Consider the following 121896-nt stretch of genomic DNA (forward strand, 5'->3'; position numbering starts at 1 on the left):
CCTTGACATTCTAGCTGTCAGTTTGTCCAGATACTCGGGTGACATTTCACCCCACGCTTCCTGTAGCACTTGCCATAGATGTGGCTGTCTTGTCGGGCACTTCTCACGCACCTTACAGTCTAGCTGATCCCACAAAAGCTCAATGGGGTTAAGATCCATAACACTCTTTTCCAATTATCTGTTGTCCAATGTCTGTTTCTTTGCCCACTCTAAGCTTTTCCTTTTGTTTTTCTGTTTCAAAAGTGTCTTTTTCTTGGCAATTCTTGAGAAAAAAAAGCTGTCAGCTGAGGACATGTGAGGTGTCTATTTCTCTAACTAGAGACTCTGATGTACTTATCTTCTTGTTTAGTTGTACATCTGGCCTTCCACATCTCTTTCTGTCCTTGTTAGAGCCAGTTGTCCTTTGTCTTTGAAGACTGTAGTGTACACCTTTGTATAAAATCTTTAGTTTTTTGGCAATTTCAAGCATTGTACAGCCTTCCTTCCTCAAAACAATGATTGACTGACGAGTTTCTATTAGAAAGCCTAATACTGATCTTAAGACATGCCAGTCTATTGCATACTGTGGCAAATCAAAAACAAACACAAAGACAATGTTAAGCTTCATTTAACGAAACAAATAGCTTTCAGTTGTGTTTGATATAATGGCAAGTTATTTTCTAGTATCAAATTAGCAATTTAGCATGATTACTCAAGGATAAAGTGCTGGAGTGATGGCAGCTGGAAATGGGGCCTGTCTAGATTTGATCAAAAATGACTTTTTTCAAATAGTGATGGTGCTGTTTTTTACATCAGTAATGTCCTGACTGTACTTTGTGATCAGCTGAATGCCACTTTGGTGAATTAAAGTACCAATTTCCTTCCGAAACAGCAAAATCTGTACATTATTCCAAACTTTTGGCTGCCAGTGTACTGTAAAACAAAATTAAGGGGTCTGAATACATTCTGAATGCACTGTGTGTGTGTGTGTGTGTGTATATATATATATATATATATATATAGGATATCACTGGATGTGTGTGTGTATATATATATATATATATATATATATATATATATATATATATATATATACAGGTGCATCTCAATAAATTAGAATGTCGTGGAAAAGTTCATTTATTTCAGTAATTCAACTCAAATTGTGAAACTCGTGTATTAAATAAATTCAATGCACACAGACTGAAGTAGTTTAAGTCTTTGGTTCTTTTAATTGTGATGATTTTGGCTCACATTTAACAAAAACCCACCAATTCGCTATCTCAAAAAATTATAATACATCATAAGACCAATAAAAAAAACATTTTTAGTGAATTGTTGGCCTTCTGGAAAGTACAGGTGCATCTCAATAAATTAGAATGTCGTGGAAAAGTTCATTTATTTCAGTAATTCAACTCAAATTGTGAAACTCGTGTATTAAATAAATTCAATGCACACAGACTGAAGTAGTTTAAGTCTTTGGTTCTTTTAATTGTGACGATTTTGGCTCACATTTAACAAAAACCCACCAATTCACTATCTCAAAAAATTAGAATATGGTGACATGCCAATCAGCTAATCAACTCAAAACACCTGCAAAGTTTTCCTGAGCCTTCAAAATGGTCTCTCAGTTTGGTTCACTAGGCTACACAATCATGGGGAAGACTGCTGATCTGACAGTTGTCCAGAAGACAATCATTGACACCCTTCACAAGGAGGGTAAGCCACAAACATTCATTGCCAAAGAAGCTGGCTGTTCACAGAGTGCTGTATCCAAGCATGTAAACAGAAAGTTGAGTGGAAGGAAAAAGTGTGGAAGAAAAAGATGCACAACCAACCGAGAGAACCGCAGCCTTATGATTGTCCAGCAACTTCACAAGGAATGGACTGAGGCTGGGGTCAAGGCATCAAGAGCCACCACACACAGGCATGTCAAGGAATTTGGCTACAGTTGTTGTATTCCTCTTGTTAAGCCACTCCTGAACCACAGACAACGTCAGAGGCATCTTACCTGGGCTAAGGAGAAGAAGAACTGGACTGTTGCCCAGTGGTCCAAAGTCCTCTTTTCAGATGAGAGCAAGTTTTGTATTTCATTTGGAAACCAAGCTCCTAGAGTCTGGAGGAAGGGTGGAGAAGCTCATAGCCCAAGTTGCTTGAAGTCCAGTGTTAAGTTTCCACAGTCTGTGATGATTTGGGGTGCAATGTCATCTGCTGGTGTTGGTCCATTGTGTTTTTGAAAAGCAAAGTCACTGCACCCGTTTACCAAGAAATTTTGGAGCACTTCATGCTTCCTTCTGCTGACCAGCTTTTTAAAGATGCTGATTTCATTTTCCAGCAGGATTTGGCACCTGCCCACACTGCCAAAAGCACCAAAAGTTGGTTAAATGACCATGGTGTTGGTGTGCTTGACTGGCCAGCAAACTCACCAGACCTGAACCCCATAGAGAATCTATGGGGTATTGTCAAGAGGAAAATGAGAAACAAGAGACCAAAAAATGCAGATGAGCTGAAGGCCACTGTCAAAGAAACCTGGGCTTCTATACCACCTCAGCAGTGCCACAAACTGATCACCTCCATGCCAAGCCGAATTGAGGCAGTAATTAAAGCAAAAGGAGCCCCTACCAAGTATTGAGTACATATACAGTAAATTAACATACTTTCCAGAAGGCCAACAATTCACTAAAAATGTTTTTTTTATTGGTCTTATGATGTATTCTAATTTTTTGAGATAGTGAATTGGTGGGTTTTTGTTAAATGTGAGCCAAAATCGTCACAATTAAAAGAACCAAAGACTTAAACTACTTCAGTCTGTGTGCACTGAATTTATTTAATACACGAGTTTCACAATTTGAGTTGAATTTCTGAAATAAATGAACTTTTCCACGACATTCTAATTTGAGATGCACCTGTATGTTCATTTACTGTATATGTACTCAATACTTGGTAGGGGCTCCTTTTGCTTTAATTACTGCCTCAATTCGGCGTGGCATGGAGGTGATCATTTTGTGGCACTGCTGAGGTGGTATGGAAGCCCAGGTTTCTTTGACAGTGGCCTTCAGCTCATCTGCATTTTTTGGTCTCTTGTTTCTCATTTTCCTCTTGACAATACCCCATAGATTCTCTATGGGGTTCAGGTCTGGTGAGTTTGCTGGCCAGTCAAGCACACCAACACCATGGTCATTTAACCAACTTTTGGTGCTTTTGGCAGTGTGGGCAGGTGCCAGATCCTGCTGGAAAATGAAATCAGCATCTTTAAAAAGCTGGTCATCAGAAGGAAGCATGAAGTGCTCCAAAATTTCTTGGTAAACGGGTGCAGTGACTTTGGTTTTCAAAAACACAATGGACCAACACCAGCAGATGACATTGCACCCCAAATCATCACAGACTGTGGAAACTTAACACTGGACTTCAAGCAACTTGGGCTATGAGCTTCTCCACCCTTCCTCCAGACTCTAGGAGCTTGGTTTCCAAATGAAATACAAAACTTGCTCTCATCTGAAAAGAGGACTTTGGACCACTGGGCAACAGTCCAGTTCTTCTTCTCCTTAGCCCAGGTAAGATGCCTCTGACGTTGTCTGTGGTTCAGGAGTGGCTTAACAAGAGGAATACAACAACTGTAGCCAAATTCCTTGACATGCCTGTGTGTGGTGGCTCTTGATGCCTTGACCCCAGCCTCAGTCCATTCCTTGTGAAGTTGCTGGACAATCATAAGGCTGCGGTTCTCTCGGTTGGTTGTGCATCTTTTTCTTCCACACTTTTTCCTTCCACTCAACTTTCTGTTAACATGCTTGGATACAGCACTCTTGAACAGCCAGCTTCTTTGGCAATGAATGTTTGTGGCTTACCCTCCTTGTGAAGGGTGTCAATGATTGTCTTCTGGACAACTGTCAGATCAGCAGTCTTCCCCATGATTGTGTAGCCTAGTGAACCAAACTGAGAGACCATTTTGAAGGCTCAGGAAACCTTTGCAGGTGTTTTGAGTTGATTAGCTGATTGGCATGTCAAAATATTCTAATTTTTTGAGATAGTGAATTGGTGGGTTTTTGTTAAATGTGAGCCAAAATCATCACAATTAAAAGAACCAAAGACTTAAACTACTTCAGTCTGTGTGCATTGAATTTATTTAATACACGAGTTTCACAATTTGAGTTGAATTACTGAAATAAATGAACTTTTCCATGACATTCTAATTTATAGAGATGCACCTGTAGTCTCCCGGGTGCGGATTCCGAAAGAAATCCTCACCGATCAAGGCACCACATTTATGTTATGGACACTACACGAGCTGTATGAATTACTGGGCATTAAATCGATTCGCACTAGTGTGTACCATCCACAAACGGATGGCCTGGTGGAACGATTTAATAAAACCCTTAAAAACATGATTCGGAAGTTCGTGCACGAGGACGCTAGAAAATGGGATAAATGGCTCGACCCCCTGTTATTCACAGTACGGGAGGTCCCGCAAGCCTCCACTGGCTTTTCCCCCGTTCGAGCTGCTGTATGGGCGGCGCCCGCGCGGTGTGCTAGATGTCTTACACGAAGCCTGGGAGGAGGGACCTTCAAATAGTAAGAATGAAATTCAATACTTTCTCGATCTTAGAGCAAAACTCCACACTTTGGGGCAACTAACACAGGAGAATTTGCTCCAAGCTCAAGAACGACAGCGCCGACTGTATGACAGGGGAACTCAGCTAAGGGAATTTGCACCGGGAGATAAAGTGTTCGTATTGCTTCCCACATCGAGCTCTAAATTACTCACCAAGTGGCAAGGACCCTTTAAGGTCACACAACGAGTGGGGGATCTCGATTATGAGGTTAAACGAACCGATAGAGGGGGCGTATGTCAAATATACCACCTCAACCTCCTGAAATTATGGAGGGAGGCGGTCCCTGTGACGTTGGCTACGGTAGTTCCGGGGAGGGCGGAGCTCGGGCCAGAGGTGGATTCAAAACATAATCATTTCACCCCGGTCACTAGCGGAGACCACCTCTCGTCGACAGGTTGCAACAGGAGTTTGCGGATGTGTTTTCTCCTCTACTGGGTTGTATGAACCTCATTCAGCACCACATCGAGACCGAGCCAGGGTTCGTGGTACGTAGCCGCCCCTACCGATTACTCGAGCACAAAAATAAAATTGTCTGGGAAGAATTGGATGCAATGCTCGATATGGGGGTAACTGAGGAATCCCACAGCGACTGGTCCAGCCCGGTTGTTCTGGTTCCTAAGAGTGACAGGTCTGTACGGTTCTGTGTGGATTATCGAAAAGTTAACGCGGTGTCTAAATTTGACGTGTACCCAATGCCTCGCATTGATGAGTTGCTCGATCAGTTAGGCACTGCTCAATTTTATTCAATGCTGGATTTGACGAAGGGTTATTAGCAGATCCACTTGACACCAATTTCCCGTGAAAAAAATGGCCTTCTCCACACCATTCAGATTACACCAATTTGTGACACTTCCGTTTGGTTTGTTTGGGGCCCCGGCTACGTTTCAGCGTCTCATGGACCGAATCCTCAGACCACACTCTGCCTACACTGCTGCCTATTTGGATGACATCATCATTTACAGCAATGATTGGCAGCAGCACATGCAGCATCTGAGGGCGGTTCTGAGATCGCTGCGACGAGCGGGACTCACGGCAAACCCCAAGAAGTGTGCAATTGGACGGGTGGAGGTACGGTATCTGGGGTTCCACCTGGGCCACGGGCAGGTGCGTCCCAAAATTGATAAGATGCCGGCGATTGCGACCTGCCCGAGGCCCAAGACCAAAAAGGGGGTGAGACAGTTCCTGGGGCTGGCTGGCTATTATAGGAGATTTGTACCTAATTATTCGGACGTCACCAGCCCGCTGACTGATCTCACTAAAAAGGGAGCTCCAGACCCGGTCCAGTGGACAGAACAGTGCCAACAGGCGTTCACGCTAGTTAAAGTCGCACTTTGTGGGGGGGGCCGCTTTTACATTCACCCGATTTCTCTCTTCCTTTTGTTTTACAGATGGACGCTTCAGACAGAGGGCTGGGCGCCGTAGTCTCGCAGGTGGAGGAGGGGGAGGAGCGCTCGGTGCTGTACAATAACTGCAAGCTCTCGCTGAGGGGAACTAAGTACAGCACCGTAGAAAAACAATGTCTTGCCATCAAGTGGGCGGTCCTCACTCTCCGATACTACCTATTGGGGCGGGCTTTCACCCTCTGTTCGGATCACGCCCCGCTCCAATGGCTCCACCACATGAAAGATACCAGCATGCGGATCACCCGTTGGTATCTGGCTCTTCAGCCATTTAAGTTCAAGGTGGTCCGCAGATGGCTGCCGCCGACTTCCTTTCCAGAAATTGTGGGGGAGTGGTAGGCGGGCCGGATGCCTCCCCAGCCTGAGGGAATATGTGGCAGCAGGAGCATGGTCAAGTGTCTGTCCGGAGAGAGAGAAAGCGGTAAGGATGCTTGCACCTGAGCTAAATTATGTCTAACACTTGTCTCTAATTACAGTGAGCATGGGGAGAGCGGCATAAAAGTGCCACACCGTCAGCAGACCAGAGAGAGAGTCTGGGTCTTGAAGCTCTTCGTGAAGCTACAGTCTTGTTGTGAAGCTAAAGTCTTGTCGTGAAGCTAAAGTCCTGCTGGGAAGCTAAAGTCTATATTGTGAAGATAAAGAGTAACTGTGTGAAGTGTGAAGCTTACGTGTTGTGGCAACTCTGTAAAAACCCAAGTTACTCCATTAAAGAAACTCTTACCTGAGTGGAAGAAACCTGGTTTCCTGTGTCCTCCCTGTGAAAGTCTTTTACAGATTGACAGTCCTAGTAATAAATAATGAATACATGAGTGTAGTTTGGGCAGGAAATGTTTTGTGATATTGCACAGCAACACAAATCTTTTTTTCAATCTTTTTTTATTGAATAGTGAGGATATAACTGTATTTGATTAATTCAAATGTAATTAATTGTAAAAGTAAATGACTAAAATTTTGTCATTTTTCTTCTTTCTGCAGCCCTCATGGTATGTTCAGTCCTTACTTATGGAGAATTTATAGTAAAAAAAGGACTTAAATATTGATCTGTTTGTCACCCACACCTATCATACTTCTTCAGAAGACATGGATTAAACCACTAGAGTTGTCTGGAGGACTTTTATGTTGCCCTTATGTGGATTTTGGAGCTTCAACATTTTGGCACACATTCACTTGCATTTTATGGACCTACAAAGCTAAGATATTCTTCTTAAAATCTTTATTTGTATTCAGCAGATGAAAGAAAGTCATATACACCTGAGATGGCATGAGAGTAAATGATGAGAGAATTTTCTTTTTTGGGTGAAATATTCCTTAAAGTCTTCACAGTAGTTAGATATTTTTGATTACTACTCTGTAAATAATGAGTAGTTTGGCTATTCAACGAAGCTTCCCTAACACTGTAAATATTGTTACAAGTGGCATATAACACTGACCCGTGGCCTCCTACTTTCTATTTGCGATCTAGTTTGCTGGCCATCAACTTTTTAATGTCTATGGGTCCAGCTGCAGCTGCTGCCTTAGCTTTCTCTTCCTGTTCCTGTTGCCAGATGATGATAGGGTGGATGCCAGGCTTGCGGTTCCTGGCATTGTGCTCCAGCTGAGCATCACTGAGAGGGGGAGAAGAAGCATTTTTATAACTCAGAAATTCTTCTTGTCCTGTGGCAATTGCTTAATTCTTAACATTTTTATAATGAGATTTCAGTGCCGTCTGAAATGACTGGGGAATTGCAGTGAAGTCTTAGAAAAAGCAGTTGCAAAACAGGAAAGGATGTATAGAGCTGTTCAGTCATGACCAGGCCCAGACGGAATCTGCGTACACAGAACTCTGCAGAAAACTCCACAGATTTCCGCAGAAATAAAACATCTGCCATTGACAAAAGTTCTACAAATTCTGATTGTTTATTCAATATTTTCGCAAATTTGATTATCCTTACAGCTACCGATATGTAGTGATCTCAGCTCAAACACATTTTACTATGTTTAAATCCCTTCCGCAGATTTTCCCTCAAAATCAGTGCAGAAAATGCGGTAAAAAAGTCTGCAGATTCCATCTTGGCCTGGTCATGATGTCAATTTGTAGGCCAACCCAGAAGGCTAATTCACCATGGTATTTTCTAATGGGTTTTTTAGAACAACGGTTTTTGATTTATGAGAAAAATAAGGTCTGTTGTTAACATTACTTGAAGAGATGTTCCAGTTTTGCTGTACAACATTAATTACAGACAGACACCTAAAGCGTGAATTTAAAAGCCGTTGTGTGCTTTGAAAACATTTGTTGCTAACAAGCTGCTACATAAGGACTGCAACAGTTGTTCTCTTTATTACACATTATTGGTCAAGTATGGAAACTGTTTGTGTGCTTGACAAATGATGTGTAATCAACCCATGGAATTGTCTTCCATGTATTAAAAACTAAACAGCTCTGTTATTGATTAACACAAAAACAGACTTACGTGAAATTGTGTGGTTCAGGTGAAATGGCCTTTTTCTGTATTTCCTTGTAAACTGGTGACTTCAGGTAGCGATAAAAGGTATCCTAAAGGGAAACAAATATAGAGTTCAGGCTGAGCTACATCAGAAATGTCCAGTGTCCATATGAGGTTGTTCAAATGACTGAGGATGTACAAACTGCAAGTGGTCAATCCTGTGTTTTTAAAATCACATTGAAACAGGCCCACTGGACTGAAGCCACAGATCCAGGCAGTTAGAGTGCTCTGCTTAAGATTACACCTTTTTCATCAGCATGAAGATATGGGTCTGGGCAGCATCCAGTACATAGCGGTGAGGATGTTCCAGTCCCTTGACTGTGAGACCCATGGTTCTTCCATCAATGTTGATCCAGCGTGGTGCTCCTGGGGCCAGAAACGTTCTACAAAATACATAATAAACCAATGCTGTAAAATAAAGGCCTCACATGCAAAATACATGCATCTGTGTATCATGTACAGATCTGTTTTTTCTTAAAATACCTGAACATTTCTGATTACTGAAAAGTGGATTGTAAAATTAACTCCTTTAATTAAATAAATCATATGTCTCACTTGAAAATAGTCTCTGCCTTCTCTGACATAGAAGCCGCTGTGCCCCATTTCATTTCCTCAGCAGCTTCCCAGAAAGCCAAATTCTCACCTTTAGTGAAAATGGAAAAAAAGAAATGAGAAACATATTCATGTATTTAATAACAAGAGTTAGTTTCTTTATACCAGCAAATAGTCAAACCATTAAATATATATTCACAAACCACTGAATTCCTTCTTTAGAAAGATCTTGAAGTCTGCCCGGCCCCGTGGATCACTAAGCAACTCGAAGAAGCTAAAAGACCAGCGCTCAACTGTCATCTTTGTGGGAACTTCAACACTGTGAATAAAAACAACAATATATCAAAGTAATCTAGAGAGGAAGCCATCAATATATGCCCAATACATGGGCAATTCAGCTCTCAGCGTAGTCTTACTTTGGCCTGTTCAGCTCCCAGTATGTGTCATCATCAGTTTGCCAGGGGTTGCTAGGGAGACAGGGAACCAGGAACGGGTCGTGGTTGAAGTGTGTTGTCATATACTTGACAAAGCTGAATGCAAAGGAATGGATACAGTATTTAGAAGAAAAGCCGATTTCAAGGGTCACAGTGGTAAATAATGTTTCTGTGTCATCTAATAATGTTAACTCTTGTAATATTTTTAGTTATTGTTAACTATTCTGTTTAAAAGAATATTCCGGGTTTAATACAAGTTAAGCTCTGTCAACAGGATTTGTGGCGTAATGTTGATTACCCAAAAAATTTTTTGACTCATTCCTCCTGTAAATCAAGTGAATGGGGCCAGTCCGTAAGTGTTCAAATGCTCACTGTTTCAGAAGTACAGCCAAAAGATATAAACAATAAGCATGATTTTAGTGTGATAAAATCGCTTACTAAACTTTTCTGTGTAAGGTTAGCCAATTTTACATCTTTGTTGCCATGACAATGTAACACAGTGAACCCTAACAACTGTAAAAACGACTATATAAAGCTCAAATAATACATGGGTTTGAACAGAAAAATTAATGTAAGTGCTTTTATAAAATTATAAGCTTCAAATTTCTGCCTTTAAATCCTTAAAAAATTGGCCCCATTCACTTCCAATGTAAGTGCCTCACTGTAACCCAGATTTTGCTTTTTTCAAAGAAAAGGAGGGGCAAGTCTAAATAATTTTTGTGGTAATCAACGTTATGCTACAAATGCTTGAGCTTAACTTGTATTGAACCTAGTATATTAATTTTTTAATATATATATATATATATATATATATATATATATATATATATATATATATATATATATATATCTTTTTTTTTTTTTTATCTAACCTTTATTTAACCAAGAAGTCCCTTGAGATTAAATCTCTTTTTCGAGGGAGATCTGGCCAATTTAAGTTAAGTAGGCCTTTAAAGTAGGCAATTTTTTGACTTACGCTCCAAGAGACACTGAAGACTTGACCCTTGACCTCATGATGGCTTGCTGCATGTAGATGTTCTAAAATATAAAAGAACCAACCACTGTTATAATAAATAAATAAATAAATTGAGCAGTTCTCTAAATGTTTGTAAAGAAGCAATGTCACTTACAATCCTTCTGTAGTAATCGTAGGTATTTTTCTGAAAAAGGCAATAACAGCATCCTGTTACATATTATCACAAACCAGATGCTCCTGATAACTAACCACAACATGAGCCAAACACAAGCAATATCTAAATGCTATCCTGCCATACACAAACAAACACAAGCATCTATATAAAGCCACAGTCTTAATTTAATGAAGTATTTGATGCAATAATTAATTTAATAGCTGTCCAACCCAACTGATAAAGCTTAGGGTTTGTGGGAGATTATTAACTGAAATATGAAGTTCTTGTTTAAAAAATATCTGTGTGGTCATTACACATAGGATTTAAATTATTAGCTTCATCTTAAAACTGCAAATAATAAAAAAAAATGCTTGCAACAAAGTACAAAACCAGAAAAGAAAAAAGTGTTTCTATAAAAAGTTGCTCTGTATTACTCTTTAAGAGCATGAATGGTATTTTGTTTGTATTGTACTTCTCAGTGTTTTAATGGTATTCAAGGCTTGAATGAATAGTGTGCGATCGCGAGGGATTGTGTAGAAATCATCTTGAAAATGGAAGCAGTATTAGAAGGACAGATCTGTGTGGAAAGGAAAGAGAGAAAAAGAGGAGGTCACACCAATTAATTCAAAGTATACTCTCTCAAAGCAGATCAACACACTTGCACACCCCACATATTACCAGACTACATAATATTATTATGCCTGATGATGACAGATCACAGAACTTATTCAGGGTAGATCAGAAAAAATATGTCATGTCCAAAAAAGTTCCAGTTGACAAAAACTCAGGAAAACATGGGTTGTGATAATTAGTGCCCGATATTAGCCTTTCACCAATATATCGGTATCGCCATATGTTTTACCGATATGAAAACTTTCTTTCAGAACATATAATGCAGAAAACAATGCTTTATAATTGGTGTCATAGCATAGTTTGTCCAGCAGAGCGTGCTCCGACTACATTGTTTACAGAGCTGAGCTGACCGTGGCTCTGCAGACAGTGCGGAGTTAAACAGTGTCATCACGGTAAGTTGTTAACTACTCTGTTAAATACATACTGGAAACTTAATAAACAATGACCCCATCACTTTCACTTTTCAATATAACTAATATTACATTAACCTTGTCCCTGACAACCATGTCACTCATGTCTGTTTGCTGTTAGCCTGCTATAGTTTGTCAGTGCAGTCAGTAATGTAACAGATTGAAAGATAAACATCAGAGCATCTTTTTGCAGCTCGGCAGACAATGCAGCAATGGTGGATTGTGTATGTTGAGTGTTGATTTCACGCTATGTTATTACCTAGTTGATGAGACACAATGCTGGAAAGTAAAATAAACAACGTCCATCTTTTACTCTCCGTGACAATGAGCTTATAGCTAACTAGTTAATCACGTAGCTACTTTCATTGTTGTCAGCTGAGTGGAAGCTAATGAGTAAACATGTATTCACCAAACTGTTTGTTCAGGATTCACAGTTTGGTGCCCCCTTCAACCGAACAATTCCAGTCATAGCATTTATAAAATGTAATATTTAAAAGTCTGGTTTTCCACCATTGAAAGTTTCCCCTGAATTTGTATAGCAGAATACGGTGTAACACCGCTGCCACTGTTTATCTCTTGCCTCGACAGTATTAATATAGTCAGCATCTGAATGATACTAAACAGTAATACTGATGTTTATTTAGCTATTTATTTTATTTTTTATTTATTCTTTATTTTAATGGTCAGCATTTGACTGATACTAACAGTAATACTGATGTTTATTTAGCTATTTATTTTATTTTTATTTATTCTTTATTTTAATGGTCAGCATTTGACTGATACTAAACAGTACTGATGTTTATTTATTTTCTCAGTGTTCATCTAGAATTAGTTGACAATATATAATAATAATGTCAAATGTTCTTTGATAAAATATTTGTTTAAGAAAGCAGCCTTCTGAGTACCTTTGCATAGTCATATCGGTGCAAAATCGGTGAACAATCCACATAGAAAATGTCTGTGTTCATTCCAGCTCAAAAATGAACTATATTGGCCACCATATCGGTAATCGGTGAATTTTCCCTCTGTAAAATCATATCGGTCTCAAAAATCCCATATCGGTCAGGCTCTAGTCATAATGGACCCTTTTCACAGACTGTGATGACGTGTCTGCCTTAGTGTAAATCTGCCATTTTTTATATTTATAATTTTCTAAATTGTTCAACATAAATGTATAACATTATTATTTGTGCTTTATGACCCTGGTTATTAATAAAATAAATAAATAAAAAACTGGTCAACACTGCTGCAATGGGATTTTAAATACACCTGCGGGAGTGACAGTAAATTTGTTATCTTTCTCTCCATTGTCTGCCATAATCTATCTCTCTCTATTATATCTGTCTATTTTTTTATCTCTCAATTATATCTGTCTATTTTTTTATCTCTCTATTATATCTCTCTATTTTTTTATATCTCTGTTATATCTCTATTTTTTTATCTCTCTGTTTTATTCCTCTTTTGAAAAGTCATGGAAACATAATAGTGGATTTTTTCTTTTGCTGTTGTAGCAAATAGGAACACAAAAATAATATTTTCTATGTCTCCCATTCTCTGCTATTGAACTCTCCATAGCTTACATCCATGTTCCAAACCTGGACATGTGAAAAGGATCCATTACACATGATACAGAACATTTAGATTGTATGACCCAATGAACAGACTGTACATCTATCCCTCAACACCTCGTTTTTGTAAAATCGTGAAAAATTAAATATGCTGTCTTCCCAGACTAAGGTTTATGGCCTTAACATTCATTATTATTATAGAAGTATCAGAGCATAATATCACATCAACACAATCTATGTGAATGTTCAGTTACATAAACTAACATTTTGTATTAACCCATGGAATCCCTTTTTTGGGTGTTCAGCCTGAAAGTTCTATTGGATTATTTTATTTATGTATACAGTATGTATGTATATTTACTGTATATATTTAATTGAATTTAAAATACATTTCAATTTGTGTGTTGGGTCTTTGTTTTGGTCACCAATTTAGTGGCAATAATCTGGTGAATATAGATGGCTAATTGCTTTCAAATGCAAACCCATCTGATCAGTGAAAGCAGTAATATAGTAGTGCACCCATTCTAAGCTGTCCTAATATTACTTCCAACAAGGCTTGTGAGGGGAAGGGTGGGTGAGTGGGTGGAAGGAGATCTCCTTGGAAGATCAGCAGGTCAGAAATCCTCTTATAAAGCAAAGAAGATTGTGAGAGAATTTACAGCCATCCCAGGACTGAGACAAACACACGGCTAATCGGCTCAATAGTTAGAGCCGTTCAAATCATAGTGCATTCAGTAGTCCTGCCTACACTTCACCTTGACTCCTGTAACTTATCCACAGGTCCCTCTCATTGTAGAATGTGACAGCACTTAACTCCTTAAAGGGATAATTCACCCAAAAATTCTGTCATCATTTACTCACACTCATGTTGTTCCAAAACCATATGACTTTCTTTCATGGAACACAAAAAAAGATTTTAGGCACAATGTTAGCTTTAAGGCCGATTTATACTTCTGCATTGAACCTTCGGCATAGGCTCCACATAGTGGCCAACTGTTTGCGTCGTTCTGTGAGTACACAGCCAAAATGCTAACTATATGTTTCATAAATAAACAAAACCAACGCAGGCAGTGTAATTTCTGGATTCAAAAGTATTTATTAAATTATTGTAGCATCAAAAATGAGTTCAAAGTATGTATGTGAACATGTTGAAATGTAGGTTCATATTATTTATTATACATGTTGCCTTTATTGTAGGCAGAAAAAAAAATAGGAAATTACGGTATGCTTGCTCTTGAGTCACTTAAATAATAATACATAAATATTTTGGCAAACTTTTGACGTTCCATGCTGAAAAAGAAATTGTCAAATTATTTAATAAATACTCGCCTGAATAACACAAAATTAGTGTTGTTTTAAAGACTTTACATTATAGAAATATAACCAACTCTTACCAGGTGCTTTTCAATTTGCTGACAAATTAGAAGTGTTCAGTTTACAGAACTTATGAAATATGATTGTTTACTGTACACATACTCTCAAACATATGATCAAATCATCGTGCCAAACGGAAAGTTCGTGAGTAGAATACAAAACATATTACACTCACATATCAAATTATTATCAAGTAAATCCCCAGAGAAAAAAGCTATTACAGTTTATAAGCTGTAAACACATATCGTTTGTCGTGTTTTGTTTGTAACTTCATGAAACACAGAATAAAAAAACAGCAGATGCTCCAGATTGAGACAATTGCTTTAATGGTCCCGAGTCCAAATACAATGCAATATAATGCACAGATATTAAAATAAACTTGGATAAAATGTCCTTGTTTTATCCAATGCTACCTCAAATGTCCTTGTTATCACCCTGGGGGGCGGTCTCTGGTTAAAGTCGACCAATCACAGCTGTTGTGGTCTGCGTCGATGCGACGCGCAGTTACATTTTTGAAGAGGTGCACGTCAGACTACGGCGTAGGCTACGCTGTAACCGCTGTAGCCAAGCGTAGCGTAAGCCGTAGGCTCGACGCAGAAGTATAAATCATCCTTTAGTCACCATTCACTTTCATTGAATGGAAAAAAGATTCAATGCAAGTGAATGTTGACAGAGGATAACATTATGCATTTCCTTTTCCTGTTTTATGGAAGACAGAAAGTCATAGGGGATTGGAACAACATGAGGGTGAGTAAATGTTAATTTTTGGGTTAACTATTCATTTAATGGCCTTGGTGATTAATGGGACCGATGCTTAATTATAAAACCAACTGATATCAAGTTTTAACGATGCTCTGGATGATGTAGTTATGAGATGGTCGGGTGATGTTTGAGTCTTGCTCAACAGATATTGGTGGATCACATAGAAACTTACCGATTACCTCCTCTGTATTTGGATCAATATGTCGATCCAAACCATAATCCATGGCACTGTGAGTTCGTGTCTGTGGAGAAAAAGAAGAAAAAGTTACCATGGTCATGCTAATTTTTTCAGGACTGTGCAGCATGCTGTTGATTTTATACTCCTGATGGTGCCTTCCAAGCATTGTCAAATAAAAGCAACACATAGAACAACTGCCGCCAGCGAATACAGGTAACTTCTGCCAAAAACTTACTGGAGGCCTTTGGACAATCCAGTAGGCCCTCTCCTGACAGTCAAACACCACTCTGTCTGGTTTCTTACGCTCCTTCCCAGCACTTCCCAGCACAAAGAAAAAAATACAATTAAGTAATATACTGTAAGTACTTGATGTATTATTATCTCCATTCTCATAAGTCAAACCTCAAGGTGCTTTAGAGTTATGACGAATTCAGTCATGGATTTAATAGGAGCAGTCACATGATACAAATTTAGCTGACTGACACGGAAAAGACTGAAATAATAACTATGTAATTTAGTTTTACATGACAGTAGAGACTATAGATACTCACTGGTACTGCTCTTTAGCTTGCATTACAATAAAATCCCATTTGTGGTTCATCCATTTGTGAAATTTGTTGTATTCTTCCTGTTATAATTAAACAACACTATGGTATAATGACACTGTATTGTCTCCCAAAGGATAACTAAATGTGAAAAGTAGCAGAAGTAATCAAATTTATGTATATTTTTTGCATACCTGTTCATGGGCATCAAGCACTCCCTTTTTTCGAATGTTTCTTTTTGCCAGATAGATTGCTTCAGTGAGGAAGAATTCATATTTTTATTTTCATGAAGCGATTGTGACATATAATAGTGTCTTTTTAAATATGTAAATGTAAGACCCTTGACCCTGCTTTGAAAATAGCATTTTAGATCACAAACCATAATCTGTGTCTTCAGCCTTCCATTTCTGCACAGGCCAGAAATAAGGGGTCTATGAATAGAGGAGAGGTCACCAGGTTACTCTGCACCACTATTAAACCATTTAGAAAATCATAGGTTCTCTGGTCAGATAATAACTCGTTAGAACTATTACATGGTTCACATGACACAATTACCTGAAAGCGGTACAAACTTCCATCTTGTTTGAGGACAAGCTTTTTGTGGTCCTCCAGAGGGTAGATGTACCCATATGCCACTAACATTGTGCCAAATGCTTGAGCCTCTGGCATAGGGAATAAAAGTGCATTATTGTACTGAGTAATGTATATCAACTCCGGACCATTAATTAATCAAATCAATGCATTTTTACACTTACCTTCATTAGTTGTCTTCATGTGGTTGGCAATCCATGCAAGAATGTCCTGACCTATGAGACAAGCAGGAACTGTTATGACAACTCGAAAAAAGGAAATGAAGATTTATAGAGAACATGAAAAACAAGTGTGCTGTGAACATGCCAATTACCATAATGACAGGCTTTAAAATAAACATTTGGGAAAACAATGATTAAGCATTTAAGTGCATGTCCCAACAATAAATTGTTGTGAAACATTATTGGAAATGCACTTTACTGCTGTATAAACTGCAAGCTCTTTTAAATTATTAGATATCTGAAAATGAAGTTTTTAACACTTCAGAATGGATCTGTAAGTTAATATTAGCTATAACACTGCACTCTGGAATACTTGATTTTAATTGGTCAATGGCACCATCTAGCGCTCTGATATCTAGGAGTAACAACCACATATCAGGGGATAAAGACATATCAGACCGCTTGCCTGCGTTTTGCGAGTCATCTTTCCTGCTTTTCGGATGACTGTACGATCTCTACAAGTAAACTAATAAAACAATTTCAACTCAAATCAATGTTTTATGTCCATTTATTTATTTATTTGGCAAGTAGTCTTGTAATAAGATGAATAATGGCAGTCAGACGGTCATTATCACAAAATAAAAATCAAGAGAACTCCGACGCAAACCAGAGGTTGATTTCAGCTGTTCAGCGATCTATTACTTCTCACATAATTTCGACGCAAATCAATCTTTTATGTCCATTTATTTGGTTATCATCAGCCACGTAATAAGCACGATGAATGCTTATTCTGATTTGCGTCTGGTTCCTCATCACCCTATCTGGGTTTATTTTGAGATAACAACTGGCTGACTGTACATTATCCCTTACTTAATGCATGAGGTATTATGAATTACCATTGAACTTTATTTATATACAACATGTTATTTGACAAATATACTATTTTTATTGTTAGTTCAATTAGTTCATAATGCATTAACTCATGTTAGCGTTCAAATTCGAATGTTAAAAGAATATTAGTATATACAAAAATCCACAATAAGCAACATAAAATATGTAAAAGTATGTACACTGTAAGTTCATGTCAACTATTGCGTTAACTAATGTTAATACGTACAATCTTACTGTTACTTAAGTGTTACCATAAAGTTTATTTGCAAGATGTACGTAAAGTTCCTGGCTCACTAGATTCATCACTCACTAGATGTCAACAATACTTGCAAAGATTAAAGTGCAACTTTAGAGCCTAAAGTATAAAGATCTCATCCAATTGAAGGCTGCTGTATATAGCAAGCACCATCAGATTATGATCAGTGGCAGCACAAAGCTTGTCTCTGTATATTGACCTAAAGTCTTTTGTGCTTGAGTATTTTCTCAGAATGTACAGCACAGTATAATATAAAGTGCACAAAGCTTTGTAAAATACCCTTTCCAAATTGCGTAGATGGCCAGTACAATAAAATAGATATGATGTTATTTGTGAAGTTAATGGCAGTACAATGAATAGACTATAATACACATCCACGTTAAACACTTTTAAGCCAGTCTCAAAATCAAAAGACGTCTATTCCATTACCACACAAACTCACCAGCCATTGCATGGGGGATGGTTGTAATGTTTAGCTTCTGTTCTGAAGCTTTGACTCCATTCTTTGTGTCCTGCATCTCCACCACTATGGCCTCCACCTGAGACGTTCAAGAAATGAGTAAAAATGTATCTTAGGTACAGCCTCAACAACTATTGATGTTCAATGCAGGACAATGTTCACATGTAGCTATAAATATTCAGTCATATTCAGCGTTCTTTCAAGTGAAAATCAGCCGTGACCTTTACACCTCAGAATTACTTCAAATATAGGACAAGCTTAGCTTAAAAATAGGGATATTAAACTTTGCATAACTCCATCTGACAGAACAAATAATGACAGAATGTTCAAAGTTTTTAAATAACTTGTGCTATGGCATCATTGTGACCTTTGAACTTATAGTGTAAGACATGGAGCTCTTAAGGCAAGCTGTCTGATGTGACATGATGCCAGGCTAATTGGCTTTTAAGTCTGAAAGCTTTTATGGTAAACCTTAAGAATTCAAGACCTCTTTCAGAAGCTCAGAATAAACCAAAACTAATAATAATAATAATAAATCAAGAGGTCAATTGTGTGCAGTATGAAAAGTCAAAGGTTCAGATATTCTCTGTGAATATAGTATGTAGTTTTTTCGCTGATTTATTATATTGTTGCATTAAGGATTTTTTTTTTAAATATACATTTAGACCAGCAAATAATTTTACAATATAGCATAGTTACAAAGTATAAGGTTCAGAAGTGTTCAACAAAGCATTATGACCAATAAATAATCTGACTAAATAAATTAATAATCACCATTTCCTTACTATTCCTAAAAAAAATGCATCTTACCTTTTTAAGGCAGGCCATCCTTGGACGATAATGTTGACCATGGTCCCGGTCTGATCTTATTGTCATTTTGCAGTCCACGAAAAATAAATTTAAGAGATGAAAAAAAATACTCTATACAAACAGCCCTCATGTGAATATGAGGTTAACTTTTATAAGAGTAGGTGGACGGGGCAGATCCCTGCTGCACGTCACGCACACACACACCCACCCATACGAGTGCAAACATAAGAAAGTGACAGCGCGCCAATCACAGCGGAGGTCTAGTCATCCTGCACTACCCAGTCTGACCGAACGGGGGCGACAGAGAGAGACACTCTCGCATCTCGCCTGTTTCCTATGCGGCCGCTTTGTGTGCACAACAAAAACGGCACGTTCTGATTCTGGGCCTATAAAACAAATGAATCGGTCTAGCATGGTTTGTCAAATGAATGTCTTTCAGTACATATATTTTATTATGTTAACAGGGGTTAACTAGAATGGGGGCACATCCATTTTGAGAATAAGTGAAGAGCATCATTTTAGTCCGACCCCCTCCCTTTTTTTTTGCCTGCCTCATATGTATATGGAACCCGCCCAAACTTTCATCACCAGCACTGCGCGCGCGCCAGTGTTATGGTAACAGCGCCCCGCCCGCCACGAGCACTCTGGCGCGCGCAGTTTCACTCCCCGCTGTATCGATGAAGTTGCACAAACATGGCGGATTTCCTGCCGTCCCGGTCCTCTCTATCCGTTTGTTTTCCAAACTGTCTTCTTAACAGCAACGAGGCGGAACAACTGAGGAAGTCTAAAGAGATAGACAGGGGTCTTCTGAAAGACAAAACCTATGTGAAACGGCTAGTCAAGATACTTTTGCTCGGCGCCGGGGAGAGCGGCAAGTCCACTTTCCTCAAGCAGATGCGCATCATACACGGGCAGGACTTCGACCAGCGGGCCAAAGAGGAGTTCAGAGCCACCATTTACAGTAATATTATTAAAGGTAGGAGGTGCGTTTCTCCCCGTCAGGCCTCTGGAAAGTGTCGTGTGGGGTCTAAAGTTGACTGTGTGTTGGTGAAGTGAGTTTTAAACGAGGTTTAGCTCGTGTTAGCTGAAGTTGCGCTGTAACCTGCCCAGGAGAAACGCCCATGCTATTCTCTCAACTTTTGAACAAAGACCTCAGCGAAGGAGCCCATTTCTATCGTAGAACATTTGTCTCATAACGTCCAGACTGATTAAATGTGTGGATTAAATCGCACCTCTGATTTCAGTCGTCTCGAAAGACAAGACGGCGTGATTTTAACCAGAATGCTCGTGCTTTAGTTTTTAGCGGTTTCGAAGAGAGGACCAATCTCTCCATGTGATGGTTTTATAACAGCCAGCATATATTAATTTGTCCTAATAATTATACTCATTACTATTCTAGTTTAGGTGTTTTGTGAAAATTAGGAGTCCCCAAAGCGGCTAAATCTCCGTCCGTGTACTAATGTTTTGTCAGCACGAGGTAATGCCAAAACCGAAACTGGATTATGTAAAATAACTCAATCCTGCACGAAAAGCCCGTCTTAAATTGTAAACAAGCGCTCTCTTGTTTCATAAATAACAAAGAGATTGGTGTCTGCCGAGAGCACAGCACTGACTCAGCTCATCGCCGTGATTGTTGATTCAAATCATTCAGCGGTTTGTTTAGGACTAAAGCTTCCTCGTTGTTTTGTGTACATTTTAAGTGTAGTTTTTAGTTAGTAATATGTATATACTGTTTATAGACTATTTGGGCATCTCTTAAAAGGACGTGTCTAAATCCACATGTTTTGGGCATCTGTGAAATGCGTGGTGTCCTAAGTGGCACATGATGTTGGGTTTTCACTGACAGTGCACCTGTTATGGAAACTACCCAGCTTTACTGTTGCTGCTATGATTTCACAGTTTCACACTGTAAAGCCAGGTTTTTATTTACAAGCTTATAAGACAACCACATTTTCGTTTAAACGGATTTTAACCTTTAAACCTTGGGTCTTCAGTGACTATGGGACCTCATTCCACCCCCCTGCCTCATCCATTTTTTGGAGTTATGCCCACACCTCTTTAGTATTTCTCAACCTTTCTCTTCTGAATAGTGTAACAAAAAAGGGGGCAAAATTGTAATAAATAATAATATTTTATAACTTACATTTCCAAAAGTGAAAAGGACCCGAAATATGTAATAGTGTCAATTTGACTTGGATATTTGATGAAAAAGCAACGTGGAAGTAAACTATAGTAAGTGTAACACATGAACAGTATGATGTGGCTATTGTCATTTGTGTGTTATACTAAGTTGTGCATCTATTTGGACTCAAAAAGTGACTGTGAGAATACATATATGTATCTTATGTGTTATATGCACTGTAAAAAAAAAAAAAGTTGAGCGCTTAAAAAAATGAAGGCAACCAGCTTCAGGTCTTTTTTTGAGTTTTCTCTACTTAAGGGCAAATTAGTTGTATCAGCTTAACAATTGAACAGTGATTTCTACATGCATACCCAAGTTCAACAAGCTTACATTAAGTTTGGAGTAAGATATTCTTTGTCAAGCAGCTTTTCATTTCATGTGTTAACCTCACCAAAATATAGTTTAGTTGGGCTGACTTAAAAAGCAGTGTATGTAACCACCATTAAAACTTCCACGAAGTTAAGACGATTGGAAAACTGAAGAAACTTCACCAGAGCAAACACTAATCACCCTGATGGTGACATCAAATAAAACAACTTTTTACAGCAAGACATCATAAAAACACAAAAAACAAGAAGCATCTATTAATTCTAAACAGTAATTAGTTTCATGTACTTTTATGTTGTCATATTTTGACCAAAGACACATACAGTAAATTAATTAAAGTGCAAGGGATTATGGGTATTGCCTCCACACAAATTGCTCCTCCAACTGGCATGCTCAGTGGCAGATGCAACAATATGAAGTTCACACATCTTTTGATTCTTGAATTTTCAGGACCTTACCAAGTAAATGGAGAAGATTAAGAATCAAAACACAAATTTTAAATTACCTGATATTTTCTGATTTTCTATGTCAGTGGGAGCCCTGGCCTTAACTGACTTACTACAGTAATATTCACCAAGATCAGTTCACAAAATTTCTGCAGAAAATCCACTAAATAGACAAATGCAGTTATTGTGCATTATGTTGTCAACAAGTAAGGTCAATACAGCAATCCCACAATCTGACAAAAATATCACTAATCAATATTTACATAACATAAATAGATTATAGTAAACAAGAAAATATTCCTTGTGACAGTATCAAGCCAAACTAGCAGTGATTGCACACTGGTGGCAATGATAAGCAGGGGGAAGTTTTCTGTCACAGATGGCTTCATCGGTGATCAAACTGAGCATGCTCAAAAGACAGTAAGTTCAAACTTGACATTGTATGTTCTTGTTGTTTAAAATTTTAAGTTGATCACACTGAGTGGCATAAAAGTTAAGCTTACTAATTTTGTAAGTGATCTCAACCTTTTCTACATTAGTTCAATCAGCTTTTAAAAGAGAGTTTGTCTTACAAAATGGAAGTTGGATTTTTTTAGTGTGTAGCTCAGTTTCTGAGCTTGTGACATTTCAGTGTGGAAGTAATTAATCCTGTTCTACATTTGTTGCATTATCTCTTTGATATGAAAAATTTAACTGCAAAATATATCACTATATATTCTATTGTATTGTTTTATATTTATTGTTTTGAAAATTTGACAATATCTGGGCATTTTGTAGGTCCGTTTGTGATAGACACATGTGCCGTGTCGCTAAATAGTATGTAATAATGTTCGGTGAAACACCCATGCATTTAGAGTTAAACTGAAGTTAGTGGTTAGTTTCATGTCTTGATAGTATTTTAGGCATTTGTGTATGTTTTTTTTTCCCGAAAGGTTCATGACAGGTTTCAGTTTACTTACATGCGTTGTACCCTCAAAAGAGGATGTGATAAATGATCAGTACCCACTTTATATAATATGGGGCTCCCCAGTTGGGTTGCCTCAGCTGGGGATTTCCAGTGCAGAGATTGTGAGATTTCCTGTATGAGATTAATATTTCACAGTGCAGTGGTCATGTATAAAGGCTCAGCAGAGATCTCGTGGAGACTGTCTGCAGCGGTCACAAACATCATATCCTTCCCTAGCTCAACTTAAACAGGAAGCATTTAGTAAAATGGCTGTTTGGATCCAATCCTAAGGCATTCCAGAAAACACAAAAAAAAATCTCCTTATAAATCCTAGAGAGAGAAAGAGAGAAAAGGCACCTAAATAACCAAAGTAAAATTTGTATTCCTTTCTCACATTTCACTCAAGATCAGCTAGTGATTCAGGGTATGTTTGTTAGTTCCAATCCATAAGAGAGGATATTTAAGTGTTTACTCAGTGCTTTTACGTTGTTCCTCTTTGGTAAAGAGAGGTCAGAAGGTCAAGTTCTCTGGACACTTCTATTGTCAAAGTGTGAATGTCTACAATTCAAGATGCTGATTATATGATTCTTCAGATGTCGATGCGCTTTGCCAGAGCTTAAGGCCCTTGTACCTGAAATGGACAGGAGGAATGTGGCAAACTTTTTTTTATTTTTGTATAATGGTTTGTAATTGCCACCAATATTTCCCTTATGTAATTCCTCCAATCAGGTTTCTGTTAAACACAGTCAGGCTCATTCAATGTCCTGCACATTTCTTCATATCATTTAGTCTGAGAAAAAGAATAATAATCTTGACTTCACATTCACTCTGAATAACTGGACCAATGCACCTGCTGGGTTTTAAAGGAATGCTTCAACCAAAAATGAATATTCTGTCATAATTTACCCACCCTCTTGTCAATCCAAACTCATATTACTTTCTTTGTGCCATTTCCATTTTTAGAAGAATATCTCAGCTCTGTAGGTCCATACAATGCAAGTGAGGTGTTTCCAGAACTGTGAAGCTCTAAAAGCACATAAAGGCATAGGGTTGGGTTGATATAGTTATCTCACGATTCAGTTCGATGTGAGGTTCACGATTCTATATTATCTCGATATGATATGATACCATTTAAATGACAAAGCATGGCTGAACAATTGTATTTTTTGAAAAATTATAAATATAAATTAGAATTTCTCATCGAAATAGTTCTTTAATACACAATATAAATGTTCAAAGTTAAAATAAGAGTTTCTCATATACCTTTCACTGTAAGAAAAGATCACAAACAAATAAGGCTTCAAAAATAGCAGACTACATTCAAGCTGATCAGGTGCAGAACAAGCAATAGAACTGAAAAGAACATGTCCTGTAATTTTTTAAATAATTTGTTTGTCTTGATAATAATAAATCAAATTTTAACTTTTTAAAAATATAAAAATGATACTTTATCAAGTAATATTTCTTGAATTTTATAAATAATAATGATCTGTCAATGTTTGAATTAATGTGTACAATTTACAAGTAACAACATTAAGTTTACATTCACAAGTCCTTGTGGCTTGTGAAGGCATACAATGAGTTTTGTTAAGGAAAAATCTCTTCAGGGAAAATCTTGATGTCCATTAGTGCCAAAAATGACATGAGGGTGAGTAAATTTGACAGATGATGGCTGAACTATTCTTTTAATGTCCTGTGAGTTTGTTGGACAGTTGGGAGTAAAATCTTCTGTCGTTACTCTTCCAAGCAGGTTGTTTATCTTTTCTAACTCAGGCATGATCCTGTTTATAATCCTGCATAGTTCAGATGAGCACGCATTTGTTTCATTCTGCTGTTGTTCATACAGTGCTGTGAAAAAGTATTTGATTTCTCCTGATTTCTTCTGTTTTTGTGTATATCTCTTACTGAATTTTTTCAAAAAGTCTAACAAAATCTAACACAAAACAAAGGCAATCTGAGTAAACACAAAATACAGTTTTTAAATGATAATGTTATTTATTGAAGCAAAAAAGTTATCCAATACCAAATGGGCCTGTGTAACAAAGTATTTACCCCTAGTTAATGAATCCCAAAATCTATGAAACTGTATTCATAATGGGGTTCAGCTGGACTAGACACACCCAGGCCTGATTACTGCCAGCCCTGTTCAATAAAATCAACACCTAAATAGAACTTTTTCAGCAGCATGAAGTTAGCTAAAAGGTCTCACCCAGTAGTACACTTTGCCAAGGTTGAAAGAAATTCCAGAAATGAAGAAGAAAAAGGTAATTGAAATAGTCTGGGAAGGGTTACAAAGCTATTTCAGCTAAATAAAATAGGCTCTGGGACTACAGAGAACCACAGTGAGAGCCATTATCTTCAAATGGAGAAAACTTGGCACAGTAGTGAACCTTCCCAGAAGTGGCCAACCTTCCAAAATTCTTCCAAGAGCACAGCGACAACTCACCTAGGAAGTCACAAAAAATCCAAGGAACTGCAGGCCTCTCTCACATCAATAAAGGTCTGTTCATGATTCCACTATCAGAAAGACACTGGCCAAAAATGGCATCCATGGAAGAATGGCGAAAACAGAAACCACTGCTAACCTAGAAGAACATTAAGGCTCGTCTGAATTTTGCCAAAACACACCTTGATGATCCTCAAATCTTTTGGGAGAATGTTCTGTGGACTGATGAGTCGAAAGTGGAACTGTTTAGAAGTCCCATTACATCTGGCGTAAATCAAACACGGAATTCCAAAAAAAGAATATTATACCTAGCGTGGTGCTGGTGGTAGTGTGATAGTGTGGGGATGCTTTGCTGCTTCAGGGTCAGGGTGTATTGCAATAATTGAGGGAACCATGAATTAATGCTCTCTACTAGAAAATCCTAAAGGAGAACGTCTGGTCATCAATCTGTGAGTTGAAGCTCAAGCACAACTGGATTATGCAGCAAGACAATGATCCAAAGCATAGGAGTAAGTCCACCTCTGAATGGCTCAAATGAAACAAATTATTTATTTTTTTTAACAATTATTATTGATTCCATTCAACAAATTAAATAAACATCATAGAAAATGCGGAATCAAATTGTGTACAATTAAACCCTTACCCCCGAACACCCCCACCCAACACAAACACACCCCAGTGGTCATAAATATTTGGGGGAAAAAAAACACAAAACATGCACATACAATAAATAAATAAAAAGCATTGTTTTTTGAAAATATCAAATTGCACACACATATTTAAATCTAGAGATCCCTCTCCACTACCCCTCCCCGAAAGCCTTCCAAAAAGGCCAAATATCTGCCCCATTTCATATCAAGTAACACCAGATTTCCCAGCCTTCTATACATCCCTTCCTCAAAGGCTGCCACCCTCCCCATCTCCGAGCACCACTCATGAAATGAGGGCGCTCCAACCGACCTCCAACCCCTTAAAATAACCTGTCTGGCGATCATGACTCTTGTTAGGACCCAACTCTTTGTGCCGATTCTCAACGTCGATGACCACCCCATCGCCCAGAATACAGAGTCTGGGGCAAAGTGAAAGCCGAGTGCCCAGTACGTCACATATAAGACTCTGAACTTTCAACCAGAACTCCTGGAGCTCAACACACCCCCAAAAGACATGCGTTATGTCTCCAACCTCTGATTGACATCGCCAGCAGGTGGGTGTGTCTTTAAGACCAAGCCTATACAATCTGGAGGGGGTCCAATAAAATCGATGCAAAATCTTACCAAGTGTATTAACCCCCCTCACAATCCAATCTGACCAACAAAAAGGGGACTTATTAATACATAGTTTAGGGTTCAGCCATATGCTCGAGGCTATGTTTAAATAAATATCAGAATTAAACACTCTGGACACTTTTGTCCACATCGAGTGCAAATACAAAATAATGGGGTCCGACTTAACCTCTCCGGCTAGTTTAATTGAAAGACTTTGCAGCGGCGAGAGGGGCAAGAACTTCCTTTTCAATACAAAACCAGGGATGGGCTCTTTCAGGTGGAAGCAACCAATGAGCCAAATGTCTATGACCGAATGCATAATAATAAAACAAAATCTTGGGTAGGCCTAACCCACCTTTGTCAATCGGCCTATGTAACTTCTTGAAATTTAACCTGGGACGCTTACCATTCCAAATGAAGGACTTCTCTATGCTATCAAATTGCTTGAAATAAGAGAGGGGGACATCTACAGGGAGAGACTGTAGCAGGTAGTTGAATTTTGGAATGCAATTCATTTTAATAACATTAACCTTCCCAATCATCGATAAGTGTAATGAAGCCCACCTGTCCACATCATTCGAAAACCTTTTTATTAAGGGATCAGAATTAACTCTTGACTAAATCAGACAAATTTGCTGGGAATACAATTCCCAAATACTTAATGCCCTGTTTGCACCACTGGAAGGCACCCGGCTGGAAAGCCATTACTGGACAGTAAGCTGTCAGAGCCAAACCTTCGGATTTAGACCAATTGACTTTGTATCCTGAGAACTTTGAAAAGGAGTTAATAATTCTGTGGAGGCAAGGCATAGATCTAGTAGGGTCGGAGACGAATAACAAAATATAATCTGCGTAAAGCAGAAGCTTATGCGCCACACCTCCCGCAATCACCCCTGGAAAATCCTCCTCCTTTCTTATCGCGGCTGCTAATGGTTCCAGGGCAAGACAGAACAATAATGGGGAAAGAGGGCAACCCTGCCGGGTGCCCCTATCCAGAGTAAAATAATCTGAAATTAACCTGTTTGTTTGTACCGCTGCTACAGGGTGTCTATAAAAAACTTAATCCAACCAATAAATGTACTCCTGATCCCATTTCCAAAATCTTAAAAAGATAATCCCATTCTACCGTATCAAACGCCTTTTTCGGCGTCAAGTGAGATGGCAGCGACCGGAGATTGATCATTCACTACTGACCACATGATATTGATGAGACGCCTAATATTATCAGAAGAGATACGGCCCCGAATAAAGCCCACTTGATCTATATGTATAAGTGATGTCATAACTTAATCGATTAGCCAGAATTTTGGACAACATGGATCAGGGAAATTAGGCGGTAACTTTTACACTCGCTTGGATCTTTGTCCTTTTTAAGAATCAGACTGATCCGGGCTTGCGTCATGGTTGGTGGAAGCTTCTAACAAAAGTGGAGCCAGTTCTGTAACATAAGATTTGAAAAACTCAGAGGAAAAGCCTTCAGGCCCCAGAGCCTTGCCTGTAGGCAAGGCCTTAATTACCTCATCAAGCTCCTCCAAGGTTATCTCAGAATCAAGAGAATTTTTTTGCTCATTGGTCAGTTTAGGGAGATCTAATGGTTCCACAAAGTTCCTAATATCTTCATCAGTAGACGAAGACGTGGAACTGTAGAGATCAAAGTAGAATTCTTCAGAAGCATTATTAATATCAATGGCCGAGGTAAATATTTCACCACCAGCAGATTTCACTGAGGGAATGGTAGAAAAAGACTCTCTCTGCTTTACATATCTAGCCAAAAGTTTTCCTGCTTTGTCCCCCGACTCAAAGTGTGACTGTCTTGCCCTGAATAACCAAAACTCCACTTTCCGTGAAAAAAGAGTATTATATCTATATTTCAATCGGGTCAATTCTCTGAGGCCATCAGATGACATACGGCGCTTCAGCTCTGCCTCAACACTTTCAAAAGAAGCTAAATTAAAGTTTTGGAGTGGCCTAGTCAAAGTCCTGACTTGAACCCGATTGAGATGTTGTGGCAGGAACTTAAACGGGCAGTTCATGCTTGAAAACCCTCCAATGTGGCTGAACTAAAGCAGTTCTGCAAAGAAGAGTGGGCCAAAATTCCACCACAGCATTGTGAAAGACTGATCTCCAGTTATCGGAAGCAGTTGTTGCTAACGGGGCAGTTAGTTTTTCACATGGGTGATATAGGTGTTGGAAAAAAAAAATGTTCGATAAAAAAAATATATATATGTGAAAACTGTATTTTATGTTTACTCAAGTTACTCATGTTATATCTCATTTGAAAATCTAAAACAATTTAGTATGAAAAATACACAAAAATAGAAAAAATCAGGATGGGGCAAATACTTCACAGCACTGTAGATTACAATTTGATTAAACAATTACATGATTAAGTCTTTTAATGGGGAATGTCTCGCTGATGCCAGATTACATATACTCAAGGTATCAGCTGGCCATTAACATGTACAGTGGTGGTAAATGTTAGAGTTGCCAGTTATAAGGCGAAAGTGCATGTACAGTCAATATGGCGAGAAAATCCTCTAAGCTGTTGTCACATGGACTCTCCACAAATGTGGGTTGTGTCAAAATAGTTACACTTCTTAGCACCTCTGCACTTTTAGTTTCCTGCACTGCAGCAGATTATGTCTCCTTGTTCTGTTTGTCATGCTTCTGTCTGCTAAATTCTATTTTATACATATTCCAGCTCTCTTTTAATTGAATGTATCAGATAGGGTAAGTGCACCCATTAAAGAAATAGTTCCCCCAAGAATGAAAATGTACTAATTTATCTCGCCTTTATGCCATCCCAGATGTGACTTTCTTTCATCTGCTGAGTAGGGCTGAAACGATTAGTCGACGTTATCGACAATAAAAAATTGTCGACAAAAATGTTCGTTGTCGAATAGTCGTTCGATCTCATTTAACGTAACATGAGATCACATTAAACTCTAATGATGACACGTGAGAGCAGCACTGCAGTTCACGCCTGACTGAGGAGAGGAAGAATTACACAGCTCACAGTCCAGATGCACTGTAAGCTTTCCAAACAGCTTCAGGTGATGTAGATCACAAAGCATGAGGGAATTATAATGCAAAAATACAAAAGTAAATACAGAAGCATGCTCGTTGTGGAGTAAGCGGTGCCGGATCTCTTTAAAGGAAACACCCCAGCGTTACATCTTAAATGCAGTTATATTTAATGCGTTATATGCGTTTTATGCTCATCCCTTGAGTGCATACACTTAATGCAGCTAGATTACAACGTGATGGCTCGCAACTTATTGAATCATAATAAATGTGTCACTGTGCATTTCTTATCCTGAAGAAAAGGTGAGAGAGGGTAGTCTTCACCCCCATTATACACTGCAACACAATGTTTTTGATTTTTGTTTTGCTTGTTTTCCAGTATAAATATCTAAAACTCTAAAACAACATACATTTTCTTTAGCAGCTATACTGCAGAAGAAAAATGGTTATCTGAGAATGTTTAATATAATATTAAAAATACAAATATTTTAAAATATCTAAAAATCCTTTAAAAAAAGATGCATTCACCTGAGAAGCAGCATATAAGATATTTAGACTTGCTTTTAGAGAATAGATCTTGAATATATGTATGTTTTGTCTTTACTGCACTCACAGAAGTATAACCAAGTGAAAAAAACACTTATATACAAAATACACATATTTAAGATACATTCTCTTAAAGCAAGTCTAAATATCTTATATGTTGCTTCTCAAGAGTTTTTAGACAATTTTAAACGGAAAACAAGACAAAAACACTTGATGCCAATAGGATAGTTTTGCGGGGAATTTTTTGCAGGGAATTCTTTACTGAATTAAACAAAGTATTTTTTTCCCTTTAAATCAGTGAATGTCATTTAGAGGTATTTTTAAAATATGATTTTGTCCTCTATTGTTAGTGAGCATATTTACAACCTTTTAAATCGGGGTACAAGCTGAATAATCGGTTAAGAGCTAATGATTAATCATCGCAATTATCGCGGAATAGTCGAATAATCGTTCTAATAATCGTTATATTAATCGATCATCAAAATAACCATTAGTTGCAGCCCTAACCGATAGCAGATTTTACCGATAACTAAGTTGGGCAGTAAATTGATACTGAATGAAAAAATAACAGTACTGAATGAACCATGAAAATGTACTTTTTAAATGAAATAAATATTAATATATATGAAATAATATTCAAATTTTAAAGTCAGCTGATTTTTAAATTGATGTTGTTTCCTTAGTCCACAAGAGGGTGCAATAAATACATTAACCATTCAGCACTGTTATATTATTGCATAGAACATTCCTATCCTGGCTGTTAAAAAAGAGCATTTCATTTTCAACTAATGTGCATAAAATAAATACGTTTTATTCGGTCCATATTCTCAAATGTTAAGTCAGAAGTAAAATGAGGGGGGAAAACGCTTCAATAGACCGTTCACATGGTGTTACACTTGCAATGATTCCTACTACTCCAGACTCAAGCTTCATAATAACAGCGAAATACCACATTGTTTTTTATTCAGTACAGTTGTATGTAGAGTAGCAATATTCACAGATAGCAGAGGTATTCGGCTGAATTTTGTGGTGAAGTGGCTCAGACTTTGAGCCCACCACCTACTGTAAGGGGCTGTTCACACCGAATGCATTTGTAACCATCCATTTGTTTTTCTATGTAAACACACACTAGACGAACGTCTTTGTTTCTCTTTGTTTTTGTTTTTTAGTATCTTGTGCAGGAGTGCTGTTTTTTTTTTTTTTTTAGATGATTTTTCTAATTAAAAAACTTTTAAAACATATTGAGACAATTTTAAATCAGATGTGTTTCTGATTTGTTTATACGTTTCTCTCGGCTGCATGAAGATATTAATTTGCTTTCTCACATCACTAGCTTCAAATATGCAACTTAGCTGGCTAAAGAATGCATAAATGTGACCAGCTGGATATAAACTAATGTAAATAGATGGTAATAGATTGTAACAATCGTGACATTTAAACATTTGGGTGGGACTTGAGTGTATTTATGTCACAATGTTCTAACCTCTTGAGGTTAGCTTTAATGTTAGCGTCCTCTCAGCCTTGTCGGCAAACATACTGCTGTTCTCTACTAATGCAGCATCTAGTCAACAAATTAATTACTTTATAATAATATGACAACATGTACTGTAGAAACATGTACCTTTTAGTTATTGATGTTTTAAATCTGCCTCTGAAGTGTTTCGCTCCATGCAGAGTGTAGTCCCATGTGTCAAAACAAAGACCACAAGGCATCAGTGAAGTGATTGTTTTTATTTTGCTTCTAGAGGCTGCTAATGGACCTCTACTTGGATATTGCTGATCTCTTAAAAGGTCCTTTGGTTAAACACTCTTGACCTGCCATCACCTCACACCAGAATGTGTGGAGAGAACAATTAAGGACCCCTGAACAGGGTGATTGCTGCATGTGAGATCCAAAATTTCATGCAGGATCTAAAATTAAGAATTGCAAACCAATGCCTCGTAGTTTACATGATTGTCTGTATAGACTCATTTCACAGGCCATGTTTTGGCTTTACCTGGAATTAAGATACATTTTGGACAATCTAGTCACAAGTGTGTACAGAGAAGACGCATCACCATTTACACCTGATTGTAATATGAGCCTCTTTTGACAACTTGTGTTTGGATTTTATGGGACATTGTCTGATTTCATGATGACATTTATCAATCACTACGTCAGTGTATTACTGCGTGCAAAAAAGTAAAGGCTCTTCCAATTATACTTTTAATATATCACAAACGTGATGTTAAGAGCAGAATTCTGATATTTTAGTGGAGTACCTATATTAACTTTTATTAGTTTTTTTTTTTTAGTTTTTTTTATACGTTTTTTAACTTAAAGCTTTTCTAACCTGTTGTCTTCATGACTTTTATTAATTATGACTTTTGGACAACAAACTTTCAAGTGTCCTCTTTCAAAAGAGACCACGATTGTGCCTGCAATACAAAGTGATGAACTACAGCCACAAATTTTAATGTGTGAATCGTGTGTAAATAAGACTTAAATATACAGTTTAACACTGACTACATTGTTCCGGAAAAAGAAAGTGTCTGACCAGCAATTATGACTGTTTTGATCAAGGTGAGGTGATAAGGTGACCAAATAAGTGAAGTAGCTATACTGAGTTAAGGGCACTCTCTTCACAGTCCCCTGGTCACCAACCAATTTCGAAAAGTGGCCCGCAAGCTATGTAATTTGAGTATTCCTGCTCAAAAATATCAGCACTACTTAAACCACATGCCTTTTTTTTTTTTTTTTTTTTTTTTTGACAGTTTTTACAAATTTAATACACTGAGCATCACATTATCCACCAAGAACATGACACTGATGCGAGTGAAAAATCTGTTGACCGGAAAATGAAAACAGGCGTCTTTTATAAATCTTGGAACACTTCAGGATAAAGGTGGATAGTTCACGTCAGTGTTCCAAACCTGGAAATGTGAAAAGCAGCCATTAACAACCTAATTGACTGTGAACAACAAATGGTTCAAATAGAACAATCCATGTAAATGTCTGGGATGGAAAATTTGTTATGCAGAATGGAAGATAACAGCTCTCCTTTTCCTACACAGTAACACCATCTTTTATAATTATGCCTATGCCTAGTTACCAAGAAAAACAAAACGACAAACCTCTTCCACCAATCCAGCCAAAAGACAATATCTGAAAGGTGACAAAAGCTCTCAGTCTTTAGGTCTGTCATTGTGAGCTGGAGAGCTGGTAGTGGAAACAGGTCTATCAGGTTTGTTGTACTATAGATGCTGGAGATGACCGTTTTGAAAGGTAAGAGAAGGCAAGGTGTGAAAACCAGCTCACAATGGGACTCGCCTAGGACGATAATCCGTGTATATAGAACTGGAGACCAACCATTGTTACTTACTACAGACACTCAAAACTCACCCAGGAGTTGTGTGGGAAGCTGATGAAGTGTCACCTATCATTACCATATGATCATATGTGTTGCACTGGTCTAACCACAAGTTGAACTAATAATGCCACTGCACAATTAGAATATGTTTACTTGACGTAGACCTATGCCTTTATATTTTAATGATGTTAATAATTTTAAACACAAAATTCCTCTTGTTAGGCTTTATTTTGTAAATGATGTAAAAAGTACTGTTTATACTGTACTGCATTGCAAAAATGGGGTCTAATAATAGCAACGTTAATTTTGCCTCGTGAAACTTGAAATGAGTATCAACAAGCTCCAAAACTGTCAATACACAGCATTGTATGTAAAATGGAAATTGTTATTTTGAACAGTATTGCATTTTAATAGCATTTAGAAATATAGCAACATATATTAATCATCTTAGTTTATTTTAAATGGGATTGGAGAGATTCATTGACAGATTCACAGAAACAAGTTAAATGCATAAAGACTCTTTGATGTGTGTAAGTGCATTTTGGCACTTCCATGCCAAAACTAACAATAGGGGGTAGAGGTAGACCAATATATCAGTTTAATAGATTAATCGTGCCGCGTTATCAGCAAAAATCTATGGAGATAGTTGCCGATAGTTTTTTCGTCAATTCATCATTTCAAAATAAGAGTCCCCGGTGTGTTTCGTACTTGTTTATACTTAAAAGCCCAGTGTTATGAACCAAATCTTCTTTTTTTTTTTTTTTTTTTTTTTTTATGGTTATTTTGGGGATTTTGGTTGATCAATAAACTGCATCTGGGATTTTACTAATTTAGGACTCTTTGTCTGTGCCCATCATAGAAAGAAAGCTTTTTTTTTTTTTTTTTTTGGACATTCTATAAATCCATTTTAAAAACAGATTAATCGGTTATCGGCCTTTCCCACCACCTTAGTTATCTGTATCTGCAAAATCCACTATCGGTCGACCTCTAATGGGGGGGAAAAAACGTGTTGATTGTATTTCATAATATTTACATTAGGTTCTCTGCCATGGCTGCCTTCATAGGTATTCGAGTGCTTGTGGACGCCAGAGAGAAACTGCATATTCCCTGGGGAGACCCTTCAAACAAGGCACATGGAGACACCATGATGGCTTTTGACACACGTTCAGCCATGGTGTCACAAGGGATGGTGGAGACCAAAGTGTTCCTGCAGTACCTGCCTTTGATCCGTGCCCTCTGGGCTGACAGTGGCATACAGAACGCTTATGACAGACGCAGAGAATTTCAGCTGGTGAGTTTCCCCCTGCCATCAATTATTGATCCATATTTCTTCTTTGCAGACAGTATGAAATGGCATTCACTGTGCATTTGCTTCTGAGTGAATATGGATATTCAGCAGGAAAAAATGTAGGGTGGGACTTGATTTTTTTCCATCCATGTCAGGCTACGATGTTATTGAATAATATCAATTTTCCTTGCCTGTGCAGCCTTAGTTTTGTCAGCCAAAATGTGCTTTCAGATCTGGATTAAGGTTATTTTGATGAAAGATTATAAAACAACCTTAAAAATGTGGACTAATGAATTAAGATAACCTTTGGTTTCATGTTAAGTGTTTTTTCCTGAGACAAGTATTAAATAACAATTTCATTCTAGGGATGTGCACGGTTATAGTATATAACATACGGTTAACCGTGAGGTTACACGAATGGTTAATAGTTTTTTCATCGGAAATGAGAACAAAGAACGTTGGAATTAAGAACGTTTATTGCAATGCAATTTCCTCGAGCACTACTTAAAATAGCAGTCAATAAAGTGCACAGTGAGCTATGAACCTAAAGAGCACAGTACGTAGATCTTAAATGATAAAAGCAAAAAATGCAAGTATTGTCATGTGCATGGAGTTACACTGCTGCGGTTAAATAGCCTCTTTGGGATGCATTGATTTTTAAATGGTTTAAAACTAGATGGCATTTAACTTGTCTAATTATTGTGTGTAAATATGCGCATTAGAGCAAAAGGGAAAAACACTGTCTTGCCATTTATCAAGCGCGGAATCTTTGCTCGGTGAAAAACAACCTGGAATAATGTTTAATGGCGTAACAGTCGCATTAAATCCCTTTTTGCAACCTGAACTACTACTAAACGCAGCACAATGAAAATTTAATTTCTTTATAACTCTACTTGGTGTATAAAAATGCGCCGATCCTGCGCTAGACACTGAAATAATACAGTGAGATTCAGCACAACAAAGACGTCCGTCCAGCTTGTGTTAACAGTATATAGAAAAACAAAGCCTACGCACACAAAAGCATGATTGAACAGCCGCTAATGTGCCCTATAGTTAAAAAAACAAGTTGAAGACCTTTTGTTGCATATGTAGAATTACCGAATTGTGATTTTGGTATTCGAATAGTGGCTTGTTGATCGGTTAACTGAATATCTGTGCAAATCTGTGTATCATTCATTCATTTCTTATTCAATTAGGAATTCAAAATCGGAAAAACAAAAATTACTTAATTATTAATTTACAAAACCAATATTAAAAAACAAATAATGACTTAATTTTAGTAATTTTGATTTAATCCAAGTTAAAAATGGCCAAATAGCCACGGGACGGTCCGTGTACTTTTGTCCATTCTTTTTTTTACTTTTTAAACCCAAAAATGGAAAAAGGAAAAATGCGGTTTCTTCTTTATTGGTTTTAACACTGATGAATAGAATAAGCAGATACAAACTCATTTTCTTTTGACTATTTCATTTTCTGTTTAAAAAGGAATAAAAAGAAATGGGGAAATAGCAAAATTTTCGTTTTCTTTCATTGTTTAAAAAAATGTATTTACGGCTTGAATATTATAATTTTTTTTCTCCCCAGTTTGGAATGCCCAATTCGCAATGTGCTCTTAAGTCCTCGTGGTGGCATAGTGACTTGCCTCAATCTGGGTGGTGGAGGACGAATCTAAGTTGCCTCCGCATCTGAGACCGTCAATCCGCGCATCTTATCACGTGGCTTGAGCGCGTTACCGCGGAGACAGCGCGTGTGGAGGCTTCACGCTATTCTCCGTGGCATCCACGCACAACTCCCCATGTGCCCCACCGAGAGCGAGATCCACATTATTGCGACCACGAGGAGGTTACCCCATGTGACTCTACCCTCCCTAGCAACCGGGCCAATTTGGTTGCTTAGGAGACCTGGCTGGAGTCACTCAGCACACCCTGGATTCGAACTCGCGACTCCAGGGGTGGTAGTCAGCATCTTTACTCACTGAGCTACCCAGGCCCCCACGGCTTGATTATTTGATATGCACGTGTGAGCGGCACTGAAACGCCCCTTTTATCTGATTGGTGAATCCGCCCCGTCTTCTGTACTGCCTTAATCCTATCAGCCAGAATTAGAGTTGTGATTGCTCTGCAAATTTGTCTCAGTTTTCATTAATATTGTCCTGAACCACCACTAACTGTAAACTATGCATGCCATATGTATTAAAATCTTGCTGCTTGGCACATCATGATGTTGTTGCAAGGTGTTGCCTCTAATTGACGACGCGTGAGAGATCGCAAGCCACATCACTTTTATACAGAGTGACGTAACTTTATTACATTTATCAATGGGACGTTGCACTACTGTCACTAAAAAAATCATACAATGTTATTAAAAATAAAAATAATATATGATAGACCAACTCCCAGTCAGCATATGGCCAAGTGATATGGCTTGCGATCTCTCACGCGTCATCCATTAGAGGAAACAACAACACCATGATGTGCCAAGCAGCAAGATTAATACATATGGCATGCATAGTTTACAGTTAGTGGTGGTAAATTCATTTTTTAAACAGTGAAAGAAAACAAAATTGAGCCATTTCCCCATTTCTTTTTATTCCTTTTTAAATAGAAAATGAAATGGTCAACAGAAAATGAGTTTGTATCTGCTTCATCAGTGTTAAAGAAGAAACCGCATTTTTCAATTTTGGGTTTAAAAAGTAAAAAGAATGGACGCGAAAGTACATGGACCCAGGACACTGCGTTTTGATTATTTGATTTCACTAATATATGGCTTGAATATTTGATTGGCACATATGCGTGGACCTGAAATGCCTCTTTCTTCTGATTGGTCAACCTGCACCGTCGTCTTCCTCAATGCTGTGAGACAGAATAAAAGTTCTCTTTTTGAATTCGTCTGTTAATATTACATTCTTTACCATTTATTCTCAAAAACTTGCAACATTTATTGCAGCTAAGCTATCGCTCTCATCAAATAGTTAGACACATTGCCTACACACAACTGTAAAATGTTCACTGAATGCAGACAGTTTTTCATCTTCATGCGATTCAGCATTGCCACGTGAAACAATTTATAAGAGTGACACACACACACATTATTAAGATGTTTATTAAGATGAATCCCTCACTCTGTATGTCAAATGTCTTCTCACAGTTATCCTCCTTCGTGCCACACAACTTGTTTATTCATTTATAAGTGGTATCATACAGTGCAGTTCAGGTGACCAGACGTCACTTTAAACCGGGGACAGTCCCGATTTTGCAAGTACCCCATGACGGTGGACTTACAGTCGGGACAGCTTTTGTCCTAATAATAAGTCTAAGGTAGCTGTAGTTTGATTGCTTTAAGCGTTTTAAAGTGACATCAGTGTTTAGTGTGTTTTTTAAATGAGAAATCATCAAAGAGTAATGAAAGAATAGGTATATTTTCATTCTTACATACTGCAGTGAAATGAACAAGCAAGATGCAGTTCAGTGTATATACAGACTTAACATAAGGTGCATCCAAGACAGATGAGCATTCATGCCAGTGAATTATAACAGCTACAACAGTAAATATCAAATGATAAATAATATTAACAAGTAAGTTGGAAGATAATGATTACATTTAACATTTAATATATGACAATAAGTATTTACATGGCAGCAAAGAGTACTAATTTCAAGCTCAGATCATTCTGACATCCATGTTTTTGAATGGGAATATGGGTAGCCTTTACCTACTGGGTCTTTTACGCAGCAGTTTTGTGTGCCTTTTATAATCGGACAAATGTGAAGGCTATGTGTAAATGCTGACTTTAAATTCACTGGTCGAGCTTTCATGAACTTCCTTTAACATAATTTCCATGATGAGCAAGTCCCTCACACCTAATCTCCCAGAGCGGGATAAAGTTAGTTTTAGGTTCAATATTTTTTGGATATTCGATTCCTCGTACCTGCGCTCTCTGCCAGCGGCAACTTTCAAAATTTCACCACAATGTTAGTTCACATTCCAAAGGTTGTAGTAAATTCCCAATAGAGAGACTTATTTACGACGGTGAGATTACGATGAGATTATTACAGTAAATCCAATAATATGAGTACAGTATTAGGCTATTTAAGCATAAACATCATAAAGATTCCCGAAAATGTTTTCACATTGTAAAGGTTATTGTAACTTCCCAGTGGATAGACTGACTAACTCTAAAAATCTCGCCTGTAGTAATTCAGTATATCTACTGGGAACTTACAACCTTTGGAATGTTAAAATAACATTTAGGTGAATTCATTTTTAAAATAATCTAATAATATTATTGGACGTACTGTAAAAATCTCACCTGTAGTAAGTCAGTCTGCCCATTGGGAAGTTACTACAACCTTTGGAATGTTAAAAGGCAAATGTCCAACAAATATCGAACCTAAACTAACTTTATCCCGCAGTTAAACGTAAGCCTATGTCTTTACAATGTAGGCATATGCTTCAAAAGTCTTATGAATATATGGATATTTTTCATCATCTCATTTAAAACCATGCCTTTTCAAACCGGAGCAACGTCAAAGACAGCAGATTTATGTGTAGGGTTGTCTGTTAAATCTGACTATTTGATGAGAGAGAGAGCTCAGCTCAACCAATAGTGGATTTTACTGAAATCGATAACTAAGTTGGGCAGTAACTGCCGATAACCGATTAATCAACCGATAGTTTTTAAAATTGATACTGAATGAAAAAAATAACAAAGTATAATAGTGCTGAAATTTATTACAAAAATAAACAGTACTGACTGAACCATGAAAATGTATTGTACTACTTTTTTTAAATGAAACATAAATATTAATATATATGAAATGATATTTGAATTTTAAAGTCAGCTGATTTTTAAATTAACATTGTTTCCTTAGTCCACAAGAGGGTGCAATAAATCTATTAACCATTCAGCACTGTTATATTATTGCATAGAACATTCCTATACTTGCTGTTAAAAAAGAGCATTTCATTTTCAACTAATGTGCATAAAATAAATACGTTTTATTCGGTCCATATTCTCAAATGTTAAGTCAGAAGTAAAATGAGGGGGGAAAACGCTTCAATAGACCGTTCACATGGTGTTACACTTGCAATGATTCCTACTACTCCAGACTCAAGCTTCATAATAACAGCGAAATACCACATTGTTTTTTATTCAGTACAGTTGTATGTAGAGTAGCAATATTCACAGATAGCAGAGGTATTCGGCTGAATTTTGTGGTGAAGTGGCTCAGACTTTGAGCCCAGATCAGGGGCTGTTCTAATAGACTGAACGCAACAGACTGGAACAGAACGCGAGGATCTTGAGACACACATTTCCAAGTTGAACATCTTTCCTGACAAAGATTTAAACAACTCGTTGCTTAATCTAAGAAATGCTTATAAGAGAGCAAGACGCAACGGCCAAAGACCTCCACCTACTGTAAGGGGCTGTTCACACCGAACGCTTTTGCAACCATCCGTTTGTTTTTCTATGTAAACACGCACTAGACAAACATCTTTGTTTCCCTTTGTTTTTGTTTATTCAGTGTCTTGTGCAGGAGCGCTGTTTTTGTAGATGATTTGTCTAATTAAAGAACTTTAAAAGCGTATTGAGACACCTGCTTTCTGTTAAACTGAATTTGTTACAGTGAGGATGAAAAACTGAATTGAAATCAGATGTGTTTCTGATTTGTTTATACGTTTCTCTCGGCTGCATGAAGATATTAATTTGCTTTCTCACATCACTAGCTTTAAATATGCTAATCAGCTGACTAATGAATGCATAAACGTGACCAGCTGGATATAAACTAATGCAAATAGATGGTAATAGATTGTAACAATCGTGACATTTAAACATTTGGGTGGGACTTGAGTGTATTTATGTCACAATGTTCTAACCTCTTGAGGTTAGCTTTAATGTTAGCATCCTCTCAGCCTTGTCGGCAAACATACTGCTGTTCTCTACTAATGCAGCATCTAGTCAACAAATTAATTACTTTATAATGATATGACAACGTGTACTGTATACATACGTTTTCGTTGTTGATGTTTTAAATCCGCCTCTGAAGTGTTTCGCTCCATGCAGAGTGTAGTCTCGTGTCAAAATAAAGACCACAAGGCATCAGTGAAGTGATGGTTTTTATTTTGCCTCTGGAGGCCGCTCTCATACTGCATAACGACATCGGACCCTTCCCAGCCACTCCAGCACCGGACGCAATGGGGAAAAGTCTATCTGTGTGGCAATATCTATCAATAAAATCTATAAATTTTTGCCAATAACCGAAATCTGTTATCTGTGCCGATTAATCGCCAAAACTGATATATTGGTCGACCTATAAAAGCTAGTCTACAAAAGTTAGCTACAAAAGCTAGTTTTTTTCTTTTCTTTTTTTTTTTATTATTTAGCATGATTAGTGTTAATAATCTGTTTGGTTGATTTTGGTTTCCCCCAATAAGTCACAAATTATTCCTGATTAGGGCCTGACATAAGCAAGTGTCACCTTAACAACTTCAGACTTCTCTAAATGCTCATTTCCTAATGTTTTACTTCACCATTTTTAAATGTGTAGATATCACAAAGACTTTGATCAACTCCTAGTTTTATTACTTTTAGAGATGAATAACTGGATGTTGCACACACAGCTTCATCCTTGCATTTTTATTTATTTTTTATTAATTCCTGAGCAGCGTTTATGAGGCAGCAATATGTTGGTTGTTCTTGTAGTTTAACTCTAGGAACTCAACATTTTATTTCCCTGTGCATGTGTTATGAATTTGTCTTTTTCCATATTGACCTTTACAGGTACCATGCACCAAGAGTTTGCTGATTTAGCTGGGAGATAAAAGTGGTCTTTGCCCATGTCTAGTGATCCTCTCAGCATAGGCAAATTGGGACTTATGCAGAGCACCAGATTCATGCTGGTTAGGACAAGAAACAACATGACACCGAGCAGTTTTACTGCTGCCCAGATCAGTGGTGCTGATAACAGGGTAGATCTGCTCTTCACCCAGCTAAAGAATCTCTGTTTTCACTTTGCAGACTTTTTGTAGAAAGCAAATTTGACTGTTACTGTTGAAGCGGGCACTTCCCTCTGCTCTACCAGGCTCCAGTAATTTGCATTCTGGCTTGCATAGCCTGTGTGAGTAAAGGCAACAAAACAAAACACTTTTGTACACTGTAATCCACACACCACGTGTGTCGAGTGCAAAACATTATCAGGCTTCCTGCTTTCACAACCTTGCCCCTTCAGCCTCTGGGGGTTATGGTATGTACCCGACGTGCAACAAAACTAAGCTTGTTCTAGATTCCAGCAGCCAAGATCCCTTTGCCTCTAGCCATCCCCCTTTTTAGACCTCCTTGCTCCAACTCTCCTCTTATTTCTAGGCTTTACATAATCCACAATCTGCTGCTTTAGTTCTCTCTGTGCAGATCTCACTACCCCCTAAGAACAGCACTCTTATTTAGTCTCTAATGTCTGCTTTGCACCAAAAAGAGGGGGTACAGTTTATAACTGTCAAATGTAGTTTGGTGAATCATTACAGGGTTTACGACCAATATTATCTGTTTGACCAATATTTTTACTGATATTATTGATTTTTCACTTAAACGTTAATCATTGCTTTAAGACCTTGTTTACACCTGGTATTATTATGCATTTTGGATTATACGATCATAAGTGGTTAGCACTAAGTACAGGTTTACACGGGGTCCAGAACATTTTGTGATCGAACTGTCCGATACGTGCGGCATTAATGGGAAATGTGTAAAACAACATATATTTACATGCACAAGACTTTTTTGTTTTTATATTTATCCCCAATTCCCACTACTTAGTAGGTCCTTGTGGTGGCGCGGTTACTCACCTCAATCCAGGTGGCGGAGGACAAGTCTCAGTCAATCCGCAGATCTTATCACGTAGCTCGCTGTGCATGACAACGCGGAGACTCGCAGCATGTGGAGGCTCATGCTATTCTCTGCGATCCACGCACAACTTACCACGTGCCCCACTGAGAGCGAGAACCACTAATCGCGACCATCAGGAGGTTACCCCATGGGACTCTACCCTCCCTAGCAACCGGGCCAATTTGGTTGCTTAGGAAGCTATTTTTTTTTCTATTTTTGTTTTTTTTTAGTCTTTGTCTTTTTTTACTTTTTTGCTCTTATTTACATGCAGGAACACACAGTAGTGATTGATGAACAGTATGTTGTCTTGAAACCAGATACCCTCCCCTCGAAATGCAAACACAAGTGTTCACAGGAGACTTGTTTGAGACACGTTAATACCAGGTCTAAATGGAGATTTGTCCTTACCCTAACCATCTTGATACCAGGTGTAAACTAGCCCTCATATCATGTTTTACCGACATTGTTAGACACACCCTAAAACAAATTAGCATAGTGGAGGACATATTGTGCAAAGTCCTAGATTTTTAAAAAAGATACAATTTTAAGTTGCATTTTAATTAAGTGTAGAACCCTGGACAAATTTATATTGCCATTAAAATATTAAATTAATCTTCAGAGGTTAGTGATAAATTATCTTATTGTGTCTAAAAGCAAAAATAAAATGGTAATTACAAATCGGTTATGCAAATATGCAATAAAATAATCTGTATTGCATTGGTCATGAAGTACAATAATGGGATGATCTTTACTATGAGTGAATGTGCATGTCTTCCCTCCAACAGTGAGGTTTTTTCAGCAGCACTTATTAAAGGCTTAATCTAATTTGGGAAATGGGCTACTTGCTTGTGAGATGGTGCCTTTTAAAAAATGCTGATTCCCTAAATTCAGACAGTGATTCTGCATTATAGAAGTTTATCGCCCTCTCTGCAGTGTTCCCCTCAGAATCCGTATGTCTGCCAGTTGAAGGCAGAGGAAGAGATGTTTGGATAGGATATGCCCACCCAAATGCTCTCTCTCCTGTTGTCCAAACAATGGTTTCCGGCTCTATGCCTACCCCATATAGGGAGAGCTGGGACTCTTTAGGGTAGGGAGGCATGCAAGAGTATTGTTTCCATTTCTATAGTACATTTGACTCATGCTTTTAAGTCTTTGGAGGCTGACATGCCTAATGTCTGAGACTGGCCCATCTTCCTTCTTTCATCCATCCCAGCCTGAGATTACCAGGATCTGGGATAAGGATTGAATGATCCATGAAGGAATGTTGAGCTGTTTTTAAAATGATGGCCCTTGTGCACTGCAGCAGATCCGAGGCACAGTGGAGGAGATATTAATCTATCCTCACTCTTGCTCATAATTCATTCATATTACTGATAATAATTAGGCTATTATGTTAATCAAGTAATCTTCGGGGGGGCCTGGGTAGCTTAGCGTGTATTGATGCTGACTACCACCCCTGGAGTCAAGAGTTCGAATCCAGGGTGTGCTGAGTGACTCCAGCCAGGTCTCCTAAGCAACCAAATCGGTTGCTAGGGAGGGTAGAGTCACATGAGGTAACCTCCTCGTGTTCGCGATTAGTGGTTCTCACTCTCAATATGCGCATAGTAAGTTGTGCGTGAATCGCGGAGAGTAGCATGAGCCTCCACATGCTGGAAGTCTGTGTGGTGTCATGCACAATGAGCCATGTAATAAGATGCGTGGATTGACTGTCTCGGAAGTGGAGTTAACCGAGACTTGTCTTCTGCCACCCGGATTGAGGTGAGGAACCGCGCCACCATGAGGACCTACTAAGTAGTGGGAATTGGGCTTTCCAAATTGGGGAGAAAAGGGGATAAAAAAATAAATCAAGTGATCTTCAAATTCTGACATTTAAGTAATCCAATGTGGGGACCTTTAATAGAAGATGAAGCTAAATTTTATTTTAATTTGTATTTCAATTTTGTAAACTAGGAGTTTTCTTTTAAGCTAAACAGAAGTGTCAAGAGTGATGTCACATTGTGTTCTTTTCAGCCCTTTCTATTTTTATGATGTTTTCCAAATATGAAAAAAAGATGTTAGGATTATTCCCCCAAACATTCTGTCATCATTCACTCACCCTTGTGTTGTTTCAACCTTTCCTCAGTGAAACTCATATGTTAGGCAGAATAACAGCCTCATTGAATGTGAATGTGACTGAGGCTAACATATGCCTAACATCTCGTTTTGTGTTCCACAAAACAAAGTCATGCATGTTTTTAATTGGTTTTAGAGAGGCACCTCTACAAAACACAAATTTATATAGCAGTGGTCACCGCTAATGTGTCCACTGCTCAGTGGACTCAGCTTCATTTGCTGCTGAGTTAACAGGACTTTCTCTTTACACGTTGCTCAGAAACTGATATCCTGGTCTGCACTGAGCATGTTGTTCCTGCGTGCCCACACCCTGCATTGAAGATGAACAGCACAGTATGGCTGTGGCTTCATGCCCGAGGGGGGAGGGTTACCAGGGTTTTCTTCTGACATAATCCTCTCTCTTCTGAAACCAACTTAAAAGACCTGTGTGTGTTTCTTAAACCTCAGCTACCCCAAACAAGCTCATGTTTTAAAAGGGGGTTTTGAATAGGAGATGAGGAAGACTTAGACAGTATGTAGTAGGGCTGGGTGATCGTCAGTTTTCACGATTACATAATCGAGGCAGCTGTAATGGTAATCGTGATTAGTTTTTCGATTAATTGTGCAGCCCTAGGTTAAAGTCACAAACTCATTTTTTTTTAACCACTCCACAGATTTCACAGTAGCAAACTATCATTTTGGCAAGTCGTTTAGGACATCTACTTTGTGTATGACATGAGTAATTTTTCCAACAATTGTTTACAGACAGATTGTTTCACATTTAAATGACTATATCACAATTCCAGTGGGTCAGAAGTTTACACACACTAAGTTAACTGTGCCTTTAAGAAGCTTGGAATATTCCAGAAAATTGTCAATCCTTTACACTATTAGCAAATTAGCTTCTGATAGGTGTACTGAATTGGAGGTGTACCTGTGGATGTATTTTAAAGCCTACCTTCAAACTCAGTGCCTCTTTGCTTGACATTATGGGAAAATCAAAAGAAATCAGCCAAGACCTCAGACATCAATCTGATAAAAAATTTGTGGGCAGAACTAAAAAAGCATGTGCGAGCAAGGAGGCTAACAAATCTGACTCAGTTACACCAGTTCTGTCTGGAGGAATGGGTCAAAATTCCAGCAACTTATTGTGAGAAGCTTGTGGCAGGCTACCAAAAACATTTGATTCAAGGTTAACAATTTAAAGGCAATGCTACCAAATACTAACAAAGTGTATGTAAACTTCTGACCCACTGGGAATGTGATGAAGGAAATAAAAGCTGAAATAAATCATTCTCTCCACTATTATTCTGACATTCACATTCTTAAAATAAAGTAGTGATCCTAACTGACATAAGACAGGGAAAGTTTTCTACAATTAAATGTCAGGAATTGTGAAAAACTGAGTTTAAATGTATTTGGCTAAGGTGCATGTATTCTGACTTCAACTGTAATTAGATTTTTGTATTTGCTCTGAAATTTCTGAAAAGGGTAAAACAAAATAAAAAAAAAATAAAAACATTTGATCATTCAGGGCTCTACACTAACATTTTTGTTAAGGAGCACTCGTGTCCCTAAGTGAAAAAAATTAGGGGCACAGTCAAAAATGTAGGGACACCACCGGAGTTCATTTCAGTATCACAATAGAGCATACATATACACAAGCAGGCATTAAGAAGTACTAGAGAATTCAAAAAACAAAAGATTCTTGATGACAAAGGATAATTCTTTTTCAAGATTTTTTTTTTATTAACCTTACAGGCAGCAACAAACAACATCAGTCCTGACTGATCTCCATTATGAGACGCTGATAAACTAACATATTGATGACACTTTATACTTCCATTTGCCAGTAACAAACATTATATTGTTAATTTATTAGTTACAGATTAGTAGTTCATCAACACTTAAATATATCAAATCAAACTTTTAGGACATTTCATAACATGTATCACGGACGTGGATGCGCTCTGTCTCTCCCGGCGTGCCGTGTTTGCTTGAGTGTGCATGTAAAAGAACACTATAATCCACGGAACGCACATTGCCTCCCATGTGGTGGGATTTTGCATAACCGCGATAGACATGATACTTGATACATTTCTAGCGGTTGACACATTCCAGGAGCCACTTTATGGTCTCATTATAAAACTTGAACACATCAATAAGGTATGCAGTTGTAAGATTTTTTTTGCAGTCTTGCAGTACATGGTTATGAAGTTGTACGATTTCCATGAATTATGAAGATCCAAGAAAAAGAAACTGTCAGCACACCTCCATTTAGAAGCAGAATATGTTTTGGTGCACTACATCCTCACGCAGTTGTGCAAAGAAGTTCTGGTTGGTGACTTCATGAAGTTTTGCTACAGTTTCTTTGGACAGTTTTATTTATTATTATTATGCCGAGATTTTGCTTCTATCACATTAAGACGAGGACGTTGACATGTTGTTGTACTAGTATCGTGCATTTTTGACTCGCTATTTTTCTCAGAATATTAGCACATGGTTTTTAAGACATCTTTCAATCTGTCATTATTCGAATCAAGGGCTGTGTCAGTATTAACAAATATTGATATCATGATACTTTCCTCACAGTATTGTATCGATACTTTAGATCCCTGTATCAATATTTTTATTCAACTATTTCTGTATTCACATCATGCCCAAAAGTTCAATAAAGATGATGCAGGTCATCTAAAGTGCAAACTCAGAGAGTCATTTCTTGGTGCAGTCAGAAACGCTTCTATGAGGCTTGAGAGAGGCTGAAACTGAGCCTGTTTCTCTCGTGGACACACTGGGCCTCTCTCATGCGTTTAACACACTGGCCATGCAAAAATACAGATTTTCTGACTAACTGCGATCTTCATTTGATTACATTGATTCTTAAAATCCCAAAAGCAATCTTACTCTATGCGCAGCACTTTACAGTGAGAGTATATCACTCACATAAACAACTCAAATGTCTGTAACTAGCCACTGCCTGGTAATATTTCAGATTTCACTCACCAGTTCAACACAGAGTTCAGCAGCCTTTCACAGCATGTTGTGAGTAAAAGTTTGGTTTGCCTTGTAATGTGTGTCCAAAGATAAGATCCACGTAGTCAATTTGTCATTGATAATGTCTCTTATAATTCCCTCTTTGGTCTTTACTGTTAGATATTACAAAAATTATTAATAATGTTTGGACATCATATTTATTGATGGAATACATGAAATTTGTATGTTTTTAAAAGCTAAAATGTGACAAGTGATGAAAAGCTACTGATAAAAAACATTAACAGAGAATTTCTTTCATTTGTAAGCAAAATTGACATAACTGAAATATACCAATATTTATTGGAATGAAATTGAGAGCATGTGAATCATAAGGAAATCGAACCATGACATCGTGATGTATCGCAATATACGTACAATTTCACGTGTATCGTGAAACGTATAGTATTGTGAGGTGCCTGGCAATACCCAGTCCTATTTAAAATGCTGTCCATCATTTTAACAGATTTAAAAAAACAAGCAAGAAACTACGCTAAAAACCATCTTTACGTGGTATATCTTTGTCTCTGCCTGTGCCTGAAAGAGAAAAGAGCCATGTGTGAGAGTGAGAAAACTGCACTTTTAATCCAAAAATAACTAACGTGCCTCTTTTAAAAGTGCTTGGTGTATGAGGCAAGATGCATTAGGAAGCTTTTATTCTGATGGTAGGCTGCAATTATAAGTTCATAATTTTGGGTTTTGCATAATTTTCCACATTCGCACGTAGTCATTTTTAATTGCGTATGCGAGTGAAACACTCGCACTGTAGAGCCCTGTCATTTCAACCAGGGAATTAAATGTACTTTTTGACACAAAAATAATTGATTGCGACAATAATTTAAAATCTAGTCACCATTGGCGACAGTCGGGTGGTGTGTGTTCATATGCGGTTTCATTAGATATCATCTTGTGAGTTATGGAATACATCTTTAGAACGTGCACCAGTGTGTCTTGTGCCGCTTTTCACCCAGTCTGCTGTGATGACGAGCTCATTGCACTGCAAGCAACAACAAACCAAGCATGAGTCGTCTTTGTTTTTTTTAATGGTGGTTCGCAAGATAAAATAGTTCATTACCGCCATCTACTGTAATCACTGGATCAGAGACTACCCCTCTCTGACCTAGACCCGGACCTGGACCTATCAGTGCTCAAGCCTCCGCTGGCACTGCGTGTTCAGCTCCTCAAGCATATGCTCTGAGCCTCTCACAGCCCAGAAAGCATGAGAGAGTCATGACCAAATGACTCTTTTGAACCGGGTCTTTTTCATGGATCACCCAAAAAGAACTGAGGGTGTGAAGTGAACTCAGGAGCTCAGGTTAGCAGTTTGAAACAGAGTCACTTTCTCAGCGAATCATCTGTCAGTGTGTTCACAACTGGGAGTGCAGATATTTCAAAATAGGACTCCCTTGTGTATTTCGGGCTTCTTTATAATTAAAAGTCCTGCACCACTTTATATACAGTGGATATATATATATATATATATATATATAAGGAAGCAGAATACAATTCCTTCCTGCTGTCAGCCTGCCAGACTGTTGTAGTTGCACGAATCCAAGAGTCTGAGTGGTCCGTTATTCATTTGAATGTTACAGAACATTATCACTGACTAATGTTTGTTCCCTCTTTCGTTGTAGCTATTTCCTGGGCAGCTTGTTCCTTTTACTCAAGATTTTCATTTTCCAACCCGGTCTCTTGCTTGGTGCTCTAGAGCCTTGCTTGTGAGACTCCCATGCCATTTTATTGTGTCCTGTGTTATTGTGCTGGTCGAGACAAGCTGTTATGTAAACAGGGCTAAAAGATGAGGTAGTGCCAGCCAGTACAGCACTTGAGTCACTACTGTGAAGTCCGCTTCACTGTCAAAGCTTGGAAATGTTTAGTTATTGCTGCAAAATGCAGATTACGGATAAACGGTTAAAACTGCTAAATTTCTCCCCAGGTGTCAATTGAATATGCCAGTAACAGTTTTGTACATTTCTTTGCGTTTTTAATGCAGAGTAGGCCTTTGAAACTGACATCCTGTTCCGTCAAAGGGTTTCAAGAGATTTGAGATCTGTGTGTTGTTGTGTTAAATGAGGCCCTTATTTCTTTAATGGCTAACTTCAGCATATTTGCTTTCCTCATAAGCAGTTTGACTATTTGCAGTCATTTAACTATAGTAGCCTTTCTGTCATGAGTACCAAATGGCTTCGTTAAAGTTTAGGTGGTTTGTATAGGTCCAAATTCATTGGAGTACACACAAAAAACATTGAATGAAATATATATATTTTTTTTTGTACATTTTGTACAAGTGAAAAAACAACTATCACCTTCTGATAATCTGAACCTTCTGATCTGATATTCACACTGTGGATATGTTTACATAAAGAAAGTCATTACAGTGCTTTTATAACATGACTAATTGCCTGCTCTTTGTTGTCCTCACAGGGTGAATCTGTGAAATATTTCTTGGATAACTTGGACAAACTCGGGACACCGGTAAGCATGTAGCTGTTAACTGTTTGTGCTGGTTTCAAATCTGTTGAATTTTGCACAGGTTCCATGTGGGCCTGAATAGATATGAAGGAATGTACAAAAAAAAAAAAACAGGCAAAGCATGTCATTTCACCTATAACTTTGTTTGGGGAGGGATCTAAAGTTTACATATGTAATCTCATTTGTCTTTTTATAGTTTACTGTAGTTGCAGAATAGAAGGTTAGGAAACATATTTTCCTTCAATTATGACTGAAGTGCTCAACATGGTCAATGGATATAGTCTTCTAGGGCTGGAGATCAAGTGGTGTACTCCAGGTGTCGTATAGGCCACTCAAGACTCACATGTATTTATTCTGAAAGGCGAGGAACCACCATCATGTCATTACTGCAAGATTCCCTAGTCTCTTAAACATATGTTCATTTGAAACATCTTATATAATTTTACTCTCTTATAATTATTTATTATATTTAAATATCTCTCTACGTATGCTATAAACAACACAGTTATAATGTCCCTTTTACTTGCATATAAAAGAAATTCTCTCCCAGCTAATTCTCTTAATTATACAGGGGACTTTCTAACTAGGTACATTAAGAAAATATTTATTTTACTAATTATATTTTATTAGTTTTTCATAATTTTGGTCAGAGCTTTTAGAAATAAACAAATCCAATAAGTAAATATGATAATATATTGCAATTATTATTTTTTTGTTACTTGTTTATTGTTTTATAACATAATTTGTAGTATTTACAGGTATTTACATTGATTTGTTGAACACGTGTTAAAAACCGGTACTGTCTCTTTAAGAAAACCGGCATTTCTGTAAAAAGCGTCTGTAAATGAGCGCATGTTTATGAGAGGACTCAAACGGCTTTATCTCACCTGTCTTACACATGATTAGAACTAAATGTTTCTCTTTGTTGTTTTTGATCAACAACTGACTGCAAATTACTGAAAGGGTATAAAATAGACATTATTCAATGACACATGGGTCACGTGGATCTTGTCTTTGGACATGCATTACACAGAACAACTTTAACTCTCAACACGCTGTGAAAGGATTTCGCTGCTGAATACTCCACAGCTGTACTACACAATTACTGGTAAGTGAAATCTAAACATTTACCAGCCAGTTCCCAATATACATTTTAGTCACACAGCGCGAAATCTGGTTGCTAAAGCGAGCGTTTTTCTCTCATTGTAGTGGAGGGTTGCGCATGGAGTAAAAGATCGAACTTGGGATTTAAGAATCTATATCGAGGTCATTCAAACAAAGAACACGATGCTTCGGAAAATCAATATTTTTACCCACCCCTACAGTCTTCACTTTCATTCAAGATATTGATCCATTTTACATAGTACTGTACACAGTGGTCTTTCTAAGAAAATAAACAACTAGCATCACTAAATAATTCTTTTATATTCTCTATTAATGATTATCTTTGTTGAATAAATTGCTTGCCACAGTGCAGAGGATTAAAAGAGCAGACAAGGAGGGATGAATGCATGTGCATTATTTTCACAAATCATGAGGGGTGTGACCGGGTTGCCCTGCTCACCAGCCAGCACAGACAGAGAGAAGTGAAACAAGCTCTACTTGCATCAAAGGTCACACGTTTCACTCTTTGTATAGGGGAAGTCAAACCTCTCCCATAATACTTCCTATAGCAACTTTTTCTCACCACATTTTACCCAGAAAATCACATCCTTTTCCAGTTTTTGGGTTAATTCTTAAGCAGATAATTGAAAAGGTATGCGTATTGTGTGTGTCAAAAGGCCTGTGTGAAAGGCCCATAGTACAGGAACAGGTTTCTGTACCATGTGTGAGTCATTTGCAGTTTAACTCAGATATCATCTTTTGATTTGTCTAATTGCATCTTTGGAGCATGCGCCAGTGTGTCTTACGCTGCTTTTTACTTTTTCTATTGAGATTAGCTCTCTGAACGCAATAACAAACACTTTACGAGCTATGATGTCTGATTAGTGAATATAGGCTATGACTCTTTTCAACCAGGTCTTTTTATTGAATCCGCTGAAAAGATTCATGAAATGTGTTTGAACTCAGGAGCTCAGGGTAGCAGTTAGTAGTCACTTTCTCAGCAAATTATAAATAAATCAGTCATTAAAGGGGTAGTTCACCCAAAAATGAAAATTCTCATCATTTACTCACCCTCATGTCATCCCAGATGTGTATGACTTTCTTTCCTCTGCTGAACACAAACAAAGATTTTAGAAGAATATTTCATCTCTGTAGGTCCTCACAATGCAATTTAATGGGTGTAATAAACAAACCTCAAAAAATATCCTGTGGAGCACTCATTTATTTACCTCCTAAAGCACGTATTCTATCAGCCTCTCCTCAGCAGTTCTCTGTCACTTTAAACTTTCTTTTCTAAATATTTTGCAAATATGCAGATATCTCATTTAAAAAGATGTAATTCACGAACCTCACAAAAATCCAGGGTTTTCTTCCCGTCGATGCTCATCTTGTATCTTCCTCTGAAGCATGTATTCTATCAGCCAGAATCAAAAGTTCAGGATCAAACGTTCCTCTGATTCACAAATTATGACGGTCAATCCGTGACAATCCAAGCAGGTGATCCAGGTTGTTTAAACTGGACTTCCTTTTCTACATTAGTTAACCATTGGGCATTCATTTTAGATTATTTTAGTTCAGATTAGATATTTCTTTTTCTTTTATTTTCTTGTTTTATATACACAGTGTAGGCATTGGTTGATCATGGGTACACTGAGATCTGCCTTTGAGACTCAAATTAAAGGAAAAGAAATTCAATAATGATTTGGATAATTTCATGTTCTCTGCTATTTCAGTTCGCTGAAGTCGTGCTCTTAATACCTGTTCTCCTGATTTTTATGCTATTTTATTAGTTTTATTTTTATATAACTTTCTCAATGTGTTTATTACTTTTCTTATTTAATGTTCTTAATTGGTTTTTATTTTTCTGGATCTTGTATTTTCTTTAAAATTTATATGTAAAGCACATTGAATTGCCATTGTGTGTGAAATGTGCTATATAAATAAACTTGCCTTGCCTTAGAAGTGGCCAGTCTCTGGTTCTACACATCCTCCTACCTCTGTATTTTTGGCTAATTTGATTGTGCTTTCAGCAACCCATAAGAGTGTAGTACTCTGTTCCATTTAACACATTTTGCCATCTTTAAATCCATTCCACAATTTTTCTTCCAAAACCAGTGCAAAATAGTGCACATAAATGTTCAGTTCATACAGTGTATGTACGTCTATGTGCATATACTGTATGTCAGACAGACGTCTTTGGCTGCTGTATTGCGTCTCGTTGTTCCAGCGACTCACGTTTTCATTATTTTAGACTGTTATTTTTTTAATGTCTGATGCCGATATCCAGAGAGCAGGGTGGCCGATACAATGCCCATATATCACACAATTTTATATAGTAAATAACATAAACATAAAAATGCAAAAAAAAAAAAAAAATTATAATAAAAACTCTTATCGCTATATTTACTTAATTTCACAAAAATTTTAAAATATTGTATTTTAAATGGTTGATAGCATTTTCTTGTGATTTCTGTTTACCAACAGAACCAATTGTACATACAGTGCATAGTGAATAATACATTTACTTATAGCACAAGTGAAGCGCTTTTACCTTGAAGTTGCACCAGAGACTATTAAGCAGAGACGGGCTATTTCTATTAAAATGAATGGGAGAAATTAGAACGCCCAACTGCAGCCAACGGTCAACGGATGTAGATAGGAAGTCCTGCCTTACAGGTAAAAGAGCCAATCACCTTTCAGATACAGACATCGCCTGTCAATCAACTTAAGAGCGCGCATGCGCATTAGCTATACAAGCCAGGAAAAATTGTGGTTTTTAGCGTATTCTGAGGTAAAGCACCATTTATGATACCATTGTTGTCAGATTTTACTGCTGATTTGAAATATGTTCTTTGATTGTAATCTTGACCAACTGTTTTGGAGATTTTGGTCTTTCTCCATTCAAGTAGATAGGAGCTGCACTTTCATGACTGAAAATAGTCTCCCGAGAGCAGTCCAAACATGGCCGACAGTGGACTGACTTGCAAGAAAGACTTTTGTTGCGCTCATGCGGATCCAGCTTGAGCCTCAATCTCCTGACAGTTAAACAGCCTAGATCGCCTGCTCTGATTGTGACCACTGACCATCATGATTTGTGTGAATCAGAGTAACTTTTTATCCTGAGCCTGAAGTTTTGGCTGCTAGAATACACGCTTCAGAGGAAGATATTAGATGAGCGCTCGACGGGAAGAAAACGCTGGGTTTTCGTGAGGTTCATGAATTACATCTGTTTAAACGAGATATCTGCATATTTGCAAATGGTATATAAAGTAGTTTTATTGATATTTGCCTTATCATTAGAAAAGAAAGTTAAAAGTGACAGGAAACTGCTGATCGAATCCGTGCTTTAGAGATAGATAAATGAGTGCTCCACAGGATACTGGATCTGCTCAAGTTGTGAGGTTTATTACATTTGTTTAAACGAGATATGTGCATATTAGCAGACGGTATATATGATATTAATTTTATTGACATTTGCCTTTTTATCATTAGACAAGACAGTTAAAAGTTACAGGGAACTGTTGAGGAGAGAGAGGGAGTATGAAACAGGTGAGCACTTTAACATTATGAGCTCAAACGCATGTGACCGTTTAAATGACACTGTTGCACACTGGTTTATTATTGTAGTAACAACAAAACGAACCGTGACTGGTCGTTTGCATGTCTCAGTCGCTTCACATGCAAGCAGGCGATTTTCGCCCTCAAGAAAACAAATCGGTCAAACAGGAAATTTGCCGATAATTAATAAAAAAAAAGTCATAATATCGGCCAATTTATTGTCTTCGCCGATATATCGGTCGACCACTAGTTATTATGTAGTCTGTAACAAAGTACATATAAAGGCATAATCATAATATAATGCCTCATATTTTATCATTGTGAAAACTCGCTGGCAGGAGACGCCATAACTATTGCATTTTTTAAAATAGTTTTGAAGACCCTGCGTTCTGTTTCATTCAGCTGCACTCTGTCTAGACTTTCTACCATGGAACAGATAAGGAGATATTATTCAGTCTCCGTTACCATTCAATGGAAAAAAGATGCAAAGAATGTGAATGGTGACTGAGGATGTCATTCCTTAACATTCTGCTTAAAATCTCCTTTAATGTTCCACAGAACATCTCATATGGGTTTGGAACAACATCAGGGTGAGTAAATGATTGAATTTTCATTTTTGGGTGAACTGTCCCTTTAATACCTGCTTTAGTTGCAAGGTTCTTTACAAAAGCCTTAAAGAAACGTTAAAAAATTGACACTGAATTATTCAAAATTTCCACTAGGGCAGCATCAGCCCTTCATTCAAAATGAGTACTCTCCTGTGAGACTTGGGTGTGTTGGCCTCAGTTACACTATGATCAAGTCCGTTTGACCCTTCTTTGCACTGCAAAAGGAGGAAAACCTTCCCTCTGTCAGTCAGGTTATGTCAGCGCCTAATAGTATTGACTGCCGGCTTCTGGCAATGAATTCATGCCGAATGGCTTTCCCATTTAAGGCAGTTGTCTTTGATATCCCGTCTGGAATTTCAGAAATGTACCTCCGGCATTATGTGCTAGCAATGAGCATTAAACTGAGGCATAGTACTGCTCTTATCAACTTATACTGTAATGTCAGAAGTGGAGTCTACTGGTGGATAAGAGCAGAGTTTCAGATAATGCATTTTGTCTGTATATATGCTTGCACTCATTGTTAGGCAGTGCTGCTTAGATTCTTGTTTTTGCTTATGTTGCCCCCCTCCAACCCCGACACTGGTATGTGAGCAATGTGAAGAATGCGCCATGAGCTGTCCATCACAGTTCTTTGCTTTTTTCTGTCCAACACAAATGTGGTGACACTCTGCTAATTCTGAGAATAATGGCAGAATTTTATGAAGATTTAACAAGTGGTAGAGAGAAGAGTCTTGGTACGGTTTCTTTACCACATGTCAATTTTCAGACATTTTCATAATTGATTGTCGTGGTAATTAATGATCTATTAATCGCTAACAATAATCGCAAAACACACGTGGTTTCAAAATATGTGGATTTAACCTAATGTTTAAATATAATTAAAATTAATACACTTAAGAAATGCAAGTATTGGCATTTTCCTGTTAAAATATATATATTCTTACTATAATGGGCACAGACAGAGGCTAATGGAGTCCAAAATTACTAAAATAACAAATGCTGTTTATTATTCAACCAAAATAATGACCAGAAAAAAATGAAGATTTGGTGCATAACACAGGACTTTTAACTATGAACAAGCCCGAAACACACTGGGAACCCTTGTTTTTTAAATGGAGACTTGGCTTCGTTGCAATGCTCTATATTAAGTATTTGTCCAAATAAATGTTTTGTAGCCTATAAATTCACCAGATGAAGGGGTTTGGTTATATATTTCACCAGATGAGCTCTAATGAGAAATAAGGTTTATTATTATTCAAAAGATGTGAAGTTGAAGATACAAAGTATGTGCTGAAGGGGCACATTGCATGCCCTTGCTTTAATTTAGAACACTTGATTATCTAATCAAAATAACAAAATTGATATAAGTACTGTATAAAAATATGGATAATTATTGTCAATGATATAAGATTTAGATACAGCAAATCCCCTGCGAGATGTCAGTGATTGTTATTATTTCACCTTTAGAGGCCAGTGTTAAACTGTAGAACCAAGCCGTTATAACTGTTGCATCCTCCAGCAGCGCCCAAAGAGGAACTATCAGCATATCTATCAGAAACTATCAGCAAAGTTTTTGGCAGATAACTGATAGTTGCAAAAAGCAACCACCGGCACTGATTAATCAGTAAAACCGACATATTGGTCTAGAAAAAAAAAAGTTGCAAATTTCGAAATATAAAATTTTGCCTCGATATGGTTCTTCATTTATTTTGGTACGTGATGTTTTGAAATTCGATTTATTGTCCCATACCTATATTTTATTGTAAGCATCAGGTTTAAACCTTTGGGGAATAGGCAAATTTATGCTTTTTCTTTTCGAATGGTGTTAATTCATTTTGATGCTTTCTTTTCCTTGAAGAAGAACTTAGACACCAAAGTACAAAATAATATCAAATGTTGCTTTGAATCATGTTTCATCTTAATATCAGTCCTGCCCCCTGACATCGTCTCTGTTTCTCTTCAGGACTATCTACCGACACAGCAAGACATCCTACTGGCCCGTAAGCCCACGAAGGGCATTCATGAGTATGACTTTGAGATCAAGAACGTACCCTTCAAAATGGTGGATGTGGGCGGCCAGCGGTCGGAGCGCCGCAGGTGGTTTGAGTGCTTCGAAAGCGTCACCTCCATCCTCTTCCTCGTCTCGTCCAGCGAATTTGACCAGGTGCTGATGGAGGACCGCCAGACCAACCGCCTCATGGAGTCGCTCAACATCTTCGAGACCATCATCAACAACCGCGTCTTCAGCAACGTTTCCATCATCCTCTTCCTCAACAAGACGGACTTGCTTGAGGAGAAGGTCAAAACGGTGGCCATCAAAGACTACTTTCCCGAGTACACAGGGGAGCCGCACAGCCTGGCCGACGTGCAGAAGTTCCTGGTGGAGTGTTTCCGGAGCAAGCGCCGAGACCAGCAGCAGAAGCCCCTCTACCACCACTTCACCACTGCCATTAACACAGAGAACATTCGCCTGGTTTTCCGCGACGTCAAGGACACCATCTTGCATGACAACCTCAAACAGCTCATGCTGCAGTGATGCTGGTCCAACAGTTCCTTTCACATTTCTCTCAAATAACCCTCTTTTGCTCAGATGTTTGTATTCCATACAGTAACCTTCCTGAATAGCTCTGACATGCTTTTATGTGAGTAGGAAGGCCTCTCCTAGCGGTCTGTCATGAGCACAGAATGGGTAGAGAAGGGGTGCATCTGTCCACTCATTTGTTACTGTCCTTATTCAGCCTGCCAAGAGAAGCTGTATGTGTCATTAAATGTTACCCTCCATCAGTGAAAGCCTGATGCTGCCAAAAGCAATGCATTTCCCCCCACGTTACTAAGTGGAGGGAAACAAAGTTTTGGTGGAGAGAGAGAAAGCACTGCCTTTTTGAGCCTTTTATTGCTGACCAAATAGCAAGATAAGATGCAAAAGCAAAGTTTTAACCTTTTAACAGGAACTATGCTCTGAGCCTCCTTTTCGACACCTGCCAGGCCTTAATTTTTTTCCCATTATCTTGATTGGTGTTTTTAACTTGTAGCTGTCAATTGCTCAATTTTAGAATTCAGTTGTTTTATATAGATATATGGATATATTTACCAATAAGATTCTTAAGTTATATTTCAAAAGGTTTACACTTTTTGTGATTTTTCTTCTCCTGATGGATAATGCTTGCAATCGAAGAAATGTTTGAGTGGAAACGTGTTTTCGCAACAATATACCACTTGATAAACTGAATTTATACTGTGGTTAGCCATACTAGGCAAGCTGATAAATACAGTATATATGGCATAAACTCAGGGCTGAATGTAGACAACTTGCGTCTTGATAAAATTAACTCCAACATCCACTAATAGTACCTCTCCTTCAGAGGTTGGAAATCAAATTTCCTTGCTGGCCTGCAGACATCCTCCTCCACTCAGATTCTTTACCATTTCTTTGTTGTTTGTCCATCAGGGAATGGAAAACAAAAAACAAGTGTCTTAATTTATTTGTTTTGTTTTGGGTTTTTGTCCACAACCAAACTATACTGACTTTTTTCGTCAGAGGCCAACACTTTTTTTTTATTTTTATTGTTTATAATTTTGCTAACAAAAGCTTCCACATTCACAAGTGCCACATGTTTAAGGTACCAATAATTCGAACAACTGTTTCCTTTCTGCGTTAGTTGCATAGAAAAGGGATAGGACTTTGTGAACCTTGTTCCCTGTCAATGGTTGTGTATAGCTACTTTGTATAGTGCCATGTCCTGAATACTACCGTTGCAGTAAGTATTTTCTGTAAATAGTCTGTACCTCACCCACTTCACTCTTTTCTAATGGATATGTAACCTACACTGAATATGCATAGCTGATTTTCTTTTTTTTTTTTTTTTTGGCCACAAAACCGGTTGCCTTTTTATTTTCATAAATACTGACTCCTTCCCTCCTTGTAATTTGCTCCACTCCCATCCATTAAAGGTTGCTCCTTTTTGGCTGGTTCATCTCTATTGTTCGGGCAACCTTGACTGTGAATGGTGCCTGCATGCATCTATGCATTCAGATGCTGCTGGTTTCTTCTTGGCTTCAGCTCTGCCTGAGGAAAAAAAAAAAAAAAGGGCAGGCAGTAGAGGACTCGTTGTCTGTTGTCAAATTCTGCCTTATGCCCCTGGCTGAGGGCCCAGGAGGCTCATGAAAGCAAGTATTACTACTCTGCACAGCACTGACAGTGTCCTGTGTCTTCTGATGCCAATCGATGCCCCCTCAATGCCAAAGAAAATCAGGCATTGCATGATCTCTTTCAGGAGCACAGACACAAGTACTTGAGACATAGATGGTGATGGGCAGTTTTAAATGGATAGTTGACCCAAAAATTACCATTCTGTCATTATATATTTACCCTCATGTTGTTCCAAACCCGTATGACTGACTTTATTCAGTGGAACACAAAGGAGATGTTAGGGAGGATGTTGGACACAGTCACAATTGACTTTCATTGTATCTTTTTTCAATATAATGAAAGTGAATGGTGGCCGTAGCTGTCATTCTGCCTAACTTCATCTATGTGATGGTGAATAAATTATACCGGAATGTTAATTTATCCCGTAAATGTATGTTTTGTGTTCGGTACAAGTTAAGCTCGACAGAATTTTTTTGGCAAAATGTTTATTTCCACAAAAAATGTTTTTCGACTTGTCCCTTGTTTATGTAAAAAAAAAAAACAAAAGAAAAGAATTGCAGATCAATTAATGCTCTTACAATGGAAATGCGTAAGTCAGCCCATAAACATTCAAATAAACATTGTTTAAAAAAGTACCACAAGACAAACATGATTATACATGTTAACATGATTTTAGTGCAATACAATATAATTTCTTAATTTACTAGCTAGATTATAGGTTTTACTGCAGATACATCATGACAGCAAAGTTGTAATATTTGATGTAACAACGATATGGTAAGAAAGTGATTTTAGCACACTGAATTCATATTAACAAACAGTGTTTGTGACTATGTTTATGGACTGGCCCCATTCACTTCGATTGTAAGTGCCTTACTATAACTGCATTTTTTATATATATATATATATATATATATATATATACGTACACACACACACACACATAAATACATTACACCGATCAGCCACAACATTAAAACCACCTGCCTAATATTATGTAGGTCCCCCTTGTGCCACCAAAACAGCACCAACCCACATCTCAGAATAGCATTCTGAGATTATATTCTTCTCACCACAATTGTACAGAGCAGTTGAGTTACCATAGACTTTTGCAGTTTGAACCATCTCTGTTGACCTCTCTATTCTGAGATGCTGTTTTGTTAGCACATGGGGTCCTACACAATATTAGGCAGGTGGTTTTAATGTTGTGGCTGATGTGTGTGTGGGTGTGTATATATAATATATTGTGTTTGTGTGTGTAAATGAGTGAAAAAATTTTTTTTCTTTTGTATTAACATGCAACAAATGTTGTCATTTGAGCTTAACTTGTATTGAACTTATAACATTCCTTTTAATGCTGTCTTATTACTATCCTTTCACCATACCAACTTAAACGGCTCCAAGCAATCAATATTTTGAATTAATACATTTCAGCATTTTTACAATGGCATTAGAGGTGCTGAAATACTCTCGAGTATGAACCTCTAGTATTTTCTGTGTTCAGTAGCTGCCTCTTTCCAGCGTAGTGAATCCCAAAACTTTTTGACTTTCGGCAATTGCAAACATTGTATTATCTGCCTTACACATACTTTTGGCCTTTGAGCTAAGTGACCTAAATAAATAGTGTTGCATACTTAACAAAATAGATAGGAAATGACAGAGAATGCTTACAAGTCAGACAGCAGATCGTCCAAGTTTGTTGGTGTTGGCCCTGAGGGCAAACCCAAATGCTTGTGAACATGTCACTGTCTGGTGTAGCCATGACTGGTGAATGGCAAAAGCTGCCACTGCTGTGGTTATGGCGACACCTACCAACATGCATGCCTCCTCAATACCTCTATAATAGTGCATTAAAGGCTCGTTTGATTTCAAACTCTCTTACCTTTGTCGCCCTTTAAGCGTTAATGTATTGTACCCCCAATTTACATGTTTAAAAGTAGGATGATGCTGCACAGATACACTACTTAATTAAGCTGTATTCCTTCTCTGTACACTCTGCTGTGGTGTGTGCGAGAGATAATAGGCTTTATTCTGAAAGGTTTTTTGGCACAATAGACACAACAAGTGATCTCTCAACACCCCATTCACGTTTTCACCACTCTTCCTATATGAATCGATGATGGTTCATAAACAAATGAGTCTTTCTCACTGTAGCTGTCTCTGAAATGTGATTTTGTTCAGAGACAGATTTGTTCTTTTCGGTTTTGCCCAGATAATCAAGTTTGATTATTATTATCCAAGGATTATGCCTGCCACAAAGAAAAATGGAATACCTAGTGCCTCAATTCGATACCTTTGCAGCTGTTTTTTTTTTTATTTTTTTTTTATTTTTTTTTGATTTATGTGGATATTTTAAATCCTCTTATCAAAATAATTCATGCTAAACGATTTAAAGTCTCTTACGCTCAGTACAGACCTGCTTTCATTGTACAGTCTAACCTATGCTTCCTCACTCTTCATCACTGACTCAATAAAAACCTTTTCAAAAATGTTCATTTGGATGTTTTTGTGGAGTAGATTACATTTCAAGGAATTCTGTAGCTGGTTTTAATTTCTATAAATTCATGTGTAGAGTTACTATACATGTCAATTAAAATAAAAGTGCAAGTCCACTTCACTAACTCTAGGCTGTAGTGTTGCACCAAATAAATAAATAAAAATAAAGAGTTCTACTGGACACCCAGACCTTTAACATACAGCAACATAATCACTAGGTGTGCTTATGGTGATCAGCCTCTGTAGAAGTAACCAAATAACCACCACACAGGACACGATTATAAAAATCATGTTTATTCTACAGTGATCGTATGTAACTGCCATATTCAGTTGTGCAGTATCTCACAGGCAGAAATCTGCATTACAATTTTTATTAAAAAATAAAAACAAATAAAAACCTTTACAAATCAAGATAAAAGTATGCCCAAAATGTGTCTTCTCATCTAAAGTATAAAACATAAGTATACAGTATTTATATACATTATGACAAATAAACGTGTGTACAGAAGAGGTACATAAGAGTTCAAGTCAAGGAAAGATTTTCAATGGGATTTATCAACAGACTCGTCTCATGCAGTAGATTCGTGCAAGAATACATTAAGTTCTATTTGCATTTTAAAGTCATCTCATTGCTCATACACTGTAAATTCTCTATAACACATCTTCTGCCATTTATGTAAATTAACATTACATTTGCAACTTTAATCAAGATTTTTATTGTATTAATATACAAATATTATTAATGATCTTTGAGGAAATTATTTACAAAGCACACTCCAAATTCTGGCGATAACATTACATTCTTGGGAATTTTGTAGGAACTTTTCAGTGTTTTTGTTTGTTGGCTACAAGATACTTAGCAGGAATTCAAAGGGACCCATTTTTCTATGATAAAGCCTTTGACATCTGTTCTGCACAATTAATCTCTCATAAAACATTTCTAAAATGAGTGATGGCATTAAAAAAACATGGAAGACTTGCAGGTGCAGTAGGTAATGCCCCTCTGTAATTTGACTGTACGTTGTCATCTGTAATGGGAAATGTTTTCAAGATTAAGTGGTCTGAGTCCATGTAAAAGGGTACTTGACAGCTCTGTAATTTAGCTTCAGCTTTGAATGTGGCTTATGCAAACCAATGCAAAATAAATAAGCATATTGGCCACCTCACTTATAGCAGCAACATATGGCCTGAGGTTACATTTTTATATGTTACAATTAAAGCAGACACAAGATGCGTTCTGTCACTGGAAAGGAGCCTCAAAACTCTTCCTGTAACAGTTTCAATAAATAATAAATGACACAATAAATGTAAACACGTTTTAGTGATTATGATCAGAGACTAAGAAAATGTGCAATAAATTAAACCCTTCTCTAAACGTTTTGTTTGATGTATATTTGAATTGTGACTGGGTTTGTGTATGGCAGTCTTTAGGGGAATCATTCAAGTGAAGGATAAAATGTGTGTGCGCATGTGTCTTGACTCTTCAGGTGAGGCAGCATTCATACAGGCCAAGGCAGGACTGTTGTCAATCTCTATGTCCACTTCTACGAAGTCAGCAGGGGCATCATCACTACCCTGTGAGGTGGAGTCTGTGAGTTTTTTGCCCCAGGTGATTCCCTCTCCTAAGGCAGATGCCAGTTTTAACTGGACGCACCAGTCCAAGAAACAGAGCCCCGACTCCCAGGCCAGCCGCACAGGAATAAAAGGCTGATCCGTAATTTTGAGTCACATCTATCAAAAAACCTGAAAACAAAAAAACAAGACTATTGTCATAATGTGTATCGTCATGTGCCGCATAGACAAATTTATTAGCAAGTTTCCTTTTACAAGTAGTTTACATAAGCTTGCGTTTGTAAACTTGTTACTTGTAAACTATGTAAGGTAGGGTGTTATGTAGTTGCTAAGGTTCTCACACTGAGTCCATTTAATTACCAAAATCTCCTTATTAAAAAAACAGACTATGCAAGAAAACAGTGTTTACATGAGACTTGAAATCATTCAATTATTATCTGTTTTTGACATCAAAGCATTGACAGGCATGTGCACAACACTTGAACTTTGGGTAAGCCCATAAGAATCCCGATAAAAGTGTTACATGCAGTGCATAATCGGGTAATGGGCAAAAATCTGTGAGCCGATAATTTTTTGCTTAAACCTTTTTTGACCATAACCCAATAAATGGAAAACCGATTAAGGCGTTTACATGACCACGTACAGTATATTGTCGACTTATTGCACATATTCTGTGTTTCCCAGTTCTGTTCTCCCAACACTGCACATGAAGGATGTGTCCCCCATCTAAAACACATGATTCAACTCATCAGTTGATTAGTAGAGTGCTTCAAAACCTGAAATGTTGTGTCAGATAAGGGAGTCATCCAAAATGTGTAATGTTTCGGGGCCTCCAGGGAAAGGGTTTTGAAACACATATCTAAAACTCTAAAGAAAGTGGTTATGAATTTTCCTTGTTTTAATAAGTCAGTCTAAAGAGGCTATGTGTTTACCTCCAAGAGGTGGACCGGCCAGTCCTGCAAAGCTCTGGATGCAGACGTAGACACCAACAGCCGAAGGCATTCTCTTGATGCCGATCACATCATCCTCAGCCAGCATGGGGATGTGACTGGAGGCCATGGTGCCCAGGAGGAAGCCATTGAGACAAGAGCAGGCCATGAGCCCCCAGAACTCCATGACGAAGGTGAAGATGACCAGCACTGGACATAGCAGCACTGTGCAAATCAGCAGAATGTAGAGTTTGCAAATGGGCCTGCGATTGAGGACCCAACCTATGGAGAGACGACCTAGAATCTCAGCCACTGCCATGGCCGAGAGCATGTATGTTGCACTGTCGCTCGGCTCACACTCGGCTCAATCACATAGAGCTGTGGAGCGAAGAAGCCCAGTGTGGCAAAAAGGCCAAACAGTGCATAACAGTTGAAGCTGGCATCCCTGAGTACAGAGAAGTCCAACAGCTTGGGTCTAGAAACCCTTGACTCCTCTTTTCCTCCTCCTGTAAAGCTTTCTTAAGTGGGGTGTCTTCGTTGTCCTTTCTGTCCTCCTCTTCCCTAAGTTTTTTTTATTCCAGTAGAGTCCGGCTCTGTGGATTCCTGACCCTGAGACAGGTTAGTTTGAGAGGAGGAGATTGATTGGACTCCTGAGTCCACGGAACTGAAAGAGGTATGTGTGAATTCATTCTCCAGGTCGTATTTGGATTCAGGTTCCTTTAGTGGGGATGTAGCACCCTCTGTGAAGGGTTTGGTTTTAATGATTATTGGCTTTAGAAGTGCCCCAAAGATGGTGATTGATGCCTGCAAAATTCCAATCATGACCAAGCAGTAACGCCAGCCGATCTGCTCCTTCGATGCATTCAAAGCTGCAAAGTGGATTTAAATAAAAAGAACTGCTTTAGTCATTTATTGTATAAAATGAAAAATAAACTTTTTTTAAAGGAAGAGTTCACCCACAAAAGAAAATTCTTTCATCATTTACTTAACCTACTGTTGTTCAAAACCCATATGACTTTCTGTCTTTCGTGGATAACCAAATGTGATGTTGTGCACAATGTTAATCTCAGTCACCATTCATGTTCATTGCATACATTTTTCCATACTATAAAAGTGAATGGTGACTGAGTCATTCTGCAGTTCCACAGAAAAGTCATACGGGTTTGGAACAACTTGAGGGTAAGTAAATGATGAGACTTTAAATTTTTGGGTGTACTATCTTTTAAACATGTCTGAAAAGCATTTCACTGTATGTGAAAATTAAAAAATGTTTAGCCAAACATTTGAGTTCCCAAGAACTTTATGACTATTCAAATATATTTGACTTCAAAACACACTTTTACCATGTTAGTTAAAGTACATGCTTGGCTAATTTGCATCACACCTGAACAGCCAATTCCCTTGCAACTTTATAGAAACATACAGACTTATCTATTGTTTCAATTATATCAATGCACTTTTTCTCTGACTTTTATGTCTGCTCTAGCTTGTAACACTTCTCATTTTATTGCCTCCTTAGGATGAATCGCTTATGCTGTGTTTCTCATTTGTAAGTCGCTTTGGATAAAAACGCCTGCTAAATGAATAAATGTAGATGTGATAAACTTGCTTGAGTCAGTTTAGGGAGTGCTGTCATGCAACTGTCAATCATACCTGGTGCTAGAGCTAGTAGGGAGAAGCATTCACCAGTGAAGGCGATGCATGTGACAAGAGAGTGGCGCTTGCTGAAGTACTGCGAGAGGATGGTGACTGTTGGCAGGAAGGTCAGGCAGTAACCCAGGCCTGTAAATAAATAGCAAAGGAGATGACAGCCACTGGTCCCTTCAACACAAGGGGCTCAGGTCAGTCTGAGGGCCGGGCTCAAGCGCTTCTGTGGGACAAACTGGACAAATGGCTGAAAGAAAACTGTATTTAAAAGAGACAAAAGGAGAGACAAAGATTGGCGAGGTTAGGATGCATCAATTAATAACAGGAGGGAAAGGATGTTTTGGTCATTGGGGAAAGCTAGCAGTGCATCTTGTGGGAAAAGCACACACTCTGATGGGTCATGATCTGAAAAGTAAAAGAAGTATGTGGTCAAAACTAGTGTCAATTGAAACTGGAACAATGTTTAATCAATTTATAAGAGAGTTTATAAAAACACATCAGCCCCCTATAACAACAAATTAAGGGATTCACCATAAGTGGACTGAACGGATGGATAGCAAATATTTGTTATACAAAAATAAGATGCTCAAAATATTGTAGCTGTTTATTTTTTTTTTATAGCACTTACATTCAAATCAGAATTTGTACAGTGGGGCATTTAACATGCATTATAGGCCAAATTTTGATGATTTATATAGTGTGTGTGTGTACATGTTTATACTACATTGTGAGGACCAAATGTCCCCACAAGGATAGTAAAACCTGAGATCACCTACCTTGTGGGGCCCAGCCAGCAGGCCCCATGAGGGAAATGTCTTAGTAAACGATGTTTTTTTTTTTTTTTTTAAATTTTATGTAAAAATGCACAAAGGTTTCTGTGAGGGTTAGGAGATAGAAATTATCGTTAGATCTGTATAAAATCCATAAAATGCATGGAAGTCTATGGAGAGTCCCCACAATGATATAAAAGTGTGTGCGTGTGTTAGTGTGTTATATGTAGTACAGTTCACATTTGGATAGTGTTTGAATCTCAATGACACAATAAGAGACATTCTGTTCCAAAAGTCACTAAGAATGTCAATAGTGATCATTAATAATTGTTAACTAGTGAACCTGTGGCAGGATCAGCCCAGTGAAATACCAGTCACAGCACTGCTTGAATTCCCTCTCTGTATTTTAAAAAAGGATGAGTGAATAGAAAAGGATGTCATGTGTACCAAGAATTTTTTTTAATCAAACAATAATTCAACACAGAAAATAATTCTAGGCAAATTATGGAAACCATGTAATTTAGTGATCCAACAGCAAATAGGTGGCAGCCATTCAAAAGCGAAGCTGAGAAAGCAATTCTGAGGCTTTAATGCGAACAAACTAGAAAATATAGCATTGCAAATGCTTTCCATATTTTTGTCTAATCAATTTCCTTTTCAACAATAAAAAAGTTAGTCAGTTCACAATTTCACGCCACCCAAGGGAAAATGTTTTCAGTCATACTTAAACTCAAATTTTCACTACATTTTTCAACTCAATATATTATTTTGAAAGGCTGGTTCCTGAAATGTATGTCTAACATATAACTCACATTAACACACTTTGTCGCACAAATATACACAGTGCATTTACCTGCAACGATTCCCATGGTGATGTACATCTCAACGATGGATTGGGTAAGGGTTGTTGTGATGGTACCCAGGCTGAACAGGAGTCCACCAAGCATGATGACTGGCCGATAGCCAAAGCGGTTACTCATCACTGTGGAGAGGAGAGCTGCGGGCGAAATGACACTAAATCAAATAATCACTGACACTGTATGTTGATGATAACACTCAAGGAACAAGTCTTCCTATTTTCACACACTGTAATACATTTGCACGTTTATAACTCATTACTAATGCGTGACATTGAAAGAAATGAAGCGCTTCCTTTTCGAGTCTTAAACTGTCCATTAATGGTGGTGTTTTATATCTACTGAGGGAATTAGGACAGTATCACTAGCAAGTTTTGCTTTGGGTAATCAGTGTCTATCTAAGCCCTTTTGAGTGACTGCCTCGATGAACAAGAACACAATTTTTGAAATCCTCTCAGCTGGGAAAATGTGAATCCATCTGTAGAGTCATGACATGATGGGGCTACTTTGTCACTGGGTAAAGTGAGTGAATCTCTGGTCAGCTCTCATAACAGCCAGCAGCCCTTATACAGCACAAGTCAGCACATCCATTAATCGGGGCATCACTTGCTCTCAGCGCAATTCCAAGGCAGAAACGCTGCACTTGGCAGTCTGGATCAGTTTGATAGGTTCACATTGAAGGACCTCCAAATCTGTTTGTTCGTTTGTTTGTTTTTTGTTTTTTTCATGCATATTCAGTGCATTACAGGGCTCTTACTCCTGTTGACTTAAATTTCTATGACTTTTCCAGGCATTCATGTTTACTAGATAAAGATTGTTTTGTTTCTGTTTTGTTTTTTGTTTTTCAATTATTTTATTACACTCACATAGAGCAATTTCAAGCAGATTTTTATTGTAGAGTTTAGCATTTAAGATGTTTTCATGTCCATGATTTTTCCAGGCATGGAAATCACACTTTAAAAATTCCCCAGCGGTTTTAATTTATGTGAAAATAAGATTGGAAAATCACACTCATGAACATAATACCTGAGATCTGGTGAGCCAGCTTGTCTCTTAAAAAATAGTTCACCCAAAATTATATGCCCACAAATGTGGTTTCATAACCTCTGGTTAAAAGCGGTGCTAACCCCGTTTAAAAAATTTGCTTTAACTGGGGTTAAAAGCAGGGTTTAAAAAGTCGAGAATCCCTGGTTAAGCACAGTGCAAAAAGCCCTTTTAAATGTTTAATGTCTCAAGACTGATATACCTGTAAAGGCCATAACAAAGACACAGATGGAAACGACCCAAGACACTCTGCTGTTGGATTCACCAAAGCAGCTCATCAGGTCCTTGAGGAAGATTCCAAAAATCTTGATGATGCCATAGGTGAAAACCTCCACGAAGAAGAAGGCAACAGCCACCACCCAGCCCCAGCCACCATCTGGCACTTCAGCATACACATTGGGGCTTGTGCAGCCCTTTAGAGGAGACATCAATCCTTTCATCTTTGATGCTGATGTTTCTACAGATGTGATTGAACAAAGTTACAGGAGTGATTAAAGTTGTTAAAAGCAGATCATGTGCAAGAACAAAGTTTAGCAATGAGTTCAACTCTTCTTAAAGGAATATTCCGGGTTCAATACAAGTTCAGCTCAATCAACAGCATTTACGGCATAATGTTGATTACCACAAAAATGTATTTAGACTCGTCCTTCCTTGTCTTTAAAACAAGCAAAAATCTGGGTTGTGGCACTTACAATGGAAGTAAATGGAGGCCAATCCTTAAATGTTAAGATACTCACTATTTTTTTTTTTTTTATAATTATATGTATTTATCACACATTATACATTTGCACATATACAGTGAAATTCTTTTTTTTCCACATATCCCAGCTAAGCTGGGGTCAGAGTGCAGGGTCAGCCATGATACAGTGCCCCTGGAGCAGATAGGGTCAAGGGTCTTGCTCAAGGGCCCAACAGTGGCATCTTGGCGGTGCTATTTAAAAGGTATAGCCACAAGACATAAACAATATGTATATAAACATGATTTTAGTGTAATAAAATTACTTACAAACCTTTTCTGTGTAGTTATCTCAAATTTTACAACTTTGCTGCCATGACAACCTATTGGTATAAACCCTAAACAGCTGTAAAAAAAAAAGAAAAAATTATTTTTACCATTTTGCAGCTCAAGTAATTCACAAGTTTTAACAGAGGTATTAATGTAAGTGCTTTTATAAAATTATAAGCTTCACATTTCTGCCTTTAAATCCTCAAAAAATTGGCCCCATTCACTTCCATTGTAAGTGCCTCACTGTAACCTCAATTTTGTCTTTTTTTTTTTTTTAAAGACAATTTTTTTTGTGGTAATCAAATATCCTTGACTTTCTGAAAGTCAGTGAAATCTAAGTAATTCGCTTACAAGAACTGCAGTTATTTGTTGTATACTTTAATTTTCATAAAATTAGACATCTGTATCTATTTTGTTAAACAGAGAAAGTTTTAGAAATGATAACATTTCCACATTAGCTATTGCCACCCATTGACGATATTTATGCCTCAAGGATCCATTTTACTTTATCGAGGCTAACCCATAAAAATTACTTTCATTGGTGTAACTTAATTTGTCTGGTTTATTTAGAGAGATCAAATAACACTTTTGATTTGAATAAAATCAGCTGATTATTTTTTATCCCCTTTTCTCCCAATTTGGAATGCCCAATTCCCACTACTTAGTAGGTCCTTGTTGTGGCAGGGTTACTCACCTCAATCCGGGTGGCAGAGGACAAGTCTCAGTCGCCTCCGCTTCTGAGACCATCAATCCACACATCTTATCACGTGGCTTGCTGTGCATGACACAGTGGAGAATCCACATGTGGAGGCTCATGCTACTCTCTGCGATCCATGCACAACTTACCACACTCCCCATTGAGAGCGAGAACCACTAATTGCAACCACTAGTAGGTTAACCCATGTGACTCTACCCTCCCTAGCAACTGGGCCAATTTGGTTGCTTAGGAGACCTGGCTGGAGTCACTTAGCATGCCCTGGATTCGAACTCGCGACTCCAGGGGTGGTAGTCAGCGTCAATACTCGCTGAGCTACCCAGCCCCCTTAAAATCAGCTGATTTAAATGTTGCCACATGAAGCATTTTTAAGTTACCAGACAAAACATTTTTACAGCACAGTTGAACACAAGAGGCAGCAATGGGCTTTGTCTGGTTGTTACACCTCTCATATCTTTAATCTGCCCTGTCTGCTGTCTTATTTCACCTTTCAAGGTGCTCCAAATCCATTTGTGTGCAATAAAACTTGTCATGTAACCACTGTGGATGGCTAATAACAGTAATTGGTGGTAGAGTCTAAGCAAAACAACACTTTCAGAAGTCATTTTTGATCAAATCTAGACAGGCTCCATTTCCAGCAGCCATCACTCCAACGCATTATCCTTGTGTAATCATGCTAAATTGTTAATTTGGTACTAGAAAATCACTTGCCATTATATCAAACACAGTTGAAAGCTATTTGGTTCATTAAATGAAGCTTGTCTTTGTGTTTGTTTTTGAGTTGCCACAGTATGCAATAGACTGGCATGTCTTAAGGTCAATATTAGGTCAAAAATGGCAAAAAAGAAACAGCTTTCTCTAGAAACTCATCAGTCAATCATTGTTTTGAGGAATGAAGGCCATACAATGCTTGAAATTGCCCAAAAAAAAATAAAAAAGAGGATTTCATTCAAAGGTGTACATTACAGTCTTCAAAGACAAAGGACAACTGGCTCTAACAAGGACAGAAAGAGATGTGCATGGCCAGATGTACAACTAAACAAGAAGATAAGTACATCAGAGTCTCTAGTTAGAGAAATAAACACATCACATGTCCTCAGCTGACAGCTTCATTGAATTTGACCCGCTCAACACCAGTTTCATGTACAACAGTAAAGAGAAGACTCAGGGGTGCAGGCCTTATGGGAAGAATTGCAAAGAAAAAGACACTTTTGAAACAGAAAAACAAAAAGAAAAGTTTAGAGTGGGCAAAGAAACACAGACATTGGACAACAGATAATTGGAAAAGAGTGTTATGGATCTTAACCCCATTGAGATTTTGTGGGATCAGCTAGACTGTAAGGTGCATGAGAAGTGCCCGACAAGACAGCCACATCTATGGCAAGTGCTACAGGAAGCGTGGGGTGAAATGTCACCTGAGTATCTGGACAAACTGACAGCTAGAATGCCAAGGATCTGCAAAGCTGTCATTGCTGCACATGGAGGATTTTTTTGATGAGAACTCTTTGAAGTAGTTTAAGAAGATCTGAACATTTCTTTCAAACTTGGGTGAATAAAAGTACCAAATTCTTTCCATAAGAGCTAAATCTGTACATTATTCTAATCTTTTGGCCGCCAGTGTATATGTATATTAATGTTTAGCTACTTTTGAAATAAATATAACTTAAAAACCATAATTTTACAATAAAAACAATTAGTTATGAACTAGACTTTCCCCAGACAATTGTGACGTGGATTGTTTTAACTACCAAGACTAGACACACAGAGTTGGCATGCTTGCACAGACATTGTCCTAAAGTCGTCGACGATGTTAAACGCACTCGTGGTTGCATCTGAAGAGAAATAAGCTGACGCATTAAGTAACTTTATCAGGGCAGTTGCCTCCAAACGTAGTGCAGCAGGACTTCGTGTCCTCATGACGTCCAAACTCCAACATCCGATCCTCGGAAGCAACGATAAAGTGAATCATCGACATCGTAACAAAACCGTTTTTCCCATATAAAACGCCATAACAGGGCATCTTCTGTAAATTCAGTCACGTGCTCTGGTCGAGAGACTCACTTGCGCTCCAAATAATAATAATAACTTAACAGTTCCAATATTTTTAACTTACCAAAGCGTTGAGGAAACGATGAATCGAAATAATATTTTCGGCGGAAAAACGTAAGAAAAGAAAACCCAACAGAGCTATATAGCTTCCTTGTTGAAGTGCTAACTGGAGAACATCTCGACTAGTCAGAGCATCCGCAGTCACGTATGAGAAGAGCACGAGTCTTGAGGAATCTACGATTTAAATCAAATTTACTGTCACCGAGCGTGTAATCTCGTCTATATTTGACTACCATAATAATTTAAACACGGACTATACTGCTAGATACAGTGTCATCTGTCTGTTTCTTCTAACTGAGGCTTTGACAGTATTTATACCGGCTGGAGTCTGTATTAAAGCGCGGGCGCGAGTGCTGCCTGCTGTTACTATTCGTCGGGAGCGCGCACTGCACTTCTCAGTGGAGCAGCTTTTCTCAAGAACTGTTTGAATGCGCTCAAATTTCACCTGTCTGTTCACAGTAAAAAACAAACAAACAAACAAACAAACCTTTTAAACACCGGAACGTTATTTTAATCTCTCAGCTCTGAGTTAGATAATCTGTGATTTAATCGAGACATATATCAGTAGTCTGTTTTGTTGCATGAAAATACAAGCTTTTCAAAATAAGTTTTAGATCTCGGTGACCTTCTTTTAATGAACAACATTGTGAAAAATAATGACACTTTTTGAGGAACAGAACAGGACTTTGAACTTGTGATGTGCGCGTCTTCGTAGTGACATTAGGCTCGTTTGAGATGCCAAACGCCTCCTTGAAAGTAGACGAGTAGACGGCTGCAGTCAGGGGAGGAGTGAAATAAGAGCTGTCAAGTCCAGCAGCTGTCACTTCTCCTAGTGGATCATACACCTTCGAGATCAAAGGCAGATATCGCAGGATTCACGTTCATGTGTTTTGTTGTTAATAAAGTGGATGCATTTTACATTCTGTTGCTTTTAAATGAAAATAAATATGGAGAAACAGGCTGCACCTACTGAATGAATACGTTAAGTGAAAGGTCTATGGAGTTGCATGGTGCCATGCGAGGTTCGGACGTGTGAACGGCGAGCTCTGTGCACTTTGCTAGTTTTAATATATTTTGTGTCATAAACCAGTGAGATTCGATACACCATTATTCTTAACTGTTCTAGGAAGACAATATGTCAAAGAATTCAAAATCCTCTGGCTCTGGAGACATTAAAAGACACTTACGTGCTCAAGCTGAAGCCCCCGAGCAGCAGGCCGCAAGCCCGATTTGGACGGTGAGGTGAAGGAAATTCGGCAACAATTGATGACATGTCGGCAATGCTGACAAAGGTCATTGCTGACTTGGAGGAGCTTGCTGTAATACGTCATGCCATGGAGACGAAATTCACTGAGATGGTTACAAGAGTGGCGGATTTTGAGAAACGGATCGATTATCTGGAGTCATCAGAGAGGGAATCAGCTGCTAATCCGCTGGCGACCAAGGCGGACTTGGAGCGCGTTTGGGAAAAGTTGGAAGATATGGAGAATCGTAACCGGTGGAATAACATCTGAACTGTTGGAATTCCTGAGCGAGCAGAGGGTCAGAATATGGTGGAATTTCTGGACGGGCTCTTTCCGAGTCTGCTCGACATAACAGGCCATAAGCTGGAAATCGAGTGAGCTCACAGAGTTCTAGCTCGGAGATCCGCTGAGGGAGACAGGCCCCGATCAATTCTGGCCAAATTCCTGAGATCATCCGATAAAGATATTGTATTATGCAAGGCAACGAGTAAAGGAAGGCTTTCTTGGAAGAACCACAACATTTTCTTGTTCCCAGACTTTGCGAATTCGACAAGAGAGAAACGTGATTGATTCAAGGAATGCAAGAAACTCTTACATCAACAGAAGGTCGCTTTTGCACTGATGTTCCCGGCCAAATTGAGAATAGATGCTAAGGATGTAAGTATTTACATGTCCCCAACAAGCATTGTCCTTCATAGAGACAATGGAGTAAGTCACTGTGTGATACTCACGTTGCAGCCGAGTGAGCCTAACTCACTGAACATTCACTTGACTGCCTTAGGAAACTGAACGGCTTTTTTGTTTTGTTTTTTGTGCTGGTTCCACTAGGGGCTGAAGCTTTTTTTGTGGAGGAACACACCTTCGGGACAGTTATGTGGATGAATCTATACGTTCTTTGTGTTTATCCTGCCTGTTGACTGGAGTTTGTTTTATAGATTTTCTTCTGTTATGTAATCCCCCCCCCCAAAAAATATACTCTGGGAATGGTGATTACTGCTTTTGGAAAAGGTCATGAGGCATCAGTGTATTACTCCTTGCTAATTCAGAGTCTGGGGGTCAGAGCTTTAACTTCTAACAAGAGATTATGGGATAAAGATTTAAACTTGGTATTGGAGGAGGGAGAGTGGGCTAGGATTCTAAAAAACATCAAGTCAGCATCTAGAGATGCAAGAGTTCGCCTTATGCAATTCAAGATTTTACATAGATTCTATTGGACCCCCTCTAGATTGTAAAGGCTTGGTCTTAAAGACACTCCCACCTGCTGGCGATGCCAATCAGAAGATGGAGACACAACCCATGTTTTTTGGGTATGTGTTTTTCAAGAATTTTGGTTGAAGGTTCAGAGTTTTATATGTGATATTTTGGGCACTCATACTTTACTTTGCCTCAGACTCTGTATTTTGGGCGATGGGGCGGTCATAAATTTGTGGGATAAACACATAAACAATTGTGTTCTGACCAGTATTACGATTGGTAGGCAGATCATTTTAAGAGGATGAAAGTCGGATGGAGCACCCTCATTTCCAGAGTGATGTGCAGAGATGGGGAGGGTGGCAGCTTTCGAGGAGGTGTCAAGCAGAAGGCTGGGGGTTCGGGATTTGTTTGATAGGAAATGGGACAATTATTTGGTGTTTTTGGAGGACTCTCTGGGAGGGGCTGTGGAGAGAGAAGTTTAGTTTTAATTATATATGATTATTATATTTTTTTTAATTATTATTATTATTATGGTTCTTTTTTGTGTGTGTATTCTTATTTGTGACCACAGGGGTGTTCCTTGGGGGTCAGGGTGGGGCTGGTGATTGGGGAGGGGGAGGGGTAATAGTGGGGGTTATTATTTAATATTTAAAGAGTAGGGGGGCCTGGGTAGCTCAACGAGTATTGATGCTGACTACGACCCCTGGAGTCGTGAGTTCGAATCCAGGGTGTGCTGAGTGACTCCAGCCAGGTCTCCTAAGCAACCAAATTGGCCCAGTTGCTAAGGAAGGAAGAGTCACATGGGGTAACCTCCTCGTGGTCACTATAATGTGTGGTTCTCACTCTTGGTGGGGTGCATGGTGAGTTGTTCGTGGATGCCAAGGAGAATAGCGTGGGCCTCCACACAGGATACGTCTCTGCAGTAACGCACTCAACAAGCCACTTGCACGGATTGACGGTCTCAGATGCAGAGGCAACTGAGATTCATCCTACGCCACCAGAAGAACTGAGAGCGCTTTGGGAATTGGGCATTCCAAATTGGGGAGAAAAGGGGAGAAACAAATATTCAAAGAGTAAATTGTGGATCAGTGTTGACTCGAGACGTGAACTGTTTCAAACGATTCAGTCCGATTTGGTGAACATATATAAAAAAATGAGTGATAACTTGAGAAAAGTTTTGCCTGAAGAGTCTTTTTGGGACTGGTTTGACAGTAAAGTAGTTACTGGGATAGAGGGCTTGGGGATGGGATATAGTAAAAAAAAAAAAATCTCCAAAATCATTTTTCTTCTGACAGTCTTACAGGTGGATTATCATAGAGATTAAGTAACAAACTAACTTTGTTATATAAGGATAGCTTGCATCATTGACTTTAGCAAGAGTTTTTAGTGCACTGAAAAAAAATAAAATAACCAAGTTTAAGATTTATGCATTTCAATTTCATAACAAAATTACATTAAATGTATGTAATTTAATTAAATAAAATAATAAAATAAAAATTACACAATTCAGTTTGATTGAATTTTGTTATGAAATTAAAATGCGTAAATCTTAAAAAAAAAAAAAAAAAAATTAAAAAATAGGCTAAAATTTTTGTTTTTTAGTGTGTAATTGCATATTTTTTGTACCAATGTTGTACTTTTCTGTTATTATCTATTTTATCTACACTGGTCTCTGAGATGTATTTTTTATTTTTTTTCTGAAGCCTTGGCAAGATTAATAATTATTAACATTTTAAGATTTTGTTAGACTGTAGATTTCCTCATAACAAGAGTTCATATGATCATTACATGCTGACTTCCGATGCCTGGTTAAATTATACCACTTTGTACCCTACTCAGTGTGATAGACCCTAACAAACAAGGTTGCAGCATTGCTGTATATGATCCTCAAAATTAATTGCTGACCATCCAGTCATTTTAACTTTACTGAAATGTGAATGCAATGGTGAAAGCAGAGCACTGGGATAATGCAAATCAAAATACATGACCATAAAACACACGCCTGAATATACAGTAGATTGATAAAGGATTATATGAAGTGTACTTGTAATGAAATGTTGCCCCTTGCACAGCAACCAAATCTTTTACGTAACTGTGTATATGTTATGATTATATTTTCAGTAACTTCCAAAGAGTAGACTTATGACAGATATTTGAGAGACTATGTTAGTCTTGCAAGTTCAAGCACAAACAATCAGTTTGGAAATGTTAATTCTTAGCAGAATATTGTTCAGTACCTTGGACAGCTCATGTAAGACACATCATGTCCATTTTTTTATATTCAAATTTGACTTTTACTGGGGATGCTCAAAAGCAGTCTAACCATAGGGCATGTTCATTTTAGGGCATGGTACGTACAAATTGACTTTTTTATTTAAGGAGGTATTCTGAATGGACCTTTCTGTGAACCTGTTGGCAGACACCCTCTGGAGACACCAAAATAGTATTCACCTTACAACAAATATTCTGTCTTAAATTGATGTTTGGTAACCAGAACTTGCGAGATAAGATATGTTCACATTCCTTTGTAGCATTTTAGAATTACCAAAAAAGTAATTGCAAAATCCAAAGTGGATCAAGCAAGGAAATTGCTCATTGCTCTGTCCATAGATCAGACATTTATGACTCAATGGGCTCAATGTCTATGCCAGTAACTAAGCGTTACACATGCAGCTTCCACCAGCAGCATATCTTGTTGTTGAGCAGGAAACTGCATGTGGAGACTTTGATCAGAATGATTAACTGCACATTGCTCTGAGAAAAAATATTGTTACATTTTAGATAACTATCCACCTTTACACTATCATAAATATACTCACTTGTACATGCCATGTTGGAACAATTGTGTTTTTTGTTTTTCACTGTCATGAGCAGGTCATGAACAAATGTTTCACACTTCGCTCTGATCTTTAACCCCAACTCTATCATCTAGCCTTTGTTGTCATGCCTTTGTTGTCATGGCACCAGTCTTAGACCTGTGCCCTGTAGTTTTGAACGCTTTACATATCGTCCTTTTTGTGTTTATAAACCTTTAAACTTTCAGGACAGAATTTTCAACGAGTCACATAACATATTGAAACAGATTAATATCATTTTACAGAAATTATCAATAAAAGAAAGTGCCAGGAACATAAAGATATAAAATCTTTATTAAATTGGGGGTTTTTACTTGACTTCAGAGGCTTATCACAAAGCACTGAGGGATCAACAGAGTTGTTTTGACTGGATTTTGCCCAAATCTCAACATGTTCCATTGCCTATCAAAACAAATAATGTTTTCAGTGTGCACAGCTGACTCTTGAGATTGCTTAAGCGCTCATGGTCACTCAACAGGGATCATATTCTAAGGTTTGATATTCACACTATTTTGCTGACATGTTTATCTGAATTCTAAAACAAAACTGTGTGCAAGGGAACACATTGGCCTCAATGATCTCGTATTTGTCTATGTGTAGTTGACTTAACATGTGCATGAACTTTTTTGAATCTTACTGCTTACTGCTGTGACTAGTCCCCCTTTCTCAAATATATCACAGTTTTAAATAACCTTTTGCCTCCATTAGTTTATTTCATATGGTCCCGCAGGTGACAATGTAATTTTTGAAGTACAAATATTCCATGCAGTCTCTCAATTAAGAGGTCATAAAAACTACATGCAATGAATTGGCAAAGTGCTGTTTATAAATATTTTAGATGGAATTGAGAATGGCATAGTACCGAACATGTTAACTTTCTGAATATATCTCATGTCAACTACCCATAGCCATACATCCTACAGTATGTCATTCTTTCTCCACTGTCGTTATATTTGTGTCAGCCATCTGATTGGCTGTTGATGGTCTGAATACTGGTAGATCAGACAAAGTCTTTTAAGGTCATGAATAGAAGCTGAAGGGTTCGGTAACTGTCCGTGTTTTTGTGATTGTTCAAAGCCACCAATCTACACATAATTAAACAGTATTTGTAAGATAAGATATAGATTTCTATACTAAATAAAGTCATGCTTACTCAATACAAGGTCATCAAGAGGATTCTACATTTTTAACCAACTGTCTATTGAATTGATGCAAAATAAATAAACCAATTTTAATGAGACTTGAGTTTCTGGGCCTGTATCACTGACATTGGCAGTTATTTTGCCATGGATTGTGTTGCAGAATGGTTCTTTCAATTAGACTATTAAAATAATTTACTCACTCTCATGTTATTCCAAACCCATATGACTTTCTTTCTTCCGTGGAATACAAAAGGAGATGTTAAGTAAAATGACGGCCTCAATCACCATTCAGATTCATTGCATCTTTTTTCCATGCAATGAAAGTGACTGAGGCTAACACTCTGCCTAACATCTCCTTTTTGGTTTAATGAATGAAACAAACAACATTCGGGTTTGTAAATGTTAACAGAATTTTCCTTTTTGGGTGAATTATCCCTTAAAAACTAACTTTACAAATGCTTTCCATTTGCTGCAAATAATCAGTATGATTACTGAAAAGACCACAGGAGCCAGGAGATGCTATGTATAATTTCATTCCTAATATATTTCCTACATATTCATTTCTTTTTTTATATCTTTTGGTCTTGAGCAATCCAGCAAAATACTTTGCACTCTTACAAGTAATATCATAGGCACATACATACAAAACATCCCGCTGTATTAGTATTCAGGAAGATGGTAACATGTAAACATATTAAGAATCAATACAGCAAAAACACATATGTAAAAAAAAGTAATTCCTCTCCTCTTATGATTCAATGATGGTGTTATAAATTAAAATAATAAACTGCTACATTACTACGACTTAACTAATACAATATGTCTTACGTAACTATAACAATATGTGGTTATATTTCAGTCATGCACCTCATGTATAACACACCCTTCAGGGGATTGAGTGACAACGACCCAAATCCCTGATCAACAGAAATCAAGATATCATTTCAACCGTTCCGTTTATAATTTAGCACCCTGAAGTTAGTTTTTTATTTTTTTATTTCTTTGTTTGTCCTTGGTCATGCACTGAGGATCCTCCTGTGACTGTTGTTGCCTCCACCTGTCCTCTACCCTCTCACGGACGTCTCCCTTTGCCTCGCCCAGATCCATCACGGCACCAATTTATCTACCGGAAACCAAAACAGAGCTTTATTGTTCCCTCAGCCATGGGTGTGTTATAGACAGATACAGATTCCAACAGGAGCTTACTGAGAACATGTCTTACCCATACAATTTGTGTAAGACACAATGACATTTTTGCATTATAGTAACACAATGATTGCAATAATGACATTAAAAGGCATATTATTGGAATAACAATTTCATCAAGTTAGCTGATAGTTCAAAATGATATGTTATGAATGATGAAATCCCTCTGATATCAGAGTTCTGAGATCCATATTAAGCTATTCATAAGGCCATGTTAATATAATGAACTCCAATAAATCACTGTTAATTGCTCTCTCAAAACAAGTGAGGAAGTGTTAGTGGCAACAAGGCCTTTTGGACAATGATACGTATAATCCAGTGCTCCACCAAGTGGAGGTAATTGAACACTGCACCAAAGTATATGACAGAAAAAAAAAGCTTTATTCCTGCAGCCAGCTGCAAGAAACACCTTAAAGAAATAGTTCACCTAAAAATGGCACCCTCATGCCATCCCAAATGTGTATGACTTTCTTTCTTCTGCAGAACTCAAACGAAAATCTTTAGAAGAATATCTCCACTCTGTAGGTCCAATGCAAGTTAATGGTGACCAGAATTTTGAAACTCCAAAAAGCACATAAAGGCAGCATAAAAGTAATCCATATGACTCCAGTGCTTAGATCTCTATCTTTATGAGGATGCATAAATGATGAGAGAATTTAAATTTTTGGGTGAACTATTCCTTCAAGAAACAATTAAACTACAACCTTGGTGACAATATGCTTACAATTAAAGGGATAGTTCACCCAAAAATGAAAATTCTCTCATTATTTACTCACCCTCATGATATCCCAGGTGTGTATGACTTTCTTTCTTCACCAGAACACATTTGAAGAAAAATAGAAAAAAATTCTTAGAAAAAACAGGTGTTAAATTAACGTCTTCTAAAGCGACACTATTGTTTTTGGTGTGAAAAAGATAAATGTTTAAGTACTTTTTTAAACTCTAAATCGAAACTTCAGTGATATGCACGTGTGACGTAATTGCAACGGTATTTGAAACATGTGAGAACTGAGGCACGTGACTCACAGCCGGAAGAGCAGCGCTGTTTACAAGTGAGGAGGAGGAACACTGTACAGTAGCTTGGTTGGTTTTGGTTTAGATCTGCATTTATCAGTTTCTTTACTCACAATGGTGCGTTTCTGTGCTCATAATGGATGTCTCAACTGAGTGGAGAACGTGAGATTACGTATGTATTATGGAAATGCGAATACGTCACACGAGAGACCGCTTGGACTCAAAGCGATGGTTTATAGTTAAAAAGCACTTAAATATTGATCTTTGTTCAAAACAAAAGTGATCGTGTCACTTTAGAAGACATTAATTTAATCGCTGGAGTCATATCAATGACGTTTATGCTGACTGTCTGTGATTTTTGGAGCTTCAAAAGAGAAATCTCCATTCACTTGCATTTTAAGGACCTACTGAGCAGAGATATTTTTCTATTTTTCTTCAAATGTGTTCTGGTGAAGACAGAAAGTCATGTACACCTGGGATATCATGAGCGTGAGTAAATAATGAGAGAATTTTCATTTTTGGGTGAACTATCCCTTTAAGGGGCTTACAACTGGACCCTGGTTCCTACTTTTGATCTTGCAATCTTTCCCATCACAAATTGTTTTTCTTCATTAAAATCCAATCAATCTGTTGACACTTTGTTTAGAACATAAAGGATGTTCGAACAGAAATGCTTTACAATGTGTGTGTTCATAGACAAAAATGTGTGTTTGACATCATGCCATTTAGATTGAAATAGAAAGTGTACAAAATAATAAAAACATTTTCTGCATCAAAATGGTAGACAAACAGCTGTAAAACACACAAATAACTTGGGTGGATTCATTTCATTCTTTGTCCTGTCTGTGCACAAACAAACAAATCAGACACCTTGTGGTCATGGCCATCTCCATGCACATAGGATCTAAAACAAAAATCATTAAACTAAAACTGCAACAGCTGGTTTAGCATCAGAAACTGTGTATTCTTCTGTATCTATACTCAACATCTGTATCAAGCATTAATACATTCCAAGTACAGATTAAATACCACTCAAATCTATCCAAAATAACTTCATATCTCATAGGAGTTATGTTTTGAGTGACATTTTTCAATTTATTTTGTAATCCATAATGGATTTATAAAAGACAACACATGCATCTTCTGGTTAAAACTTAACTGCAAGATTTGGTCCTGGAAAATGCATTTTCATTAACTGCTCCCTATCATCAGACCTAACAGGTGGGTCTTGGTTTTGTTAAATATAGTAAATTACACTTCATTTGAGTGGTTGTGGACAGAGGGACAAGGCAATGCCATGATACACTGGAATGTATCACTGTGTAATCTGGTGTTCAGACGTGGAGAGTTAGCGAATGCTCACGGGAGGAAATTCCGTTTCGTCATCCAGGCAAACAGGCCCTGCTGCAAACTCGTGTTCAGGAATCACCTCACCCTTCTTAGCTCCCCCATCCTCTGAGTACCCTGTGTAGAGAAGATTTAGGTGATCATAAATGTGTGTTTGAGTTTAAATGACTGTTAGTATGTGTATGTTGACATATACCTGTGAGAGTAGCAGTAACAGGTCCAGAGGAGGGGATGGCCACAGTGGCAGCATAAGACTGGCATGGTTGTGGTGGCTCTGTAGGTTCAGATGTCTCCTGCTGCTCCTCGTCTGATCCAAACAACCTGGAGGTCAAAAGCGACATCAGTTTTTTTTGTTTTTTTTTGCTCTCAAGTGTTGCCTAATAGACTGTAAAAGTGGTATCCAGTCTTAAAGGGATAGTTCACCCAAAATGAATGAAAATTCTCTCATCATTTACTCACCCTCCTGCCATCCCAGATGTGTATGAATTTCTTTCTTCAGCAGTGAATGGTGACCAGAACTTTGAAGGTCCAAAAGGGACACTAAGGCAGCATAAAAGTGAAACAAATCAATCTTTAAGTCCTTTTTTACAATAAAACTCCACTTTCACTTGAACATTCTGGTGTGGTAGTAACTTTCACTTTCATAATCAGCCACCTACTGGTTGGGGCTGGTCAAAGGTGGAGACTGAAAGTAAAAAAGGACTTAAATATTGATCTGTTTCTCACCCACACCTATCATATTGCTTAATAAGATATGGATTTAACCATAAGTCATATGGATTACTTTTTTGCTGCCTTTATGTCCTTTTTGGACCTTCTGAGTTCTGGTCACCATTAACTTGCATTGTGTGGACCAACAGAGCTGAAATATTCTTCTAAAAATCTTTATTTGTGTTCAGCAGAAGAAAGAAAGTCATACACATCTGCGATGGCATGAGGGTGAGTAAATAATGAGAGAATTTTCATTTTTGGGTGAACTATCCCTTTAACGAGCTATTTCTACCTCATCTAACTCTATCATTAGTTTTGTTGGTGTAACCTAATGTATTCAGGTTGATTTAGTGATGTTAAATAATATTTTTGACCTGAATAAAACCAGTTAATTTAGATGTTACCACCACATGAAGCTCATTTTTAGGTTAACCTTAACATTACAGCTGTTCCTTCACTAAGATCCACCCCCATTAGTTAATATAGCTTGCTCAGACAAGCTTTACATAGTGTCCCATTGGAAAGCATGTGACATTTCTGCGAACAGAGCAATTTACAGTCAATTGTGCACACAAAGTGGTAAAAATTTAATGGATAATGTTCTTGCATAGGCTGAAAATTAAATGTGACACTGCATTTTTATCTGTTGCAAGAGTGGACCTGGTGCAACTTTACCACTCATAAGGTAGAGAGACAAAATAAAAAAGGAATTAAGTGGAGGGATCCTGCAACAATTTATTATAATTTAAAAGTAACAAAAGTAACCAATGTGTTTCGGCACATAGGCTTTCGTATCAGGGTTTTTTGTTCATTTTAAATTATGATAAAGTTTTTTTTTTTTTTTACCACAAATGTCGCTGGATCCCTCTGCTTCATTACATTTTTATCTGTCATACTTATTTACAAATATTTAAATTATGTAGTAACATAATTAAAAACTTTGCAAAATGATATCACAGTCAATTAAAAAGAAAAAAAGCCTAATCTGATAGCAATTACAACTAATACAATTAGTGTACGTGAACAGAATTGTTCCTAACTTTTCTCAGTATATAGTACTGTGACCTCTTTAGTTACTATCTATGACCTAGACCTCTTTTATGACCTAAATCAATATGTAATTAAGTTATTACCTCTAATTTACTTGAAGCAAACAATTAATTTAGTCCACATAACATACTTCTCAAAATAAAACTTTAGAAAAGTTCTGTAGAATTTTTTTTTAAAACCATCCAAACACATAAGACTTTCATATACTTCTCTGAAAATATGGCAGACAGCAACAGTGGCAAAGTTAGGATTGAACAGTAATGTTTTTAAGGTAAAAAGTAAATTGATTTCTTTAAAAAGTGAAGACTCACCTATGCTTCTGCACCAAAGTACACTCACCCCCATCTTGAGGATCAATGTTATAGATAAATAGCTGCCCGTCAGAGGAGGCTACAAGCAACCGTGGAAGCTTCTGGATTCTGATTGGACAGATTTAAAAAAGTCATGAATTACTGGTTTTATTTTTTCTCAGTAAATATTACATTTATATCTCTAGATTGTAGAACTCACGTTGCCAGGGCACAGACATTCTTCTGACCAGCCATCTGGAGACGGACGGTAGCGAAGGCTCGGTCTTGACTCATCATGCCTGACACCTGTGCTGGGAGGTAACTGCTGGCTGCTGTGAACATCTTTCCTACATATGTTGACCAAGAGGGATTTTCCTCCTCCCCACTGCCAGAGAAACATAAACCCATGGATAAACACTGACAAAGTTTAGCCATGCTGACTCATTTGTTCAGTTGTTTATTTAATCAAATGAATTACATTTGTAGCAAGGCATATTTTCCCAATTCTTAGAAGGTTATTGATGGTTTGTTTTCAAATAATCTATTAATAGGACTTCCACAAATTACCCAACAAAAACATCATATAATCATATATAATAATATTAAACCCAACATGAAAAGAAATTGCCACTCAAATTTATATACACAAAATGTTTTTCAAAATACAAAAACAAACTTGACGCTATTTTAGGTGGTTACATATACATATAGTCCCAACCACTGAAATCCATGCAACATAAAAGAAATAAGAATAATAATCAATTTTTGGAGTGAAATATGCATATAAGGTATTCTAGTGGTTACGACTCCATTAATACTTTAGGTAATTGTTAATGTTGAGTGTGATATACTGTATAGCACGTGTGATATTTACTGTATATACCTTGGGCTATGCTGTTCCAGTTTGAAAATGTGCACTGTCTCTGTATTGCTTGAGGCACAGAGGAACTGAGCATCCGGGCTGAAGGAAAGGGAGCTGATGCTGACATACCTTTGATTGCACAGACACACAGAGGTCAAAAGCGTACACAAAAAAAAGGCTCATCAATGCCACAGTTATTACACAAAAGGCTCCAACTGGCTCTTCATCTTGTGGATGATCAAAGGATAATCACTATCTGCTTTGAAATTGTGCTTCATACCTTTTCATGCCCCGCCGGAACTCGAACAAGCGCAGTCCCTCTGGAATGGAGAACACTCGAATCACAGTGCCCTGTCACAGCACAAAGTCATAGGACAAAACAATGCTCAGAGCTGTGTGTTCATATTTGTGTTTGGGTATGTGGCTTAGAAAGAAAATGTACCCTATTTTTACGACCATCAAGGTTATCATTATGTTCATTATTTTCATTACAATTCCGTGTTGAGTCCAGATATTTTACTTTTCTAATAATTCCCATTATGCTCAAAGGTGATTCTCATTAGATTCTCATTAGTGTGATCCAGTTAGTTTTAATGTATTACAGTAAAAAAATAAATAAATAATACTTCACAGTTTACATAAATAAAGTTCGTTCATCTAGGCTTGCCAGTCATATTTTAAGTATGTATAAGTGGCTGCTTCCCTCACACAGGTGACTACTTGTCCTGTATCCCTCCATCTCCCCATGTCAAGTCATCTCCACCTTTAAATATCATAATATTTACATTTTTAAAATTGTTTTTCTATTCCTTGTTTTAGTCAGATTTTCCATGGGGGGGATCTCAGAGCTCAAGCCTAGTCCTGTGCTCGAGCCCCTCCATTATGGACAGCAAACCAAATCTGTTTACCTTTAAACGCTCCTGGACTATATGAACCAGTGAATTCTTGAATATATTATTAAGGGAATTGGGACCATTAAAATGTCTTTGCATTACAGTGAGAATTTAGAAAGAAAATGTGCTTAATTGTTATAAAAATTTCACAATGCAAGAAATCTTAATTGTCCCAAAAATAGATTTAATTTTCACAAAATACATTTTCTTCTTTCTTTCTATTGATTTTGGGGTGAATATGACCCAGACATTTTCTCCCAATTTGGAATGCCCAATTCCCAGTGTGCTTTTAAGTCCTTGTGGTTGTGTAGTGATTTGCCTCAGTCCAGGTGGCAGAGGACAAATCCCAGTTGCCTCCACATCTGAGACTGTCAACCTGTGCATCTTATCATGTGGCTTGTTGAGTGTGTTGCCATGGAGACATAGTGCGTGTGGAAGCTTCATGCCATCCACTGTGGCATCCATGCTCAACTCACCACACACCCCACTGAGAATGAACCACATTATAGTGACCATGAGGAGTTTACCCCATGTGACTCTACCCTCCCTAGCAACTGGGCCAATTTGGTTGCTTAAGAGAGCTGGCTGGAGTCACTCAGCATGCCCTGGGATTTGAACTAGCAAGCTAGTGAACTCCAGGAGTGGTAGCCAGAGTATTTTACCACTGAGCTACCCAGGCCCCCAACCCGGACATGTTCTTGACAGGTTTTGTGAGAATCACCCGGCTGTCCTATATAAACAGGATCTTACCCGTTCAGAAGCGCTGGCCAGTTTGGTGCCAGAGGCACTGAAGGTGATGGCGGCCAGTGGACTATCGTGGGCTGGAATCATGGTCACAGTGCTCTGCATAGGCAAAGAGAGACACAACGAGGAAGATTTAGCTTGGTGCATTAGGATCAGGCATTTATCATGGGAAATAGATCTCTCATGTACAACAAATAAATGTAGACCAAAGTAACAGCCAAATGAGCAGCTAAACTCTTGCTTTACCAGATTGTTGGCATCGTAGACAATAATTTCTCCGATGGTGTCACTGCCAGGGTATGCCAGGAAAGAGTTCGAATGGTTGATGGAGAGAGCACAGAGACCTAAGGAGACATACTGGTGGTTACACAGGAACCTACAGTATATAGTTTACTAGATTTAGTATTTGTGTAGATCTAATTGTTTTCTAACAACTGGCATATAAATTCAATTATTTCCTCAATCTAGTTTTACCTGATGGGTTGGATGGTGTGCTGAGAAGGGTCTTCAGGAGTTTCATGTCCTTTATATTGTGAATATAAATGGATTCTTCCAGACAAACAACCAGTCTCTGCAGCGGAACAAAACACAGCCAAAGACATTGTGGAGCTAAACAATTAAAGAGCACGCACAAACATTAATCCTTCTTAAGAGCTTTATAATTGATAATTGGCAGGAGCATTCCTGCAGCACAGCTGTGTTGTGTTTACCTGTCTGTTCAGGCGCACTGCAAGAATGTTGTTCGAGTAGCTGTAGTTGCAAATCTCCGTGCCCTTTTTGAAGTGGTAGACATTCATGCGACGTGGCATGGACTGACTCACCACCACCACCAGGCTGCTGGAGAAAAGCCTTTCCACGATGAACACGTCTGGAGTTTCTGCTGAAGGGGCAGCAGGGAGAAGCACACATTAACAGCAACGTACACAAGCTACATACATACACATGCAGTAGTTGTAAGAGCACATTTTAAAGACCTTTTTTTTTTATGGATGGGCAACATTTACAGCACTAGTTCACCTTAAAAGTTACATTTAAAATCCGGTCATCATTAACTTGAATACTGTATGTTCCTGTAGCTTAACTGGTAAAGCATGGCGCTAGCAATACCAAGGCCATGGGTTCAATTCCCAGAGAACACACAAAACTAATAAATATATACAGTATATGCTTTGGATGCACTGTAGGTCACTTTGAATAAAAGCGTCTGCCAAATGCAAAAATGTAACTCATAAAGCATCTTTTTGTGGAGAGACTATTTGCACCAGTTGGTGGCTGGTCTGGAGGAAGCACAGAAAATGAAGACAAACTGTGCCCTAAGTGTAGCTGCAGTGGTGTGGTGTGTAATGACAGTGTGGATGTGCTTCTTCATGCGGACGATCCGGGTTCAATTCCACCTTTTATCTACTTTTTCCTATCCTGCTTCCTGTCTCAATTTGAATATTTCCTTTAATACAACTTATAATAATAAATAAAAATTAATATAAAGGTGTATTTCCTTGCAGTGATTTGGTCACGATAAAGATCAGTAGTGGAGAGAAAGATTTTTTTGTGATTTTCTCTTTTTATTACATTTTTCAAGAAACAAAAAACAAAAATAAACCACAACAAACAACACACAAACAAAAGAACAGATACTGTCAGCACAGCTTATTAATGCTACATGTATTTACATTACATAATAATACCATATAGAAATTACTGAATGAAAAACACTTTACAGTGTTAAAAGAATATGTCTTACTGCTCAGTGAGATAATCACAAATAGATTTTGAAACCCTTAACCAGGCCTGCACTGTTCTGGGCCTGGCTTTGTTAAGCCTGGCTGTTGAGCATTCCATATTAACTATTTATTGCATATTCAGTAATCACAGTCTTGTTATACCTGCATTAGTACCCCACCAAAGTTCAAATATTGTCTTCTTTGCTGCAGTAAAGCCTGAAAAAAAGAATCCTTTTGTCCACTGATCCAAGATTCAAAGAAGAATTTCTTTATTAAGAAGACACAGGTAGGGATCCGGAATAATAGTAGACCCAAGCATTTCATCTAAAGTACAACAAACTTGATTCCAGAAATTATTTATAACTAAACATTCCCAAAACATATGATATACTGTGCTAACTGCAGCATTTTGGCATAAAGTACAGTTAGGATTGGATGTTAAACCCATTCTGTATCATCTGTATGGTGTAGCATAAGCTCTATGAATGGTTTTAAAATGGATAAGCTGGTGACTCCAATTTCTAGATGTTTCACTTAAGTTTGACCATACCGTATGCCAATCAGTACAACGGCCAACCTTTTGTAACTCCTTTTCCCAAACAATCTCAATTGGCAGACATTTGCATTGTGCTTCTGAAAGGTGTACATTTTGGAAACCAGGCCTCTAGAACTTTTAACACGATCAAACCATGCCAACATAGGATGAGAAGTTAGTGATGTGTTCCATGGAACTCCATATGCTTTCATGGCTGATCTCAATCTCAAATAAAGAAAAAAAGAGAAACCAGGGAGGTCAAACATAATGTGAATCATGAAATGAGCATAATCCATCTTTGCTGAATATGTCTCCTAATGTATGAATTCCCTTGGAGACCCAGAGTGAAGGTGTTAAAGGTTTATTCCCTGTCAGTATATTAGTATTATTCTACAATGGAGAAAGTTTATGAAATTTAGGTACATTTCCAAACATTTTTCTGCCTTTTTCCACACTGCAAGACAATTAAAAATTAACCCCAATTCAACTTTAAGTTTTCTGTGCTTTAAATCTATGTGTGGAAGATCTTGTAATCTATTAAATTGTGCTACTGAAGGCTCTATACATCTCCAGGGTACCTTAGAGTCATCGTCCATCCAAACACTCAAAGCTCTCAGTTGAAACACCCAGAAGTAAAAATTTAAGTTGGGGACAGACAACCCTCCCTTCAGTTTGGGGCACTGCAAAACAGTTCGTTAGCTTGTTTACCACTCCATATGAACTTAGAAATCATAGACTGGGTCTGTTCAAGTAACTTAGGAGGAGGAGATGTTGTAACAAGAAGTTACTGCCAGGAAGAATGTTCATCTTAACAACAGAGTCCCTTCCTTGTAAAGAGATTGGAAGAGTATTCCAACGCTGTACATCTTCTTTAATTTTTTGAGAGATTTCCCCACAATTTTTTTTAACATTTCTGACAACTTTGAGAATATTTTAATTCCTAGATAAGAGATAAAATTACTAGTGGGAACGGATGGAGGATATTGGACATTATGAGCAGCTAAATTCAAGGGGAGTAGTGTAGATTTGTGCCAGTTTATTTTATAACCTGCTAAATTTTTGAAGTCATTAAACAATGATAATACTTGCAGTACTGAATCCTTAACATTGGAGAGGAACAGAAGGATGCCATCTGCATAAAGAGAAATGGAATGTTTGGAGCCATGAACAACAATGGGGTATATAGATATATGCTCTCTTATGGCTTGTGCAAGGGGCTCTAATGATAATGTAAATAATAATGGTGAGAGAGGACAGCCTTGTCTTGTTCTCCTCTTCAACTGAAAAGATGAAGACTGACACATACCTGTGACTGCAGATGCCAGGGGAGCTTCGTATAAGGTTTATATCATAGACATACAGTTTGGGCCAAATCCTAAATGTTTCATTACTGTCCATAAATATGGCCAATCCAACCTGTCAAAAGACTTTTCGGCATCTAACGAGAGTACTGCGCAGTCTTCTGAGAATGATTCTGCCAAATCAACAATATGCAACAATCTGCAAACATTATCCGCAGCCAATTGCCCCTAATAAAGCCTGTCTGGTCGTAAAGGATTAATGAATTAATCAATTACCTTATCCAAGCATATTCCAAGAACTATGGCATATAATTTAGCATCCCCACAGGTCAATGAAATGGGGTGGTAACTGGAACATTCCAGGGGATCCTTTCCATCTTTTAACAATAATGTTATAATGGCAGTCTTCTGATCCCTATAAAGTGTTTTATTCTCTAAAGCACAATTAATAGATCCTAATATTAAATCTCCTACTATGTCCCACAAAGCTAAATAAAGCTCTGGAGGAATTCCATCAGAGCCAGGTGATTTACCCCTTTGAAGAGACTCTACTGCTGTCTTTAGCTCATCAAGCTTTAAATGCTCTTCCAAAAAATCTATATCGATGGGCTGTAACTTTGATAAGATTATGCTATTAAGAAATGTTTGACATTCATGTAAATCCAGAACATTATCAGAAGCGTACAGATTCTTGTAAAAATTACAGAATACCTGATTAATTTCTTTGGGGGTCTGTTATAATTTCACCCTCACTATTTCTAATGGCATTTATTGAAGATTTTGCTTCATTTTGTTTTAATTTCCATGCTAACAATCAGCTAGGCCTGTCTCCCTGAAAATAATATTTCTGTTTAGTTCTATGTAAAATGAATTCAGCCTTTTGCAGAGACAGAGAATTGTATTCTCCCCTTAAAGTGGATAAGACATTAGCTCTTTGAACTTTGAACTGTTCCTTCTGTTGCCTCTCCAAAGCTTCAACCTCTTGTTCAATCTCTGCCAATCTCCTAGTTCTTGACACTTTTAACTTTGAGGAAAAAGCAATACAGACCCCTCTTATAAAACACTTGCATGTCTCCCATAATATTTGTGGATTGTTACATTGTGAACTATTGATCTCCAAGAACTCTTTAGTCTGTTGTTTAATTTGCGTCATAAATTCTGAGTTCGTCAGGAGACTAACATTAAATCACCCCCTGTGATTGGAGGCAGGGGCAAAGGGAATAATATTGCTAAGTATCGGGGAGTGGTCTGAAATAAGGATGGGCAACATATTTATATAAGGGATATTATTAATCAGAAATGGTGAGACAAATATGTAATCAATTCTAGAAGATGTATGATGTCGGGCTGAATAAAAAGAGAAGTCTTTAACATTATTGTTTCTAATGTGCCATAAATCCACTATATTTAAATTTGATATAAAATGTTTTCAGCGCAAAGAGCTCTGAACCCAATTGAACTATCCAACACTGGGTCTAAAAAGGAGTTGAAGTCACCTTCTATAAAAAGAGAAGTGTCAGGACATTTTTGTAAACTTTTTTCGACTGACATAAGAAATGACAAGTCAAATTCATTTGGGGCATATATACAGGTGCATCTCAATAAATTAGAATTTCATGGAAAAGTTAATTTATTTCAGTAATTCAACTCAAATTGTGAAACTCGTGTATTAAATAAATTCAGTGCACACAGACTGAAGTAGTTTAAGTCTTTGGTTCTTTTAATTGTGATGATTTTGGCTCACATTTAACAAAAACCCATCAATTCACTATCTCAAAAAATTAGAATACATCATAAGACCAATAAAAAAACAATTTTTAGTGAATTGTTGGCCTTCTGGAAATTATGTTCATTTACTGTATATGTACTCAATACTCGGTAGGGGCTCCTTTTGCTTTAATTACTGCCTCAATTCGGCATGGCATAGAGGTGATCAGTTTGTGGCACTGTTGAGGTGGTATGGAAGCCCAGGTTTCTTTGACAGTGGCCTTCAGTTCATCTGCATTTTTTGGTCTCTTGTTTCTCATTTTCCTCTTGACAATACCCCATAGATTCTCTATGGGGTTCAGGTCTGGTGAGTTTGCTGGCCAGTCAAGCACACCAACACCATGGTCATTTAACCAACTTTTGGTGCTTTTGGCAGTGTGGGCAGGTGCCAAATCCTGCTGGAAAATGAAATCAGCATCTTTAAAAAGCTGGTCAGCAGAAGCAAGCATGAAGTGCTCCAAAATTACTTGGTAAACGGGTGCAGTGACTTTGGTTTTCAAAAAACACAATGGACCAACACCAGCAGATGACATTGCACCCCAAATCATCACAGACTGTGGAAACTTAACACTGGACCTCAAGCAAATTGGGCTATGAGCTTCTCCACCCTTCCTCCAGACTCTAGGACCTTGGTTTTCAAATGAAATACAAAACTTGCTCTCATCTGAAAAGAGGACTTTGGACCACTGGGCAACAGTCCAGTTCTTCTTCTCCTTAGCCCAGGTAAGACGCCTCTGATGTTGTCTGTGGTTCAGGAGTGGCTTAACAAGAGGAATACAACAACTGTAGCCAAATTTCTTGACACATCTGTGTGTGGTGGCTCTTGATGCCTTGACCCCAGCCTCAGTCCATTCCTTGTGAAGTTCACCCAAATTCTTGAATCGATTTTGCTTGACAATCCTCATTAGGCTGCGGTTCTCTCGGTTGGTTGTGCATCTTTTTCTTCCACACTTTTTCCTTTCACTCAACTTTCTGTTAACATGCTTGGATACAGCACTCTGTGAACAGCCAGCTTCTTTGGCAATGAATGTTTGTGGCTTACCCTCCTTGTGAAGGGTGTCAATGATTGTCTTCTGGACATCTGTCAGATCAGCAGTCTTCCCCATGATTGTGTAGCCTAGTGAACCAAACTGAGAGACCATTTTGAAGGCTCAGGAAACCTTTGCTGGTGTTTTGAGTTGATTAGCTGATTGGCATGTCACCATATTCTAATTTTTTGAGATAGTGAATTGATGGGTTTTTGTTAAATGTGAGCCAAAATCATCACAATTAAAAGAACCAAAGACTTAAACTACTTCAGTCTGTGTGCACTGAATTTATTTAATACACGAGTTTCACAATTTGAGTTGAATTACTGAAATAAATGAACTTTTCCACGACATTCTAATTTATTGAGATGCTCCTGTAGAAGCCAAAAGCAACTTTGTGTTGTTAATATTAATAAGAACACATACACATCTCCCATATACCACATTCTCCATGTTATCAAAAGACATCTGTAACTTCCTGTCTACTTAAATCAAAACTCCCTTTGTTTTAGTATCTGCACATGATTGTGCCAACACTTTGACACGTCTGTTTTGAAAGCGATGAACATCAATGGACTTTAAATGCATTTCTTGGATTAATGCTATGGATACACCTTTACGGTGTAAAAATTCCAAGCATCTAGTGCGTTTGATAGGGGAATTCAACACTTGTATATTCCAGTTAATTACATAGAGCCCCGCCATTCAAATAGTTAGGATATTGGATTTTACTCCATGCGAGAAGACATTGTATGTGGTATTTAACATCCTAGTCAAATGAACAATTGTGCTGACAGCTATAACAATTTACACTAAATTAACCAGCTGCCAGGGCAGGTTTCACGACCCTAAGGCTAGGAAAAAAATATATATAATTATCACGAGCCGTGACTGTTTAGATGGCAATGCAATCAACTAAAGTTCCTCATTCCCTAACATCTTAACATCTCGTACCTCACAGTAGCCTACATAAGCATATGTAATGTAAAACAACTTAATCAAATAAACAGTAAAACCTTTATGGCATCCAAGCAGTCTGCTTCAATATGTGACCGCAGCGAAACATCAGTCCTCGGGAAATAAAAGAATTGATCATCTCAGGCCCAGCATCTTCCCAGGAGCTGCGCTGAGTTTCTGTCAGTGATGCAGCTCCTGATGACTTCGTTAATGGAGTTGCTGGTGTTTCCATAGTGTTGAGGAACTTCTCTGCTTCTTGTGGAAACTTGAAGTTGAAAGTGTTACCTCGATGTGTCAGTTTTAGCTCAGCTGGGTAAATGAGAAAAGGCTTGAGACCAAGGGCAATCATCTTCCTCCGAATCTGGTTGCATTCCATCCGCTTTCTCGCCATATCGTTACTGAAATCAGGAAAAAAGGACAGGATCCGCTCTTTGTGCTACACAGGATAAGCATCCCTCGCATCTTTTAGAATGGCCTGACGATCCATTTAGTGAAGAATCTTAAAAATCAAGGTACGTGAATGCGAAGTGTCAGTTTCCCTCCTGTTGTAAAGGTGATGTGCTCTCTCAATTTTAATCCCGTGGCCAGCCAGAGAAGGGATCTATATAGGTAGGCACGCCTTGAGAAACCCAGTCGGATCTGAGCCCTCTTCGGATTCTGGTAAACCCACTAACTTCAAGTTGGAGCGGCGGCTCCCATCTTCCACCTCTTCCATTTTTGTGGAAAGAGATACGATCTGTCGATCTTCCTCAATTTATGGACTTTATAGGGGTTTGAGGACGAGCCTAAAACCCTACACACACACAAACACATCGCTGAACGAGGTCACTTGACTCCAGGAGTGGAGAGAAAGATTTGATCTGGGCAAAATTAACCATGATTTTACTATGGAAATATAACCATGTTTTTTGGCAGAAGCCATAGTTTATTGCAATTAACCATGGCATTACTACAGTAATATGGTGTTTATATAGTAACCATGTTTAAGTGTATGGTTACTATGATTTTACTACAAAATACCATGGTGTTGTATTTTAGTATGGTTACTGTAATAAAACCATTGTTAATTATTGTAAGGGAAGGTTAGGTTTAGGGATTGGTGTAGGGTGCCTGTGGGACTGCAGTGATGCCCCTATCCTGGATCTTAGTATTTAATTTGAGGTGCAAATAGCATCTAACGCTATTTGCATATAGTGCAAAGAAGATACTTTTTGTTGTTATTTACACTTAGTGCAAATAGCTTCTGCCTTTTTTGTGATTTTTGAAGCTTGAAGGTAGAAATCACTGCCCACTTTCACTGTGTGGAAAAGATTAACATGAACATTCTGTTCAACATAAGAAATTAAAATATGCACGAAATGAGGGTGAGTAAAAGATTTTCTTTTTTCTTTTTTTTTTTACATTTCATCAGAATTCATCAGAATTTTCATTTTTGGGTAAACTATCCCTTTAAACACTGTTTATCTTTACATTGCACCATAATATAAAGAATATTTTGACCTTAAGATGTAATTCAACAGACTAGTTTTTCTCTTTAGTCTTCAGCTGTTTCACCTGCCAAAGATCTTTCAATTACTTTGTTGTGGATAGCAGACATACCCTCAAAGCATAAGGCATTGCCACTGTGTAAAGTAAATCAGCAGGATGTTTTAACCTCATCAAAACAGACAGGACAACTTTAGGGCCTTTAGGGTAAGTTTATCACAAAAACAGATGCTCACACCACAACCTACTTGTGAGAGACAACCACAAATGCTGGCACTCCAATGTAAAATTTGTCCTTATTTCCTTCTCGGCCAAAGTTGGTAAAATACCAAGGAAATGAGTTGGCATTTTCAAGTATTTGTTGTGTGACTCGTTAGAAAATTAGAGAGTGGTTACACCCTATGATGACTACATTATGTGGCACAAGATGCTTTCTCCTATTGCATATTAGTTTTGTAGACAACCATACTTGCCATATATATATATATATCACACACACATATATATATATATATATATATATCACACACATATATATATATATATATATATATATATATATATATACACTATATTGCCAAAAGTATTCGCTCATCTGCCTTGAGACGCATATGAACTTAAGTGACATCCCATTCTTAATCCATAGGGTTTAATATGACGTCGGCCCACCCTTTGCAGCTATAACAGCTTCAACTCTTCTGGGAAGGCTTTCCACAAGGTTTAGGAGTGTGTTTATGGGAATTTTTGACCATTCTTCCAGAAGCGCATTTGTGAGGTCAGACACTGATGTTGGACGAGAAGTCCTGGCTCGCAGTCTTCGCTCTAATTCAACCCAAAGGTGCTCTGTCGGGTTGAGGTCAGGACTCTGTGCAGGCCAGTCAAGTTCTTCCACACCAAACTCGCTCATCCATGTCTTTATGGACCTTGCTTTGTGCACTGGTGCGCAGTCATGTTGGAACAGGAAGGGGCCATCCCCAAACTGTTCCCACAAAGTTGGGAGCATGGAATTGTCCAAAATCTCTTGGTATGCTGAAGCATTCAGAGTTCCTTTCACTGGAACTAAGGGGCCAAGCCCAGCTCCTGAAAAACAACCCCACACCATAATCCCCCCTCCACCAAACTTCACAGTTGGCAGAATGCAGTCAGACAAGTACCGTTCTCCTGGCAACCGCCAAACCCAGACTCGTCAATCAGATTGCCAGATGGAGAAGCGTGATTTGTCACTCCAGAGAACGCGTCTCCACTGCTCTAGAGTCCAGTGGCGGCGTGCTTTACACCACTGCATCCGACGCTTTGCATTGCACTTGGTGATGTATGGTTTGGATGCAGCTGCTCGGCCATGGAAACCCATTCCATGAAGCTCTCTACGCACTGTTCTCGAGCTAATCTGAAGGCCACATGAACTTTGGAGGTCTGTAGCGATTGACTCTGCAGAAAGTTGGCGACCTCTGCGCACTATGCGCCTCAGCATCCGCTGACCCCGCTCTGTCATTTTACGTGGCCTACCACTTCGTGGATGAGTTGCTGTCATTCCCAATCGCTTCCACTTTGTTATAATACCACTGACAGTTGACTGTGGAATATTTAGTAGTGAAGAAATTTCACGACTGGACTTGTTGCACAGGTGGCATCCTATCATAGTACCACGCTGGAATTCACTGAGCTCCTGAGAGCGGCCCATTCTTTCACAAATGTTTGTAGAAGCAGTCTGCATGCCTAGGTGCTTCATTTTATACACCTGTGGCCATGGAAGTGATTGGAACACCTGATTCAATTATTTGGATGGGTGAGCGAATACTTTTGGCAATATAGTGTATATATATATATATAAAATGGGAGAAGATCTCACCACTCTCATGAATGCAGTCCAGTTTGTCCATTGAGGTCACAGAGAATAGTCTGTATCCAGTTTTGGTGCCCACAGCCAATGACCTGGAGAAACAAAGAGATCTTTGAGAGATGTTGTAGGGTATCTGTTATGTTTTTCTGACCATAAAAGACAGTTTTGACAGTTCATCAGTCATTTCACTTTACAGGTGAAATCTGTATAGAATTTACTTGCAAACACCGTATGAAGCTGAGAAAATGTACACAGAAAAATGCAGAGTTTAGAATGGATACGGCACCTGAAAATACAAACTAATAATATAATACTGATCATTCATTATTAGTAACAGAGCTGTGTGAGTCAAAAGCTGATGCAACATAAAGTGAAGGCAAACACTGATGTAACGGCTGCACAAAATACTCACTGTCATCATGATGACTGTTACTTCTGTTAAGTTTGACAAAACTTACCAAACTTGGTAACACTTTACAATAAGGTTTCATTCGTTAACATTAGTTTATGTGTTAAGTACCATGAACTAACAATGAACAATATATTTTTTACAGCATTTATTACTCTTTGTTAATGTTAGTTAGTAAAAAATACAATTGTTCGTTTTTAGTTCATGTTAGTTCATAGTGCATTAACTAATGTTAACAAATGCACTTTTGATTTTAAAATGTGTTAGTGTACATTGAAATTAACATTAACCGAGATTAATAAATGCTGTAAAAATATCGTTCATTGTTAGTTCATGTTAAGTAATGTTGTTAATAATGTTAAAAAATGGAACCTTATTGTAAAGTGTTACCAAAAACTTAATAAAGCCTTTTTAAAATGATCCTAATACAACAAAGGTCCTGACAAAAGTTAGAAAAGACTATTTATTTGGCTTTAATTTAAACACAACTGTTTAGGTTTGCTATGTAAAGTAAAAAAAAAAAAAAAAAAAAAAGTACTTTTTAAGACCCACATCTGGTTTGCAGGCTTTTCACTCCTCAACACATAGCTGTTCATGTCAGATCCTGTGCTAAGCATGTTTTCTCCACTTTTACTGGAGAACATAAGCATGTCCCCACAATCATTGGCCACAGTGCTGAATCTCAAAACAAAGATTGCTCTGGATGCTCTGTTTACAGCTTTATTTCAATGACTGTCTGACATATGTTGTTAATTTACAAGGTTTAAAGAAGGCCAGTTAGTGCAGTCCTTTGACTTTGCAATAGGACTTTCAAACAGTATCCCCACACCTTTTGACCTATAATTTTCCACACTGAAAAGAAATATTAACCTAAACACCCTAAAAAATCATTTTAAGGGTTAAATCAGGTAAAAATTGTTCCTTAAAGTAACAATTACAGGTTACCACTTTTAACAGTGCATGACTATTCCAGTTGTTTTATTATAATAATAATTATTATTATTTGATAGAGATTGCACTCATAAAAGCTATTTCTATCAATTGAAACATTTTAGAGCTGAGCATACATAGAAAACTGTGTATTCACAGCAAATTTTATTCAAAAATGTCCATGACTTTTTAATATTTTATTAATTTTCAGGACTTTTCAGGACTGGAAATCATAAGTTACAAAATTGATCTTTCGAGGATATTTCCTGGTTTTCCATGACTATGTGAACCCTGTACAGAATTATTTGTAGAATGATTCTAATTCTTTTTTCTCTCTTTGTTTTCTTTGAAAATGTTTCAAAAGGTACACTGTAAACGCAAATGAGTTAGCAGAACTCAAATAATTTAGGCTGTCAGTCACATTTTTTTTATGTTAATAAACTCCAAAGTTAAAGTAAATAGAACTTTCAGGTTTCAATTGTATACTACACATGCATGTTAACTGCTCTTAACGTGAAATATTGAGTAAGCAAACCCATACATTTTAATGACACTTACATTTTATTCATGTAATCTCAACTTAAAAACTTCAAGTAGAGCATGCGAATTGGAAACACAGTGCTTTGATTAGCATTGCAATTGCTCAACGAGTAAAACAATATACTGTAAAGCAATGTTAAATTCTACCTGTCCTGAACCTCAGCTCAAGCTCCACTATTCACTATAACGGTAACCCCCACAAATTCAACATAACAGAAACTCTTCTAAAAAACACAACAAAACATTAAACATTAACAAGTCTCCCTCTTTACATTCATCTTGGACAAAGACACATTAAATAACACTTAATTTCAACATTTACTCTCCCTGTCGAGTGCCATGCAAAGCATGCTGAGAAACAGAAATCCCCTGCCCAGTTTCGGTTACGTTTAAGTTTCTGTAAAAAAAAAAAAAACTAAAAAAAAAAAAACTCAAAAGAAAGAGCAGGTTCTAAATACTCACCAAGGTTAATTTATTTGAACTATTTTGTATGATTTAATTTTCCCTACTCAAAACAATTAATTATTTTGAGCATTTGGGTTTACACTGTACCAATGTGTGCTGTGACTTTAACCACAAGAGAGAGATACATCAGATCACTGGACTATCAGTATCATGTTTTGTGTTTGATTTGCTGTGCTGGAAATGTCAGACAAGTTCTGCACTATTGGGTCATCTTGTCAGGGACAGTGTGGACTGATCAATAGGATCACACAGTCCTGCTTATTCAGGTCTTATGAGGGAAAAAAGCCAAGGTAAACATTCCTTCTCAGTCTCCTCTCTATCAAGAATGGATCAGATCCATATTTTATCTATAGTCTTTAATTGGTTTTTGTTGGGGTTTTTTTTTTTTTTTTTGGAGCTTATCTGTTGATAGTTTATTTTCGTTTAAGGCCGCTTCAACTAACATTGTAGCCTATTGGAAAAACATTGTAAAACAGCACTGAAACAACCCTACTTTACCAATCACCTATGCTGTGTATAACACCGTTATAACACGGTAGCCTCACTAGATATTCATATACGTGTAATAATTCAAATAGACAACAAACAGCGGACAGTCTATCAAGAAGGTTTGTGTTGTGAGGTCAATAGCATCTTATCGCATTCGGGAGATAATGCGAGACTGATCTGCAGATGTGGAGCGCTTACGTGGAGTCTTGGTTGAAAGAAGCGCAGCAGAGCCCCGGCGGGCCGCCAGGACCGTCCGCTCCCTCTGCTGTCTCCATCCCGATTCCCAACGACCTCCTTCCCTCCCTCCGCCCTGGATCGGAGGCCTGGGATCGGTTGGACCTCTTGGAAAAATAGTGGCAAACCGAAAGACCTACTGAAGAAAAACTGGATGGTCCGAACAAAGTGGAAGGACAAAATATACTCCGGTACTTCAACGATCCTCCTGCCTCACATTAATGAATCAAAACGCGAGGTTTCTGTAAATGTACGACTTCAAGCGGAGCATACAGAAACGGTCAACATGAAGCAAAACAAACCCAGCTGATAGTTGTTGCGTCACATCAACGCCACATACCTAGTTGTCGTCCGGCACAGCGCTGATTGGCCAAGTGAACTGAGAAAGACGCTGATTGGCTTTATATGCGGAAGTAAGTAGAAAGGGGGCGGGGTTTGGCTTTGCAAATGTAGCAGTTTACGTTATGCAAAGACAATTTGATATAAGTTCCACGAATAGATATGACAGACTTGCTCACAGCTTTTACTACCTACCAGCAATATTTATCAGTCGTTTGCATGAAAGCGCCACTCAAAGAAACGCCTTAACGACACGTTGTTTTGTAGGGTGTGTGAGGTGCTACAAGTGTTTTTAATACAAATAGAGAGTAAAAAGACGAAATCAGCCAAAGGTTTTTATTAAGGAAACTTATTTATATTTTTATTTGTTGCTTTGTTTTATTAAATGTAAAACTATTGGGGATAGACATTAGCAGCACATTTGGAATTGAAAAATTTGCAATTCTGATGGTCATTGCTCACAATTAGCTCACTGTATGCTACCAAATGTTCACTTATTTTTGTTTATAGAAATGAAATTGATTGAAATATACCCTATCATTCAGGTAATACTGCATGAAAAAGCTGTTGCATAGGCTACCACAGTTGTGGGATCACAAATCCCAATACAGTTCTTATTATAATCAACTTAAAACAACTTTGTTATACTGAGGGTTACAAAATAGAATGAGAAAACAAACAGGAAAACAAATGCTGTCACAGATAAGCAGTAACATTGTCAAGAAGAATTTAGGGTTGTTGTCTGCTCTCCCCAGATTCTATGGTTTTTCAGTGCTAAAAAGAAGATGAGAAATGAAAACACATTGAATAAATTATTAGTACAGGGAGGTGATTTCTTAGAGCATCTACAGAGTGGTAAAAGCAAATATGGATCTCCAAAAGCATTGTTTTTTTTATTACAATACACTACCTTGAAATCCCAAACAGCCATGGCACCATCTAAGTCAACGCTGCTGAATTTCTCTACTTTGGCCTTCACCCCCTCCAGAATACATGGTTGGCTTTGATTGAAACAAATTCATTTTAGCAAATTGCAGTGGGATTTGTTAAAAATGTTGCCTGAATGGAAAAAGTGCTAAAATACACAAGATTAAAAGCTTGTGTGTTTGCAGACATCAAGCCTCATGTGATACTGTTCTGGTGCCGACTGCCCAGCACAGTGTCTTCCTCTTCTGTAACAGCTTTTTTGTCCAGATTACGGAAAAGCTGCATAGCAGACATGTTGCCTTTGGAGGTCTGCTTGGGAATGTCCACTTTTTTTCATAAACTCCAAGATTCCAGGACCCTTATATGAGAACTGATAGAGGCAACTGTCGTGGCCCTACAGGATCCCAACCGAACATATGCACAAAAAAAATAAATGATTTGCAAATTTGCATTAAAATAATAATTATTATTTATCTATAACCAATATTTGAACTTACTGAAAATGTTTCAGAGCATATCTTGGATCAATGCTGGTTTGATCCTAAAGGGCTAGTTCACCCAAAAATTCTGTTATCATTTACCCAGCCCTCTTGTTGTTCAAACCCATTTGATTTTCTTTCTTCCATAGAACACAACAGAAGATGTTAGGCAGAATGTTAGCCCCCATTATGTGCCCTTCAAGTGGAGTCGGAAATATCATAATTACTAGTTCCGAGCACATGAATGACCCAGCGAAGTTGTATTAACGAGTGGGAAACTCTGAATTCTAGATGATACCTGAGTTTCCGAGTTGCGACATTAGAAGAGGTGTGTCCACATGAAAGATGATCGGAAGCAATAATTTTGCAAGGTTATTTAAATTTCAGTGCTTTATTTCAATAATATTATTATGTTATATGTGACAATCAACAAATGACTGACCCTTCGCAATTTGTTTTAAGGTAATTCATTGGTAACTGGTTAGACAGCATGCATTAATACATCATGCAGGTTGTGCAAAAGTGTTGCAGGTGTGTTCAATTATTCTTATCCCCTAGTACAACAGAAAAAAAAGGCTTTTGCCATCAGTAATTGTGACTTGAAGGGAGCATTAGTCACCATTCAGTTTCACTGCATCTTTTATACCATACAATGAAAGTGAATTTTGATGGAGGCTGTCAGTCCCTTACATTCTGTCTAACATCTCCATTTGTGTTCCATGGAAGAAAGAAAGTCAGATGGGTTTGGAACAACATGGGGGTGTGTAAAAGACGAAATAATTAACATTTTGGGTGACCATTGCCTTTAAAACTGAGCAGATCTTTTGCAGGGTATGGTGCTATGGATTTTTACAGTAAGTAAGCTGATAAACCTTGGAGGCCAAGGATTTGATTAAGCTCTGATAACAAGGATATATCTCAGTGTGAAATGGAGCTATAAGAGATCCTTACCACAGCTACAATCTCAGTCTCACTGACATAGACCACACTCAGCAAAGGCAGATGTCCTGTTGTCAGCTGAGGAACCCTGCAATCCAAAAAATGTCATTTGTAGGCAATCTAAAAGAGATTGGTAAAGGTCATATTGTGGATTTTATTACTTTCAGTAAATGTGGAAGACTCCCAGAGAGCAGACACTAATGACTTTTTAAAGGAATAGTTCAGGCAAAAATGAAAACTTCTGACATCATTTACCCATTCCATCCCAGATGTGTATGACTTTCTTTCTTCTGCAGAACACAAACGAAGAGTTTTAGAAGAATATTTCAGATCTGTAGGTGCATACAATTCAAGTGAACGGTAACTAAAACCTTGAAGCTCCAAAATGCACAAAAAGGCTGCATAAAAGAAATCCATAAGACTCCAGTGGTTAAATCCATGTCTTCAGAAGTGATATGGTAAATGTGGGTGAGAAACAGATCAATATATAAGTCCTTTTTTACTATAAATGATCCTCCCTGCCCAGTAGTTGGCAATATGCACTAAGAATACAAGAGTCACCAAAAACAAAATAAGAAGAATATGAAAGTGAAAGTGGAGATTTATAGAAAAAGGACTTAAATATTGATCTGATTCTCACCCACACCTATCATATTGCTTCTGAAGACATGGATTTAACCACTGGAGTCGTATTGATTACTTTTATGATGTCTTTATGTGCTTTTGGCACTTCAAGATTTGTATACCCATTCACCTGCATTGTGAGGACCTACAGAGCTGAAATATTCTTCTAAATATCTTTAATTGTTCTGCAGACGAAAGAAATTCATACACATCTGGAATGGCATGAGGGTGAGTAAATGATAAGATCATTTTCCTTTTTGGGTAACTATTTCTTTAATAGGCACATAATTCAACGTTAAATTATTCAGGTTTGATTTTTCTTTCTGTGTATACAGTATGTGACCTTGGAGATTTATGAGGTTAATGTATGTTGTCAATGCTGGTAATTACTCTTTTCCCTGACTGGCATCTGCAACACTGATGGCGCTGTTGTGGCTAACCCAGGCTAGAGTGTCTCCAGATGGAGAGAAACAGACACTGTGCACCCAGCCACCACACTCTTTATGCTCCAGAAGCACCTCCCCAAAGGGCATTTTGGCTCCCCAGGGTGTTGGTCCAGGCCTGTCCTCAGAGTCCTTGATATATGCAGAAAAGATTCTAACAAAAAAATCAAGATGTGTTACAAAAAGTAAGGGTTCTAAAAGTTACAATGTGCTGCATTTAAATTAAATGTTAAAACCTGCAGTGGAGATCAGCTGAGCCGGCTGCCAGCAACATGTAGTTGGGATGCCAGTCTAGACTCAGAACTGTTGAGTTAATGTTTTTTTTTTTTTTTTATATGCTTACTCAGCCACCTATAAAATCAATGATAAACAGTGTGTGAACAGAGTTTGCACAAGAGAACTGTGCCAAAGCTACATAAAGTAGTTAATAGGCATATGTTTATATTTGCTAGTAATGTGCAGACAAGGACACAGACAGAGAAAAAGACAACAGCACAGGTGTTAAACAAGCATCTGTGTTATGATCAAGAATAGATATCAAAAGAAGGGTCCCTGACATGATTCATTAAAGGGGTCATGACATGAGGAATACAAATTTCCTTGGTCTTTTAACATATGAGAGGTCAGTTCAGAACTCAAAACTTCCTCCTCACTGCAAAAAGAGCATTTGTTGAAACCAAGCTGCCAAAACGACCCATTCTCTACTTCTTCCACATTGTGATGTCACACTGTTGTAGAAATTTGCATCTAACCACTTCCATAACAACATATCAACACCTACTTTACCTTATCACTTCCTTAGCCCCTCCCAGCAGCGGTGAGCAGTCAGATGGCAAGTAGAGAGCAGGTCAGTCAAGAGCAGAGAGCCAATCATAACAATGGGCGTTTACTGTCAAGTCTTAAAGGAGAAGCAGCACCAAAACAAAGCGTTTCTGACAGAGGGTCAGAATGAGGGTGGAAAATGCCATGTTTTACAAATACATGACTTGTGCAAAAAAACATTACTAACATTATAAGTGAACCTCAAGGAACATATTCAAATAATAAAAAAGGCATAAGGCATGTCATGACCCCTTTAATACTACAGACCTCACTCCACATTTCTAGTGATTGAACCGGAGGCAATATCAACAGTGATTTGAATACCTCTTTCTTGACTCTTTATTTAAGCTAATAATAAAAGTTCAAGGGGTCGCTCATCCCATAATAAAAATTATTTCATGATTTACTCATCCTCATTTGATCTATATGGCTTTCTTTTTTCTGTGAAACACAGAAGTCAATGTTAAGCTAATGTACGGATGTTAGGCAAAACTACAGCCTAAGTCACCAAAGGATTCACGTTCATTGCATCTTTTTTCCATGCAATGAACGTGAATCCTTTCATGTTCCACGGAAGAAAGACAGTCATTAGATTTAAGAACAACATGAAAGTGAGTAAATTGTGACAGAATTTTTTGGGTTTACTATCCCTTTAAGACAGTTTTGCAATTTGCACAAATAGAAAATAACTGTATTGATTTTTGACTTAACTGGAAGCCTCTTGCTAAATTAAACATGCAATGTGGTGATATCATTTGATAATAATGTAGCATACTGTACCTATTTGAAGTTTATCATTGGATGCTGCATATTGTTTCACATAATATTTTTATAGTATGCAGTATACACAGAATGTACTTTGCATTATGCAGTAAGCACTATATTAGTATCCCATGTGGAATGTAAACATTGAAATGTGGGAGTCTCACCAATCCGTGTATCATTCGTTCATTTCATATTCAGTTATGATACACGGATTTCCCATGGCTATTTTTCCAATTTTTCAATTTTAACTTGAGCATTAAATCTAAATTGTTTTTTAATCTTGGTTTTGTAAACAAATAATGAAATAACAAGTCGTTTTTTTGTTTTTGCGATTTTGAATTTCCAACTGAATATGAAATGAACGAATGATACACAGATTCTCACAAGTCATTCTCCTTCTCAAAGTAGCACACAGAAATATGTTTGGCCCCACTTCCAAGAGCAAACTTGTTCTCAAGAGGTGACCACTTGACCCATGTGGCAGCTCTATTAAAGCAGACTAGCACCAAGGCTGACTTCCAGACCCCATCCTTATGTGTCCACACATAGGCATTCCTATCTGAGGCACATGTCACTATACAGTTGGACTCTGGGGCCCAATCAATCCCTATAAATGAAATCAACAATAATATTTGTGTTGTTCATTTATCATGATTGATGACTTCATCTATAATACATTTGAGGTTCCAGTTTCAGTAAATGGCAAACTGAAATCTTATTAAAGTTATTAATGAATGCCAGTTAGAATGTGGTATAAGATGTAAACACATTTTTGTTTATTTACAATGCAGATCATGCCTTTCTTTGGAGAGCTGAGATAATGTTTGCACAGTTTACACAGTAAGCACTGTATCAGTAAGTTGACTAACATGACTAATATGGCAGCTATTTCCTTTTGTCTTACCAGTGATTCGGCCTCTATGTTTTGTAAGTTCATGAATCTTGATCCATTCTTTTCCATTTTTTTCTGTAAATATTTACAACATTGCTGTTGGGACTGATGGCAATTTCTAAGAGGAAAATTACATTTCTTGGATTTCGATTGATTTTACATATAGAAAATATATAAGTGTTGTGTTGCGGTTATACAGGAATTCTTCTGGAAAGAAGAATTCCTCTGAGTAGACCAACAAATGGTCAAATTAAATATTTATCTTTGTGCTTCTAATTAGCATGCTAACCGATTATCCAACTATGCTTACATGCATTCCCTATGGTTCAATTATCAATTAAGATATAAGGTTGGCAACTGTCATGTATTATCAGGGATGTACCACATTTTGGCCAAACTGCAAAACGTCCTGTGTAGAAGTGCTCACAAAATGCTCAAGTGTCTTGTATTCGTGTACCTCATGTAATTATATAAATGTTGAATTTAGTGCTAAATGGTAAGTGTATTTGTTAATACTATATTTACTGACTATTTTTACATGATCAGCCACAACAGGAATTAATAAGACACTTCAGACCAGGCTTTACAAACAACACAGGTGTCCCTGTGAATTTTAGTAACGTCCTGCCAAAGAGAATATTTTTGTTTGATGGCAGCAGGTTATCTTTCTCTTAAAAGTCTGAAAAGCTAAGCTATTTTCTGACATTTCGACCAAAGAGATAATCAGAATCAGAAGATTCTATTTACAATATTACTTTTTTTCGGTCCCCATTACACGAGACATATTAATACTATATTAGACCTTCTTCACAGTAGCGCCGTGCCGCCATCTTTGTTTTTTTAACGGGAATGAAAACGAGGCTGTGTGGGATAGACTTACAGTCTCTTCAATGGCACGTACAGTATAAAGCTACTAGATCCCATCAGATTTTCCACAACTCATCATGTCTGTTTTTGTCTACTGAAAGATATTTTTCAATGTTTTGTCCGCAGAACGATCCAAAAACACTATAAAATGCAGTACAGCTCACTACGGCGCTTCTGTGAATAAAGTATATTGTGTATTAGTGAGGGGAACATCCCTGACTATAAGGACAACCCAGTGCTTGGGTTTATGTATAGACCCATTAACCTTTTCAGTTGTCATCAATATCCACTGACAAACCACAGATGGGCAAGGAGTACTGTCCGTTTGCATTCAAATGTCATGGCAGGAGGACTCTAAAATGTTATTTCAATATGTAGCACTTTCTGTGCAGCAGAATGTAATAAATGACTTGGTTCACAACCTCTCCTCCATAAACAAAAACAAGCCCTTGGCCTTTAAGGTTGTTAGGAGTAACGGGCTTCCCAGATCGAGGCGCTTTGACGTCATTCTTTGTTTGTGATTGGCCATAACCTTTTCCGGTGAGGCATCCATCCATCCGAGGACTGTGGGAAAGCCAGTGTTACGGAGTAAAACAACGTCGACAAACTCATCAAAACGACTCAGGTATGAATATCAATAGCACAACTCTCCGCTCGCACTGTTTATGATATCGATGTGTGAGCTGACGGGTCTATAGAGAGCTCGCAGTAATGCCGTCGGCTTCCGTTGTTGTGATAATGTCGCTTGCAAGATGGCGTTTTTACTGCTTGACAAAACTGCTTACAGACACCACAAAGCTAGAAGAGACTGCTGGATTACCCTGCTTTATGTTTAAATACGTGTAAAGAGCCATTACTTGCGCTAAAATGTTATTTTAACATATCTAAGTAACATTAGATTGAGAGATGCCTTTGGGCAAACTGCGAATGCAATGTATGTTCTCAGGGGCCACATCACGCCTGTCAACACGCAACACAGGCCCATATTATGTGATTATTGAGAAAATAACAATATTTTATATCCCTAAGTTGCTGATTCGCATAGACACTGGTTCTGATTAACTGGCTATTTTGTAAATATGTTCATACTGTTAACTATTATTTAGTTTTTATTTTAGTTTTAGTATTTTATGGGTGCCAAAGCTAAAGCATTTACTGGTGTAATTTAAAAAGTCTAACATCATTACATTTCTCAGGGCAGTGTTGTGTTACCTCTATCTAGTGGCAATTTCATGTTTAATCAAGGTCGATTGTCAGTGTTTAAAATGTTATAACATAGGGTGAAGATGGGTAATGTTGGACAGTTAAGCTCGACCCCTATTTATCATATGTATTTCCTTAAATGGTAAAAATCATTACTAAACTAATCTTTGAGAAGCAAACAGATAACTTTTAGAGGTTTTAAATGGATGATTTTACATCGGGATGTGGGAGCAGTGCTAAAGAAAATGACAGAAATTTGAGGCAAATATTTTAAAGGTGATAAAGTAAAAGTTGACTTAATATTTGTAAATGTTACATATTATGATTTATGATGTGAAAGTGTACAAGTAAAAATTAAAATGAATTTCAAATAATTTGTAGATATTTTCTATAGAATAATTTTTCCTCTGTCTCACTTTACTAATACTGCCTGGAGAAAAACAAACAAACAAACAAACTGGGATTTGGTCAGAAGAGGGTTTCCGAAGGTTGTTCTTCCCAGTCTCGAGTATTTCTTAATTTTTGCTTTTGACTAAGGTAGGAGACATCTTAAGCTTTCTATAAAGGTATAATGTCAGGTTCTGTGGCATCTGGATCAAGTGACAAAAGCGTCCCTGTTTGCCCATATTCACCCTACTATGTATAAAAAAAACAAAAAAAAACTAAACTAACCTAGGTCATTTTTATTTTTATTTTAGTTAGTTTGTGAGTTATGAAAAAAGTATTTTAGTTTCAGTTTTTTCCAATCATTTCAGTTTTTATTTTTATTTCAGTTAACAGAAATGTTTTTGTTTAGTTTTCAGTTTTGTTTTTGTTAACGATGATATCACCATTTATAAGCACTGGCAGATGTTTGTTTTATTTTTTATTTTGGTTATGATTACCCGATCACTTGGATATATTTACAACAGGGTTCCCACAGAAATTTTTAAATAAGGATTTTCAGGTCTGGAAAAGTTATAAAAATTAACAAGATCTTAGAAAGCTTTGGAAAAGTCTGCCTTATTTAGCATCATTAATCTACTCGTAAATCTAAAACTTTTTTATATTTGCAATTTTTTAATTATTTAGTGTAAATTTATAGCAAAATACTTGTATTATATTACCCTGGAAATAGTTTAAAGAGCACCTATTATGGTTTTTCAAATATTACCTTTCATGTAGTGTGTTATATAGCTGTTTGTGAATGTAAAAAAGTCTGCAAAGTTTCAAAAATCAAAGTGCACGACAAAAGGAGTTATTGACTCCCAAAAGAAAGAACCGATTCTGAACACCTGAAATGAGTCTTTAGTAATTCCAGACTTATTTCCTGTACTAACCTACATAATTTGGTAACAAAAAACCTGCCTCTGGTCTTCATTGGCTGCTCGCGGACCGCTTTGACCCGCCCTCAAACACTACACTAAGCGGTAGACCAATCACAACAGACTGGGACATCTGACCAATCAGAGCAGAGTAGGCTCTCTGAAAGGAGGAGTTTAGAATGAATCCTTTAGAACGGATCATTGAAGGAGTCGTTTGATACACGGGGAAAAAAAGGTAACGCTGCAATTTAAATTATGAGCAAATTAAAGTGTTTTTTGACCTTGGATGCATGTAAATCTATTGTATGAGACCTTTAAAACAAAATTAGGCACACTTAAAAATCATAATAGGTGCTCTTTAAAAAAATCATTTACCGCAGATGCGAAAAGGTTTCTAATACAGCTGCTTGGAGAGTGAGAGTAAATTTGCCACCATCTCTCTTCTGACGGTCTTAATCCATCGCTCTCTAATTTTTTCTCCATTTGGAAAGTTGTGGAAACGTTGTAGTGGCAATTTCTTTTGATGTTGGAGCAAATGTGTAAGCAAAAATTATATTTGGCGTAGTCACCTGTTCACTCACATTAACCGCTATCTAAGTTTACCCTGCAATTGTTTACTTCCGTGTTCAAAAACTCAGAAGTGTGAAAGCCATTTGGATTACTCTGTTCTAAAATATTTTATCGGCTGAAAATTGCTCTTACCTTTAGTCAGGAAGACATTACTTTACAGAATGCTTTTTTAAATTTTTTAAAATTTTTTGCATTTCCTTCCAAATTGTGTAAATGCCACAGATTCTTTTTGTATTTCATATGAAATTAGAAATTAAAACCAACCTACTCTAAGAAGCAAAGTGATAGTTTTCAAAGTTTGTTTACAAGTTCCTGCCTCTAAAGATGTTGTGCTTGTTTTGGTGGGGAGGTAGAGCTTGATTTTGCTTCTTCCAGATTCTTTGCGTTTCATGAGCTGATGTGAGTTGCATGTGCCAGATCAGCAGGTCATCATGGCGTCCAGCAGTACGAGCAGTGAAGAGGAGAGGAGTTTGCGGGAGTGTGAGCGCTACGTGCAGAAGCACAACATCCAGCAGCTGCTGAAGGATTGTATTGTGCAGCTGTGCACCTCCAGGCCTGACAGGCCCATGGCTTTCCTCAGAGAGTACTTCGAAAGGCTTGAGAAGGTCGGTCAGGGAAACGACTTGCAACAAAATTCTAGGGCTCAATTTTCATTACGAATATTCTTATATGTAAGTTTCAATGGTATTAACAGTGTTTGTCTCATCAGGAGGAAGCTAAACAGATCATCAGCCAGCAGAAGTCGAGCTCTCGTTCAGACTCCCGTGAAGATGAGGTCTCTCCTCCCATGAACCCTGTGGTTAAGGGCCGGCGGCGCCGTGGTGCCATCAGCGCAGAGGTCTACACTGAAGAAGATGCTGCTTCCTATGTCAGAAAGGTAATTCTTACTGAATTTCATACAAAAATCATGTTGTTGGCATGCTTAATTTTACTTTAAATACATTTATTAAAGTTTATGTAATATATGGCTTTTTCCTGTTGATTCACAGGTCATTCCTAAAGACTATAAAACAATGGCTGCCCTTGCTAAAGCGATAGAGAAAAATGTGCTTTTTGCCCATCTCGATGACAATGAGAGAAGGTAACCTATGTTTTGAAATTATTCAGAGTTATTTTTCAGTTTGCCTCTTGTATGTTTATTATAAAATATTTTACTCTTCACAGTGATATATTTGATGCCATGTTCTCAGTCACCTACATTGCAGGAGAGACTGTCATTCAGCAAGGTAAGGCTTCATTTGGAGAAGCTGAATTTGTGATTCCTTCTGAAAAATTATTTAGACTAATGCATTTTATTTATCATTTCAGGGGATGAGGGTGATAACTTTTATGTTATCGACCAAGGTGAAATGGATGTAAGTGGATGATGAATCAGATAAATCATTACAGTAGGGCTGGACGATATATAACAATTATTTTATCGATAATCGCCTTAAATATCGCTATACCATTACACCGTCAACCCCCCTGCCGAGGGTCGGTGAATATTTTTGCTTTATTGATTTTGCTTTAAAAATGTAATTCATTTATTGAAACACAAAAAGCATAAACAAAAGACATTTCTAAATTCAAATTGCACTTTAAGCGAAAAAGCAAAAAAAATCTTATTTAACCACCTTATTTTAACATTCACCGTCTCCAGTGGCTCCATTTGCCATCACGCATGTATCCGTCAACGACACCAGGTGAAAAATTACTAATAGCCTACAGATTAAGAACTAAAGACAATTATTAATGTAAAAAAAAAAAAAAAAGAATAATAATGATAATAAAGCCCAATAAATTCCATTGTGTTTCCAAAATGATGCTGCCAAATGTGTTTTCTTATCGAATGTGTTTGTATTGCGTTTTGGTAATACAGTTAATGCTGCCTAAAGAAAATAAAATAAAACTCAATTTTAGGTTCAAGGTTAATGTGTCTTGCATTATTTATGATTTAATCACTTTCGTCTTTGTTTATTTAATACAAAGATATATATTACTGAACCTGCAGAGTTGCGTTCACAGTGTATGCCAACCAAGTGGAAATAAAGCTAACTAAACTCACAGCACCTCCTGAGATGATCAGAGATCATTTGCAGTTTTCAGATGAATGAAAAGAGAAAAAAAGAATGAAAAATCTTTACATGCGCTTGTTCCATGAGACAGGCTCCTGCTGCATGCCTCTGAACAAACAGCGCATCAGGGCATTGACAGCTTTTCTTTTGTCTGTTCTTAAAAATATAATAAAGTGTGTTTCTTCAAGCGCATGTCTTTGTGACTAACAGCATTTCTTGTCATGTGTCACTCTGAGACGTCTAACAGGTCGCCCGCCTGTTGTGGGTAGATGAGCAAAATTACCCGCGCATGAAACACATTTGGACGAGGAGCTTGTGAACTGGATTCAGCCTTGTCACATTTTGCGGGTGGCAGATGCTAGTTTCACACCCTTGGCTACTGTTTAATATATTTGGCGACTTCCCAGATCCATGGTTTTGCCATTTCCCGATATTGTCGATCATCGTCTGTCAATAAGTGTTGCAGTCGGCATCGGGATCTTTGTAAGACATTGTCGATATCAGATAACATTGTCCTATCACCCAGCCCTAAATTACAGTAATTCAGTTTGCGGGACATTTGACTTGTATATTAATTCATATTTGAAATGATAATGATCAGAATGTTCATGATGATTGTTGTTTTCGTTAGGTGTATGTCAACAATGAGTGGGTGACCAGTATTGGAGAGGGTGGCAGTTTTGGTGAACTGGCTTTAATCTACGGCACTCCCAGAGCAGCCACTGTTAGAGCAAAGACCAATGTCAAGCTGTGGGGGATCGATAGAGACAGCTACAGGAGAATACTCATGGTTGGTATACTCTAAACTGACTTACACATGTCATGCCATTATTATAATAAGAGTGATTATACTATGATCTAAGCAGCTCTTACACGTTTGACAAGGAACAAATTTTTTAACAAATGCAGAATATTTTTTTGCTGAACCATGATTTTCTATTTTAGGGAAGCACTCTGAGAAAGAGAAAAATGTATGAAGAATTCCTTAGCAAGGTCTCCATTTTGGGTAAGTTTTATAATAATGCACTTTAACATGTCTGTTTGGATAGTAAACAATCAAAGTCCTAGGGCCGGTTGCACCAGCTGGACGAACACCCGGTTGTAAGGTTAGGCTGGACATAAAATGCGCTTTAAGTCTTTCGTAGAATTTATACTTGTTGCACTATCTAGGCGTAGTGCTATGTTTAAGACTAAATCTTACGCCTAATCAAAGGTAGGTGTAAAGTGAAAAGTCTTGATTTGTTTCCAGTGACAATAAAAACTAAATAAAAACATTGATACAATGGCATGACTAATATACAGGCTACAATAAATAAAGAATAACGAGAGACCGCACCAATCTTATATATATGGGGATAGAGAGCTCATTGAAAGATTTCGTTTTAGCAGGGCTGAATTGTTAGAATTAATTATTTATTGATTTAATTTTGTTTTGTTTATTCAGGGATTTACAGTATATTTATCTAGATTAATGGGGTTTATAGGATTATTTAGATGTTCATAAAAACACAGTCATGCTCGATTGTGTAGCTGGCCCTTCACTGTAATAGCTGGATTGCTAAGGCAAGTTTCCATTTCTCGAGCTCAAGCTTCTCCTTTTCCACCCTTAACTTCTCCATCTCCACTCTCATAATTTCTTTCTCCAGTAACACAGATTGGAGATCCGCATCTCTTGTCCTTCGAGCAGGTGCAGTTGCCATGTTTTTCGGAGCTGTCCGCGGTGCTAAAGGCGGCTTGGGATTCTCTGCAAGAGATTCAGCTAAGCAGCTTCATTAAAATAAAACTTGCTTCATAAATTTGCGTAGGCTACTCCATACACCCAGTGTAAACAGGTTTATTACTATTTATTAGCCTACTATTTTTAAGAGGCAATGTTACCTTCATGACTGGTGTCTTACGTCATTTTTAATCTGTTCAGCAGTAAATTTAAGTTTGTAACCATAGCAACGTGAATGCCGTGGCAACTATCACTGTGTTAGAATGTGTCAGTGTGGATGCACATCGTCTACACTGGGCGTAGCTGTGCCTAGTCGTAGTTTTAGATGGTGCAACAGGTGTAAATATTTATCACAAGGCTGGACGTAGCTAAGCCTGGCATAAGGCTTACGCCCAAATTTTTTACATCCAGCTGGTGCAACCGGCCCCTAGTTTTTATTCTTTCCATTTTGCAGCATTTAATTCTGGCTAATGTAATTAAATGTGACCTATAAACAACCTGTGCTAAAATATTGTGAGCAGAATCCCTGGATAAATGGGAACGGTTGACTGTTGCCGACGCCCTTGAGACAGTCCAGTTTGAGGATGGCCAGAAGATTGTTGTGCAGGGTCAGCCTGGAGATGAATTTTTTATTATCCTTGAGGTAGGTTTGCTTGTTGATATAGCCGCTCACTTTTACACTGCTACTGACAATAATAAACACTCTTAAGTAAATAATATGTACTGAAGCAACTATATTTGATTGATTCGGTCTTTAAGGGTGTGGGAGAAGGTGAACAGGCTGGTCACGATTATGTGACTGGGATTGATCGATGACCTAGAGAGACTGGTTAACTGTTCAATGCCCTACAAAGGGCCTTTATTTTCCAAGACAGAGAAATCTTAAATGGTTTCGGTGTGTATGTGTAGAATTGGGTGTTCAATAGAAACAGAACAGAACAAACGAAACCCACAAATCAACAAACATAGCGTTTAAATGAATTAAATGCCCATTATGAATGTCACATTTCCATAGAAATACAAGCAGTAGGGGGCCTGGGTAGCTCAGCGGGTATTGACGCTGACTACCACCCCTGGAGTTGTGAGTTCGGATCCAGGGTGTGCTGAGTGTCTCCAGCCAGGTCTCCTAAGCAACCAAATTGGCCCGGTTGCTAGGGAGGGTAGAGTCACATGGGGTAACCTCGTCGTGGTCGTTATAATGTGGTTCTCGCTCTTGGTGGGGCGTGTGGTGAGTTGTGTGTAGATGCCACGGATAATAGCGTGAAGGCTCCACACACGCTATGTCTCCGTGGTAACGTGCTCAACAAGCCACATGATGAGATGCACGGATTGACGTCTCAGACAGGAGGCAGCTGAGATTCATCCTCTGCCACCTGGATTGAGGCGAGTCACTACACCACCACGAGGACTCAGAGCGCATTGGGAATTGGGCATTCCAAATTGGGGAGAAAAAAAAAGAAAGAAATATAAGCAGTAAATGTCAAATGTACGTAAATTTAATTTCATGAAAAGAAACTCAAATCAAAAAGAGAAGCAATTTAAGCTAATAAATCCATACATCATGTCCATCAATCTAATAAGCAAATTCACCCCCTCAATCAACAACCTCCTTATCAATGATATAAACAAATCAAATTAATATCAAATGTCAGGTAGCAATGCTACAATCATGTCTTTCATAATCACAATGACATCAAACACAATAAATGAGATCTGATTCAATTTGCACAGACTTCTTGCATTACCTCTAAAATGAGCAAGAACAGCGAACAACCACAACAACTTGATGCATGCCATAACGATCAAGCACATTTCTTCTAATGAATGAATTAACTGGAAAATACATCAGTATATATCACAATCTTTATCCGAAAGAAAGCATGACTGCACACAATAAATTCCAAATTACTCACGTTAACTTCAAAGACGCATATCAAGGAAAAAGGAAGAATGGCTTCCACGCTGTGCAGCAAACTCCATTCAAATGAGCTTGAGCGTGAACGGGTGCCCTTCCATCTCCTATATCCGGCAAGCGCCAAATACATGCAAGAAATCACATCTACCTGAAATAAACCTTACAACTAAATATAAACCGTAAAACAAATCATGTATCTTGTTTTATAAGCCCAAGAAAAAGAAAACAAATTAGCCATCCAGAATATATACTGTATATAGAGTTAAGGATGTGTCTTTTGGCATGTACAATTAAAAACGATGTAATATTAAACAATTATAAGGTCATTAATGCTAAAAATTTTAATAGAAGGTGGCTGTCCAAAAAACATCAGAGAGATATCAAGGGAGAACAGATATATTGATATAGATTTGTGTCCTCAGGGGTCTGCAGCAGTCCTGCAGCGACGGTCGGAGAATGAGGAGTTTGTGGAGGTTGGAAGACTCGCACCCTCTGACTACTTTGGTAAATGTGTTTCTCTTTACTTTCTGAAAAATAGTTTATGTATAAATGAATGGCAGATCCCCCAGAAATTACTGGACTGGTTATTGACTGACATCACAATAATGTAATTTACATTTGACATGTCTTCATTAAGCAGACACTATTGTCCTACTTACAAATGAGAAATGCAGTTTAATCACATATTGACTCATATGCCTGAAACATGCACTATGCAAATATGTGAACTCAGATGCTTCTAGCTATGCAAGCTTGATTTTGTGTGTCGTTGCGGTGTGAAATATGCCAGGTACAGAAGTATGCGTTGCATTCTCTGCGTTGCCGCTAGGGGCGCTATAGCAAACAATAGTGTGAACTGGCCACTTCTACAGGGAGTTTTAAAAAAAAATGTTTTTACGTCAACTACTATAATGCCGGAGCAATAAACATTGCTAAGCAAGTAAGTTAAAATCAATGCATTTATAGCAACTCACCTGAATAAAACAAATCTGGTTTTATTACGCAAACTTTTGAAGGTTACTCTGTATCACCGCTTTGAGTACTGAGGTTTGTTATCGCAACATTGACGCAAAAATGCTTCGTGAATATGTTCAGCCGGACTGTCCATTGGTAATGCATTGCCCAAGTGCTCGGGTTTGCATTTGTAGACTTGCGTAAAGTATGTTTCTGGCAAGTGTTTTCTTATGTTCAGCTTGTCCTTTGTTGTGTTTATTTCTCTTTTTTTTTTTTTCTTTTCTGATTTACCTCCATATGTTTCAACAGGTGAGATTGCCCTGCTCATGAACCGCCCTCGTGCTGCCACAGTGGTTGCTCGTGGTCCGCTAAAGTGTGTCAAACTTGACCGTCCCCGGTTCGAACGTGTGCTTGGTCCCTGCTCAGATATCCTGAAGAGAAACATACAGCAGTACAACAGCTTTGTGTCTCTGTCCGTCTGAGATGCATTAGGCTCTTTCCTCCTCTATTGCAGGGTCCACCAATGCAAATCCGCTTTATTTTCATACTTTTCTTTATTTACTTTTCCAACACCCAGGTGCCCATTCACTTCAGTGTTCTCTTTCTGTCTGTTTTTGGATTTGTGCTGCACCCTGTCACGTTTGTATCAATCATAGATTTACCATAAGGCTGATTGTTAGTTTTGCCTGAGAAATGAGCCAATTATTGTGCCACAGATGCCTGTCACGTGAACATAACTAAAATTGATCAGAATTTTCTCTTGCCTCCAAATTGCTCTATAAGTTTCTCTGTAACAGTGTTTAGAATGGAAGGAAAACTTTGGCAAGACTGACAGTTGTGTAGTGTATCTACTCAGTATGTTATGATGTATTTTAATTGAGCCATTGAAGCGTTTCAGATTCAGTTTTCCTTCATTAATTTCCAGCATTTGAATATAGGGAAGCCAAAGGCAAATCCATGTGTGTTATGTTGTTTTCTTGAGGGTACTGAAGTTTAAATGTCACCGTGTTTATCATGGTCATCAGCTTTGCTCTTTTATTGTTATAGCTGCACATATAGTGTATGTAAATGATTATATATTAGAAGTAAATGACCATAACCATATTGTTTTGCACAGTTTGATATCTATATATACACATATATAAAGAACTCTTTATATGTGCCTGCTGTTTTTCCATTGTGGCATTTGATCCCATTGCATTGGGGGAACAAGCCTTTTTTTCATACTCAGTTGGACGTCTGCTTTTCCTTCATCCTCCATGTTACATGGACTCTTATGTAGAGCAGACCAGGATTAGTCAAATCCCCATTTGAAGTTACACTTTTTTTCACATTTCCTTCTTTCTGAAATGCCCTCTGCTGCAAATGCATTTGTTTGTGTCCCCCACAAAGGTAATGTTATTTTAATTAATTATTTTGTTTGGTCAAAGAAATTATGGTGGAAATTAGTACGGAAAAGTCTAATTGTTGATAAAGTTGTTTAATAGTTAATATCGGGAGAGTTAAAGAAATGTAACCGTTGTTGTTAATGGAGTATTTTTTATACTTGTCTGTAAAAACTGAGCTGGTGATACTTTGTGACTGACTGAGAATGTGAGTATCCTCTTTTTACGCAACAGGAAGTGGCTACTTGGTGACCTCCTTGGCCCACAGAGATTTTTCCCATTAGCTTCTCTCTCTCTCTCTCTCTCTCTGAGATTGCATGTAAACGTCTTTGAAATCCCAAATGTTGTTCTTTCTCATTTGTTTGCTGAAAAACTAAACCACATCCAAGTATGTGGATAATTGGGAAGGGCTAAGAATTTGCTAATTGTTTTCAAATTTTAAATGTCCTTTTTTTTTTTTTTTTTTTATTAGATAATTTATGCTACTCATAATTAAATCAAAGTCTTAAAACAGGGACAGTATTTACCGCTTGTGTTAAGTTCATGGTGTCTGTGTGGCATTAGGTTTGGGATCCATACAATATTATGAAATAGATTGGCGATCCACTGCTGCCACCACCTTAATCTCTTATCAGATATTGGTCTTTATGGATAGGGTTTTCTGAGCTGTGTACAGTTTTATTGGGTGATACAATATAGTGTTAACAGTTGCTAAATTTAGATTTTAATTGTCACACTTGTTTTATTTTGAATGAATTGATTTGTATTTTAACTTTGATTTTTTTTTCCATACGTGTTTGTTATACAGACATGTAGTATACAGATACACAGCTCCTTTATACCGCAGACTCATGTTATTGCAAGTGCCAGATTTATTGTTTTGATTTTGCTTTCCCCCTAATATATTCATAACTGTTCTGTCAGCTTGAGACCTGTATTACTTTTAAACTTCAATATTTTATTTCATCCTTATATGGTCTCCATAAGAGTGTAATTGATTAGTAGACACAGAGTTATTTATTCAGATGTAAAGCTCCAGTAATCTGGGGTGTGCCCAGAACTTTCCCAAAATTGCTTTGAATATTAAAGCAAGAGACCAGTGAATTTTGTTGAAATTTTGTTTCTCCTGTTGTCATTCCATAACACTTGAATTGGCATGTCAGTGCAACTGTCTAAAATAAGATTTTTACTTACATGCTCATTCACAGATTTCTGCCACTCTAATTCCAAGATTTTATTTGAAATTCAGAATCAGTAAAATCGTGGTGCTGTAGCTTCAAAACCACAGAATTTGCTACCCTTAATTGCAGGGGATGTAAAATTTCAAATACGATATAGCCTTTTGATTAACTGTTCCACTGTATTTTCAAGTGGCTTATGCCTTATGATGGGGTGGAATAAATGAACATGTTTAATTGTTTATAATGAGTTGTCCTCATATTGTAAATTGTGACACCATTTGATTTAATTGCTTAATAGTGTACTGATTATAGCTTGTGCACTGTTCAATTAACTTTATTTTTTGGCTGTGCAGAATTTATGTTGCAGTTTTAGTCAACTAAATGGAACCATCAATCTTTTCCCATTGTCTTTTGTTCTGTGAAAAGATTTAATGGTTTTGTACCACCACAATTGCAATGTTCTCTTCATTTTATGATTTTCAACAACTTCAGGCCCTGTATCTTCAAGAACATTCAGTGGTACTTTGGAAAGGTGTTTGTATTAGCCCTCATACTTTTTTGTAGCTTGCTTTTCATTCCCTGTGACTTCCGGTGGCGTTTTCTTCTGAAGTTTTCAGTAAAATGATGTTATAGTATTTACAGGGGTATTTATATATTTGGTCGTAAGCTTTATCATCAGGGCTTAGAGTCTCCAATTCACATGTTCTTCAGCTGTTCGGTTTGTCAAACCCTCAGCACAGAGAGGTATAAAACGTCAGAGGACCATTTTTCTATTATTCTTTTTCTATAACTGTATACGGTTTGATTTCATTGGATGTGCTCAAGTTGTAACCCTTTTGGTATAGATTGTCCCAATGGCAGGTCAAGCAATAAAATGATTAATTCTTGAATATGTAAGTCTGCTTTATTTCCTGTGTTTGCCTTTGGGAATATAAGTTTATGGAACAGAGGTAAATTAAACTCATATTTTCTCACATCAAGATATTAACATGATGTTTAATGTTTTTTATTGTTTATTCTACACGATTGATTTAAAAAGCTAAGAAAGCTATAAAAGCTAATAAACAAATTATATAAATTACATTTGACTTTTTAACAATTATATTTGCATTCCTTAAAGACACATTGCCAAATGTTTGCACCTGTCTAACTTTTTTTGCTTCCTTTTTGACACAT

General features: G+C 37.7%; 4 protein-coding genes and 2 pseudogenes across 12 annotated transcripts; 2 read left to right on the plus strand and 4 right to left on the minus strand.

Moving 5' to 3' along the window:
• Positions 1-6961: 6961 nt before the first annotated feature.
• LOC127450844 (regulator of G-protein signaling 9-like) lies at positions 6962-19435 on the minus strand. Its single transcript, XM_051715253.1, has 17 exons — positions 19225-19435; positions 18397-18493; positions 16811-16861; positions 16611-16717; positions 16435-16486; positions 16250-16308; positions 16062-16138; positions 15746-15827; positions 15512-15574; positions 10586-10615; positions 10432-10493; positions 9438-9551; positions 9225-9340; positions 9025-9112; positions 8714-8852; positions 8437-8519; positions 6962-7590 (listed from the first exon to the last, which is right to left on the minus strand). The coding sequence occupies exons 1-17, from the start codon at positions 19288-19290 to the stop codon at positions 7434-7436; spliced, it is 1443 nt and encodes a 480-aa protein (XP_051571213.1). The 5' UTR covers positions 19291-19435; the 3' UTR covers positions 6962-7433.
• A 434-nt stretch (positions 19436-19869) lies between these two features.
• Positions 19870-62098, plus strand: LOC127450851 (guanine nucleotide-binding protein subunit alpha-13). The gene is made up of 4 exons (XM_051715270.1): positions 19870-20200; positions 34821-35047; positions 50472-50522; positions 57753-62098. Exons 1-4 carry the CDS (start codon positions 19918-19920, stop codon positions 58323-58325), a joined length of 1134 nt encoding a protein of 377 aa, XP_051571230.1. The 5' UTR covers positions 19870-19917; the 3' UTR covers positions 58326-62098.
• Positions 62099-62243: 145 nt separating this feature from the next.
• Positions 62244-73433, minus strand: LOC127450855 (monocarboxylate transporter 7-like; annotated as a pseudogene).
• A 6603-nt stretch (positions 73434-80036) lies between these two features.
• Positions 80037-101658, minus strand: LOC127450845 (WD repeat domain phosphoinositide-interacting protein 1-like). Of its 2 annotated transcripts, none has more exons than XM_051715255.1 (13): positions 101302-101658; positions 98280-98362; positions 88347-88513; positions 88111-88207; positions 87883-87980; positions 87643-87735; positions 86280-86350; positions 86021-86128; positions 85358-85522; positions 85159-85266; positions 83283-83407; positions 83103-83203; positions 80037-80642 (listed from the first exon to the last, which is right to left on the minus strand). In XM_051715255.1, exons 1-13 carry the CDS (start codon positions 101376-101378, stop codon positions 80592-80594), a joined length of 1344 nt encoding a protein of 447 aa, XP_051571215.1. In that variant the 5' UTR covers positions 101379-101658; the 3' UTR covers positions 80037-80591. The 2 variants fall into 2 exon arrangements, with proteins under 2 accessions (XP_051571215.1, XP_051571214.1); XM_051715254.1 differs by having other exon boundaries at positions 88347-88516.
• A 786-nt stretch (positions 101659-102444) lies between these two features.
• Positions 102445-108397, minus strand: LOC127450945 (actin-related protein 2/3 complex subunit 1A-A-like; annotated as a pseudogene).
• A 556-nt stretch (positions 108398-108953) lies between these two features.
• LOC127450850 (cAMP-dependent protein kinase type I-alpha regulatory subunit) lies at positions 108954-121610 on the plus strand. Of its 8 annotated transcripts, none has more exons than XM_051715266.1 (11): positions 108954-109059; positions 111929-112116; positions 112221-112388; positions 112501-112592; positions 112676-112737; positions 112820-112866; positions 114200-114358; positions 114514-114574; positions 115807-115928; positions 117623-117704; positions 118464-121610. In XM_051715266.1, the coding sequence occupies exons 2-11, from the start codon at positions 111943-111945 to the stop codon at positions 118634-118636; spliced, it is 1140 nt and encodes a 379-aa protein (XP_051571226.1). In that variant the 5' UTR covers positions 108954-109059; positions 111929-111942; the 3' UTR covers positions 118637-121610. The 8 variants fall into 8 exon arrangements, with proteins under 8 accessions (XP_051571226.1, XP_051571225.1, XP_051571224.1 ...); XM_051715265.1 differs by having other exon boundaries at positions 108955-109059; positions 111934-112116; XM_051715264.1 differs by having other exon boundaries at positions 108964-109059; positions 111865-112116.
• Positions 121611-121896: the final 286 nt, after the last annotated feature.

Source organism: Myxocyprinus asiaticus, chromosome 13, assembly GCF_019703515.2.
Source record: "Myxocyprinus asiaticus isolate MX2 ecotype Aquarium Trade chromosome 13, UBuf_Myxa_2, whole genome shotgun sequence".
Lineage (NCBI taxonomy): Eukaryota > Metazoa > Chordata > Actinopteri > Cypriniformes > Catostomidae > Myxocyprinus > Myxocyprinus asiaticus.

What these genes read in the sequence shown, in the direction of transcription:
- LOC127450844 (XM_051715253.1), bottom strand. Translation starts at nt 19,290, where the DNA reads ATGACAATAAGATCAGACCGGGACCATGGTCAACATTATCGTCCAAGG. An exon ending in CATCCCCCATGCAATGGCTG is followed by an intron (nt 16,862 to 18,396) that starts GTGAGTTTGTGT and finishes CTTGTCTCATAG; the next exon opens with GTCAGGACATTCTTGCATGG. An exon ending in CATGAAGACAACTAATGAAG is followed by an intron (nt 16,718 to 16,810) that starts GTAAGTGTAAAA and finishes TCCCTATGCCAG; the next exon opens with AGGCTCAAGCATTTGGCACA.
- LOC127450851 (XM_051715270.1), top strand. Translation starts at nt 19,918, where the DNA reads ATGGCGGATTTCCTGCCGTCCCGGTCCTCTCTATCCGTTTGTTTTCCA. An exon ending in TTACAGTAATATTATTAAAG is followed by an intron (nt 20,201 to 34,820) that starts GTAGGAGGTGCG and finishes CTGCCTTCATAG; the next exon opens with GTATTCGAGTGCTTGTGGAC. An exon ending in GACGCAGAGAATTTCAGCTG is followed by an intron (nt 35,048 to 50,471) that starts GTGAGTTTCCCC and finishes TTGTCCTCACAG; the next exon opens with GGTGAATCTGTGAAATATTT.
- LOC127450845 (XM_051715254.1), bottom strand. Translation starts at nt 101,378, where the DNA reads ATGGAGACAGCAGAGGGAGCGGACGGTCCTGGCGGCCCGCCGGGGCTC. An exon ending in CACACCATCCAACCCATCAG is followed by an intron (nt 87,981 to 88,110) that starts GTAAAACTAGAT and finishes ATGTCTCCTTAG; the next exon opens with GTCTCTGTGCTCTCTCCATC. An exon ending in ACTTTGGTGCAGAAGCATAG is followed by an intron (nt 83,408 to 85,158) that starts GTGAGTCTTCAC and finishes TTTGACCTCCAG; the next exon opens with GTTGTTTGGATCAGACGAGG.
- LOC127450850 (XM_051715266.1), top strand. Translation starts at nt 111,943, where the DNA reads ATGGCGTCCAGCAGTACGAGCAGTGAAGAGGAGAGGAGTTTGCGGGAG. An exon ending in ACTTCGAAAGGCTTGAGAAG is followed by an intron (nt 112,117 to 112,220) that starts GTCGGTCAGGGA and finishes TTGTCTCATCAG; the next exon opens with GAGGAAGCTAAACAGATCAT. An exon ending in CTGCTTCCTATGTCAGAAAG is followed by an intron (nt 112,389 to 112,500) that starts GTAATTCTTACT and finishes GTTGATTCACAG; the next exon opens with GTCATTCCTAAAGACTATAA.